Below are 132,184 nucleotides of genomic sequence, written 5' to 3' on the forward strand. Positions count from 1 at the left end.
CAGGCTGAGCTGAACCTCTCCCATCAGGACCCAGCGGTGAACTCTTTAGGCTAGTTGGCACCACAGCTGGGATCTCAACCCAGGCTCTCTGGTGGCAGAGTCTTGCTCTGATTAAAGCTCTGAGGTCAGCTGGCAGAGAAAGGGTGGGGTATTGGGGGATGTGTGGGCTCAGGTCAGCTCTAAGCCCTCACCCCACCTCCTAGGTGCCCCAGCCTCCCACTGAGTCCTGCCACCCATCTTTAGCATGCTACTGCTGCTGCTGCTAAGTCACTTCAGTCGTGTCCGACACTGTGTGACCCCATAGATGGCAGCCCAGCAGGCTCCCCCGTCCCTGGGATTCTCCAGGCAAGAAAACTGGAGTGGGTTGCCATTTCCTTCTCCAATGCAGGAAAGTGAAAAGTAAAAGTGAAGTCGTTCAGTTGTGTCCGACTCTTAGTGACCCCATGGACTGCAGCCTACCAGGCTCCTCTGTCCATGGGATTTTCCAGGCAAGAGTACTGGAGTGGGGTGCCATTGCCTTCTCCGCTCTTTAGCATGACCTCTCCTTTAAGTCCTTCAACTGCACCCTCACCTGCAAAAGTGGCCCCTGATAGCCCTACTTAGTCCACTGGGACCCCACCCCTCATGGCAACAGCTCCCTGAAGAGGGCTGGGCCCCTGATCCCAGCTGTGGCTATCAAGTTCCTTTCTGAGGACTTTGGAGTCGATGGGGGCATGTTTGATCACGCCATTAAAGCCCCTTTGTCCTGGGGCTAGACCCGTATTCTGTGGAGTCTGACCTTGAAAGCAGTTCTGTGCCGCCTGCACCTGGGAGCACAAGCAGCTTGACTGCAGACAGAGAGGATGGAAGGGACTTCCCTGGTGGTCCAGTGGTTAAGAATCCACCTGCCAATGAAAAAAGTGGGTTGGATCCCTGGTCTGGGAAGATCACATGCTGTGAAGCAACCAGGCCTGTGGGCCCCCACGACTGACCCCGAGTTCTAGAGCCCACGAGCCTCAACTACTGAAGCCCACATGCCTAGAGCCTGGACTTCACAACAAGAGAAGCCACTGCAATGATGAGCCCGAGTATCACAACTAGAGAGTACCCTCTGCTCGCCGCAATTAGAGAAAGCCCAGGCGTGGCAATACAGGCCCAGTGCAGCCAAGATTAATAAACAAATGAAAGAGGAGGAACGAAGAGTGAGGAAGCAGCCATGTCTCTAGGGCTCTTTAGTTCACAATCCCTGGCTTTCCAAGGCCAGAAGGTCCCTTCTACTTGCCTGCTCTGGATTCTGTGAGATATCCCTCTATTTGTAGAACAATTCTTACTTTTAGCTCAAACTAGCTCAAGTGGGTCTCTTCATTGCAACCAAAGAACGTCAGGTAGAGGGTAAGAGCTCCAAACTGGGGAAACATTTAATTCTTCAAGTTTTGAGAATAAAAAGAGGCATTATTACTGATGACACTTGGACTATAGGTATAAACTGGGATAACACATGCAAACCGGGACATGTGGTTCCCCTATCTGTAAGTTAAAAGAAAAACACACACATCATTCTCATCTCATTTCCTGCTTCAAAGGCCATCTGGGAGCGCATATTAGGCGTGGGTTGTCATTCTTTTCTCTGAGACAAAGCCCGTGGCAGGAAGCTGGTCCAAGGTGGTGGTGGGGGTGGGGTGGGGTGGGGTGGGGGTGGGAGAGGGCTCATGGACGTGTTTTCCTGAACGGTTGACAGAAAGCTGATTCTGGCTGTTGAAGAAGGTCAGGGTTGTGTTTCCTTTCCTTTCTTCTTGATAGATGAATGGGAAAAGGCCTGCTCTTTGATATTGGATTTTCCAAGGCCAAAAGATTCGATGCCATTCCAGGAATGTACTGTTTTGTGGGCGGGACAGTGGGCAAGGACCTGAGGGAAGGAGTCGAGGGAGGCTTCAGAACAGCCCAAGGAGCCAGATGGCTGGAGGTGTGGAGAGCTATAAGTGGCGGGGCCGGGGCCTCTGCCTGGGTCTCCAGCCATGGTCCTCGCAGGGCTGCTGCTGCTGCTCACCCTGCTAGCCGGCGCTCACCTGCTGTGGGGCTGGTGGAAGCTCAGAAACCTCCACCTCCCACCTCTGGTCCCTGGCTTCCTGCACCTGCTGCAGCCCAACCTCCCCATCCATCTGCTGAGCCTGACTCAGAAACTCGGGCCTGTCTACAGGCTTCGCCTTGGGCTGCAAGGTGAGGGTCTGCCTCCTTCCTGGCCCACAACAGTGAGGAGGGTTGGGGGTGTGCTTTCCTGCTGACTTCCTGCTTTTCCTACCACTCCCCCCGCCAGAGGTGGTGGTGCTGAACTCCAAGAGGACCATTGAGGAGGCTATGATCAGGAAGTGGGTGGACTTTGCCGGCAGACCCCAGATACCATCCTGTAAGGGGTTGCTTGAGGGGAGAAGCAGGGCTTTGGGAGGCAGGGGAGGTCAGGCCTGTGGCTGCCTTGGTCAAGTCGACCCTCCCACCCCCAACCCCTACTCGCAGACAAGCTGGTGTCTCAGCGCTGCCAGGACATCTCTCTGGGGGACTACTCTCTGCTCTGGAAGGCCCACAAGAAACTCACCCGCTCAGCCTTGCTGCTGGGCACCCGCAGCTCCATGGAGCCCTGGGTGGACCAGCTGACCCAGGAGTTCTGCGAGGTGAGCCTGGACTCCCACAGTTAGCCCAGGTCAGCTTCACCCCTCCTGGAAGGCCCTCTATTTTTTTTTCACTTATATTACCCGAAGCATGTGGCATCTAGTTCCCTCACCAAGGATTGAACCTGGGCCCCCTGCATTAGGAGCAGAGAATTTAGCCTCTGGACCACCAGGGACGTCCCAGGTCCCTATTTAGTTCATGCTCTTTCTCTTCAGCGCATGCGAGTCCAGGCCGGTGCCCCCGTGACCATCCAGAAGGAATTCTCTCTGCTTACCTGCAGCATCATCTGTTACCTCACTTTTGGAGACAAGGTCAAAGCTCTCTTTTCCTCCCATATGCCTGCCCCCCTCCCCCCACCCCCTGCAACCCCTCCCTGATCCTCTCCTGGTTCTGCACTGAAAGGATGTCCTCCTTTTCTGGCAGGAGGACACCTTAGTACATGCCATTCACGACTGTGTTCAGGACTTGATGAAGACCTGGGACCACTGGTCCATCCAGATTTTGGACATGGTTCCTTTTCTCAGGGTGAGGAGGCACAGCCCTGACACGCCTGGTCCTGGGAAAAAGGGTGGGGATGGGGAACAGGCTTCCTTGCCAGCAGCTACACCTTCTTACTCTCTGCCCCAGTTCTTCCCCAACCCTGGGCTCTGGAGGCTGAAGCAGGCCATAGAGAACAGGGACCACATGGTGGAGAAGCAGCTGAGGAGCCACAAGGTGGGAACCGTGCGTGGAACGGGCTCCTCCTCGGCCGGCAGCGGTGATGCTACTGCCCAGAGCCAGGCAGCTTGTGGGCCATCCCTGCGGTCCTGGACCCATGGCACCCTCTAAACACTCTCCCCAAGCCAGGCACTCAGGCCAGCTCGTCCTCCCTTCCCCAGGAGAGCATGGTGGCTGGCCAGTGGAGGGATATGACGGACTATATGCTCCAGGGGGTAGAGAGGCAAAGAGTAGAAGAGGGCCCAGGACAGCTCCTGGAAGGACACGTGCACATGTCTGTGGTGGACCTTTTCATCGGGGGCACTGAAACCACGGCGAGCACCCTCTCCTGGGCTGTGGCGTTCCTACTTCACCACCCCGAGGTATGCCCTGGAGGAGGCAAAGGGATCCTTCCTGGCAGCCTGGCCAGGGGGGCGGGAACCTAGGTCACTGATGCCATGCAGGCTGTGTTGTGGGGGGTAGGACTGGGTGGGTCAGTGGGGTTTGCCTGGGTTCTCCCACTTGGCGCATAGTTTCATGTGAGTTCGTCCAGGGAATGGTGGAAGGTGGGCTTCCCTAGTGGCTCAGATGGTAAAGAATCTGCCTGTAATGCAGGAGACCTAAGTTTGACCCCTGGCTCGGGAAAATGCCCTGAAGAAGAGAATGGCAACCCATTCTAGCACTCTTGCCTGGAGAATTCCAAGGACAGAGGAGTCTGGAGGGTTACAGTCATGAGTTTGCAAAGAGTGGGACATGACTGAGTCACACACACACACACACACACACATACATAGAGACACACATCGTGGAGGTTGGCAGCTGGGGGCTGGCCAGTGTCAGGATTGGGGCTCCATTTCCCAGATTCAGCGCCGCCTTCAGGAGGAGTTGGATCGCGAGCTGGGCCCTGGAGCCTCGTGCTCCCGAGTCACTTACAAGGACCGCGCTCGGCTGCCTCTGCTCAATGCCACCATCGCGGAGGTGCTGCGCCTGCGGCCGGTCGTGCCCCTGGCCTTGCCTCACCGCACCACGCGGCCTAGCAGGTGACTTCGGAGGCCTAGGGATGAACGGCCAAGGCCCCAGCAGGGCCTCGGCGGGCCTCTAACTTAACCCTAACCCTCAGCATCTTCGGCTACGACATCCCTGAGGGCATGGTCGTTATCCCCAACCTCCAAGGTGCCCACCTGGACGAGACCGTCTGGGAGCAGCCGCACGAATTCCGGCCGGGTGTGTGGCGGGGCGGGTGCCCGCGATCGGAGCCGGGGATCGGGGGGCGGGGGGCGGGCGTGGGGGGAGGGGCGTGGCGGCGCATAGGTGTCCCGAGGCCGGCAGCCCCTGAGACCCGGATCGGTCCTTCCGCCCGCCCGCAGACCGCTTCCTGGAGCCGGGCACGAACCCCAGCGCGCTGGCGTTTGGCTGCGGGGCGCGCGTGTGCCTGGGCGAGTCGCTGGCGCGCCTGGAGCTCTTCGTGGTGCTCCTGCGACTGCTGCAGGCCTTCACGCTGCTGCCGCCGCCCGTGGGCGCCCTGCCGTCGCTGCAGCCGGATCCCTACTGCGGCGTCAACCTCAAGGTCCAGCCTTTCCAGGTGCGGCTGCAGCCCCGGGGGGTGGAGGCCAGGGGCTGGGAGAGCGCCAGTGCCCAGTGAGGGGGGAGGAGTGGGTGGGAGGACTCGGCCAGTCACGTGCCTCGGTGTCTTCTTTTATTGCTCCCGTACAAACCCTTGCCCTCCCCCCTGTAAACATGGTGCTGTGAGATCGCGGGTGGAGAAGGCTTCCGCTGGTGGCTTGATGGTCAAGGTGGCCCCTGGCTCTTCTCTCGGCGCAACCCCTCAGTGCTCGGCAGTCATTGTGGGGCGCTGGAAGGGTGAGCGGGCGGCTCAGCCTCCCCTGCCAGGGGGCCGGTAGCTTCTTGGTCTCAGCTTCATTTCCGTGAAGGGCACTGAGAAATCGAAGCCCTTCCAGTAGTACCAGCTCACTCCCTGGGAAGGGGGTTGTTGGGAGAGAGTCAGTATCAGACGTTAACCTCCCACCTGCCCTCCCCTCTGGGGAGATGGTTCCAGAAATCAATCAGCCATTCTCCCTGTCTCCCCTTTTCCTTTTAAACCCTCAACTGCAAAGGACTGAAGCAGAATCCTGAGCCGTCCCTTTATATCCAATAAATCATCTCCTCCTCAAGATAACTTGGTGAGATTGGCATTATTGTTCCATTTCACAGGCGAGAGCCCTGAAGCGCTGAGCCATTCAGTAACTTATCACAGTGTGTGTCACAGACACCCAGGCAGGGGAGCCCCAAGCACCTCCAGCTTGGTGAGGCCCCCAGACCTCTCACCTGGTGGTCCACTGTGCTCCCATAAAGCCCGTTGAGGTTGGCATAGTGGCAGTTCCTGTACCACCAGGCCCCTCGGTAAGAGACGGCACAGGAGATGAGCAAGTTGTTGGGGTCTCGGTCCCGGGCAGAGAAGACACTGCCACTGTGGTAGCTCATGGAGTCCCCTGGCAGGGCATGGAAGGAGCAGTGAGGTCCTTTCCTCTCCTCTCCCGGCTCTCCCTGCCCGCCCCCCAGACTGAGCCCTCACCTGCGGTGCCATGGTAGCCTTCCAGGTGGAGGCGGTAGTACTCATCGGCGGAGTCCACTTGGAAGGAGTCGTACTGGGCAAACACAGCCTCGTCCCCAGCCCGCAGGTCCACGCGCAAGGAGTAGTCACCAGCTTTGGTCAGGCTGTGCAGGGCCTCATTGCCTGTGGGTGGGGAGTTTGTGCTCGTGGGGCAGTGTGAGTCCACAGGGCCCCAATCCCTTCCCTGGTCCCCCAATCCCTGTGAGACACTCACCCAGCCAGAACTCCCCAGAGATGTTCCCAAAACCATGGGCGTAGTCCTCCCAGTCCCTCCAGAAGTCCGTTTTTCCATCCATGCGGCGCTGGAATACCTGGAAAGTAGGTGGAGGTATTGTTAGCCTGTGGCTCCCGGCCTGGCAACCCCTCCTGGTACAGACCCCATGGGCTTCTGACTGCTACGCACCAGCCAGCCACCCCCATCGGTCTCCATGTCACAAAACACGTTCAGGGGTCGCTCGCGGTTGCCATTGAGGAAGATGGTGGTGGTCCTTGATGTGCTGACCCCGTTCTGCATCTCCTCCCCACAGTCCCGGGGGAAGGGGATCCGCAGCCCACCTGGGGAGAGGAGTGAGGGGCCAGTCCTTTATCCAGATCCTAGACTGATCCTAGACCCCCGCTACCCAATCATCCCCCAGACTCAGGTCCCAGGGCCCGAGTACCAGTGGTGAAGGAAGTGGACACAGGGGGAGTGAAGCTGTCGCCCCACATGGCCCGGAGCCATGTGCTGTAGGGGGTGGAGGGAAAGAGGCCGCGGAGCTGGTGAGAGGTGACCCCTCCTGGGAGCAGGATCTCCTACGGAACAGACAAGGGGTGGTCAAAGGAGAGGGAGGTGGTGCCCACCCCCAGAAGCAGAGGCAGCCTCTCTGGACCGGAATCCAGGGAGGGAGCTGGCCTGAGGAGCAGGGCTTGGGGCACCTGGGTCTGTCCCCCTGGGGTGTTGAAGCTGAGCAGGTAACCAGTTGGGGAGACTTCGGGTGCCGTCCAAGTGAGCAGGGCTGTGCGGGGGGTCACTTCCTTGGCCTCCAAGTCCTGGGGTGCCTCCAACCCTGAGAGCAGGAGGAAGAGAAGATGGAGATGAGGCTCTTCCTGGCTCTCTTGCTCCCCCCGCCACCCTGTCCCATGCACCTCACAGACCACACCTGTGGTGAAGGTGATGCTGGCTGGGGAGGTGAAGTTGGGGCCCCGAAGGCCACGCAAGGTTGCTGTGTAGTTGGTGTGGGTCACCAGGCCCTGCAGGGGGTAGTCCATGGCGCTGCCAGGGGCTGAAGCCTGGAGGGAAGGGGCTGGGAGGACGCGGGTATCAGCGCTGCCCTGCGGGAGCCCAGCCTGCCCTCTGCTCCCCATCCCTGAGCCAGTACCCCCCCTAGAGGCCTCATCCAGCCTCACTCACCCCCTGGGGCTGTGACCTTGACATCATAGGTATCCACCGGGGTCTGGGGGGGCTTCCAGTGCAGCAGGGCGGATTCATCAGTCAGGTTCAGTGCCCGCAGCTGGGTGGGGCCATCAGGAACTGGGAGAAGGGTGGCGGGAGGGTGGCGCTCAGAGCTGGTCCTGGCTGCTCTCCCCACCTGTCACCTTCCCAAACTCCGCTGCACCTCTCGTCTGCCATTGGAGCCTCCAACACCCCTGTTCCCCTCCCCTTCCCCATTCACTCTCAACTCCCACCAGTGCACTCATTTTCTTCCCCTACTTCCTGCCCGGGGTCCCAGTCCCGCTCACCTGTGGTCAGGAAGCCTGTGAGAGGCTCACTCTCCTCAAAGCCACGGACGGAGACCACAGTCACCTCGTATTGAGCTCCTGGGATCAGCCCCTCGAGTTTCTGGGTCCGGCCATCCACCAGCACACTCTGTGGCTCCCCTGGAAACACACAGTGGCTGGGAGGTGGGGGCGGCCAGGGAGGCAAGGAGGAACGACAGGGTGGGCAGGGTGCAGGGGGAAACGAGCAAGGACACAGGCCGAAGGGTATTACCTCCATCTGCCAGTTGGTAGGAAACTTTGAAGCCATCCACCCTGGATGTCGGGGGCGTCCAGCTGACCCTGGCTGAGGTCTCCCTGATGTCGCTGAATTGGAGGTCACGGGGGCTCTCTAGAACTGACGGGAAGGATGTGCGAAGGAATGATGACGAGGGCACGGGGTGGGGAGGCTCCTTCTCCCAGGGCCCCACAGCCTCCAGACATGCTCACCACCACCCACCTTTCCTCTGGACTTAGTAATGGAAGCTACTGTGCAGATTCCAAGCTCTCCACCACTCACCAACTCCCACTCTGGCTGTGGCACTAGGTCCCACCCTACAAAGTACAAGACCCCCACTTTGGGGCAGGGTGCCTATGTGCCCAGGATGGAGCCTCACCTGGGCTGAGGGTCCGGGCTGTGCCCTGGATGCTGTCGGCCTTGTGGGGCCCACGCAGCCCGTACAATGTAAGGGTGTACAGGGTCCCTGGATGCAGGTCCCGCAGCACGGCCGAGCGCCGTGTCCCTGGCACCGTCAGCTCCCGCTGCAGCAGGGGACGTAGCTGTGGTTCCAGGGTGCTTGGAGATGGTACTCCAAAGCGGAGCAGGAAGGAGTCAAAGGCCTCGGGTGGGGCCTCCCAGTTGAGCCGCAGTGAACTCGTGGTCACATCAGTCACCGACAGGTGAGACAGCCTGGGCCCTGGCTCTCCGGGTGTCTGACCCGCAGGAACTGGCCCTGCAGAGTGGGTGGGAGAGAAGGGTTTGGAGACAGAAGCACACCAGCTAGGTGCCCTGCGGCAGGTCCCTTCCTGGCCCTCATTTCCTTTCTGTAAAATGGGGCTAATGAAGGGCTGCCATCCATGATGACAGGTCAGACCCATAATGACAACACGTGTGTAGGGCCAAGGCCTGCCGGAGCGCCCCTTCCTCCCTCCATGGCGCCCTCATGTTCTTTCCCCATGGGCACCACTTCTGGGCACCCCCTTTCGCCTTCCCAGTCCCAGACTAGAGGCAGCCAAGGCCAGGACACCAGTCCCTCTCTGGGTGGTACCTGTGGTGCCCTCAGCTGAGACGGGCCCCAGGCGCTTCCCTTCGTGGAGGCCGTAGAGGAAGAACTCGTAGGAGGTGCTGGGCTCCAGGCCTGACACGAGGACCTTGTTCTGGTTGCCCCCCACGAGCAAGGCCTGGGGCTGCCCATCTGTGTCCTGATACTGGACCACGAAGGAGTCAAAGGGGCCCTGGACCACGCTCCAGGAGAGGCGCAGGGAGTCCGGGGACACGTCCCTCACTGCCAGCACCCCTAGGCGGGGCCCTTCAGGGGGCTTGGGGGCTTCCGTGGCTGCGTGCCAGGGTGCTGGTGTGTCCTCTTCTGGGGCTGTGTGGGAGAAGCCCAGGGAGAAGCTGAGTGCAGGGTAGGGGGCGCAGAGGGGCCCTCCCATTCCATCTCACCTTCCAGAGATGGAGGGGGTCAGGGCTGAGGCTGAGGGGGGCACTTTTCCATCCTGGCCACAGCAGCCAAGTGGAGAGAAGATAGGGACTCAGGCTCTCCTAGCATCTTCCTGCTCTTGAATCTGCTGCATCCCTGCTGAGACCCTGACTCCCCCACCCCCTACCCAGACCTCTCTGAGCGCCAGCCCAGTTGCCCCATGGCCTCTCTGTGGGGCTCCTATGCTGCCTGAATCCTTCGCTTGTTTTCTCCTTCTCTGCCCCGAAGTCTCAGCATGCCCCACTCTAGATGTCTGCACGGCCCTGCTCCCTCCTCAACCCCCAGGGCGGCCTGAGCCATGGCCTGAGGCAGGACTCCCTCAGTCCCTCCCTGAGCTCAGGGCACATGGGTCTCCCTGCTGAGAAGGCCTGAAGATGGAACTGGCAGGAGAGCTTGAAAAGCGACTCCCACCAGCCAGGCTGATGCAGGGCTGGAGGGGAGGGCGCGATATTAGGAAGTCTGGAAGGGGAACTCCATCAGTGCAGTCACTCCTGTTGCTCTCTATGCTCCTTGCCTGCCTTGTTTTCCAGTAATTTTCCATTTGAGAAAATGCTCCTGACTCATCCACGGGAGGGGGTTTGCCTTATCCGGGCAAGGCCGCTGCCGGGAGGTAAGAGATGATCCAGTATGGTGATAGGGAGCAGCTGGCAGCTGTGAGGCTGGGGGTGGGGGGTGGGGAGGGGAGGCGGGAGGTTAGGGACCCTTGCCAGGGCTTTGTCTTTCTGTTTGTCTTGGCTCTGCTTTTGACGGATCCCTCGAACACTGTTCCAAGACTCTTTCTCCTGAGCCCTGGGCAGGGCCCCCTTGCGCTTCCACCTTGACCACTCCTGCCTGACCTGCAGCACAGAGGCCTGGGGACACGCCCTCAGGCCGGTTTGCAGGGACCAAGCAGCACGGCCTCCTGCTCACCTGTCATTCCCAGGACAGAGGCGGGGCCCAGGCGCTGTCCTCCGAGGAGCCCGTAGAGCAGAAACTTGTATTTCCTGCCAGGTTCCAGGCCCTCTACGGTGAACCCCCTCTGGTCTGCGGCCACAGGCACCATCCGGGGCTGCCCGTCTGTGCCCCTGTACTGGACCATGAAGGAGTCAAAGGGGCCCCGGGCCACCGTCCATGAGAGGCGCAGGGAGTTTGGGGTCTCATCCGTCACTGTCAGCTCCCCCAGGCGGGGTGGGGGCTGTCGTTCCTTCTCCATGGGGGCTGTGGGGAGAGTGGGTGCAGGGGAGAAAGCCTTGATTAAGAGCTGCCTTTATCTCAGCCCTGGCAACTTCTGGGAGGAGGGAGGGTTCCCCCGCCACCTGGGGAGACAGGCTGTCCCAGCCCTGTCCTTCCAAAGGAGCCCAGTTTCCTCCTCTGGGGGCTACTGCCCAAACTTCTAGACCCCACTGCCTCCCCTCTGTGATGAGGGTGCAGTAAATGCAGAAAAGATCACCTCAAGAGAGAGGGCAGGCTGGGGTTGCAGGAAGAGCCTCAGTTTCCCCTGACCCCTGGTTCCCAGAGCCAGGAATGTGGCCAGAGCTGAGAAAGGCGCCCAGAGGATGTCTAGGTTGTCAGGGAGATGCCCCCAAACAGTCAGAGCTGGCCCGGGCAGCCAGCCAAGCTCCTGGGCTCCCATCGCTGGCCATGACCTCCCCGTGCCTTGCCATCAGCCTGGGCTCTCCTTGCCACCTGCTTCCAGTCGGCACTAACTCCACTAGAGCAGGGTGGCTGGGTGGGGCAGGGGGAGAAGCCAGGGGCAGAGCTGAGAGGACAAAGGGCAGAGCAGAACACAAAAGGGACTTGTCTAGGTGGGTGTGGGTGCTGACTGATGAGGGTTGGAGAAGCCTATATCCAGTCTCCACAGTGAGGGTTTGGGGAAGATAATTATGGAGCCTGAGACCCCCAGGCCCCAGCTGGCCATGTGCCCCATCCTTGTCTGGCCAGGGTGACTCATGGTCCTAGAGGTGGGGTAAGGGTCAGTGACCCACCTCCACCCGTTCCTCAAGAGGCTGAGTCATGGTCACAAGACACTAGATTTTTCCATGGTCTTTCTGCAGCCAAACCCTCCCATATTTTCCACCTCTTGCCATAGAACTGGAATGGAGGGAAGAGGATGTGAACATTTATTGAGCCCCATTAGATATTATTCATAATCATTATGCAGGTCTGGAAACTGAGGCACAAGGAAAAGAAGTGGCCTGTCCAAGCCCACATAGCTGGCAATCAGAAACTGAACACAGGTCTGCTTGGCTCCAAAGTCTGAGTTCTTTTTATTATATTGCCAATAAGAGATTGAAGGAAATAAATGCTTAGAACAGTGCCTGGCATTCAGTAGGGACTCAATAAATATTTGCTTTTGGTGTTATGATTGCCATGTCAAAATCCCCGGGGCCAGCTCTGGGGGCTCAGATGAAAGACAACTCTGGAAAAGGCCGCGGGTTGGGGGACCCAGGGCTCACCTGTGCTGCCTTCAGCGGAGATGGGGCCCAGTCGTTTCCTGCCTACCAGCCCATAGAGCAGGAACTTGTATTTCCTATTGGGCTCCAGGCCGGGGATGGTGACCTCGCGCTGGTCGGCGGCCACAGGCACCACGCGGGGCTGCCCGTCCCTGTCCTTGTACTGGACCATGAAGGAGTCGAATTCACCCTCGGGGACTGTCCAGGAGACACCCACGGAGTCTGGGGTCACATCCGTCACCGTCAGCTCCCCCAGGCGGGGAGCAGGTTTTGTGTCTTGGACTGGACAAGAGAGAGGTGCATGGAATGTGACAGAAATGAAGCAGGCAGCCTCCTCAGGGTGCTAGGGTCTAGGTGCTGGCTCTGGGTGCTGGGAGCGGGTGACAAGGTCACAGGTCAGGAAGAGGGGAGGCAGAGGAGTAAGGATTAAAGAGGGGCCAGGGAAGAAAACAAGTGTCACTGGGGATATAGGAGGAGTAGGATGGGAACGAGAGGGTAACAGGGTACTCAGGACTTGGATTTCACTGAACCCGGTAAATAAACGGGTCTGGGGTGTGGAGCATGGAAATGGGAAATTCCACAAGGGAGTGGAGGATGGTCAGTTTAGGATGGTCAGATGGCAAAGGTGGCCTCCAGCCCTCACTCACGAGTCTTTGCGTCTGCAGAGACTGGGCCGTGTCGTTTCTCATCCCGGAGTCCAAACAGGAGGAACTTGTACTTGCGGCCGGGGGCCAGACTCGAAACTGTGACCTCTCGGAGGTCTCCAGCCACAGGCACTGCCTGGGGCTGCCCCTGTACATCCTTGTACTGGACCAGGAAGGAGTCAAAGGGCCCCTGCTCCACCGTCCACGAGAGACGCACTGTGTCCGAGGTCACGACCGCCACCGCCAGCTCCCCTAGGCGGGGTGCCAGGGGGCGCTCCGTAGTCAGGGAGGCTGGAACAGAGCAGAGGAGACTGTGGTCAACGACAGGACCCTGGGCCAGAAGGGGGCGCTGTTCCCTGGCTGTGAAATGACCATTTGCAGCAAACTCTTCTTAACTGCTTCATGTGTCCCAGGCACTGCTGTAGGCAGTTCGCAAATAGTGCATTTAATCCTCACACAGCTGCTGAAGTAGGTGCTTTTATCCTTAGCACCCTTGTTGTGTGGGCATCCGTGGTGCAGAGAGGTTAAGAAACATTTGCAAAATGAGTACCTTCAGAGCAGGATTCAACCTAGGGAACCTGGTTCTCCATCTGTGTGCCAAGCTGCTAAAATGCTTGGTCGGGGAGGCTGAGGAAGCCACACATGAACACCTGAGCAGGTCTGAGGGTCCAGATCATGAAGGAAGGAAGAAAGCGGAAACGTGTGGGGCAGAGGCTACCTGCCGAGCTGACCCTGAGCACACCGTCCATCAATCCTCACGCAATTCAAGCATGGAGTGGGATCCCCAGCACCACGTGAGGAAAGAGAACAGGCCCCATTTGTGAGAAGTGCTGATGTCCCAAAGAGGGAAACACAGGGCCACAGAGGGAAACCCAGGGTTTGGGGCTCGCTCTCCTACTCACCGGTCATGCCCACAGTGGACACAGGGCCCATGCGCTGCCCCCCGTGCAGGCCATACAGGTGCATCTTGTACTTGCGTCCAGGTTCCAGGCCCCCAACGGTCACTTCAGTCTCCTCGCCCCTGACACGCACCACCTGGGGCCCGTCCCTGCCCTTGTACTGGACAGTGAAGGAGTCGAAGTGGCCCTGGGGGATGGTCCAGGAGAGGCTCAGCGAGTCTGGGGAGGATCCTGTCACCATCAGGTCCCCCAGGAGGGGCTCCTCGGGGGGCTCCAGGGCCTCTGTGCTGGGTTCTGTGGGGCTGGGGGTCTCCTCCATCTCTGTGGGACTGGGGGTCTCCTCCATCTCTGTGGGGCTGGGGGTCTCCTCCATCTCTGTGGGGCTGGGGGTCTCTTCCTCTGCAGCTGAGAAGGAGGGATACACAGAGGGTGAGGCAGGGTCCCCGGGAGATGTCCTTGGGTCTCCTCCCAAGCCATGGTCCCCAGCTGGGGACCCCGAGGTCAGTTCAGAGGAGCCTAAGGAGGCTGGTGGTCCTGCTCAGTTCACACCTCACAGACATGCCTGGAGTCTCTGGGGTCAGCTGTAGGGACCAGGACCGCCACCAGCATGGCTCACAGAGGCCCTTCTCTGCCCAGGAAGATGCACTAGTCCTCAGGGAGCCCAAGGGAGGCAAAAAGAGCACCATGGCTCAGCCTCGAGGAGGGGGGCCTCCCACACCCCACTCCCCCATCACCTGAGGGGGTGGTCTCCCCACTAGGTCCCATCCTGGGGCTTCCACTGTGCACTCACTGGTCACCCCGATGACAGAGACGGGGCCCACACGCTGGCGGTCATGGAAGCCATACAGGTTCATCTTGTACTTGTGGTCTGGCTCCAGGCCTGAGATGGTGACCCCGTCCTCATCCCCGGGCACCCTCACTGCCTTGGGCTGCCCGTCCCCATTCTTATACTGGACCAGGAAGTGGTCGAACTGGCCCTCAGGGACGGTCCAGGAGAGGCTCAGAGAGTCGGGGGTGGCATCTGTCACGGTCACCTCCCCCAGGCGGGGCTTGGTGGGAGGCTCGGGGACCGCGGTGGACGGGGTTTGGGTGGTCATGGCATCGTAGTCTGGAGCTGCACAGAGACATTCAGGACAGGTGAGGTCTCCTCAGTCCTCAGTTCAGCATATAAAGGGGTGTATTACAAAAATAAAATAATAAGGTACAGGATATGTCTGTCCACAGGAGCTCTAACTCCTCTTTCTCTTAACTTAATGTCGGCCCTCCTGGCACCTTAGCCTCATCCGCCCTGCTCTCACCCCTACCTACCAGCTCCCTTCCTCACACGCAGGCCCACATGGCCGCTGTGCTCTGGGCCTCCCTCCACTGTGGTCTCACGGCATCTTAACTCCGTTTGGCTCATGTCTTGGCCCCCAAGCAGCTCAGAAGCCCTAACTCCCTTCTCTAATCAGAAACCTGGAGTCTTCTTGGATCCGTTCCTGTTGCCATCTGCTGTCTTCCCAGGTGGTGCTAGTGGTAAAGAACCTGCCTGCCAATGCAGGAGACTAAGAGATGTGGGTTCAACCCCTGGGTCAGGAAGATCCCCTGGAGGAGGCATGGCAACCCACTCCAGTATTCCTGCCTGGAGAGTCCCAGGGACAGAGGAGCCTGGTGGGCTCAGACACGACTGAAGCGACTTAGCACACACGGACCAGTTTCTCTCTCTGGCGTCCCTCCTGCATCTTCTCACTCCCCACAACTGGGCCCCGCCACCCGTCTGGGACGCCCTTACCTGTCACCTGGGTTACCACCTCCCTATGCCTCTCTGCCCCCCGCCTCCACCTGTTCTTCACAGGGAGCCAGAATGAGTCTTTAAAAGTACATCCGAGGGTCTCAGTCTTGGCATAAAACTGTGCAGCAGTCCTCTCTATTCTGGGAGAGAAATTCCTGGCTTCCTGAGCAGTCCCAACCTCTCTACCCCCATCTCAAGACTCTCTCTCCCACTCCAAGAGTTTCGTATAAAACTCTCGTGTGCCATGATGCTCCTGTACTGACTGAGAGCCTTCATCCTGTCTGTAAGTGTCACCAAGATAACGCCTGCCGGTCAAGTCTCAGCTGTCCCGCGGGAACCTGTGGACACCCGTGGGCAGGCAGGCTGCTGTTGGCCTCACTGCCCAGTTTTGGCCTGGCTAGGGCTTCCCATCACCTACACATCCCCCTTTGCTGGTCCACAGCCTGTCTGTGAGCCCCGTAGGATAAGAACTGGTTTCTCTGCCACGTTCAAGGTTTATCTCAGTGAACTTCCTCGGTGCTTGGCTCAGGCCACCCACATCTTTCTTGAACCACTGGTGTCACAAGTCTGCTAACACCCAAACTGCGCGGCCAGGGGGCGTTTCAGTCAAGACGCTAAATTCTGAGCACGCTCCTGCCTTCCTCCATAGCCTCCAGTCAACTACATAGAGGCCGAGCTTGCCTGAGCTCCTGTGAGGACTCAGGCATGCAAGCACAATTCTGTCTGATAGAATCTAAGGAAGCGTCCAATTGCTTTGTGAGGAGCTTTAGCACAGTGTGGTCCCTGGACCAGCAGCATCAGCATCAGGAAGGACTTTAGAAATCCAGTATGTCCAGCCCCAGCCCAAACCTGCCAAATCTGAATCTGCCTTTTAACAAGAAGCCTTGACCATCTGATGTTCTGGAAAAGACATGCTGCTGAGAATATTTATGTTTTCATTAAGATGGGAATAAAGGGAAATTTAAGATGGGAATAAAGGGAAACTCTTCCAGGACCTGTCTTCCCCATCCTGCACCCCACCCTCCCCACCTCACTCATCGCTCACGCCCTACCCTCACTCACCTGTCACACCCACGGTGGACACGGGGCCCACGCGCTGCCCCTTGTGCAGGCCGTACAGGTTCATCTTGTACTTGTGTCTGGGCTCCAGGCCCCCAATGGTCACCTCAGTCTCCTCGCCCCCAACACGCACCACCTGGGGCCCGTCCCTGCCCTTGTACTGGACGGTGAAGGAATCGAAGTGGCCCTGGGGGACGGTCCAGGAGAGGCTCAGCGAATCCGGGGAGGATCCCGTCACCGTCAGGTCCCCCAGGAGGGGCTCCTCGGGGGGCTCTGGGGCCTCTGTGCTGGGCTCTGTGGGGCTGGGGGTCTCTTCCACAACCTCCTGAGGGTCTGAGAAAAGAGATTGGGGGCAGAGGCTTAGATGGCAACTTGCTTTGATGTCTGCTGATATCAACAGAGACAACCAGCGAAAGATCCAACAAAACACTCCTCAAGCTGCAGGCCTGGAGGCTCACGCAGCCTCTGGGTGCAGCATTTGGTGACTCCACGCAGGGGAGACTGAGACACGCCCGACCCCCTGACATACTGGCTGGCAGGCACCATGAACCTTCAGAAGGCAATTCGGACATGCATGTCGGGAGCCAAAATACTGCTCATTTCCTTTGAACCAATAATCTCATTTCTGGGCAGCTATCCTAAGAAAATTATTAAAAAGCAGGAAAAGTTGTATCACGGGAGTTCATTTTGGGATTATTCATGACAGCAAGATGTGTCAGGACTCCAAAGGAACCACAGAAGAAGATTAATTTTGTTATGGCACTTTCACCATGAAGCATCAAATGACCATTAAAATGATGATTAATGATGGTTGTGTAGCCACAGGATAAAAGCTCTCAGTGTAACTTAGGTACAAAAAAAGTTAAGAGCCAAGAATTACATGAACACTCTGCAACCTGAAAACATGCAGGCATGGAAAATACAGAAAGAGCGGGTGTTACACACATTGTTATGAATGGTGGTTCTTGGGTCAGAAAGTGGTCCGATGAGAGATTTGTTTCCCCTACTTTCCAAACTTTCCATCATGTTGCTATATGCTTTTCAGAGAAAAATACAGACTTAAAAAGAAACTGGATTATAAAAATTAGTAGTCCGGTGGTGGATGTGGAGTAGGGACATGGGTCCCTCTGTGCTTTTTGCATATGCTTGTGATTTGCATGATAGGGGGCCCTCTGTCCGAAGTGTCTTCAGGAGGGGAGAGTGAACCTCACAGAGACAGTTGACTCACCCCACAAAAGATTGACTCTCAGGAGCTGGGTTCTCCCATGTGCAGAGGAACCCTGGTGACATATTTTCACTGGGCATAAGACTCCAGCTGACAGTGATTTAGAAAAGCCACCCTGACTACAAGTGGGGAATTTAATTCCCCTGGGGGATTTTTTTTCTTCATTTCTTAGAGACTAGAAATTGTAACTTTTTCATAATCATCAATGAAATAAATTGCAAGAATGATGAGCGGAAAAGATGGAAGGAATACAAAAGAGGAGATGATGTACTGAAAAAAAATTTCCTGATTATAAAAGAAAAAATGCTTGTCACTTAAGAAAATGTAAATGACACAGAACAGAACAAAATGGGAAAAAAAGCACAATGGGAAAAATAAAAGCAAAATGGGAAAAATATTGTATTGTGTCCCACAAGTCATGCATCCCATGGGATGTTTCCTTCCAGTTGTCTTACTATGCAAGTTATTTTCAAGTGGTTTTGATTAGCCTCCTTACAAACATTGTAAACTCTTATTTCATTGTAAAGTATAAAGTAATTGTCTTATGTTTAAACATTTCAATGATTCCGTAATAGGTCATTTTACAGATTGTTGTCTAATTACTTAATCATCTCAGTGTGGTTGGATGTTGGGTTGTTTCTTTCATTCTTTTTTTTTTCTTGTAGTAACAAAGAATGCTGTGATTTGTGATTAAGATGGAAAGAAAAGAAAATTCTAGTCAAGTCAAGCTTGGTCTGAGCCTGACACATTTCACCCTTCGAGGCAGCCAGTGACTGACCATCAGAGGAGGTCACACTACTGTGGACAATGAGGCTGTGGATTGACAAAGGCCAGACCACCACACACGGGTCATGGCCCAGGGCCATGGAGGAAGGGCATAAGAGGGATTCAAGGTCTGGTGAAATAACAGAACAGTCAAACAGGTCACCCATGAGGAAAAGCTATTTCCACCCTGGAGACCCCTGAGCCCCGCCGTCACTCACCGGTCACGCCCACAGTGGACACGGGGCCCACGCGCCGCCCCCTGTGCAGGCCATACAGGTTCATCTTGTACTTGCGTCCAGGCTCCAGGCCCCCAACGGTCACCTCAGTCTCCTCACCCCTGACACGCACCACCTGGGGCCCATCCCTGCCCTTGTGCTGGATAGTAAAGGAATCGAAGTGGCCCTGGGGGACAGTCCAGGAGAGGCTCAGCGAGTCTGGGGAGGATCCTGTCACCGTCAGCTCCCCCAGGAGGGGCTCCTCAGGGGGCTCCGGGCCCTCTGTGCTGGGTTCTGTGGGGCTGGGGGTCTCCTCCATCTCTGTGGGGCCGGGGGTCTCCTCCACCTCTGTGGGGCTGGGGGTCTCCTCCATCTCTGTGGGGCTGGGGGTCTCTTCCTCTGCAGCTGAGAAGAAGGGACACACAGAGGGTGAGGCAGGGTCCCCAGGAGACGTTCCTGGGTCTCCTCCCAAGCCTTGGCTTCAACTCCAGGCCCTGAAGTCAGTTCAGAGAAGCCCATCTTTGGGGCTGGGTGGTCCTGCTTGGTCCATACCTCACAGACATGCCCAGAGTCTCTGGGGTCAGCTGTGGGGACCAGGACCGCCACCAGCATGGCTCACAGAGGCCCTTCTCAGCCCAGGAGGACACACAAAGGTCACCATGGCTCAGCCTCAAGGAGGGGGGCCTCCCACACCCCACTCCCCCTTCACCTAGGGGGTGATCTCCCCATTAGGTCCCATCCTGGGGCTTCCACCATCCACTCACTGGTCACCCCGATGACAGAGATGGGGCCCACGCGCTGGCGGTCATGGAAGCCATACAGGTTCATCTTGTACTTGTGGTCTGGCTCCAGGCCCGAGATGGTGACCTCGTCCTCATCCCCAGGGACCCTCACCACCTTGGGTTGCCCGTCCCCGTTCTTGTACTGGATCAGGAAGTGGTCGAACTGGCCTTCAGGGACGGTCCAGGAGAGGCTCAGGGAGTCGGGGGTGGCGTCTGTCACCGCCAGCTCCCCCAAGCGGGACTTGATGGGAGGCTCAGGAGCTGCAGTGGGCAGGTCTGTTGGGGCTGGAGTCATTTCTTGGTCTTTTTCTGAGGCTGGATAAGGAGACAAAGAGAATGGTGACATGCTTCCTGAGCTCCCTCCTAACAGGATGGATTCTGGGATTTCTCCAAGACACACCAGGGCCCTGAAGCTGGGACTCCAGTGCCCCAGGGTTAAGACTTCATTTCCCTAGTTTAAATGTTCAGCTTCCAGGGGCAGGGCACACACTGTGGAGATGTCAAGATGGTAGGGTGGGATGCCGCTGACCTCAGCATGTGCAGCATGGAACCTGCAGGAGCTGCTGAGCGAATTCACTTAGTGGGCCAGGACTCATGCTTTGTAACAGCACCACGTCTAACAGACACATCGCGTCAGGAGGTGCCTGTGCCCAGGTTCCTAAGTATTTTCCTTTAATATCTCCTCTGGTTTAGAAGGCTTTTCTGAGCATTTGAGAATCTAATTTAGATTCCACAGTGGACAGCAGAGATGAGACCACAGGAAATCAGATCATCTTTGCAGTTGGGTTGCTTGGGGACCTCGTATTAATTCTCTTGCCAGTTTATGGCAGGGACGACACATCACACCCACAGATTTCTTTTGTCTTTCCTTTTCTGCATAGAGTTTTATTCTGGCTTAATAGCTGAATTATAAAATCATTGTGTTTCAGATCTCCATTGTGTTTGGGAACCAGGTTTTAAGCATGTCGCAGGTAATAGCTATAAAGGAACTTAACACAAGCAACCAACAGACAAGGAGTAATTAATGAAGAGAAAATATCTTGTTTAGCTGCACATATGACTAATATTAGGGCTTTCTTCATAGTTCAGTCAGTAAAGAATCTGCCTGCAGTGCAGGAGAACTGGGTTCGATTCCTAGATCGGGAATCGTCCTCTGGAGAAGGAAATGGCAACCCACTCCAGTATTCTCACCTGGAGAATCCCACGGACAGAGGAGCCTGATGGGCTCCAGTCCAAGGGATCGCAAGAGTCGGACACAATTTATCGACTAAGCCACCATGACTAATGTTAACTACTGAAGTAACAGTATCCATGATAGCAGGGTTCCGTGTTGACATAGAATCCATGGGTATTAGTATCAAATACAATTTTACTCAGTGAAATCAATAATAATTATGAGAATTCACCCAAGGGTTTTTAGTAACTAATTTTCTTCCTCAAAAGGAGGAGCCGTAGTTACCAAACACTGTGGGTGAGGCAAGCCACGCCCACCCTGCCAGACAGGTAGGGTATTCTTTCTGCAAGGATGCCGAAAGGGAGGCACAGAGAGGCTGAGTGACTCTCTCGAGGTCACACAGCTCTAAGGAGCTGAGAATAGGGCCAGCCCCAGGTCTGCCTGAGTCTATTATTTCCTTGGCATCTTCCCTCTTCAAGGACTCAAAAAGTGTAAAGGGTGAGACAGCTAAAGTGACAGTAAGGCTTGCAGTGAAGACAGGCACAGAACCACTGCCAGGAGCTTGGGAGGCTCAGGCTCAAGAACAGTGGGAGAAAAACACAAGTACTGGCAATTAAAGGGGAACTGAGCCCAGCTCGGGGCCAGTGTCCTACTGCACACTCACCAGTTAAACCGACAGTGGAGATAGGGCCCACGCGCTGGCGGTCGTGGAAGCCATACAGGTTCATCTTGTACTTGTGGTCTGGCTCCAGGCCCGAGATGGTGACCCCGTCCTCGTCCCCAGGCACCCTTACTGCCTTGGGCTGCCCATCCCCATTCTTGTATTGGACTAGGAAGTGGTCGAACTGGCCCTCGGGGACGGTCCAGGAGAGGCTCAGGGAGTCGGGGGTGGCGTCTGTCACAGTCAGCTCCCCCAGCTGTGGCTTCAAAGGAGGGCTAGCAGGGGGCTCCTCTTCCCGGGCTGGGGAGAGAGGCAAACAGAACCATTCCTGCTGCTGGAAGGAACTGCTGAGGCCCTGCTCTCCTGGGTTCAGGCCAGAAGGTGGGCCAGATCTGTGGGCCTAACTTCAGATCCAGCTGTACCTATGGCCATCACAATCTCTTTGTGGCCTCTTTATGGTCCATCCAATGTGCCAAATGGCCTCTTGCCTCGATGCCTGAATGTTCTTTCCCCAGATGTCTGCGTGGCTCATGTTCACACCTCCTTTAAGTCTTCATTCAAATGTAAACTTCTCTCTAGGGCCTTTCCTGCCCACCCTATTTAAAATCCCAGTTCTCCCAATTGCAGCCTATCTTTCTTAATTGGATCTGATTCCAGCAAAAAATTGCAAAAGAACAATTAGGACACCATCAGGAAGGTGAGTGCTTAGTCGCTCAGTCATGTTCAACTCTTCGTGACCCCACGGACTGTTATGTAGCCTGCCGGGCTCCTCTGTCCATGTGGATTCTCCAGGCAACAATACTGGAGTAGGTTGCCATGCCCTCCTCCAGGGGAACTTCCTAACCCAGGGATCGAACCTAGATCTTCGGCATTGCAGGTGGATTCTTTACTGTCTGAGCCACCAGGGAATCAGGAAACTAGTAATACCCGAATATCTAGTTTTTTGGTTTTTTTTTTCCCGAATATCTAGTTTTTAAAGGCACAATCACTGTGTCATGGTTACTTTTAAGTGGTCTTTTTGAAAAGAGCAGTACACTTAAATATGTAATGATGAAGTAAAGAGTGTATAGAATACATTTTAAAATATTACAGCAGTGTATCCATACAATGGAATATTATTTGACTATAAAGGAATGAAGTACTGCTACATGCTACAACACAGATCAACCACAAAAATGTGCTAAAATGTGGTAAAAGAAGTCAGACATGAAAGAGCAGGTATTGTATGATTCCAGTTATATGATGTGTCTGGAAAAGGCAAATCTACAGAGACAGAAAGTAGATTTGTGGGGATCGGAAAGGGGCCCTGACAAAATGGGTCTGGACACCAGATTTCATCTCAATGTGCTGGAAAAGTTCTAAAATTATTAATAGATAGTGATGATAGTTGTACAACTCTGTAAATACACTAAAATTGATAAGCTGTATGCTTAAAACAGGTGAATTCTATGGTATGTAAAGTATACCTCAATAAAGCTGTTAATAAAACATTCTAGGACTTCCTAGTGGTTAAGAATTTGCCTGCCACATTGAAACAGGTATAATATCATATATGAAGTGAATTGCCAGTCCAGGTTCGATGCATGATACAGGATGCTCAAGGCTGGTGCACTGGGATGACCCAGAGGGATGGTATGGGGAGGGAGGTGGGAGGGAGGTTCAGGATGGGGAACATGTGTACACCTGTGGCGGATTCATGTTGATGTATGGCAAAACCAATACAATATTGTAAAGTAATTAGCCTCCCATTAAAATAAATAAATTTATATTAAAAAAAAAAGAATCTGCCTGCCAACACAGGGGACATGAGTTTAATCCCTACACTGGGAAGATCCCACATGCCACAGAGCAACTATCTTCTTGAGCCACAATTATTGCGCCTGCGCTCTAGAGCCCTCCAGTCGTAACTACTGAACCCCACAGCGCCTAGAGCCTAAGCTCTGCAACAAGAGAAGCCACTGCAATGAGAAGCCCCTGTATTGCAACAAAGAGTAGCTCCTGCTCGCCACAACTAGACAAAACCTGCGTGTAGCAATGAAGACCCACCACTGCCAAAAATAAAGTACATTAAGAAAAAGGAAGAAAGATGATTTTCTAGTTGAGGAAGGTGGGAAGTGATGGGGTCTGGATGAGCTAGACTGCTCAAGAGGTGCTTTTTGGTTGAAGCAGGGTGATTGACACATACGAATTCATTATGCTATTCTTTCCCTTTGGGTATATGTCTGAAATTTTATATAATAAATATTGTTGAGATTTACTATTTCATGGCATTTGTCCCAACACCCCAGAAGAGTTCTTTTCAGAGTTTCCACGCAAAGCAGAGAGCCACAGACAGGTCATGTGTGACTGGCTTGGAGGCCTCAGTCCCCAACAGCCTTTCAAGGGCAAGCACTTCCCTGGGACTCCCTCTTCCTGCTCCTAGATCACTCCTGAAGTGCTGAATGGATAATGAATGAACTAGAGATTTGGGGGTTTTAGGGTCTTCAGTGGAAGACACTAGAGAGGCTCTACTATGAGACCTTTCCTGAGACCTCATCCCAAGCCCCGCCCTCACTCACCGGTCATGGCTACAGTGGACACAGGGCCCACGCGCCGGCCCCCGTGCAGGCCGTACAGGTTCATCTTATACTTGTGTCCAGGCTCCAGGTCCCCAACGGTCACCTCGGTCTCCTCACCCCCGACACGCACCACCTGGGGCCCGTCCCTGCCCTTGTACTGGACAGTGAAGGAGTCGAAGTGGCCCTGGGGGACGGTCCAGGAGAGGCTCAGCGAGTCCGGGGAGGATCCTGTCACCATCAGCTCCCCCAGGACGGGCTCCTCAGGGGGCTCCGGGGCCTCTGTTCTGGGTTCTGTGGGGCTGGGGGTCTCCTCCACCTCTGTGGGGCTGGGGGTCTCTTCTGCAGCTGAGAAGGAGGGATACACAGAGGGTGAGGCAGGGTCCCCGGGAGATGTCCTTGGGTTTCCTCCCGAGCCATGGTCCCCAACTGGGGACCCTGACGTCAGTTCAGAGGAGCCTAAGGAGGCTGGTGGTCCTGCTCGGTCCAGACCTCACAGACATGCCTGGAGTCTCTGGGGTCAGCTGTAGGGGCCAGGACTGCCACCAGCATGGCTCACAGAGGCCCTTCTCTGCCCAGGAGGATGCACTGGTCCTCAGGGAGCCCAGGAGAGGCACAAAGAGCACCATGGCTCAGCCTCGAGGAGAGGGGCCTCCCACACCCCACTCGCCCATCACCTGAGAAGGTGATCCTCCCACTAGGTCCCACCCTGAGGCTTCCGCTGTCCACTCACTGGTCACCCCGATGACAGAGACGGGGCCCACACGCTGGCGGTCGTGGAAGCCGTACAGGTTCATCTTGTACTTGTGGTCTGGCTCCAGGCCCGAGATGGTGACCCCTTTGTCATGCCCCGGCACCCTCACCACCTTAGGCTGCCCATCCCCGTTCTTGTACTGGACGGTGAAGGAGTCAAAGTGGCCCTGGGGGACGGTCCAGGAGAGGCTCAGCGAGTCTGGGGAGGATCCCGTCACTGTCAGCTCCTCCAGGAAGGGCTCCTCAGGGGGCTCCGGGACCTCTGTGTTGGGTTCTGTGGGACTGGGGGTCTCCTCCATCTCTGTGGGGCTGGGGGTCTCTTCCTCTGCAGCTGAGAAGAAGGGACACACAGAGGGTGAGGCAGGGTCCCCAGGAGACGTCCTTGGGTCTTCTCCCAAGCCTTGGCTTCAACTCCAGGCCCTGAAGTCAGTTCAGAGAAGCCCATCTTTGGGGCTGGGTGGTCCTACTTGGTCCACACCTCACAGACATGCCCAGAGTCTCTGGGGTCAGCTGTGGGGACCAGGACCGCCACCAGCATGGCTCACAGAGGCCCTTCTCAGCCCAGGAGGACACACAAAGGTCACCATGGCTCAGCCTCGAGGAGGGGGGCCTCCCACACCCCACTCCCCCTTCACCTAGGAGGTGATCTCCCCACTAGGTCCCATCCTGGGGCTTCCACCGTCCACTCACTGGTCACCCCGATGACAGAGACGGGGCCCATGCGCTGGCGGTCGTGGAAGCCGTACAGGTTCATCTTGTACTTGTGGTCTGGCTCCAGGCCCGAGATGGTGACCTCGTCCTCATCCCCAGGGACCCTCACCACCTTGGGTTGCCCATCCCCGTTCTTGTACTGGATCAGGAAGTGGTCGAACTGGCCCTCGGGGACGGTCCAGGAGAGGCTCAGGGAGTCGGGGGTGGCGTCTGTCACAGTCAGCTCCCCCAGGCGTGGCTTGATGGGAGGCTCAGGGACCGAGGTGGACTGGGTTTGGGTGGTAGAGGGAGATTCTGAAGGTTCATCATCCTCCTCTCTTGGGGCTGAACACAGACACGGAGAGAACAGAGCCTGAGAGAAGGGCACAGAGGCCATGGGGCCTCAGCCTCCTCTGGGCCCTCATGGCCCCTTGGAAGGAAGCTGAGTGGGCAGAGCTCTTTTGCTCACCTGTCATGGCCTCGATGTGGGCAGGACCAACACGTTGCCCGTCGTGGAAACCGTACAGGCTCACCAGGTATCTGTGGTCAGATTCCAGGTCAGAGATGGTGATGTCATGCTGGTCGCCCCCTACATTAACTTCTTGGAGTTGCCCATTCTCGTCTGTGTATTGGACCTCGAAGGAGTCAAATTCTCCCTCAGTTGCCGTCCAGGAGAGATGCAGGCTGTGTGGGGCGGCCTCCTCCAGAGTCACCTCCCCCAGACGGGGCTCAGATGCTGGAGGACTAAAGGTTGCGGGCTCTGCTTTGATTTCTTCCCTGGGGGCTGGTTCTGAGAGACAGGTAGAGAGGGGTGAGTGGTCTGTCGCTGCACCAAGACTCCAAGAGGATGGATGGAGGGAAGGAGGTAAGGACAAGAGATCAGTAATAAAAAGGACGAACTACTGATACCCAGGGATGAACTTCAAAAGCATCATGCTAAGTGCAGGAAAAACACAAAAAAAACTATGTACTGGATGAGTCTGTTAAACAAAACACTTAAAAAGGCAAAACTATAATGATAGAAAGCAATTAGGGGTTGCCAGAAGCTGGGATCAGGGAAACTGACAGCCAAGGAGCATGGGGAAACCTCTAGAGTCAATGTTTTCTATCTTTGTTGTGGTAATGGTCATGACATAGACCAATGGCCATGACCATTCACCCAAACTCACTCAATTATGCTCTTAAAATGGGTGAATTTTATTGTGCGTAAATTATGCTTCTATGAAGCTGACCTCTTCCCCCAAAAGAAGGGGTACAGGAAGCTCAGAAATCCTGACTCCATCAGACCAGGAGAGCCAGGTGGGAAGGAGGGACAGCGAATTCCCCCGGCTGCACTCACCGGTCACGGCGATGGCGGAGATGGGACCCACTCGCTTGTCCCTGGACAGCCCGTAGAGCAGCAGCTTGTACCTGCGGGCAGGGTCCAGGCCCGAGACACTGACCTCCCTGCGGCTGCCCTCCACGGGCACCACCTGTGGTTGCCCGTCTCTGTCCCTGTACTGGATCACAAAGGAGTCAAAGTGGCCCTCAGGGACCGTCCACGAGAGGCCCACGGAGTCTGATGTCACACCGGTCACGTGCAGCTCCTCCCCCAGACGTGGTTTTGAGGGACGCTTTGTTCCAGCCTCATCCACAGCTCTGCGGGTCTCTGAGATGGAAACACAGAGAGGAAATGGTTGTTTCTGGAAGGCTGGGTGACCCTGAAAGGAAGGACTGAGAGGTCTAAAGACGGGACTGAGCTGTGGCTGCGTCCTGCAGGGCTGGGTCTTCAGGCTTGTGCAAGGAGATGGGTCGGATTCTAGCCAGACAACCAGAGCCAAACAGCAACCATGTTGACAGCCACCACAAGTGACCACAGTGACTCTCCCCAGGGGGCCCTCCAGATCAGACGCCCCCCGCAGGGGCTGCCCTCACCTGTGGTGCCCTCGGTGGTGAGGGGGCCATGGCGCCTCTTGCCCAGGAGGCCGTAGACTAGGAATCTGTACTTGCGGCCGGAGTCCAGAGGGCTAATGGTGACCGAGCGCTCATGGCCCTCCACGGACACCACGCGGGGCCCATCCCTGTCCTTGAACTGGACCACAAAGGAGTCGAAGTGGCCTTCAGGGACCGTCCAGGAGAGGCGCAGTGAGTCTGGGGTGGGGTCTGTCACCCACAGCTCCCCAAGGCGGGGTGGGGCTCCTGGGCTGGCGTCACCTCGGCCAACTGACAGAAAGGAAAGTTTCTTGTGTTTATTTTATTTTCCAAAATGACTCCTTGACTGCCTCCCTCTGGAGCTGGAAAAATCTAGAACTGCCCAAATCATCAGTGCTTCCCCCAGATATTTCCATCACCATCACATGCCCGACCAGCATCCTCATCAGGCCATGCCTCTGTCCATTAACCAGTGCAGGGAGCAGCCTTCCGTCCTGGGAGAGGTGATCCCCTGGTTTCCTATTTATCTTATTTCACTTGTTATCCAGACTCTAGCCACCGGATAGAGACCATTTCCCTGGCAGGGTGCAGATTATCACAGGCTTCATCTGCTTATTTCCTTTGACCAAGGAATCCACTGTTTGTGATTTGACTGTTCTTTGGGAAAATCCAAGGGTCCTGGGGACATCAGAGGGGGTACAGGTCCCTGGGGGCAGACAGCTGGTGGGGAGGTAGGATATTATGATGATGGTGACCCTCCTAGGACCTGGTGGAGGAGTGGGGACTGCTTTTGTGTGAGGAGGGGTACAAGGAGAAGAAGGATGCTCAGACAGGAGAAGGATCTGGTGTCTGCCCAAGAAGCCATCCCGGGGCCTGAGAAGGAGCTGGCCTTCTGCCTTCCTGGACAGCGAGGACGCTGACGGCATTGTTATTGTGAGAGTTCTCTGGCAACTGGGAACCCCCAGGGGCAGGGGAGGGCCTGGATCAAAATCCAGGAAAGGGGCATAGCTGGGCTGGGCCCGACTGGGCTGGACTGGGCAGCCAGTCTTGGGCTCTTCTGGTGTTTCTGAGCTCCAGGAAGAGGGCAGGGGAGGAAAGCGGTTCCTCTGGAGAGGCAGATAAGGGACCCAGAGTGCCTGGGCCAGTAGGGCGGGAAACCAGGGTGAGGGTCAGTGGAAAGCTCTCTCTCGGGAGGTGGTGGCTACACGAGGCTGAGACTTGGATGTGGAACAGCTCTGGCCTCCCGCCCTTGCTTCCCAGTCCTGCTGTGTCTCGCGCTTCCACCTTCCAGGAAGGGTCCTGGAGGAGCCTTCCCCATTGAACAGAAGTAGGAATTATGAGAAGAGGTGAAAGTCGGCAGGGGGAACTGATCCAGGAACCCACTCCATATTCTTGGTTCCCATCTGACTGGGAAGGGAAAAGGCAGCAGGGCTTTTCAAATAAAAAGGAAGAGGTGAATGAAAGGGAGACAGGTGGAAAGGAGAGGCGTTCAGGCAGTGGGAAGAAGGACGGTGGGGCTGGGACCTCAGCTTTGTGGGGGTCCCGCTCACCTGTCTTTGCCTCCACAGAGACTGCGCTGCGGCGTTTCCCATCTTGGATCCCAAAGAGCAGGAACTTGTATTTCCTACTGGGCTCCAGGCCGGGGATGGTGACCTCGCGCTGGTCAGTGGCCACAGGCACCACCTGGGGCTGCCCGTCCCTGTCCTTGTACTGGACCAAGAAGGAGTCGAATTCGCCCTTGGGGACGGTCCAGGAGAGGCCCACGGAGTCCGGGGTCACATCCGTCACCATCAGCTCCCCCAGGCGTGGCTCCACGGGGGGCTCTGTGACTGGGGCTGGGGGGACGGGAGCTAGGATCCAGGGAGACAGAGAACATGGCTGAGAACTCCGGCAGCAGAACTCCCCCCTCGCAGGGCTCCTGGGCTTCGAGGGCCTGCAGGGGGTGTTGAACTGAGACAGGGAGCAGTCACATCTCTATTTTCACTGGCCTCTAGCATTTCCTTCAATGATGCATATAGGAAACCAACACGGTGGTACCAGCAGTGCTCGTAACTGTCGCCAGCAGGAATCACGGATGCTGTCACATCAGCTTAGAATTACTGCAGAAACTTCAAAGCACTCTTTACACTCATCACTGCTTCTAAATAGGTTATTAAACAGGCCACACGTTTCTTGCTATTTAATGAACTAATAGTGAAGTTCCTGTATTACTAAATCATAAATTTGAATTTTAAAATACCTTTGATAACTGGATATCAGTAGAATAGGTATGGTATGGTAAAATCCTATGCATTTTACTTTATAGATTTTAAGACATTGCTCTGAAAGGGGTTCACTGGTTTCATAGACACCACAGCACAGAAATGGTGGTGGCCTGTCCCCAGAAGGCATGAGGAGAGGGACACGCCAGGAACGGGAGACGCCAGGAGCGGAGAGCAAGGGTCATCTCCCTGAGGAAGGAAGACTCTGGGTTGGCCAGAAGGGAACACAGCTCAGGCCAGGGGGGCCGAGGGCCTCTAAGAAAAGATTCGAGGGATGTGTGTTGTTTAACCCCAGTGAAAAAGGGCAGCAGGGGGAGGTGGTAGCCAGTCCAAGTCACAGCGGGGTTGTGAAGAGAGGGGAGGAAACAGCTGTGGATGATCAGAGAGATAGCATCTGGCTGGACCTGGTTGGAGGGGAGGAAGACAACCCTGCCTGGGGGAGGAGGCGGAGCAGAGATAGAGACTGGAAGACAGGGAAGGTTCCAGCTTACAAGAGGATCCCTGGGGTCAGGGAACAGACCACATGCCTGTGACTGGGGAGGATCTGAGCGAGAGGCTGGGGAGGTGGGGTGGCCCCGGGTGACCGGGGATGGGGACTGCCTTGACCCGCCCTCACTCACCGGTCAGGGCCACCACGGAAAGGGGGCCCACACGCTGCCCACCATGTAGCCCGTACACGTTCATCCTGTATTTGCGCTCAGGCTCCAGCCCGGAGACAGTGGCCTCTCGCTGGTCTGCGGCCACAGGGACCACGTGGGGCTTCCCGTCCCTGTCCTTGTACTGGACCATGAAAGAGTCAAACTGGCCCTCAGGGACTGTCCACACGAGGCCCACGGAGTTGGGGGTCACATCTGTTACTGTCAGCTCCCCGAGGCGTGGTTCTTTGGGGGGCTCGGTGGCTGGAGGAGTCTCTTCTGCTTGTGGAGCTGAGACAGAAATGGGGGAAGCTGTCAGGAAAAGCTCTTCTTCCCCTTGGTAGTAATTATCTGCGTTGTTGTGGTGTGCCCATGGGGTGGTTCTGATGTAAGACTACACTGATTGGCAACATCTGTCTGGCTGACAAGCCTTCACTAAGTGCCTGCCAGAATCTGGGGCTGTGCTTGGTGGGGAGGGGTGTCAGTCACCACCGAGACCCTGGGAAAGTGGCTGAAGGTCCATCTGCCCATCTCTGGCTCCAAGTCCTCCAGCCAGACCTCCCAGCTGAACCCCAGACTTGGGTGTGCTCAGCATCTTCCTTGGGTGCCTAACTGATCCCAAATTCCAGTCCAAAGCTGAATTCAGGGGCTTTGCCCCACAACTCCTGTTCCTTCCACAGCCTTCCCACCTCATCAAAACCACCGCTTCACTGTCAGAGTCATCCCTGAGTCCTCTCCTCCACCCCACGGCTGGCCTGCAAGTAAGTCCTGTCGGCACCACCTTCAGAAGCTGACTCCCCTAACTCCTTAAGTCCACCACCACCCCCTCTAAGTTGGAAAAGGAAATGGCAACCTCCTCCAGTATTCTTGCCTGGAGAATTTCATGGACAGAGGAACCTGGCAGGATACAGTCCATGGAGTTGCAGAGTCGGACAGAACTGAGCGACTACCACTCACCTCCTCTAAGCACATGGCTCTTACTGGATTGTAGCACAGTCTCCTAAATCCCCCCTCTCCCTCCCCCCTTCACTGTGCTCCCCACTGTTAGCACATTAGTCAGAGCCTGTTCCCGCCATGGCTTCCATCTCACTCAGAGCAAAAAGCCAAGTCCTTACAATGACCTCCCTCCGAGGCCCCACATGTCTACCTCTCACACCACCCTCCTCATTCCAAAACAGTCCTCACTGGTCCTCAGACATTCCATCTGCCCGGAAGCTCTTCCCTAGAGGCCTATGTGGCTTGTCCTCTCCCTCCGGCAGGTCCTTCGTCAGCGAGTCCCTTTCCAGCCCGCTTCCCACCCACTCACCATCTCGCCTACTGGGCTTTGCTTTTCTCCCCAGCTCTTGTCACTGTCTCACACACAGTCCTACAGACATCCTCTGATAGAATGTGAGCTCCTGGGAGGAGCCTTGCCTTGTTCACTATTGTGTCCCCAGCACCAGCACCCACTGAGTGCTCCACAAATGTCTGTTAAATTAATGAGTGGTATGCACATCTGGGAGAGGCTGAGCTCAGGACCTGCTGGTCCCCATTGCCCGAGAGTGAGCTGAGTCTGGGAGGCACTGCTTATTAGGACCAGCCTGGAAAGTGGTCCCAAGAGGCAAGTAGCAGAGGGGTGGCTAGGTGGGTGGGTTCCCAAGATCCTGTTTCTCAGGTTCCTGTCAGAGGATAAGATTAGGCTGTGTATCATAAAACCTGCTTTCAAAATGGGCTGGTGGGCTTCCTTGGTGTCTCAGTGGTAAAGAATCCACTTGCCAGTGCTGGAGACGCAGGTCCGACCCCTGATTCAGGAGGATCCTGCATGCCACAGAGCAGCTAGGCCTATGCACCACAAGTATGGAGCCTGTGTCTACAGCCCGGGAGACACAACCACTGAGCCCTCGAGCCACAGCTCCTGAAGCCGGCATGCCTAGAGCCCATGCTCCTCAACAAGAGAAGCCACTGCAATAGGCAGCCCGCGCACAGCAGCTAGAGAGCAGCCCTCACTCACCACAACCAGAGAAAAGCCTGTGAAGCAGTGAAGACCCAGAACAGTTAAAAATAAGTGAAAGTGAAGTTGCCCAGTCGTGTCCGACTCTTTGCGAACCCCTTGGACTGCAGCCCACCAGGCTCCTCCGTCCATGGGATTCTCCAGGCAAGAATACTGGAGTGGGTTGCCATTTCCTTCTCCAGGGGATCTTCCCGACCCAGGGATCGAACCCAGGTCTCCCACATTGCAGGCAGATGCTTTAACCTCAGACACTGACTTAAAAGGGGGAGGGGGGGCTGGCATGGGAATCCCCTGGTGATTCTTGGTTAGGGCTTGATGCTTCCACTGTAGGGGGCACGGGTTCAATCCCTGGTCCTAAAATCCTACAAGCCATGCAGCTTGACCAAAAAAAATTTTTTTTTTAATTAAAGTAAAAAGTAAAAATGGGCTCGTGATGAGGCCTCAGGAGGACAGAAGTAAGTCTAAGTGGGAAGGGCAAGGATGGAAGCAGCTGAAGGCGGGAGGGAGTAACCACCATGTACTGAGCTTCTTCCAGGTCCAGGAGCCAGGCCAGGTGTTGTGTGTGTTCCATTTAATTTGCCTTTCAATTCTGTTGTTCCTGTAGCTTCCATTTCCTGCTTGCTTTCACCCTCTCTGCACTTCTTTCCACGAGAGAGAAACTGTCCTCACCATCAAGCCTTATCGTTGGTGCTTTGGCTCAACTGGGGAAGGTGGAATGATAACTACCCATGAGTACTGCAGTCCTCAGGCTGCATTTGGTAAAATCCTTTCCCAATTTAGCAATGTTTCTAAACCTGCATGTTAATTCTTCTCCTAGCAACGGCTCAGCACGTGCTGTGTGCCAGGCATAGTCCCTCGGTCAGCTCAGCGGGCTCCAGCTGCCCATTGCCTTCCTGCTTGGATAATGAGCTCCATAGCACAGCTTAGAATTGAGAAGCCAAGAATGGAATGCAGTTTCTTCAATTCCAAGACTCAATTGTCCTCTACTGCCTCAGTCAGCGCCTGACATAGTCCATCCTTACCTGGGAACCGGGCTTCCCAAGTGGAGCTAGTGGTAAAGAACCCACCTGCCAATGCAAGTGACATAAGAGACCCAGGTTTGATCCCTGGGTGTAGAAGATCCCCTGGAAGAGGGCATGGCAACCCACTCTAATATTCTTGTCTGGAGAATCCCATGGACAGAGGAGCCTGGTGGGCTATAGTCCATAGGGTTGCAAAGAGTCAGACACAACCGAAGCAACTTAGCATGCACGTACGTGCCCAGGGACCAGAGTGGCTGCCCCAGACAGACAAATGGACCTAGGGTGACCCCAGGAGAAACCTTGGCCACATGTGCTAGGCCTGACACAAGCCTCCACCTTTCTACTTCAGGCCCGCAGGACAGTAACCCACTGAGGCTTTCCCCTCTCCCTACTCTCTGTGCTGACTGAAGAAAGAAAAGAAATCAGGGGTGAAAGACTCTGGACTCTAAGCCAACCAAGTCCCTTTGAGAAATACAGAAGCCATGTTCCGGAAACATGTTTCTCCGCTTTTAAAAATCTTTCCCTTTAGAATAAAAGTTGCTTTTGAAAAATCTATGTCTTTGTTTCAGTGAACAAAGGAGAAAAGAGACGCCCTGTCCCTGGGGCCAAGCTGGGCAGACTAGAAGGAGGGTCACAGAGGCCTGTCTGGGGCCTGGGCCTGGCCCTGGGGCTCTGCAGAGTGGGTGCCCAGGCGGGTCCTCTATGGTGGCTGAGGGGCCCTGTACCTGGGTGGAGGGACAGTCTTCCTTGCTGTCATCACTCACCGGATGAGTCATAAAGGAAGTTTCCAGCTGCCCTGGTGAAGAGGCCAATGTCTCATGCACATTCTAAGAAGCCGAACCAGCCAAAAGGGACAGAGCAGACCCCAGGGTAAGGCCAAACATAATCATGGTAGTGGCCAACACTGCTGCATGTTTACTCTGAGCCAGGCCTGCGCTAACGCACTTAACCTCACAACTGTTCTGTGAAGTGGGCATTATTATCCCCATTTTACGGCCGAGGAAACAAACACAGTAAGCTGAAAACTCGCTCAAGGTGGTGAAGCTGGTTGTAGCCCAGTCCCCACTGAACTGTTCTTTCTAGGTCGTCCCCAAGCAGGGGGTTCTATCGCAGCAAGGGAGGGTGACGCCACAGGGAGGCTGGGGGCCCCTGAGGTGAGGAAAGCAGACAAGGGTCCCGCCCTCACTCACCGGTCATGCCCACGGTGGACGCGGGGCCCGCACGCTGCCCCCCGTGCAGGCCGTACAGGTTCATCTTGTACTTGCGTCCGGGTTCCAGGCCCCCAATGGTCACCTCAGTCTCCTCGCCCCCAACACGCACCACCTGGGGCCCGTCCCTGCCCTTGTACTGGACGGTGAAGGAGTCGAAGTGGCCCTGGGGGACAGTCCAGGAGAGGCTCAGCGAGTCCAGGGAGGATCCTGTCACCGTCAGCTCCCCCAGGAGGGGCTCCTCGGGGGGCTCTGGGGCCTCTGTGCTGGGTTCCATGGGGCTGGGGGTCTCCTCCATCTCTGTGGGGCTGGGGGTCTCCTCCATCTCTGTGGGGCTGGGGGTCTCCTCCTCTGCAGCTAAGAAGGAGGAACACACAAAGTGAGTGAGGCAGGGTCCCCGGGAGATGTCCTTGGGTCTCCTCCCAAGCCATGGTCCCCATTGGGTGCCCTGAGGTCAGTTCAGAGAAGCCTAAGGAGGCTGGTGGTCCTGCTCGGTCCACACCTCACAGACACACCTGGAGCTCCCAGTGTCAGCTGTGGGGACTGAGGCTGCCACCAGCACAGCTCATGGAAGCCCTTCTCTGCCTAGGAAGACCCACAAAGGTCACCATGGCTCAGCCTCGAGGAGAGGGGCCTCCCACACTCCACTCCCCCATCACCTGAGGGGGTGATCTCCCCACTAGGTCCCATCCTGGGGCTTCCACCATCCACTTACTGGTCACCCCGATGACAGACATGGGGCCTACACGCTGGCGGTCGTGGAAGCCATACAGGTTCATCTTGTACTTGTGGTCTGGCTCCAGGCCCGAGATGGTGATCCCGTCCTCATCCCCTGGCACCCTCATCACCCTGGGTTGCCCGTCCCCGTCTCTGTACTGGACAGTGAAGGAGTCGAAGTGGCCCTGGGGGACGGTCCAGGAGAGGCTCAGCGAGTCCGGGGAGGATCCTGTCACCATCAGCTCCCCCAGAAGGGGCTTCTCAGGGGACTCTGGGGCCTTTGTGCTGGGTTCTGTGGGGCTGGGGGTCTCCTCCATCTCTGTGGCACTGGGGGTCTCATCCAGGACTTCCTGGGGGGCTGAGAGAAGAGATTAGGCTCTCAGGTGACATGCTTTGCTGGTGACATTAATCATGACATAAAATACATTTGGCAAGTATACTCTTCAAGCTGTTGGCTTAAGGGTTCCTGTAGCCTTTGTATTAGCCGTTCAGTGACTCATTGAAGGAGACAGCGCTGAGACAGGCCCCTAAACTCCACCGTGTACTGCTGGCCAATTGCACTGGCTGTGCTCTCGTGTCTGAGAAAGGAGGTGAGGCAGGGTGAGAGGAAACTGAGTAATTCTTCCATTCTGTGTTCCTGGACTGTGCTGACCACAGGAAAGCGAGGGGGCAGCAGGGACTTGTCCCACTTGCATTTCTCCCTGTCAGTTCCTGCCCCTCCCCAGGGTTGCCCAGCTCCCCCCACCCCACTGACCAGGACAGAAAATGGGATGTGCTCTGGCTAAGACCTCCCCGGGCAGCCCTGTCTCTTCCTCCACTTTAGACAAGAGTAGGAGAAAAGGTATGGGAATGGGGCTGGGGACTGGGGAGAGCCGTGCTCTTCCCTGGCTGGGGCTAGAATCACAGCCACGAGGGCATCCACCCACCGTCTGCAGTAGCCAGGTCTCTGCTGAGGCTCCATGAGGTGGGGAAACTGGCACAAGGGAAGCCAGCCCTTCTGTGACCCACTCCTCGGCCCATGGGGGACCACTTTGGGCACAGAAGATCGAGGAAGCAGCAAGCAAGAATGATAAACCAGACAGGGAAGGGGAAGATGGAAAGGTGGAGGGAAGAGGATACTGGGAAGGGAGAGAGTCGGGGAGAAATGATGGCTTACTCTTCAATAGCAGTTTTGACGTGCTTGGCACTAAGTGCCATGTGTGTACCAGCTCATTTAATTCTAATAGCTCTGTGAAGCCGTTACCCTTGTTGTCCTCATTTGACAGGTGAGAAAGCCGAGGTCCAGAGAGACTCATTAAGTTGCACAAGATCCCAAAGCTAGGATTAACATCCAGGCAGCTGGCCCTAGAGCCCATGCTCCCAACCATAACGCTACACAGTCAGGGAAATGTGCTGGATGAGGGGAGGCTGGGCCCTAGGAGGACTGCAGGGCTGGGGGCGGAAAGCGAGCCCTTTGCCCTGCTCCAAGCTGGCTGGGACTCAGGGGGTCTGGGGGTCTGGGGAAATGTGGAGCTCATGGCCCTTGGATTTGCCAGTTCTGAACAAAGCATCGGTGGAGGGAGGGTGTGGGTAACAGCGGGTAACAGAAGCTCAGAAAAGACCACAGCCTCAGCCAGGAGAAGGCGGCCAGCAAAGGCCGAGAGGAAAGAACACAGTGGCTGAGGACACCCAGGGGGAGCACAGCCCAGCGGGGACGGATGATTCTCGGTGCTCAGAATGGCAGAAAAGGGGCCTGTCATTGGAGGTGGAGAGGCAGGGCCAAGAAAGATGTCAGGGGCTGGCGGCTGGATGCGAAATCCTGGGATGTGGGGAAAGAGACGGTGGAGGCTTTGGCAGAATTGGAGCCGAGGAAGAGAAGGTGGAGAGAGGCGCCAAGGGTCTGGGGCCAGGTCCCACTCAGAGGCCTGGGGGTTGGAGGGCAAGGGAGGCCTGACTCACCTGTGGTGGCCACCGCGGACACGGGCCCCACGCGATGCCTGCCATGAAGCCCGTAGAGGTTCATCTTATACTTCCGGTCGGGCTCCAGGCCAGGGATGGCGACCTCATTCTCATCACCCCTGACGGGCACTGCTTGGGGCCGCCCCTGGGCATCCTTGTACTGGACCATGAAGGAGTCGAAGGAGCCCTGGGCCACTGTCCAGGAGAGGCGCAGGGAGTCTGCAGTGGCGCCAGCCACTGTCAGCTCCCCCAGCAGGGGCCGCTCTGGGGGCTCTGGGTGGTGGGGCTCCTCTTTCTTCTCTGGGGCTGTAAATAAGAAGGCCCAGGCAGGGCTGAACTGGCAGAACTCCAGGATTGGGGCCTGGGGTTTGGAAGGCTTGTCACACCTGTGGGGGTCTCTACTCGATTAGCATGAGCACTGAACTCTGAGAAGCCTGGCACAGCCAGAGTATGACACACCTTCTGGGCCTCGGGGAGCAGCTGAACAGGATGAAAGGGGCCCAGCAGTGCGGGGGAGGCTGGCTGGCCCTGAGCCCAAAAGTGGGGCCAGGATTCCGAGTCAGCCATCTCCCTGGGAGGCCCCAGCCAGCTCCTGGCTGAGGGCAGGCATGTGGAAACCTGGGAGGGGTCAGCCCCCTGTAAGGCTGGGGGCTTAGGAGGCTGTCACTCACCGGTGGTGCCATCAGCCGTGAGGGGGCCGTGCCGCTTCTTGTTGGCAATCCCAAACAGAGTGAATCTGTACTTGTGGTCAGGGTCCAGCGGGGAGATAGTGACCGAGCGCTCGGGCCCTTCCACGGGCACCACCTGTGGCCGGCCGGCCTTGTCCCTGTACTGGACCATGAAGGAGTCAAACTGGCCCTCAGGGACAGTCCAGGAGAGGTGCAGTGAGTCTGGGGTGGGATCAGTTACCCACAGCTTCCCCAGGCGGGGTGGAGTCACTGGGCTGGGATCAGTCTGAGACACTAGGAAGAGGAGGTGGGAGAGAAGGGAGGGACACGGGTCAAAAGAGAAGAAATCCGTCTCCCCCCTAGGAATGCTGTGTGAGACTGTGCAGGCTGTTCACTGCACAAAGGTGCATGGTGAAGGCAGCACGGACGGACTGAAATCCAGCCAGCACTCTGCTTGCGAAGCTGTGCACCCTGGCAAGCGGCTATGCCCACCTAAAAGGACAGGCGGCTCATTTGACGTGGCATGAATGTGCTGTCTTAACTGCTGTTGTTTAGTTGCTAAGTTGTGTCTGACTCTTTGCCACCCCCTGGACTGTAGCCCGCCAGGCTCCCCTGTCCATGGAATTCTCCAGGCAAGAATACTGGAGTGGGTTGCCATGCCCTCCTCCAGGGGATCTTCCCAACCCAGGAATCGAACCTGAACCTCCTGCATTGGCAGGGAGATTCTTTACCGCTGAGTCACCAGGGAAGCCTGCGGTATGGACTAGTGCGGCCCTCACTTATTGCGCAGACTGGAGAAGGGCTTCAGAGAGAAGGAAGTGCAGTGAGCCCCTTCCACATCTCCACAGTCAGGGAAGTCTTCCAGGACAGCCTCCACTGCTTCCAGACCTAACAACTAGCTGATTTCCTCTCCAAGAGAGGGGTACTTGGTCCTAGGAGCATTTTCATGTGGGAGAGCCCCCCACAACTGTGCTCTGGGCCCCCCTTTATCCGTTCCCACTCTCACTCCATCAGCTGTGCCCTCAGGATTTACGCCAACTCCTCCACTCGGCTGCATCGCCCTCCAGCCTCCATCCTCCCTCTTCGCTCTCCACTCCAGCCCAGATTCTAGAGAGAGATGCTTGTACTCATGTCCTCACCTTCATCGCCCTCCCAACCCAGCCCTGCCCTCCACCAGCAGCTCCCACCAGGGGCAGTGGTGACCTCGCCGTTGCTAAGTCCTGTGGACACTCTGCAGCCCTGAGTCACTCTTATGGAATCTGACATGTCTGACCGCGCCCTTCATTTTGGCATTCCTCTCCCCAGTTCCCCCCTCAGGCTGCCCTGCAGATCCTGATCCTCTGTTCATGCCATGAGTGATGGCCACCTCCAGGGTCCCAGGGGCCATGTCTCTTCTCCCTGCCTCCCCATCCTGGCTTCTGCCCACTGGGACATGCTCCATGCTCAGGCCTTTTCTCTGCTCTCCAGTCCCAGGAGGGCAGCGGGAGAGCGCTATGGCCCCCTCACTTTCTGCCCAAGTGGCCTTGCCCTCTCTGTGCCGCCCCTCTCCTCATCTGTGAAATGAGCATGCCTCACAGGGCTGCTTGTGAGGATTAAGTGTGATCATTCTCTAAGAACATCTTGAACACATCTGACACTTAAACGCTCGAAAGATGTCTGAGTAAGTGTTGCTGCCCTGTTGCACTGTTCCTCACATCCGCTGTTCCTTGCCTCAGGGAACAGCACTGCCGGATCCAGAAGCGTGGGGTGCCTGGGCCTCCTCGCTCTCCTTTACCCCACCCAACCCCAGCCTCACTGCCACCATCCCCGCCAGGCCAGCATCCTCACTTGCCGGTTCCTAACTCACTTCTCCAGCTGTCCTCTGAAGCAGCCTCAGAGCTATTTGTAAGATAAATATTGAATCGGGTCATTCTCTCACTTAAAGCACTTCAGAGGCCCCCTAGGGTCCTCAAATGAGGCCTAAGTGACTCACTCACTGGAGATCAGTGAGACCAGTGTCCTCAGCCCCCAGGTGCCCTGCCCTGCTATCCTATCCGGAGGAGAGACTTTGATTCTCTTACAGGGCCATTCTCACTCCTGCCTCACTCTCCACAGCTCTCTCTGTTGGTACTGCCCTCCTCAACCTCCCTGCCTGACCCACCACAATTTTCCCTTTAGGATTCAGCTCAGGCACCACCACCTCCAGGAAGACTTCTGGGAGTTCCCAAAGCACTGGGGAGACCTCCATCAGGACCGCGCAGAGGGCAGGGGCAGGGGCCTGGGTGACCCCTGTTACTCACAGATCTTGGCTTCAGCCACCAGGGGGCCGTGCCTCTTCTTGCCCACGAGCCCATATAGGACAAATTTGTACTTGCGGCCGACGTCCAGGTTGGAGATGAGGGCTGAGCGCTGGGGCCCCTCTACAGGCACCACCTGGGGCCTGTCCCTGTCTTTGTACTGGATCACGAAGGAATCGAACTCGCCCTCAGGGACTGTCCAGTGCAGAAGCAGGGAGTCCGAGGTCACGTCTGTCACTGTCAGCTTGCCCAGGCGAGGTGGGGCCAAGGGTTTCCCAGGTTTCTCCCCATCCTTATCTGGAGTTGGAGGAAGGGGGGCAAAAACAAAGCACGTGGGCTCAAGCACTGTCTTGTCCCTGCTCTCCATCCCTCTCCTCTGCCCACTGGCTCCCTCCATGCTGGACGGCTCCTTCCCTTGATGCCTCCATTCCCCGCCCTCAGTTCTCTGGGACCAGCCTTTCTAAGAAGGGGGGCATTTCTCCCCAACGTCTACTCTTGAGCCAGAGCTTCCTCTCTTCCCTGTGATAACTTCCTCCCCACTCACAAAGGTCCCAGGCCCGCTACACACCAACACTCTGAGGGAGTTTCGGGTCCCCTGAGGTTCTTCCTGAGAGTTTGGAACCATTGCTGCTTCAGAGCAGCCTGGAGATGCCTTAGTCCACCTGAATGTCTCTCTCCCTTGCCACTCGCTTCCTGGTGAGAGATCTGGAGTTGCAGGGAGAGCTGGCTACCTGAGTCCCATAAAGGAGGACCAGGAGAAACTGTGAATGCTAGGAGCCCCAGGCTCCTGCCTGGGTTCCACAAACCTCACCCATCTCCAAAGTCCCGATGGCCATGGAGTGCCCTCCCCAGGGAACCTCCACCCCTAGGGGAACTGGCTGATGGGACCATGGGGTGCTGCAGACCAGGCTTGCAGGGTAGGGGGACAACGTGTCCTAGTCTATCCAGTGAGGGGATGGCAGGGGCTTGAGAGAAGGGAAAGGGAGGGGGCTGAAAGAGGAGGGGGCTGAGGATCAGTATCCTCGGAGCCAGAGGCATTCCCACACCAACCCTGAGAGACGCAGGGGGCGGAGAGGGGCAGAGGAGTGACCAGGAAGTGGGGACGGGACACTTCTACACAAAGAAAGCTGCAAGTGGAGAGCCAGGGGCCAACAGTCTCTTTTCCTTAATCTTTGTCCCATGCTTTGACTTTTTTCCTCTCATCTATTTATCTGGAAGGACTCCCCTCTCCGATCCACCCTTTCGTTGTACTAAGACTTTCCCCATCCCTCTTGCCTCTGAGCCCTCAACTCCCTTTCTCTCCTTGTTTCTCCTACCGCCTCGACCCAAACACCAGCCCTGCCCTTCTGTCTTCATCCCACCCTTGAAATCCTAATGGCCCAGCCCCTCCCCCAGCCTCAGGACACTGGACTTGAGCAGAGTCCAGGATGTACCGATAATGCCTTGGTAGATGAGAGGGGCAGAGGGCTCGCCACCGGGTGGGATCCCACGAAGTGACAGCTCGTAGGGGGATTCGGGAGGGGGTGAGGGCACCAGAGCCTGACGGACATCCCCTGGCAGTAGCTCCTCATGGGCCCCTGGCCCTTCGGGCACCCGTAGGCGCAGCTGGAAGTGGGTAAAGGTGTCAGGCTGGGCGGTCCAGGCCACTCGGAGGCGCCCTGTCTTGTCTTTGCCCAGCACCCTCAACTCGGCCAGCTCCTGGGGGCGCTGCTGCAGGACAGGGGCCTGAGCCCCTTGAGTCGTTGAAGGGCCTGAGGGAGGAGGCTCATCAGTGGCCCCCAAGAGGCCTGAGAGGGAGGACCCTGGGAAGAGGCAGGGCGAGAAAAACAGGAGAGTCGAGTATGAGAGCCAGAAAGGAGACTGCAGTCCCCAGGTTCTGTTCTCTGGCTTCTAAGAGTCTTCAGACTTTCCCTTTGCCGCTCCTGGATCACCTCATTGTCCCAAACATCCACTATAGCCCTGCACAGACGGGCCTGCAGGTCATAAATACAAGAACTAAGTCTGCCATCCCTCCTCCCACAAGGCTCCTAGCTCCCTTCCCATGGGAAACCCTTCCCACTGGGTGGTGGTCCTGGCTTCCATTAGTGCTGCAGTGAGAAGCCTGGAAGAAAGAAGGCGGTGGTGTTAAGGAAGACTCAAGAGACAGTGGGCAGTCAGAAGAGAGAGAGGAGTGGACATCCAGCTCCGGTGACATCTGGGCCCTAGTGGGGAAGAAGAGGTCCATAACCCCTCCCCCCAACAGCCACAGGGCGCCCCCTCCCTGAGCCAGGATGCCGTTCCTGTGGGAGAGACAAGTGTGAACTGAGCCAGGAGGTCTGGAAAGCCAGCCCAAGAAGCAGTGGCTTCACCTCTCACCTACCCATGCTGCCTAACGGTTTCAAGGCCACCCCCAAGCAGTTCCGATGAGTCTCTTTGAGGTTAGGGCCAAAGTGTGGAAAATAGTAACCACTGACCACAGTTGTCAGCTACCCTCACCACAATGAGTCAGAGTGGGAAACCACTGGTTTCACGCCCTACCCCACCCAAACTGCTCCAGAGAATCTTTGCAGACACTGTCCCTCCCATCAAAATGACCCTTCTATTGCCTAGAACAGGATTCCTGGCAGAAGTGCCCTAGGAACCCAAGTGAAAATCAGACAATTCCAAAGACCAGGTCTCAGCCTCTGGTATCCACCAGGACCCTGAGGGTGGAGGGGGTTTCCAGGGACACAGGAAGGTGTGGGGAACCCCCCCGGAGCCCGAACCAGGGAGGGCTGGAAGGCAGAAGGGCACAGGTGGGGGAGTGGCAGCCTGAGCAGTGAGGCAGTGGGAGGCACTCATAGATTCCAACGTCAGGTGAGACCGGGCAGGGGGTGGGGGGTCGCGCGGCCCCACCCACGCTACCTGTGGTGGTGATGAAGGCGTAGGACTTGGAGGTCTGCCCTGCCCGCACCCCGTGGACCTCCACGTGGTAGGTGGTGCCGGGCTTGAGATCGGGCAGACTGACGGTGCGCGCGGTGCCCGGCACGGTCAGCTCCCCGGCGGGCCCCTCCGCGGGCGGCTGCGGCCGCCAGCGCAGCACCACGCGCTCGAAGTGGCCGCGGAGCCCGTCGAGCGACACGAGGAGCGCGCCGTCGGCGGAAGTGCCCAGCACCTCGGGCTTGGGGTGGCGGGGCGTCGCCACCCGGTCGACGCCTTCGGGCGAGAGGCCGTAGATGCCCTGGTTGGAGTTCCGCTTCCAGGTGCCCGAGTCGGGGCTGGCAGTGGGGTCGGGGCGACTGGGCGGGGGTGCAGGGGAGCGACGCCGCTGCAAGTATTCGTGGATGTGGTGCGCCACCGACGTGTAGGTCTGGTTGGCTCGCAGTGGGTAGCCGTGAACCCGCAGGTGACGCTCCAGGTCCTGCACCGTGCCGCGGAAGCGGCCCAGCTCGGCGGTCAGGTTGCCCCACGCCCGCCGAGGGGGCTGGGGCGGGCTCGGCCGCGGCGGAGACTCCGCCTCACCCTGCTCCGCGGGCCGCGAGGGCCGAGGGGGCGGCGCCGGGCGCGCGGGCCGCGGGGGCCTCGGGGCTGGGGCTGGCCGGGACCGGGGCTTGGGGGGCGGGGCTGGGGGGTGCGCCTCCGGGTAACTGTAGTGGCCTGGTGCTGCCGGGCGGAAAAAGGGGGAGGAGAGAGCCGGTCAGTGGCAGCACCCCCCACCACCAACCCCTGCACTCCCCCCACGGCAGCCCCGCCCGCGTCCCTCCCACCCGAGCCTGAGGCCTCTTCCCTGGGCCCCAGCCCCACCTGCAAAGAGAACCGAGAGAAGTTAGTGCCCCAGGACGCCCTCCCGCTTCGCCCTCCAAGCCCGCCACTGTTGGTGCCCTAGAAAGAAGAAATGAGCGGGTGGGGCACTGCGTCTGAAGGAAAGAAAGGGGCGTGGGAGGAGAGAACGCGAGCGACAGCGAGGTGGGCGTCCCTCTGTCACAGGAAAGGGAAAGAAAGATCCAGGCATCTGTTAAGAGACTTGGAGGGTTAGTGGAAAATTACTGCTGAGACCTAACTCCCCCAAACCCCGATTCTAAAGTCAACAGGCGCCTTGATCTCTAATCTCCCCCAGCTCCAGTCCCAGGAGACCTGACCACTGAGATGGAGCACAGGGCAGTCCCTGTGCCCAAGGTCAGATCAGAACCACCCCTATCTGGTTGGGCTGGACAGCATCTTTTATTTACTGCATCTCTCCATGAGGCCGCTGTTCCCAAACGCCAACCCACCGCCTGCCTACAGGACTCCAGGCACCTGAGAACTCCGTCTCCTCAGAGCCCCTGGTACAGAGGAAGGCCCCCAGAAGGTGCTTTGGGACTGCCACACACCCTGTGCAGTGCATTCAGAGGAGCCTGTGTGCACGGCTTCCCAAAGAAGTGGCTCCTAGGCTCAGAAACTTCCCCAGCCCTTGGCCAGCCATACCTGTGTTGGCCCTGATGGAAGCTGGGTAGCTTACTGCCCGGCCCCGCTCGGCAGTGACGGTCACCACGTATTCTACACCTGGCATCAGGCCGGTCAGCAGCGTCCCGTCTGCCTCAGAGGGCACTTCCAGCCGCACCCTTTGGTTGCCAGCACTGACGTAGGACACCACAAACCGGTCCACTTCAGCCTGGGGGCGCAGCCAGTTGAGCTCCAGTGTGGTTGGTGCCACAGCCACCACGCGGAGGTCCTGGGGGCCGTCAATCACTAGCCAGGTCAAAGAGAGGAGGCATCAGGTGGGAGTCTGGTTCTCGGTCACCAGCTGTCCTGCTAAGAGCCTTGCCCCCAGCCAGTCCCTCCCCTCTGCCCTCTGGGAGGGCATATCCCAGCACCCACTTTTCAAATCCATTCTCCACCCATGACCCCCCACTCTGCAACAGCCCCAGCTCTCACTGGTGGTGATGGTCTTGGAGGCAGGAAGGCCCCAGTTAGTCCCTCGAAGGGCACGGACAGTGACCTGGTACTCCTGACCAGGGGCTAATCCTCTCTGGTCATAGGCTGAGGCAGAGCTGGGCACCCGTGCTGTGAATGGGGGGCTCGCCCCCTCTGTCTGCAAGAGAGAAAGTTCTGGGTGGATCAGGGCTGCCACTCACCCCTGCTGCTCAATGCCCCTGATCCCTTCTTTCTCCAAGGTCTAGGCAGAGTCAGCATGAGATTGTGTAGAACTTGGCCCTATACAGCTGGGGAGCATGGGTGGTATCAGCAAACACATCTAGAACACCTACTCCATGCCAGGTCCCGTTCAAGGCAATTTACATGTGAACTCACTCAATTCTCCTAAGAATCTAATGAGGTAGGTCAGATTATTCCCATTGGACAGATGAGGAAACTGATGTACAAAAGGATTTAGTGGCTTGCCCAAGGAGGCAGGGATTTAAACCCAGGCAGTGCGACCTCAGAGTCCCCTCTTATGGGGACTACCTTTAAAAAAAAAAAAAATATTTATTTACTTATTGGACTGCTTTGGCTCTTAGTTGTGGAATGAGGACCTGGCCTTGAGGCATGTGGGATCTTAGTTCCCTGACCAGGGATCGAACCCAAGTCCCCTGCATTGGAAGGCAGATTCCTAATCACTGGACGACCAGGGAAGTCCCTGGGCACTACCTTTTGAGCCTGTTCATCAGCTGTCTGCCAGAATTCTACCTGACACACGCCAGGACTCTCTTTCTGGCTTTCCTCCGGCAATCCTGACCCTCTGGGCATGAGGAGGCTTCTCATAAACCCGTTCCTGTCATAACAGGTGAAGCAGATGAGGGATACCACTTCAAGTCTCACTTCCTCCTTGAGGCAGCTGCCCCAGCCTGAGCCTTCCCCTAGAGACACCTGTTCCTGGCTGTGTAACTTGGGTGTGACCCACATCGTGATATTTCCTTTGAGGTATTTTCCTTGTCTTTTCAGCAGGGTTGTAGGCCCCTCAAAAACAAGGCCCACCTGCTCAGAGTTCCACAAATATGTTTCCTGAATTTGTACCTGGCATCATTCTGGGCCCTCGAGACACAAAAATAAGAGATATGATCCCTGTCTCCTCAGAGAGCTCATGCTCTAGTTGCTAAATGTGTGGCCACGTTTTACGTTTTATTAGATCCTTAACCCAAATCTCTGTGTGTAGTCCATGCCTGTGAGAGAACAAACCCCATTCAAGTATACCTGTAAAGTGTTATGATTATTTGCAGGAACCCCACAGAAAATCTGCCAGCCCCTGCTCCAGGCAGGGTCTCCTGGAGTGCCAGCCTCTGGGGAAACGGGAGGAATGGACGTCTGGGAACAGTGTGGCATTTCGCTGGGCCATCTAGCTAGAACAGCTAATAAGGACACTCTGTTCTGCTTTGCTATGTTGGCTGTGATGGGGACACCTCCATTCAGCCAAGTAGGATTGGAAATTTCAAAAGGTACTCTCCTAAACTAAGAGAACTGCGAGGAAATCAACACAGTAAATACCAAAGTATAAAACCAGATGAAAGGCCACGTAGAGACTTCTGGGTTAAGGATGAAGTGAAGCTTTGTTAGAGTTTTCTTGGCTGAAAAGGTTTTCTGGGCATGCAGGATCTTCATCCCTCTCTTACTCATTGCCCTAGAATATCCCAGCCTGGGAGGCCTTGGATGGGTGTCTACTCAAGGCCTATGAGGCCTTTATCCTTCCCCAAATCTTCTCTCTCTCTCCCTTTACTCCCCCAACCCACCACCAACAACAACACACACACATACCCCTTGAGTGCTTCCTGATGATGTCTGGTCCTTCCAGGGAGACAAGCCCATCCCCAGGGTACCTTCTCCCTTCAGGTCACCTACATGAACCTTTTAGACACTTTGAGATCCATCTGGGAACAATCTCCTGAGAAGTTGTACTGCCAGTCTAACCCACATCTCTCAGCACCACCTGTCTGGTCTGAGGCTGGCTCTCTAACCAGAGGCTGGCAGCTGATTCGGCCCCTTCATGATGGTTTGGCTGTTTCACTGATGTCCTTGGCAAGTTTCTAACTCTATTCTCGATATTAACCTCATGGCCCCAAGTGGAGGGCTCCATCTTGGCTGGCCCCTGGAGCTCACCTCACCCTCATCCTCTTTTTCAGACCAGACCCGAACACAAACTTTTCTGAGGCTGCAAGTTCCTGTGTCCCAATGAAAATGTGACATAGCCCCAGTTTCCAGTCTGTGGAATACATTCAAACTGGAAACACCTGGATGTCTTTCTGTTTGGGGGTTCACCTCCCTCAGTTTCTTCAAGCTTTGTCTCACATTCATATAAGACCTTGCCTTTTGCAAAACAGCAGCATTCCTTGCACAAAAGAGCAGTGGTCCTTGGACTTGGGGTACATGAGAATCACCTGGGGGTATGTTATGATGCAGGTTACCAGGCTCTTCCCCCTACAGCTTCTCATTCAGCAGATTGGGGGGCAGAGTCTGACAGTTTGCATGGCTAATGCTCCAGCTGATGCTAATGCTGCAGGTCCAGGGAGTAAACTTTCAGAACCGCTGAGCATAGCCGTGCCACGTATGCAGGGAAAACAGGAATGTTCCTCTTCTGTGTTCTGAAAATCATTCCAATAACTAGGTGTGTCCCTTGGCCAGGAATAGTAGAGCTTGAGTTTTGAGAGAAAAGTGTTTCTGGAAAAGGGAAAAGGATAAGGTAGAGAGAGAGGCTTCTAGGAAGATGGCAGTGGCCAGAGGGATAGCCAGCTACTGAACGCACTCTGTGCCAACAGAAATGGATAGAGAGTGCTGGCCAAAGGCAAGAGACACAATCCCAGAGGCCAGCCACAAAAAAGCGTAGAAAACATAGTCAGAGGGCCAGCGGCACAGGCTGATGTGGAGTCCAAGGGAGGTGTCTGGGGACCAATTTTACGGGAGCATTTTCCACACCCAGGCTCAGGGAGAACCTAAAATGTGATGGAGGCCCATACCCAGCGCAAAGCAGATGAGCTGAGAGCATGGCCAAGCTGGACACAGGCTAGCTGGATCCCCCCTGGCCCCACAAAGAGGGAGAAAGCCCAGGGCTCCTCCTGGGAGATTGTGCCTCTGGAGAACACCAAGGATGAGGTCATATTTACTAAGAGCAGGAGATGCTGTTGCCCTTTAAGCTCCTTCTAGCTCAAATGTTTATTTCAATTCTTTCCCTAAAGTTTCTTAGGGAAATTTCTCTTAAAAGTCCAACCCTCTCAAGATTGGAACTATGTAAATAATATACACGCAGAAGAGAGTGGGAGAAACACTTTAAAATGTTAACAGTACTTGTTTCAGTGTGAAACAGCCAAGAATTATTTGTTTTTTTCCCTAGTCGCCAAATTCTTGTCTTGTGATTAAATTATTTTTATAACTGAAAAAAAAAATTTTAATGGAAGAAAAAAATCCAGGCTCCCTTGGTTGTGCAGCAAAGTAGGGATTTCTGCCTCTGCTTCCACCAGAGGGTAAGGAGAGATAAAACATGATGGGGCCTGGGTTTGAGGTGATAATATTGATAAGGAGACTTAGAATGACTAGGCCAGTTGGGGTGGGGATGACAGCCAGCACCTCAGAGCTATCCCTTCTGTCCTGGAGGCTTCCTAAGTTTAAGCCCTGGAACTTACTTATTTTTCCAGAGTCCTGACTGGGGAGAGATTAGAGTAACATGGCCTACCCACCTATGGCATTTGTGGAATGATGCAGGAAAACATATTTGAATGGGATAAATGTCAGATGATTTGCAACTAGGAGACCAAACACATCATAAAAATCCAATCTGCATGAAGGGAGATCTCTAATGAGAGGCCACAAACTTTGTCCTTAGGGTGCCCCCAAATATTTTAAGAGTGAGTTGGAAGGAGATAGAGAAATGAGGCTTTGCAATGTACTGATGACATGGAGGCTAGGAACTAGTTCACAGAATCAAATTATTACAACAGCCTAGACAGCTTGGCCCAAACCAAAAAATGATAACACTGAACAGAGCCAAATACAAAGGCTTATATTTAGATTTAAAAGGGGGTATGTAGTTGAATGTCTTCTTTTTTCCTTGTTTATATCTTCTAAAGTCTCTACACTGAGCTTATATGACTTTTATAATAAAAAGTTACTTTAAAAATCAAATGTGATCAAAATAACTGACAGTTTGTGTGACCACAAGTTCATATATGTCAACTCTGAGAAAAGTAGCTGGATATCCAGAGTCAGCCAGGTGAGTGACTGGATTCCTTTCTGCCCCTGTAACTGGGGGGAAGAGGCACATTCAAAAAGGAGGAGGCATTAGAGGAAGAAAACAAGAAATGAAGGATTCAGAAAACAAAGCCTCAAGGAAATGGGGAGAAGAAACCAGTGGGTTTGGCCTGGAGGGAATGAATGGTGATGTGACGGTGTGTTCATTTGCTTCAGTGGTGTCCGACTCTTTGCGACCTCATGGACCATAGACCGCCAGGCTCTTCTGTCCATGGGATTTTCCAGGCAAGAATTCTGGAATGGGTTGCCACGCCCTTCTCCAAGGGAACTTCCTGACCCAGAGATGAAACCCGCATCTCCTGCATTGGCAGGCATTTTCTTTACCACTGAGCCACCAGGCAAGCCCAAAGTAATGGCTGATGTCTCCAAATATCTGAAAGTCCATGGTGTAAGACGAAGGGAAAGAAAAAACACATTCCAATGCTGGTGAAGGCCCAGCTGGGGCCACTGAATGGATGTATGAATGGGGCAACTTTGGATTCAGCAACAACAGAAAGAAGTGACTTCAGTGATGAGCAAAAATGGAGTCAGCAGGCAGCCTTAGGAAGTACTGAGCTCAAGGTCACCAGAAGAGTTCCAGCAGCAGTGGGCCTATGATGCAAAGGCCTTCTGCACCCAGTGTGGGCAGAATGAGAAGGTCTTTAGCACAGCTTCAGGAATCAGCTACCCGGACTCAACCACTGATTACCTGGAACTCCTTTTGAGGTGAGCGCCCCCACCACCAGCCCCACTCACTCAGCCCCCTCTTGGAGCTTGGCTCTCACCGTTGGGATGAACTGGATTTCATAGGCATCCACGTTGCCGGGAGCCCGGGTCCACTCTGTCCGAACCGTCGTCTCCTCCAGCAGGTGCATCCTCATGCCCTCGATGGCCGGCACCTCTGCCCAGGAGAGTGGGATGTGAGAAGCTGCTTAGCCCAAGGGAGCTCCCCACCCCTACCCCAACTCTCACAGGCTGTTCCTACTCAGGGTCATATTAAGAGATCCAGCCAAGTTCCCAGTCCTCTCTGGGGGGAGAGTGGGGTGGTGAGGAAAAGCCAGCAGTGGCCTGAACAAGCCTTGGGTTTGCTTCACTGCCTTCCATCTCCAGGAACCAAAATCTCCCAAAAAATACCTGAAGAGGGCCCCTGGATCTGCTCATCAGAGATCTTATAGCAGGTCCCGCCTGCAGGCATCCCACCGCCCCCCCCACCCCCTCCACCCGCTGTGGTTCTGCAGCCCTGGTGGACCCTGGCCCTCTGGCTCCTCTGACTGCCCCACCGCCCACCCCAATATATGACCACCCCCATCACCCTGCCTCCAAGTCCGGGGGCTCCTCCGCCTCAGACTCAGGCTTTCTTATGGGGCTCCAGTTTTCCAGCCCCAGACCCAGCACACTGAGGCAGGCTGTCCGCTCACCTTCCCCGCAGTCCTCCCCTGCATAGCCGTCTTGGCAGACGCAGCTGCCCTCACGACACTCTCCCCGGCCGCGGCAGTCCCCAGGGCACGTCTGGATGGCACAGTCAGGCCCCCGGAAGCCCTCGACGCAGACACACTGGCCTGCGCTGCACAGTTCCCGTGGCCCGCAGCCCCCGGGGCAGGCGCTGGCAGGAGGCTCTTCCTGCCCACAGTCCTCGCCGCTGTAGCCCACGTGGCACACGCACACGCCCTGCACACAGCGACCACGGCCCCGGCAGTCGGCCGGGCAGGTGCGGGTGGCGCAGGAGGGGCCTGTGTAGCCCGAGTCGCACACGCAGCGCCCGTTCTCACAGCGGCCGCGCCGGTGACAGTTGGAGGGGCAGACACGGAGGCCGCAGTCCTCGCCCGCGAAGCCCTCCCAACAGGTGCACACACCGTCCTGGCACACGCCGCGCTGGTTGCAGTCGCGCGGGCACCGTCTCACGCCGCAGTCCTCACCCTCGTAGCCGTCGTCGCACACGCAGCGCCCCTCCAGGCACTGGCCGCGGCCTTGGCAACCCCTGGGGCAGCTGCGCTTGCCGCAGTCTTCGCCCTCGTAGCCCACGTCGCACGAGCACACGCCATCTTCGCAGCGGCCGCGACCGCGACAGTCCCCGGGACACCGACGGCTCCCGCAGTCCTCTCCTGCGAAGCCCGGGTTGCACACGCAGCGGCCGTCTACGCAGCGCCCGCGCCCGCGACAGTCGCCAGGGCAGGCACGCGTACCGCAGTCCCGGCCTGTGTACCCGGGCCAACACACGCAGCGGCCACTCTCGCAACGGCCCCGGCCGCGACAGTCCCCGGGACAGCTGCGCACGCCGCAGTCCTCGCCACTGTAGCCCGCGTGGCACACGCATACGCCGTTCTCGCAGCGCCCGCGGCCCCGACAGTCGCGAGGGCAGGCGCGCGCGCCGCAGTCGGGCCCCGAGTACCCGGGCCAGCACACGCAGCGGCCGTCCTCGCAGCGGCCCCTTTGGTTGCAGTCGCTCGGGCAGCTGCGCACGCCGCAGTCGTCCCCGCTGTACCCCGGGTCGCAGATGCATTCGCCATCCTCGCAACGCCCTCGGCCCCGACAGTCTCGGGGACAGGTCCGCGAGCTGCAGTCCTCGCCCGCGTACCCGGGCCAGCACACGCAGCGGCCGTCCACACAGCGCCCGCCCTCGCCACAGTCCCACGGGCAGGTCCGCGAGCCGCAGTCGTCGCCAGTGTAGCCCGGGTCACAGACGCAGCGCCCGTCCTCGCAGCGCCCCTTCTGGCTGCAGCCTCGGGGACAGCTCCTCACCCCACAGTCGTCGCCAGTGTAACCGGGGTTGCACACGCAGCGCCCATTCTCGCAGCGTCCTCTCTGGCTACAGTCTCGGGGGCAGCTCCTCACCCCACAGTCGTCGCCAGTGTAACCGGGGTTGCACACGCAGCGCCCGTCCTCGCAGCGTCCCCTCTGGCTGCAGCCGCGAGGGCAGGAGCGCACACTGCAGTCGTCCCCGGAGAAGCCGGAGCGGCACACGCACACACCCTGCACGCAGCGCCCGCGGCCGTGGCAGTCCCCGGGGCAGGAGGGCCAGCTACAACTGGGCCCTGTGTAGCCAGGGAAGCACACGCAGCGACCACGGACGCAGCGACCCTGATCATTGCAGTCATCTGGGCAGGAACCGGGGACAGAGGGTGGTGAGGAGGGGGGTCCCTCTGCACCTTCGGGATCTGAGCAGGTGGGGCCACCCCAGCCTGGCTCGCAAGAGCAGGCACAGCGGCTCAGGTCAAACACGCCATGGAGACTGCAGAGGCTTCGAATGTCGGTCTGGCCTGGAGTAGGAGTGAGAGTTGGGTCTCAGTCTCTCTAGGGAGGAGAGGGTTAACCTGTGTAGTGCTGCCCTGAGTCAGCTTCTCCATCAGGGAAGCCTCATTTCCTAAGGCCATCTCAGTTTCCAGCTGCAGCTTATCACCCAGGGCCCTAACATTCACTGGGGAGGGCTGACATCTAGTCACATGGCTCCTCTCTCAGAGCCATGCCCTGGGCTGCACTCGCCACCTGCAAAGAGGAGGCGGGGTGCCTTTTTCTAATTCACACCAGGGTCCTCTAGTGATGCCCACCCAATCCTAACCACTTCCCTTCTTTTCCGTGCTCCTCCCTGTGATCTTCGGCTCACCTGTGCCAGCCTGGGCAGCCGGAGGACAACACCCGCCAGTGCACTGTTCCTTGAGCCCCTTCACCAGCTCCTCCAGGATCTCCAATCGGACCCTCAGGGCCTGCACCTCTGAAGCAGGGACAGGGGGCTCAGTGCCTGGGGGACAGCCACAGCCAGCTGAAGGGGGCAGGTTAATGCGGTGGGTGAACACCACCTGCTTCTCCCCTCCTTCCACGGTGTGCTCGTAGAGCCGAGAAGAAGGGCCTCCCCCTTCTGGCTGCACTGTACGGCCCCCGGGCTGGGGAGGGGGCCGTGGGGCTGGGAGTGTCATGTTGGAACGTGGAGAGAAAGGGCCTGCTGTGACAGTGCCCAGCAGCATCAGAAGGGCCAGGTTGGAGGTTAGGGAACACTGGGTGGGCATCTTTCTGGAGGCTGTGGGGAGAGAGGGCACATATGAGAGCAGATTCACAGAACAGACAAGATGAATGTCCCCTTCCCCAACACACACACCCACAGTCCCACCACCCACAACTCATCTACCCGACTCACATATTTGCAAAAATCCACATTCAGCTCAATCCAATCATACACCCTCCCTGGGCAGATCTGTCTCTACCTTGTTTTCTTATGTCATTTGGTCACCCTGCTCCCCCACTCCTTATTTTATTTATTTTTTACTGTTCCATCCACACTGGTCTTTTTTGTTTGTTCCACAGACACTACAAGCTTACATTAGCCTAAGGGCCTTTGCACTACATGTTTTCTCTGTCTGGGGTGCTCTTCACTCAGCTCTTAGAGGTTGGCTCCTTCCTGTTTAAATCTTAACTCACATGTCATCAACTCCCAGAGGTCTTCCCTGGTGCCTGATTGGAGCAGTCTTTCATCACACTTCATCAGTGTCCTGCTTATGTTCTTCATGCCATTTACTGCTGCCTGAATTATCTGTTTGTGAGCTACTTGTTTGTTATCTTTCCCTCACCACCAGAATGTGAATTCCATAAGAACAGGGACTTCATCTGTCCTGATATTGCTGTATGCTTGTGCCTGGCACATGGGATGGGCACTGTACAACACAGTTTTTGGTGTTTGTGTGTGTGTGTGTGGCCATTCTGCACAACTTATGGGATTTTAATTCCCTGATCAGGGATTGAACCCAGGCCCTCAGCAGTGAAAGTGCAGCGTCCTAACACTGAACCACCAGGGAATTCCCTATCCAACACATTTTCGTTGAATGGGTCAGCAGATGAATATAAAAGACTAATCCTTCCATAAGCAACTGGATCCCAGCTCCTAGTATCATTTTAGAAACCTTAAGGTATAGATTATCCTCTCCTTCTTTCATTCAGCCCCTCACTCTCAACTAGATTCTTTCCATCATCTTTTCATATAAACTCAAAAAGCTCGTTTTCTTTTTAAAAAAAAAAAAATCCTCTTCCTCAGGACTTACATTACCAAATATCAAAATTTATTATGAAGGTGCAAGCATAGAGCACAGAACTGAAACAGACCCACACATATGTGGTCACCTGATTAATGAAAAAGAGGCCCCCTACAATTAAAAGGAGAATAAATTGTGATAAATGGTCCTGGATCAGTTGAAGATCCACATGGGAAAAAATCTATCTCTACCCTACGTCCACATACAGAAATTAATTTGGAATGAGTATATAGATCTAATCGTGAAAGGTAAAGCAATATCTTTCACAAAATGTCTTAGAGGAAAAAACTATAGGAGAAAACCTTTATGACCATGAAATAAACAAAGATTTCTTAAAACCTAACCACAAAATTTACCATAAAAAATTTCACACAAAACTAAACCACAAAAAAGATATCGATACGTTCAGTTCAGTTCAGTCGCTTAGTTGTGTCCGACTCTTTGTGACCCCATGAACTGCAGCACGCCAGGCCTCCCTGTCCATCACCAACTCCTGGAGTCTACCCAAACCCATGTCCATCGAGTTGGTGATGCCATCCAACCATCTCATCCTCTGTCGTCCCCTTCTCCTCCTGCCCTCAATCTTTCCCAGCATCAGGGTCTTTTCCAATGAGTCAGCTCTTCTCATCAGGTGGCCAAAGTATTGGAGTTTCAGCTTCAACATCTTGGACCACATTAAATTGATAACTTTTGGTCATCAAAGGACACCACTAAGGGTTTCCCTGGTGGCTCAGTAGTAAAGAATCTACCTGCCAATGCAGGAGACATGACTTCGCGCCCTGGTCCAGGAAGATCCCACAAGCCTCAGAGCAACTAAGCTCCTGCACCACAACTATTGAGCTTGTGCCCTAGAGCCCGTGTTCTACAACAAGAGAAGCTACCGAAATGAGAAACCCACACACCACAACCGGAGAGTAGCCCCCACTCGCTGCAAACAGAGAAAAGCCCACACAGCAACGAAGACCCAGCGCTCTCCCAAATAAATAAATATAATTATAAAAAAAGATACAATGAAGAGAAAAAGAAGGCAAGCTACAGAATGGGAGAAAATATGTGAGAAATGTCAGGAGAGATATATATATATATATGTATGTATTATATATGGTGGGGAGATTGGGAGACAGTGCTTGAGAGTTGAGAGAGGATTAAAAATCTAAAGAATTCCTTCAGAACAAAAACAAACAAAAGGCAGGCAGCCAGTTTTTTAATTTGCAAAAAAAAAAAAAAAGTCTCTCTAGCAAAGAATATATCCAAAGTTCCAATAAATATATGAAAAATAAACATATGCATGTGTAGAACAAAACCAGTAATCAGGGAAATGAAAATTAAAACCACAAGTGGATGCCATCAAATATCCACCAGAATGGCTAAAACTAAAAGGGCTGTTGATGCTCAATATTGGCAAGAAAGTGAGGCTACTGAGACTCTCTTTTATTGAAGCAGGGGCAGAAATTAGTGCAGCCACTTTGGAAAACTGATAGGCAGTTGCTACTAAGGCATCCAGCCTATAACTTGGCAGTTACACTTCTTGGTAAATACCCAACAGAAACGACTGCACGTATCCTCCAAAAGACATGACTGCATGTATCCTCTAAAAGACGAGTATAGGAATGTTCATGGGATTTTTTTCATATGAGCCTGAACTGGAAGCACCTCAAGTGTCTATTAATAGTAGAATGGATAAATAAATTGGGGCATAGTCATACAATGGGATACTCCCCAGCAATGAAAAAACACCCTTCTGGGACTTGCTGGGTGATCCAGTGCTCAGGACTGGATTCAATGCCAGGCCCTGGGTTCAATCCCTGGTAGGGGAAGATCTGCAAGCTGTGCAGTGTAGCCAAAAAGCAAACCCCACCCCACCAAAAAAAAAAAAAAACACCATTCTTGTTACACACAGCAACATGGACAAAATTTGACACACATAATGCTAAGCAAAAAAAGCAAGACACAAAAAAAGAACATTGTAAATGATGCTATTCATATGAAGTTCAAAAATAAACAGAACTAATAGAAGACAGGATAGAATTACTAGAAATATTTTGCACCTTTAACTGGGTGGTTAAACAAAGGTATGTATAATCAAAAATTAATTGAGCTATACACTTATGTGCATTTCACTATATGCACAAAATATACTTAATATACAAAAATATACCTTAACCTCACACTCCCTCCAGCCACCACATATTTCTCTTCTCTACTTCATGGCCATAGTTGTCAAAAGATTTATCTGGACTTGTTCCTATCTCACATATCCCATGCATGTCTCAACCAGCTCCCATCTGACTTCTTTCAGTCTACCAAATAGCCTTCCCTGAGGTCTCCCCATGATCTGTGTCACAAAATCTAAAAGACGTTTGTCTTCACCTTGATCTCTCTCAAAATCACTGGACACTGATGACCACGTCTTCCATTTTAGAGCATTCTGTATCTGTGCTGGCAATAAGGTAAATAGGAGAGATCACTGGCTCTTAACACTTAAAATGTGGCTAGAGGGACTGAAGCACCAAACTTTCTTCAGTATTTTTAACAGCTCCCCAGGGGATTGCAATGTGTAGCCAGAACTGTGACCTACTTGGGGTAGTCATCCACTTAGGTACCTTCATTCAGATCCAAGACTTTAATTTCCAAACTATATCCCAAAGTATAAACTATCTCCTCTTAACTCCAAGCAATATAGCTATCCTTCTATTTGGCGTCTCCTCTTGAGCACCTCAGATTCAACACATCTAAAACAGAACTCAACGTTCATCCCTCCTGTACCCCATCCCTTTTCAGTGTTCTCTACTGCAGCTCATGGTCCCATAGTTACTCAGCTTCACAAGCCAAAAACCCAACAGCTCACTCAACACCACCATATTTCATCATATCAACCCATATTTAATTGTAAATTTCTCTTTAATTTGCATATGTTTCTCCCTCTAAGCATCATTATAGTCCAAGCTACTATCTACCTTTTGCTTAACAACTGTGATTGCCTCCTAGCCAGTCCCTCTGCTTCTATTCTTGCTTCTTAAAAATCTTGCAAAGGCAAATAGAATGTCCCTCGACCCCAAAAAACTTTTCAGTGGCTCCCTTCTGAATAGTCTTCAAATACTGAGACACAGTCCTGCACCATCCGGCCCCTGCTGACCTCTCCCACCTCATCCCCCGTAAGACTTTCCTCCCTCTCTCCATTCCAGTCCCACCAGCCTTATGTCCCCCACATTCTTCCCAGCCCCAGACTTTTGTATCTGTGGTTCCCTCTATGGAATGTTCTTCCCTTTTCTCTTGGCTTCCTCATCATTCAGGTCTCAACCCCCCATCTCCTCCTCAGGAAATCTTTCCTGTCCAGGTCAGCTCCCTTATCATATGATATTACAGGATCATGTAACTCCCATTTGCAGCATTTATAATAATTTATACTCACATATTTATTTGTGGGATTATTACTTTCTTGCCCACACTCAACCTTGCCTGCTAGATTGTAAGGTCCATGGAGGCAGACATAGCACCTGGTTTTTTGTTTTGCTTTGGCTGCTATATCCTTACATCTGGCACATAGTAAGTGCTCAAAAAGTATTTATTGACTATATAAATATTTAGTCAATTTACATAGTTCAAGTTAAGCCCAGGGCTAGCACAGGGCTGGAACCAAGGACAGGACCAAGGTCAGGGCTAGGACCACGGACAGTGTCTGGGGCTGAAAGTTGGTTAGAAACAGCAGTTGGGGCAGCTGTTGACCAGGGAGCAGGCCATGTGTAGATCCTGGCAGGACTGCATAGAACAAGCCCATTGGAAAACCATTTGGCACAACTGACCAAATCCACTAGAGCTGTGTGCAAACCCTATGACCTGGCAGCTCCACTCCGAGGGGTCTACCCACTACAGCAGTACTTCTCATAATAGCCACAGACTGGGAACTATCCAAATGTCTCACATGAGTAGAATGGATTAAATAACACGAGATTTGTTCACACAGTGGAATAAAATAAAGCAAAGAGAACAAAATATAACTATATGCAATAACACAAATGGGTCTCGCTAATATAGGGTGGAGCAAAAGAAGTCACAAAGAAGAACTTGCTGAAACATTGTTTCATAAACATTCTGTTTATGTGACATTTGAGTCTAGACCATGTGAACTGTCAATCAGTAGAGTTGCAAATCAGAAATGTAGCACTCTCGGGGGAATGGGGACCAAGAAAGGGCATGGTGGGGAAATTCTGGGGTGCTAAGAACACCCTGTTTCTTGATCTGAGTGCTGGTCACCCAGTTGTATTCGTGGAATCCACTGAGGCAAGAACTGGGGGGGCACAGGGAGATGAGGATTAGAGAAGAAAGGTAGTGGGGTGATGGGAGGAACCAGGAGAGGGGGCCTCGGTAACAGAGATGCGTGGAGGGTTCAGGCGAAGGGTTAAGGAGCGGTGTTAGCAGGTGCCCAGTTCTTCCAGACCAGAGAGGCTGGAGAGGGAAGGAGAGCAGGGTGAGTGATGGGAATGCTGACTGAGGAGGAGGGTTAGGGGCTGTGACCAGTGCCTCCCACCACACACACACATTTCCTGGCTTCCTACGCTTAAAATTCTCCTCTGAGTCTGAGAAAAAGGAGTTTCCAGGGCTACCAGCCATCACACTCCACCACCATCCCACCAGAGATGGAAGAGGAGCGGGCAACAGGAGCAGAGCGTTTCCACACTGAGAGGCACCCTGCCCCACAAAGCCCAGCAGAAAGCCTGGCAAGCAGAGAGCTGCCCTTCCCTCAGCCCCTCTCTCAGCTTGGAGTGTAGCCCTGGGTGTGAGCTGGGCTCTGACTTACCTTCAAATTCTGTTGCCCTGTGTCTAAGGTTGCGCACATCTCCAGGTGCACACACACACACACAAATACACATACACATACAAATGTACTCACATGTGCTTATCCACAAACACAAATATGAACACACTTCTTGTATCTGTCCATCCTAAGTCGCTTCAGTCCTGTCCAACTCTTTGCAATCCTATGTATTGTAGCCCGTCAAGCTCCTCTGTCTTTGGGATTCTCCAGGCAAGAATACTGGAGTGGGTTGCCATACTCTCCTCCAGGGGATCTTCCCAATCCAGGGATTGAACCCGTGTCTCTTACATCTCTTACATTGGCAGATGGGTTTTTTTTTTTTTTTTACCACTAGCACCACCTGGGAACTACACATATACTTATATTCATCCAAAGAAGCTTGCATCTTTGCAGGCACACATATTTGAGTATGTGCAGGGGTTTCCCAGCAGTAAAGAACCCATCTGCCAATGCAGGAAACTTGGGTTTGATCCCTGCCTGGGTTGAGAAGAGCCCCTGGAGTAGGAAATGGTAACCCACTCCAGTATTCTTGCCTGGGAAATGGGGTGGAGAGAAGCCTGGCGGGCTACAGTCCGTGGGGTCACAAAAGAGACACGACTTAACTACTAAACAACAACAACAACAAGGCCATACACACACAAACTCCTCTTCACATTTCCTCCACATCCAGTCATTGAGCGAGATCTAAAAAAGCTGATTTCTCATTGGCTCAGAGGGCAGTTGTGTGAGTCAAAGAACTTAGTTGGAGTGAGGGGAACCACACAGGAGACCCTTCTCCAGAGGAGGCAGAGGTTACAGGGTGCTCCACACCCCTGGGGGTTGGGGGGAGCTGCCAGTCCCCCTCCCCCAACAATCGAATCCTGCACCTCTTCCCCACTTGGTGGGAGCAGGGGGAGGGTCTCTGCAGCAGGAAGAAGCAGGAAAGTAGTGAAGCTGGTCTGAGAGGAGAGGCACCAGAGGAGAGGCCCCCACGGGCCACACCCCCAGAACCTCCCTCCCAAGCCCCTCTCCCCTCGAGTCTCCACCACCAGCCTAGCTCCCTATTCCCGTTTCTTGAAAGAATCGCGGTCTTCTCTCAGCAGCAGGAAAGCAGGATACTTGGTTGTCCTTTATGTTTCCTCTCATCGCCCGCCCTCCCGCGGCATCGGGGGTGCCTGTGCGCAGCGAGAAAGGAGGGGAGCACGGGCCTCCCCCTCTTGGCACCCTCCCCATAGTCGGAGGGCTGGCAGGGATGGGGCATCGTCCCAAGCGATGACTCAGCGCGCAGGGTATTCATGTGGTAGCCAAGTTTGACACTTCGCTCATCAGGGACTGTAGGTCCCAGGAGCTGGGGAGAGGGGCTGGCCTCCTGCAGGGATGTTCCAGAGGTGGGGGATTTTGGCCCCACCCCCATGCCTTTCTCTGTCCCTCGTACCACAAGAAGAGCGAAGGTAGAAGGATTCTAGCGCTGCGAGGACACGGAGGGAGGTGAGGGCGGGCTGCAGACACTGGGTTGAAGCAGGTGGCAAGGAGGTAACCGGGAGATGGGGCAGTTGGAGGATCAAAGACACCCCTTATTCTGGGAAGTTCATGGGCCAGAGACGTGGGAAAATTAAAGGATTTCCGGACCCTCAGTGGCAAAGAGTCCTGGGGAGGAGCACTGAGTGACCAGGACTCTAGGGAAAGAAAGTTGAGAAATTGAGGTGCTGGGTCCCCGGGAGTCTGGAGGCAGGGCCAGGGAAAGAGGGGAGGGGGGGTTGAGGATCTGGGAAGTGGGCGGGGATTGGAAGCGGACTGACGGCAGCTGCGGTGTTTCCGTGTTTCCGAGTTGCTTCCCAGTAGTTCCTCTCAGTTCCATTTCCAGTTGTTTCCAAGCCATTAAATTCTTTCCAGGCGAGATAAGGGTCCCGCCCGTCCCACCCAGGGTGTGTCACGTGTAGGGGGGAGGTTCAGACGGACAGAGCAGGAGAGCCAGGAAGGGGGATTGGAGCGAAGACGGAGCCCCTGTGCCCCCCTGGAGGCATCGCGCAGTCATCCCAGCCCCACTGAACCGTGAGTCACGGGTGCAAAGCTCTCTGCCAAGAATAAATTGTAGGATTCTCTCCACAGACTCCGTGCCCTTCCCAGACCTGGGAGTCCTAACTCTGCTCCATTGCTGCATTTCCTAAAGGCTGGAGACCCCCAGAACTCCCTCCTGGGGCCTTGCAATCCACCTGCTGCCACCCGGGGAGTCCCCATCTGGATGCTCAAATAAGTTCCCTCGGGCACGTTCCTAGAGTTCTGGCTCAGCCGCTCCAGCCAGATCACTTGGGGTTCCACCAGCACTTCCCTCCTGAGGTTCAGCCGGCCACCAGCTCATCCTGGCCTCTGGTTTCTCCCAGCCCCAACACCGCACCGATAACCGCCTCCACCTTGGTGCCGCCCCTGGTCCTATCCAAACCCCAGCATCCATCCTCCATGCCCAACTCACACACACCTGCACTGACTCTCCCAGACACACCCTCCACGGGGAATCCGGTCCTGGGTGCATGGTCTTATTTCCTCTGCCCCCGCAGAAAGTCCCCGCTCTCCTGCCAACCTTCACCTGGGGTTTGGGGGTAGAGGTCCCCACCTCTCCCGTCTCTTTTCCTCTGTCTCCCAGAGACGGAGGTTACTTCCTTACCTGAGTAACCAGCAGCTTCAGTGTGTCTGTACCTGCTCTGTCCCGAACTTGGGAAGGGGGTTCTCAGGGAAGGGTGGGTGGATGCCCCTTGGCAGCCCTGAGCTCCTGGTATATCCCCTTGCTCGTTCCCTGCAGCAGGGGCTCACTGAGCCGCGACCCGACCGTCGATCTGGGCAGCGACAGTGAGGAGGAGGGAGACTGAAGCTAGCCGGGGGAGGAGAAGGGGAGGACCAGCATGAGGTCAGGGAGGGGAGCGGAGATAGGGCAGGTCCTCCCACCCACCCGCCCCTGCCAGGCCCTCCCAACGTCATCATATGTCACCCCTCCTCTCCTCCTGCCGTCATCCCACCCGCCTCCCTGTCTGGGATCACTGAGTCCCACAATACCCTCATCTCACCCCCTCCAGCCTTCATCCAACCTCCCCCATCCTTTCCTTATCCCATTTTTATTCTTCCTCCTCACCCTAATTTGTGTCCCAACTTAACACCCCCATCCCTCATGTCATTTCTCCTTTTCCCCACCATTTCTCCACCTCTTGCTCCTGCTCTCTGACCTGTTTCCCCCTCTTCCAGCACCCCTTCCCACGGCCAGCCCCTCTCCCTCCTCGGAACCTCCTCCACCTCTTCCCAGCTGCCACATCCCTCCAGCTGGGGTCTTGCCCAGCACCCGGTCCTTCATCCCCTTACCATTTATCTCCTGGCAGGGGCAGGCAGCAGAGAGGGTGGGTGGCAGGAGGAAGCCTCCCTCCCCAGTCTAGACTGCTCTCCACAAGGAGCCTCCTTGTCCCACCTCGGCCCCTGCCTGGCCCCACTGCTCCCACCTGCACTGTGTCCTCTTCTCGCCCCGTCTCTGTGCTGCCTCTCCCTGTCTGTACTGTTCAATCTCTGGTTCTCAGCTCGGGGATCAGTGCCCCCTTTTCATTCTTTCACCTCAGCAGCTTCCTAGAGAAATGGCAGATGAGGCTTGGGCACTGGCTGGACAAGGGCATGGCCTGAACACCGAGACATAGACGACTTGGGAAAGAAGGTGGGGTTCACAGGAGACAGGGAAGGGAAGCCTGAAAGTTAGGAGAAAGGTTTGGGGATGGAGAAAGAGTGAGAGCCAGGGGCAGACATGAGGGTGGGGGGCACATGGCATGCTGATGTTCTGGAAAGAGGAAGGGGACTAATTCTGTGCTGCAGCGGAGAAGCAGGGGTAGGGAGGGAGTTGTGGGCTTGAGGAAGAGGTCATTTTGATCTTGGGTAGAGATAGGAAGACTGGCCAGAGGGCAGAGTGGCAGATGCGCACATCAGGCTGCAGGGCTATCTCTCTCGTCTCATTTCCCCATGTGCTTTGCTCCCCTGATGAGGGGCTGAAGAAGAGACTTTTGCTGGATAAGAAACATTCAGGCTGAGGGAGGTTTCACACGGATAAAGTTCTTTCCACCCAACCAGAGGGAGGTTTCATGCAGATAAAGTTCTCTCCACCCAACCACAAAATGGCAGCCCACTCCAGTACTCTTGCCTGGAAAATCCCATGGATCTCGGAGCCTGGTAGGCTGTCCATGGGGTCGCAAAGAGTCGGACATGACTGAGACTCCACTTCACAATCCTCACCATGGAGGCTTGGCCAAGTGACAGCTCGTTGGTGACAGGGAGCGCGGGAGCCCGTGTCTTGACCCTGCACATCGTTGGGGCAGAGGGGTCCACAGGTCCCCAGGGTCTCGGGTGTGCTGTTTCTGGGGGGCAGGGCACACTGGCCCAGCATGTGGCTCTGCGGAATGCCCCGTGAGCTCCTGGTGGCCAAGGGCGAAGGCTCGCATGGGTGCTCGCATGGGTGTCACCGTGTGTGCCCGTGTCTGGGTGTGCGTGTATTTTTTTTTTTTTTCCCTGGCTTTGATAGGAAAGATGAAGTCAGCATCTTGGATAGAGTTGGGTTCAGCTTCCTTCCTCTGCCTTGGCCCGAAGCCCCCAGAGCCTGAAATAAGGTAACAGTTTCCTTCAGCTCTCCATGCAGGGCTTGGGGGAAAGCACTTGAAAGGGTGGAGGGTCTAAAATGGCATTACCTGGAAAGAGCAAACTTCAGAGAACATATTTTCTCTGATACTGCCAGATTCTAGTAATTCTAATGGTCATATCCTGCCCCCCTCCCTTTTTTTTGATCCTGTACCCTATATGTTGGTTTTATTTTTATCAGATTCATGTATTTTTCCACTGCACCACTAGGCATGTGGGATCCTAGTTCCCCGACCAGGGATCAGACTTGCACCTATGAAGTGGAAGCGTGGAGCCTTAACCACTGGACCAAAGTGTCGAAGTATAGTGGAAGTATGGTCACCGTAGGTATTCTTGGTCCAAGAGTGGCCAGAAGAGCCTGGAGAGAAAGAAGGACTGAAATGATGGCCTTGGGGTGTTCTGGAAGTCCACTTCTCAGGGGAGACAGGATGCTGGAGTCAGAAAAGGGTGCGAGATTCCAGACATTCACAAGCTCAGAAGGCATTCAAAGAAGCCGAAGCCACTGGAGGCCTGACAGACACAATTCCAGCTTCTGAGATAATCATTATCTAAAATATGATCCATACCCTGGATTTCAGGCTCCTGGAGGAGCTTATGTCTTATATATATATGTTTGCCTTTTATCAGAAAAGCACTGGGCCTTGCATAAAGCAGGTGCTTCATAAATGCCTGTCAACACTGAGTTGCCAAAGGACTGTGAGAGAAGGAGGTGGCAAGAGTGTCTGGCAGGGAGCCTCAGAGTGAAGGCAGGGAGTCCAGTGGTCAGTGGGGTCACCTTCACCGAGGTGTCCCAGGCGGTGGACAGAAAGGCTGGGGTCTTACTGAGAACAGTTTGTGTGCTCTGGCTGTTCTCCAAATCCTCGGTCTAGGTGTCTTCAGCTGTGGGCCTCCATCCTTGAATGAACCTCCAAGTTCTTGTCCTACCCTCAGGAGGATGAGAGATAAAAGGTATATAGCAAGGAAGGAAAGGAGAAGCTGAGGAAGACAAGAGTAAGGGCAATTGAGGGCAAGGGCCTGAAGGATAGAGAGGGAGCGAAGAGGCCAGGGGCTGTGATCCAAAGAAGCAGTCCCAGAGAGGGGAAGATAGAAAGCAGTTGTGCTGGGCTTCTGTTTACAAAGCCCTTTCCCACACCACAGCACTTTATTAATCCCACTTTATGCTGAGGAAGCGGGGGCTTGTAGACATTAATGGACTTGGCCGGGTGACTTTGCTAGTGGTGGTGAAAGTGGGCCTCAGGCCAGGTTTTCAGATTCCAAAGCCTGTATGCCTCCCCCTCCCCCAAGAAGAGCCCTAGAAAGATCGAAGACTTAGGGCAGAAACAAATGAAGGGCTTCGGGCAGGATTTGTTGGGGAAAGGTGGGTGCTCTCGATTTCTGAAACCTCTTTCTGCATCCAGTTATGATGTAGATTCAGTGGGAAGAAACTGCCAAGTTTAAGTCAGGGGGTCAACACTTCATTACTGAGACTGGGGGGTGGGGCGAGGTGAGGTGATGAGGAACTTGGAGAGAAAAAACTGATCCTGAGATGAAAGAGGGGAGAGAATTAAGAGCCTGGGCTGAAAAACAGGGCAAGAGAGCCACAGGAGGAAGAGTTTGGACCCTTAAAACTTCCTTTGCCTGGAGACATGGGTGTGGGGAAAAGGGAGGAGGGAGGACATTTCTATCTCGTGACAAAAGAAAGTCACACAATTATTTTGTTCTCTACTGTGGGGCGGGTGGGCGCCCGTATTTACCAGAGGGACCGGGGTCGCTGTAGCAACCACACATCTGGGCCCCGGAATCCAGATGTGCTGTATCCAGAAGCCATAGCAGAACGATGAGGCAACCGTGTGAGGCTCTCCAGTCCTGGCCCCACAGCTGGGAGAGGACCGAGCACTGGGGGAGGTGAAGGGAGAGGGGGGCACGGGGGCGGAAGGAGGAAAGGGCTGGAGCGGGGGAGAAGAGAGGAAGTTATGGAAGGGGGCAAGGAATGTGGACGAAGGAGTGGAAGCAGCCGGGGGAGAGGAGAGGACCCAGAAGAAAGGGAGCAGACTGTGAAGCGGAGGGGGAGGAAGGGAAAAACACAAAAACCTTGAGAAACCAGCAGATGAACAAAGGATAAAGGCTGTGAATGAGAAGGTGATAACTCAGGGCTGGGTAGAGGGCACAGAAAGGCAGCAAACCAGTCTAGAGAAAAGAGAAGAGGGAGAGACAGTGGACGAAAGGCGATTCTGAGGAAGGAAAGTAACAGAACAGAAAGATACAGAGGGTCTGACCAGGAAGGGGTCAACAGGACGTGCAGGAGTGACAGCATGTGGAGGTGGCCTTCAATGGGGCCACGGCTAGAGATCAGCAAGGGCTTGTGGGGAGGCAGCCAGACTGACCTGCTTTCACACCCCATGGCACACCCACTCTCCACACCTCTCCTGAGCCTTCCTTCCCACCACCCAGGCCCTTGCCAAGACAGAGTCCTGGCTCACACCACAGTGCCAGCTGTCCCCTGCCAACCAGCCAGAGGAGCTGCATGCCACACCCCAGAGCCCCCTTCTGAGAAGCCAGTACTTTAAGCACTCTCCTGAGCTGGCGTCAGGAAAGAGAGAGTGACGGGACAATGAAACAGTGATGGACCCAGATGGGATAAAAGTGGAATTGAAGAGAAAAGGACCAGGTGAATGGAGACAGAAAGGAGCAGGTGAGGAGAGAAAGCTGTGTCCACTGTAGACCATCATCTTTCCTCCGCACATCAACCCAAGGAGTAGGCAGGAACACCCTGTTTTGCAGGTAGGCAACTAAGGCTCAGTGTGTGCAAGCAACCTACCAGTGTTAGTCACTTCATCGCGTCTGACTTTGCGACCACATGGACTGTAGCCCACCAGTTCCTCTGTCCATGGGATATACCCAGCAAGAGTACTGGAGTGGGTTGCCATCCCTTCTCCAGATCTTCCAGACCCAGGGATTGAACCCAGGTCTCCTGCACTGCAGGTGTATTTTTTTTACTATGTGAGCCACCAGGGAAGCCCAAGATACCCACTAATAAAAGGCAAAACAGGAACTCCAACTCAGGTGCTCTGCCCGCAGAATCCTTGTTCTTGCACGCACTGTCTGGATGAGGCTGGGAAGGGCTCCGGGGACCTTGGGACAGGAAGTGATGGTAGAGGAGCCAGGGCTGCCCTCTGGAGGGAGGAAAGGCCTAGTTCCTGGGGGCCCTAGGTTCCAGGTTGCCATAGTTACTTGGTCTGTTTTCACCCCAAACACAGTAATGGGAAGCAGGGGAGCCTGGCTGAACACGTGAGGTTCTTCTCCCGCTTTCAGGCCTGGGCTTGTGGCCCGGGCGGCCCCTGTCCAGTCATCTGGGCGTGGAGCCCAGGCCCAGCCCACGCCCTCCCGCTGACCCAGGACCGAGGGCCAGGTCCAAGGTGCTGCTGGACAGGCGCCCCTGACAGGGAACCCCCAGGTTGAGGGAGTCTTGGCCCCTCGCCTGTTGTCCTATTCTCCTTCCTCCTAATTAGAAAGCACAGCCTTTCCTGCTGGCCCCGCAATTGTCCTTTTCTTTCAATTGGACTCTCAAGTCTCAGTTTCCTCCAGTTTGGGGCTAAGGAGATGCTTCTCAGCGTCCCTCTTCCCTCCAAACACTGCCTCCTTCTCCACTGTGGCTCTTCCTTTCTGGGCTCACAGCCCCTGGCCCCAGCTCTACTGTTTGTTCAAGCTGCTCCTCCTGGAAAGCTAGGGGGAAGAACCTGCTAGAATGCAGGGGACCCAGGGAGGCAGCCCGTTCACCCTGAAGGGCGTGGGGCCTCCTATCCTTCCTGTTTACTCAGACACATTCCAGAATCTGCAGTCTCTAGCCTGTCACACCATGGGACATCCCTCCCCTGCTCCCCCCCCAGACACCAGACATAACCCTCACGCGTTACAGGGCTGGGGAGAAGGGGATGACGTGAGGTCTGTGATCACACACCCACTCCACCCCAGACCTAGCCGTGTCCTCAGTGCTCGGCTCTCTGACACACCGGCCCTACAGCAGCCATGTTCCCCCAAATGACCCATCACAAGCCAGGAAGGCAGGCACCATACCTTCAACTCCCTCCAAGTTGTTTATTTAATAATAAAAAAGAAGATATGCCCATATCCACCTGACCTCCCTCTGCCATGCCTCGTCGACTCCCAGGAACTAGCTCCAAAATGTAAAAACTTCCCTTGTCCCGCCTGGGGACTAAATTCCCACCTCCACCCCCCAAAACAGAAACACAAGAATAAAGAGTGTACTGGGGCCCACTCACCCCAAAACTTAACTTCACTCAGCACCCCTCAAGGAAAGAAGCAGGGATTGGGGGTTCATAGAAATGAGAGGAGCTCTATATTCCAAAAAAGGGGTGAGAAGAGAGGAAAACTCCCACCCACCTCCAAGTAAGTGCTTAACCCCCACACCGTCTTCCCTTTACAAATTGCCGCAAGCCCAGGGATCAGGAAAATTCAAAACAGTCCCACTTGGTTGCTTCCACCCCTACCCCCCAGTTCTAAGTCAGTGTGAGTCATAGAGGTCAGAGATGATTGAGGTAGAGGGCTGATGGGCAGCCTGGTGAGCCTGGCTGGCTGCTGCAGAAGCTGGCAAGGGGCCACCTGTGGCATTGCCCGGGGTTGAGGACGGCTGTTTTCGTAGCGAGGGGGGCACTGTGGAGGTCTTGATGTGAATCACCCTCGTATCCATGACCTCACACTCGATCTGCATCATCTCCTCATAGTCCCCAGGGGGCCCCCGGCCTGACAGGGTCTCTGTGAGAAGGGCAGAGTTAAGGGAGAGGAGAAGGGGAAGGCAGAGAGGTCAGAAAAGCAGAGGTGGACAGGGGGGAACAGGCAGTGATGGGCAGGCAGATCCAGGGGGTGTTCAATGAGAAGGTAGGGATGGAGTTGGTGCGGGGAGAAGACAGAAGTGGCAGGGGCAGGGTGGGGGTGGATGACAGTGATGAATGTAAGGTCGCAGAGGAAAGGATATCAAGAGAAAAAAAAGAAGTGAGACTCTGGCAGGTTCCCAGCCCACCCCGGCCCACAGCCCTAAGCACCTTCACCTAGGGAGGACCCACGTCTCATCTTCCTCCCATCAGTCTCCTGCATTTTGTTTTTCTCCAACGATTTCTGGCTTGCTCTCACCCATGTATCTAGCATCACTCTGGAATCCCTGCTCCTGTCATTTCCCCCCTCAACTCTTCATGCTGGATCTCCCCATTGGAACTTCCTTATTTCTCAATCTCAGGACCCGTCTCCACACTGGGCAGGGAAAGAATTACCATTGGGGGCCATAGCAGGCATCACCAGGGACATCTTGGGCCGGGAGGTCTTGTTGTGGCTGATGGCTGGGAGCAGCAAGTGGTCCTGGGGACAGAGGGGCCAGGCCAGGAGGGTGGAGGAAAAGGTGCTGACAGGCTCCCTGGCCCTGCTCTCCAGCCTCGACCTGCAGAGAGACTGCCGGGAAACCCAGGGTGAGGGGATGGGGCCCGCAGGAGAAACTCACCCTTCGGAAGGAGACAACGTAAAATGTGTCTTCCCGTCGGTCAATTGCATCCAGGAACTCGGGCTGCGAACGGTCTGGTTGGCGGTACAGCTGCAGCTGGCCCACAGAATCCCTGGACAGGTAGGAAAATGGGATTGGTGAGGAAGCAAGCCCAGGGACCAGTTTCCACTAGGGAAGAGGGGAGAGGGGGAGAGGGAGACAGGAGACCCCCAGGGGAGGAGGGAAGCATGAGGTCCTGGGGGCAGTGACGACGCACGCAGGATGGCTCCTTTAGAGGAGCCTCGCTTAATAAGTAAGTGCCCCTTCAAGACTCACCCTTCCGGGGGCCCAGGGGGGCGGGTGGGGACTGCCTGAACTGGAGGAGACTTCTTCCGCAGCTGAGACTTCTGGAAGGAGAAGTATCTAAGGATTTGAAGAGGATGAAGGGAAAAGGGAAAAGAGAGACGGCCCCTACAAACTGACGCCACCTCACACCCACTCTCCCTCCCACCACCCCAAACCACTTACAACCCCTAGGATGTTTAGCCCTCGTTTTCAAGTGGCCTTTCCTGAACCAGCCCACCTCCTCCTACCTGTTTCTCCTGGGCTCTCTGGGGTGTCTTCCGCCGGCCTCTCTGGTGGCGCTGGACCCAGCCACTCAGCTCGTCGGCAAGCCTGGGGAAGCAGAGGAGGGGGACACGTCCATGCCGGGCCAAGACGCCCACTCTTCTGCCCCGCACATCAGAGGGAAGGGGAGAGGGCATGGGGAGCTGGCGCTTCAGCACACAAGGTTAGCCAGGCCTTCGGGGAGGGACCTCGGGACACGGGGAGGACGCCCCAGTCATGAACCCCCCCACCTCAGGGACTCGGTTCGGTTGAAGTGCCGGCAATCCGAGGAGAGGAAGAGCTGGTCCAGGTCTCTCAGCAGCAGCTCCCTGGTGTCCCCAGGGAAGGCTGTCAGGTTCCTGGAGTGAGGCAGAGAGGGGGCATGACCCAGGGTGCCCAACACTGCCCCGTCAACAGGAAAGGCCACGTTGGCATGAGAACAGCTCTGTTGCTGTGTGCGTGCTCAGTCATGTCTGACCCTGTGTGAACCTATGGGCCATAGCCCTCCAGGCTCCTCTATCCATGGAGTTTTCCAGGCCAAGAATATTGGAGTGGGTTGCCATTTCCTTCTCCAGGGGATCTTCCCCAACCCAGGGATCAAACGCGTGTCTCTTGGGTCTCCTGCACTGGCATGCGGATTCAACTGGAAAACCTGGCTCCCCCTCAAAAAGGAAAGGTAACTTTAGGGGAGAAGACACACTCAGCACCTCTAAAACAGAGAGGGCCCTCTCCTAACCTGAAACTTGGGTGGCCCGCGGGGCTGGGATGGGGCTCCTCAGGGTCCTGGAAGGGATGTTGGGGGGGCTCGGCTCCATGAACTGGCTCTTGTGCCGAGAATTCCAGCAAGTGTCTCCGGGGTCGAGACTCCCCTCTGCTCATCCGAGGAGAGATGGAAGCCGGAGGAGGCTCACTGATGCTGTGGATAGAAAAGGATGGAGCACGAGGAAGAATTCCAACTTAACTGAGGGCCTGGGTAAGAGGGAGGGCTCTGCAGATAGCATGCCTGGTTCCAATTTGTGCTGCAAGACTGACTCTCTTCATCTGCAAGATGGATTGAGAACAGTCCCTACCCACAGAGCCAGAAAACACTAGAAAAGGAGTGTGCTTAACCGAGGGCCCAGAACTCAGTAAGCACTTAATATAGTCACTATGTTTATCAATGTTCTCATGACCATCTCCTCCGGGATGTACCATTTACAACAGAGATGATGGAACATGAAGGGACTAGGGACTAGCTGGCTACACTATCAGTGCCAAGGACACCAGAGCTGTCTGTGTGCAAGTAACGAAAGGGATTGTGCCCAAGAGGCAATCAAGCGGCCGACAGGCAGGCTCCACCCAGAAGGTTCTGGGGAGACGAGGAAGGTCTCACCTCACAGGCCCAAAGTTGAAAGCGATGAAGAGAAGGAAGACCATGACGCAGACCACCTTCCTGTTTCCAGACCCTAACTTGAGCTCGCTGTTCTAAGATGCAGAGAAAGAGAGAGACCGGAAAGGGTGAGTCATCCCAGGGAGCCCGCACTCCCACTGGTCTCCCCAGGCCTCCCGGGTCTCACCTCAGTCAGCAGGGCCTCCAGCCGCCGGCGGAGGGCAGCATTCTCCCTCCGGAGCTGCTGGTTGTCGGCCAGCACGGCCTGCAGCCGGGCTTCCAACCCCTGCAAGTACTCTTTCTTCTTCCTGCGGGACTGGCAGGCCGACTCCCGGTTCTTGATCATCCGCTGCTGCCGCTTCAGCAGCTTGGCCTGGGGACCAGAGGGTCAGAGGGAGAGTGAAAGCAGGGCGGGGAAGGGGAAGTGCGTCCCGCCACCCCAGGGACTGACTACCCAAAATTCACGTGGGCCTCTCTCCTGCCGTCTTAACCTCTACATGCAGAGTCAGAGAGGGGTTCTTCCTCTCCGCTGAAACATTTTAGGGAAGGGGCCCTTCTCTCCACCACTTCCTACTCCTGTGCCTCAGAGCTGCGAGAAGTTGGACTGTAGGAGAACTTCCCCACCCAGGTTCTTGGTAGAACCTCAGTTCTTTTCCTTGATGAGTGGTCTTCCTTCTTTGCAATTCTCCTTTTTTAGGACCCAAAGTTTAAGCTTGCTATAGTAAGAGAACAGTTTACCTGGCTTTCCCCAAGGAAGCAGCCTCCCTCTTCTATAACACAGGATGACTCCTCTGGCTTTGATTTACTAAGACCACTCCCACTTCTCCATCTGCAGGGACAGCAAACCTGAGGATCCTAAAACTACATGGGGTTGATAAAAGGGGTCCACTCTGACCTTGAGGATCATCTTATGGGCTTGCTTGCTCACTTTTTTGCTTCCTTCTCACTCCACAGTTCTCTCCCCTCCCCATTACTAAGCCTTCCTCCTCCTCTCCCCAGTAAATAACTTACATCCACCTCAGGCGGGCAGGAGTTCCCAGGCATAGGGGCTGGAACAATGCTCTTCCTCTCAGGCCGTGGAGGAGGAGGGGTCGGTCCCTCAGGCTGGACTCGAACAGCACCTTGGATGAGGACAACTGGGGACACTGGGGCAAGTGGGCAGAAGAGGGAGGTCTGAGAGCTGGGAGTCAGGTGGTGTCCTCGTGCCCACACCCACAGCTGAGCACCCAAGGGTCAGGGCGCCGGAAGGCTGTGAGCTGCCTCCTTCTCTCCTTCAGTACCTGGGGGTGGCTGGACAAGGGGCTGCAAGAGGACGGTGGTGCTGGCAGGCAAGGCTCTTGGGGGCATTGGGACAGTGGTTATCAGCATGGGCTTGGGCTGCAGTGGTGGCTTCCGGGCGGGCAGGGCTTTGCCTGAAGGAAGGTGAAAGGAAAGAAGGAAGGGATGTCAGGACAACAGGCCTCCAGCCAGGGGCCCCAGCTGTCAGGAGATGCATTACCTGAGGAGCCGTCAGAGGACAGGCCCATGCTGATCTGGACAGCTCCAGGAGGGGGGCCAGGGACATCCCGCAGGAGACACCCCTGAGGGGATGGGGACTCTGTCTTCACTTCCAGGACCTCCTCTCCTATGAAAGCCTACATGGGGCATTCCAGAAGACATGCGAGTCAGGAAGAGCGCAGAGAAGGAGGAGCTGAAGAAGAGAAAGCCCTCACACCTCTGAGAGTCAGGAGGAACTCACACGCATGCTGGAGAGAGGAGCGGAGTGCATGCTCACCTGGCTGGGGGACTCCGCAGAGAGCAGGGGAGCCTCCGAGTTGATGGAGGAAGATGGAGAGGCAGGCTCTATCTTAATCTGAACATCTGTGGGATGGCAGGATGAGACAAAGAGCTGGGTGTCAGATAAACACGGAAGGAGAAGAGGGCTAAGATGTGGAAATGGGAGACACAGTCACTTCCCCCTGTACCTGGAAGTAAAACTATTTCTGGCTCAGGAGGGCAATCCAGAGGAGGGGGACTGGAGCTGCTAACCTGCTGCCTCTCCTCTGACCTCTTTTCTCAGAAAGGACACCCTTCTCCTTCCTTGGCCCCTCTCAGCTGGTTCCACCACTGCCAAACCCTCAAGCCTGCCCTTGCGTGTCAGCTGTCCCTTTCTTCTTCACACACCTTGTTCATTCGCATGGTGAAGGCCCACACAGGGAGATTCGGCTGTGTTTTCATGGGCCCAAATTCCTGTCTGGCTGGATTTCCACCTCATCCTGGCCCAACGCAATCACGCATCACAATGCTGACAACTGCCCGGCCTGCATCTCTACCCTTGACTGCTCCCCTGCGCCCGGATTCTGACTCTCAAGCTGCCCGCTGGTCACTTCCATTCTCACGCCCCCTCCATTCACCCAAATTCAACCGGCCTTAACACAGGGCTCACTGCTTGTCCCTTTATTCAGATCCCCTTCCTACCGTCAGCCTTCAAAGCTCAAGTCACCTCTGAGCCTTCACAGCCTCTGTTAAATCTATCTGTAAGACTTGTTGATTGCCCCATGGAGGTTAACCTAGCTGAAGGCCAGATTCAGCTCCAAGGTCAATGATCCACTACTACCTCTGGTTCATAGCTTGGATTTTGATACTTAATTATAAGATTACCAATACTGCTATTTTAAAATCTCAAGTCTATTTATGTATTTCAATAGGTAATACAGTCATATAATACAAGATCCCAAAGGAAAAAAGGGAAATTCAGTTGAGAAGTGAATCTCCTTTCCTTCCTTGTCCACCAGCCATCCAGAACCTCTCCACAGAGGTGACCACTGTCTGAGCTATTTAACCATATGTTAACCTTCATGAGACTCTCCAAAAGCGATGACTAGGTCTTGTGCTTCATGTCTATCAAAGGGATGGGTAAAGTGCATGGGTGCCTGCGTGAGAAGTCATTTCAGTCATGTCAGACTCTTTGTGATCCCATAGACTGTAGCCCACCAGGCTCCTCTGTCCATGGGATTCTCCTGGCAAGAATACTGGAGTGAGTTGCTATGCCCTCCCCCAGGGGATCTTCCTGACCCAAGGATTGAACCCACATCTCTTATGTCTCCTGCATTTGGCAGTCAGGTTCGTTACCACTAGCGCTACCTAGGGAGCCCAGGTAAAGTACAGGCCCTCAAAAAAATACCTATATATTAGAGAAGACTCTGACTCCAAGAACTCTATCCTTTGCAAAATCGTCAATAATCTTTTCACTGGTATAGACTTTTCAATCCTTATTTTGTTTCTCCTCTTTGTAATACTTAATCATATGCTGGATATGAGCTGTTTGTCCCTCCAAATCCCTCCCCACCCTCCCCTGCCCTGCTCTGAGGCCCAGGAGGAAAACATGTGTGGCTCTCTTGTTTTCAAGCTTCTGGCTGAACTTCAACCAAGGGGAGGTAGTGCTAAGAAACCCTGAAGTCACCTTGAAATCAACAATCAACAAGTCCCACATTGAATTCATCATGCTCCCTGCCAGGAGGCTCCTGCTCCTGCAGTTGCTATCCAGCGATTGGTACCCTCACCCACGGGGTGGCTGCCCTTGTTAGAAACCCAGGCACGTTCTTTCACCTCTGCTCATCTTTAATGCCCAGGAGATCACTGCACTCATCCATTCTAATTCACTCTTTCTCAAATCTGCCTTCTTCTCAGCATCTGAGTATCTTACCTGACTAACTGCATGGACCTCTTTCTTGGTCCTCCTTCTGCCTCCAGTCCTGAGTTTCTGCAATCCAGTATCTACTTTGCCACCAGAGTCATCTTCCTAATCACACTGTTCTCCTGCCTGACTCTTCAAAGGCACAGAACTGCCCACAGGACAAAAGCTAAGAGTCCCTAAACAGGGTTCCTACCTGGCCTTGAAGCCTCTGAATCTCCTGGCCCTTCCCTACTCCCCCTCATTACATCCACTCTAAAGAGATGCAGGTTCCTTAGGTTCCACACTAGTCCCTACAGTCTTCTTCTGGCTAATTCCAATCTAGCTTTCAAAACTCAGCTCAGGAAACCCCTCCTGCATGAGTACATCCTTGATCTAGCCCCAGCTGGGTGAGATGCCCCCTCTTATGAGCCTTCATGGCACCCTGTGATAATCTCTACCCTAGAATTACCATACTTTAGTTGTCTTTCTCCCACACCATAGCATGGGATCCTTAAGTCAGTGAGGTGGTAAGGTGTTCTTCATCTTTGCAACTCAGAACCCTGTCCAGTATCTGGCATGGAGTAGATGCTCAAGAAATGTAGATGCTGAATAAACATGCAAGAGTAAATAGACTCAGTAACACTTCTAAAAACAGCACAAATAATGTTACTTGTAGAATGCAGGAACAGGTATATGGTATTCCAACTTTTCTGTCTGCTTGAAAATTTTTATAATAAAACCTTTGGAGGGAAAGTCACATATATAAATATGCCCTAAACTGTGTGCAAGTTTTTAAAAATGAAAAGCAACAGAAACAAGAAAAGAAAGAAAAATTATTCCCATCTCTTCAGTGCTGCCCTTACTGTGATTTCCTGAAATCCTCCCTCCTGCTCCTGGCCTCCCTCCTGGTTATCTGCCATCTTCCCTCCCCATCTCTCCTCCTTGTCCTGCTGACCGGACTCCCTCTTTACACACACACATACACACACACACACACACACACACACACACTCTATCTTGGTAAAGCCTGGGATGATGCAGGCTATTATTACCTGAAGGATCATCAGAGGTGGCGCTGACATTGATCTGGATGGTTTCAAATGGGGATGTTGGATCATCTCCCAGGAGGCAGAGTGGGGGTGCCAAGGACTCTGACTTCACAACCAGCATCTCCCCTACACCAGGGGCCTGGGTAACAGTGAGGGTGAAGCAGGGGAGACAGAACAAGAAAGAAAACAAAAAGGACATGTTGAGAGTAAAAGCCAGGACAGAAGCCTTATGGCTTACAAACCACCAGTTACTTGACATTCTGGTTTGAATGGTAGTCAGCATCTTGCTAAACTGTATCTGGCCCCTTGTTCTCTTTCTATTTTATTCCTAGGAAGGTGGATAAAGTCTCATGATCTCAAATATTGCAGTGGACAACCTGGACAAGAATAGTTCCAGAATTCTCAGTGGTTAACAACTCTCTTCTTCCCTGTCCCCCCACCCCACAATGGCTGCCACATTTCTCTATATATTACAAAACTCCATTTTCGATTCTAGAGAATCAAGTGGAAATGTGAAAAATGAAGATATAAAAGAAATGGCAAAGGTAGAAAAGAACTTCCCCCCTGCACTCCATGACCTGCAGCCCACAAATCATTTCCTTAGCATCAATAGGTGAAGGCAAGGGAACTGAGTCCCTGCCACAGAGAGTAGGAGGGAGATGACTCTCTCACCTGGTTGGAGGGCTCTGTGGAAAGATGCGACGATTCAGAGCTGAGGGAGGAGGAAGAGCAGGGGGAGGATGGCTCAGACTTCACCTGGAGATCTGGAGGAAAACGGGCTAGAAAATAACCACGAAGCGGAGCCTGACAAGAGCCCAAAAAGCGCCCAAGGACATGGGGTAAAAACCCCTCCCTGGGCAAGGGAGAAGGAGTACATATCAGGGGTCAAAGGGGGAGAGGAGTACACAGGCACTCAGGTGGAGGAGGCTTGAGGATAAGAGGAACTGCACAGTTTCTGGGAAACAATGGGACGGTGAGGGTTTCTGAAAGGATGAGGGAATCACAAAGGGTATCTTACCTGGGAAGATAGGCAGAGAGTCCCAGGGGGGTTCAGGAGGGCTGACGTCCATCCCCAAGTCCAGGGAGCTGCTGCCAAACTGAACAAGGGGGCCGGGTATTAGAAGGCAGAAGTGTGAGGATGAAGGGGTGCTCCAGCTGAGCGCTGGCTTGGGGATGAGTCCCAGGTTCTGCGACCACTCCCACCCACCAACGGTGAGAGACAAGGCTTGGGGAGCGATACCGGGACATCCTGCTCCGGACAACGGAAGAGCTCCGTCTGCTCCTCGGCCACTTCATCCAAGCCGGAGTACAAAGTGCTGTCTGCAAGAGGTGCGGAGGGTCGGGGGTCGGCCGATAGCGCAACCTTCAGATCCTCACAGAGCCTCGCCCCATCCCTCATTGGCTCGGCTCGGCCAGACCCACCGCCCGCCCACTTGAAAAGTGATATAGCCAAAGAACCTCAGTCCCTCCTTCCCCAATCCCGGAACGATTCCACATTTCCGCGGGAGCGGAGGTCTTCCCCGACTCCCGCATCCCCCAAAGCACAACTAGCTCCTCTGTTCCATCCTTCTTCAGACGATCGATTCCGTATTTGCCCAGCCTTCCTCTTTGAGCCTCCGCTTCTTCCTACGTGCCTCAGGGGCACAGCAGGCCACAGCCCTATCCCTTCCCCAAGGCGCCTCACTCCGCGCACCCCAGTCCTCCGGGCTCAGCAAGTTGTCGGTGAAAAAGCGTGTCGGGTCCGCAATCTCGCTGAGAAGCATCAGCTCCGCCATCTTTCCCCCCGCCCCCCAACCATGAGACGGTTCCCAAGGCCCGCCTCTTCCGCATCATCAACGAATCAATCGACTCTTAAAAAGGGAGGGGGCGTCCCGGAAGTCCTTTCTACCAGTAAGAGGCCTGGGTACTGAGCACATGCGTCAATAGAAGAGCCGGTCGTACAGGCTGGGCCAATGGGAGCGCGGCAGGACGCAAACGCTTCAACAGTACTGGACAGTGAGGTTTGCGCATGCGCCAAACAGATCTCCGCCTGAAAGCGCCTAGGAAGTGTGGCTTTCAGTCTTTGGAGTTCCGCCCTCTGCCCCAGAGTGTCCTAAATTTAGAAGTTTAGCTCATCGATTCATCTTCGGAGATGGACAAGCCCCCCCAAAACATAGCACACGTGACTATATAGCTTTTTAATGGTAAAAAGGGACGCTGAGACCACAGCTACCTCCCTTAGGAAGGCAGAAGCTTGGAGTGGGATATGGTACAACTCTCCCTTGGTCCCCACCAAATCTCACAGCATAGACCACACTTCACAGGTTCCTGTCTCTTTTAAGGTTTAACTTTTAATCAGCCAAACATCTTGCGCAGTCCTTGAGCCAGCCCTGCATCCTGTTTCTTCCCCTGAATGATCACCTTTCCCAGCTCCTCCTGGGCTGCCCGGTTTTTGGGGTCTACGGCCAACACCTTCTTGAGGTCAGTCATTGCTTTTTCCAGGTTTCCAAGAGCAGCCTGGGCAACACCCCTTCGGTACAATGCCTTTATATGGCCAGGCTCCCGCTCCAGCACCCGGTCACAACTTTGGGCCGCCAAATGGGGCTGCCCTAGCAGCAACTGACAGGCAGCAAGGTTGGCGTGAAGGACAGTTCGTTCCGGAGGGCCAGGTGGGGGTAAGGTCAGCAGCAGCCGAAGAGCCCGTGCATAGCATCGGGCAGCTCCTTCCGGATTCCCCGCTCGAAATAATTCTGTGCCCCTTGCACGTTCTTCTCTGGCCAAGGCCTCCTTCTCGGTGTCCTCCAGCTCCCAGGAGTCTCGACCCTGAGTGAAGGAGGCCAGTGTGAGCCTGACAGGAAGTCCAGAGCGCCCAGGGAGCTGAAGCTCTGCCTCCTCGCCTTGACACATGGACTCCAAGCATTTCTCTATGAGCTCCCCCCAAGTTTCCTCCCTCCATGGGCCTAACCCCACAGTTAGTTCTGTCCAGCCCTCTGGCAGCCCTGACCCCAAAGGAAATCCAGAAGCCTGTACCCAGCAGCGGGAGCCCAGCTTGGGTTTGTCCAAGCCGTGGCCACGGACTACAATCTTCTTGACAAAGCTGCCATCAGGACAGTACCAGAAATCAGAAGCTTGAAGGGGCTCTGACATCGCACTGGCTGATCCATGAGACTTAGCAGAGTCTCTTTCAAGTTCAGCAGGCAGTTTTTCAGTTTCCTGAGGATTCTCTAGAATTTGGCTAGCTGGATCTGGGCTCACTCTCAGCTCAAGGATTTCCGTAGGAGATTCTCCCCGATGCTGCCTAATCTGAGTAGGTAATTCAAGGTTCTTTTCCCCTTGTTGTTGCGGTTGACAGCTGTCCTTCTCTCCCATTGAATTGACTGGTGGTGTATCCATTTGGGTGCCTGGCCCCTTCCACCGTGGGTAAACAGTTTTGGATAGAAAGGGATGGACCGAGTCCAGGTCAGCACCTGATTTGAAAAAAAAAAAAAAAAAATCAAAGCAATGCTATTGGCAGAAATTTTATTTAGACTCCTTTTCCGTCCTTTTGGGACTCCGGACCGCGGTCCTCAAAGTCCTCTTTTTTTTTTTTTCTTTCCCGAATCTCTGTCGGGTCCAGTCTCCCCTCCAACTCCGAACTACAAGTTCCACAATTCCCTGCGGCTTGGGTAGCCATTCCCAACTACGGACACCCGATCGAGTCAAAAAATACCTGGGGGGGGCCGAAGCGCCTCGCCTGATGGCAATAGCCAGACCATTCAAATCACCTCTTCTTCCGAAGCCAAGTGCTACTGAGTACTGTCGTTGGAGTCTTTCCCCAGGTGGAGAAGATGGAAAGGGGAGCCAGGGGACAGCTGGACAGAGACACTGACAGCTAACCCTGGAGCCCGAGAGACAAGAGAATCTAGTCAAATTTCTGGCAGCCAATCGGGAGGAGGGAGAAGTCTGATTAAGCCCGCCTTTTGGAGGTTACATCATTTCCCCCACTGACTCACCGCCACACCCCAGCAAACGTGAAGCTCCAGGCCTTTGCGACCAGACTAGGCCAAATCATACCGAGCTAGGCGAGGTACGGCTGCGTCAAAGTCTGGAGAAGGTCCGGAATGGGAGATTGGGCCCATAGAGGATATAATGGGGAATGCTGGAGCTGGGGTGACTGATCGCGGCTGTGACCAGTCCTTTTATCTGGCCACCTAAAACCCACGTGTGCTATTCTATTAATACTTACCCCTACATTTAGCTTAGACAGTAAAGAATCTGCCTGCAATGCAGGAGACAAGGGTTCAATCCCTGGGTCATGAAGATCCCCTAGAGAAGAAAATGGAAACCCACTCCAGTATGCTTGCCTGGAAAATTCCATGGACAGAGGAGCCTGGCATGTTACAGTCCGTGGGGTCACAAAGGGTCAGACAGGACTGAGTGACTTTCACTACATTTGGGACAGCCGGTCAGAATGGCCCGTCCTGTCCAAGGTCCTTCAAAATAAACCCTGGAGGAATTCCCTAACAGTCCAATGGTTAGAATGCTGAGCTTCCTCTGCAGGGGGCTGGGGTTCCATCCAGATGAGGCTTGCCTTACCTTTGCCTCATGTTCTTCAATGCCTTTTGAGCTCTTCTTCCTCAAAGAATCTTATAGACAGTGCTTTTCAAACTTTGATGACCCTACACATTATCTGGGGAACTTGTTAAAATGCATGTTCTGACTTAGGAAATCTAAGGTGGGACCTGCTACTCTGCATTTCTAACAAGCTCTTGGATGCTGCTGCCGGTGGTCCATGGACCACACACATTGAATAGTGTGACTCTAGAATAATCTCATCCTGTTCTTTTGACCTTTTAGTCTGTGTCCTTTTAGTTTGTCAAGTATTTTGCATATGCATACGTCCTCAGTTGTGTCCCACTCTTTTGTGACCCCATGGACTGCAGCCAGCCAGGCTCCTCTGTCCATGGAAATTTACAGCCAAGAATACTAGAGTGGGTTGCCATTTCCTACTCCTACGTTTTACATGTATAACTGGTATAACCTGATCCACTGGACGTATCAGTGGAAAAACCGTACCTCCTCTTCCTAATAAAATATGTAGGTCCCTATTGTGATTCAGGCTTGCTCGTCCAGCTCCCTGCACAGGCAGGCTATGACAGCTCTTCAGGGAAGGAGAATTCCACTCTTAGTCCTCACTTTGGCTCCCTCTTCAGTTTGCAATTGTTCAGTTCACAGTTGTGTCCCAGACTAAAGGACCGTGCCAGGACAGCCAGGAGGGGAGGTAATGTCATCATTAGCCACAGACTTGTGTCAAAACAGCCCTCTCCATTTTGTGTTGAGTCTCAGATCACTAAATTAGACCTATTTTCCCTTTAAGCTTTATTTCTAGGTTCTGTGCTGCTGCTGCTAGGCGACCGACTTCAGCAGTCGTGTCCGACTCTGTGTGACCCCATAGACGGCAGCCCACCAGGCTCCCCCGTCCCTGGGATTCTCCAGGCAAGAACACTGGAGTGGGTTGCCATTTCCTTTTCCAATGCATGAAAGTGAAAAGTGAAAGTGAAGTCACTCAGTTGTGTCCGACTCTTAGCGACCCCATGGACTGCAGCCTACCAGGCTCCTCTGCCCATGGGATTTTCCAGGAAAGAGTACTAGAGTCCACTTCAACTAAGGCTAAATATTCTGATTCTTGGAATCCTTATGTTCCTGTTGAAAACTGATCTACCTTTTCTCCCTCCCTGCTCCATTTCATGGATTTCTAGGAAAGACAGAAAGTCTAGAATGAGTCACAGAAGATTTGATTACATCCTGATCCCTGGACAAAGATTGCTAATTTGTATTATGTGTGCCTTAATTGAGAGGTCCACTCCAATGACCCTTCAGAGATTAGCTTCTCTCAATGAAAAAAAAAAAACTACTCTGCTACAGATGTATTGCTTTGTAATGGTCTCTTACTGTTTTGTGTGTATATGTTTCAGTTCCAACAGATTCCACAAGGCATGGGCCTTGCCTCTATTTCTTTTCTTTTCTTTTTTTTGAGGCAAGGAAAGCAACCTTAGTTGGAAAGCAGCAGACCAAGAAGATGGCAGACTAATGTCTCAAAATAACCATCTTGTCAGGGTCTAGATGCCAGTTTGTTTTATAGAACAAAGAGGGAGAGGAGATGAGGAAGTAAAGTAAAAAGGCCATTTTTCTTTAAAATAGGAGGGAATGTGTTAATTTCTTCTTTTCTGCAGCCATTGACAGGTGGACTGGGTCAGACAGTCTCTCTGTGAGCTGAATAAAGTGCCTCTATTTCTTTTGCATTTCATCTCCTTCTCCATTCATTCATTCAACAAATATTTATTGAGCACCTCCTATGTTCTAGATAGGATGCTAGGAACTGGGGATACATAAATAAATGAGACAGAGACAGTCCCTATTCTCATGGAGCTTATAGTTGGGGCATGGAGAATAAGTTGTATGAAGAAGTGAGAGATGCTATGAGAGTGGACAAGGGGTGAGGGAATATCCCTTGAGGATGAGACGTTTTTTACTTTTGGTTGAGCCTCGGAGTATTTTGGGATCCTAGTTCCCCAACCAGGAACTGAACTCACACCTCTGCATTGGAAGTGCAGAGTCTTAACTATCGAACTGCTAGGAAGTCCCAAGGATGAGACATTTTTGTTACCATCTAAAGAATGAGTTAGAACTGAACCTCTGAGAACACAATAGACCATATACTCAGAAACACTGAATTAAATGTTTAACTTTGTCTCTTTGGGTGGTCCCTTGTCATCATTGTGACTATATGTAAAAAACAAACATAAGGGACTTCCCCAGTGTTTCAGTGGTTAAGACTCCAAGCTCCCAGTGCAGGGGTCATGGGCTCGTTTCCTGGTGAGGGAACTAAGAGCTGTGCAACTTCACCAAAAAGAAAAAAAAAAAAAAGTTGAAAACAAGCAAATACGTTAACAAAGGCCCCAGACCACTAAAGATAGTAATCAAAATCATCCAGGAAGAAAATATTTTTATTTTTAAAAAGATGACCCATTAAAATGAAAATGAAAAATTTAAGTTTTAAAAGAAGACTGAAAAGTCCGCATTCATGGGTCTGTAAACGCTCCCTGTTCTCAGCTTGAGAAGCACAGGCCTAGGAAAGGGTCAAGATATGAAGACTCAGAAATGGGAAATAGTATCTGATGTCCCCCTAAAGCGTTACAACATGAATGTTGACGGACGCACTGCTTGCTTTCTCAGTTTCCCTACCCTTGCATCCTATATTCTAGGGCTCAGTTCTCTGGAGATAGTCACTAAGGAATGAAAAAAGAGAAGAGAAACAAGCCTGGAGGATTATATCCCCAGGCCTGTCTAGAGATCATTGGATCTCAGAAGATCTGGCCTTATTCTACTGCTCTCCTTGCCTGACCCCATAAAGGCATTGTTTCCCCTTTATTAGAGACTAATCCTGGGAATTCACTGGTGGTCCAGTGGTTAAGACTCCCACTGCAGGGGTCACAGGTTCAATCCCTGGGAAAATAAGATTCCACATGCTGCTCTGGTGCAGTCAATAAATAAATAAAGACCTGATCTGATGGGAGAATGCAAAGAAAGGTTCAGGAGCTGGTGCAAAGTAATTTGTGAGCTGATTGTTGTTACATGTTGTCTTAACACACACAGAGCCCTCTAATAGGTGAAGTTCCATTCTGTAAGCAGATAGAGTAGGGGTGGTTCCCAGAAGAAAAGAACCAGATAACAGCTTTTTAACATAAGAGAAGCCATTTTAGCCCCAAGCCATTTTGTGATCTAAGCCTGGCCATAATGCTTGCCCTTGAACAAGTCTCAGTAATAATGATCTTACGAGAACAATGACTGTTAGTGATCTCTGAGAGACAGCAGTGAGTGGTCCTAAAGTCAGATCTTAGTTCCCTGCCCAGGAATTGAACCTGGGTAATCTAGATGAGAAAGAATCCTAGCCACCAGACCAGCACAGGCTAGAGATTAGAAGCAAAGTGACCCTGGCTCTTTATCCCCCTTTGAAAGCAAGAATGTTTCAAGGAGGCAAAAACTGTAAAAACAGATACAAAGTTAAAGAGAAAGCACAACAAGGGGGAGAGCACACAGAGGGAAGCAGTCTGTTTAAGACTGAAGGGAGGCAGAAATACATATTCAAAGAGGAATGCAGGGGTCCTAAGTGAGAAGCAAGCAGGAAAGAGGTGAATTAATTACTTATATAGGATAGTCCTTCTGGCTCTCTGTTTACATTTGGCCAATTGTCTTGTCTCTTTCCTCACACCTGACTGGTCCTTGGACACTTATCAAGATACATGTACAGCTTTTTGCTAAGATAGCTCCCACCACAGAGGTCTGTGGGTGCATTTCCACACTAATTATGGGATGGGGCCTCCTCCCTTTTCAACCCCTGAGAAGCCTTCCTGTGCGTGTGCAGACAGGAAAAGTCTTCCTTGACCTCAAGAGTGGGCACCTTATCTCTTTAGCAGAGCTCAGGTTTTGTCACCAGTTTTGTACTGAGTGTCTGGGTGAGAACAGAGCTTGAATTTTACTCCACTTGACAGACACCAGCCCAGGAACCCATCATGAGCCTACCTCATTACCAGGCAAGAGAAGTAACAATAGCAAAGAATAAATCAATCATAAAGACTTCCAGTTCTGTTTCAATGATATGAATTAGCCAGAAGCACTTTCTTGAGCTGCTTTGTGGAATTCAACACCCCTCACAAGTGCTCAACCACCAGATCAACTAGTACCTGAAGGATGCTGATGCTTCTGACCCTCATGGCTTCAGTCAACTAAAGCTTGAACTCTGTTGACCTTTGCCCCAATTCTATACTGAATTCTCCTCTGTTCAAATCCCTTCAAGAATATGAATAATAGGGCTTCCCTGGTGGCTCAGTGGTAAAGAATCTGCCTGCCAATGCAGGAAACACAAGTTTGATCCCTGATCTGGGGAGATCCCACATGCTTCAGAGCAAGTAAGCCATGTGCCACAATTACCGAGCCTGTGCTCTGGAGCAGAGAAGGCAATGGCACCCCACTCCAGTACTCTTGCTTGGAAAATCCCATGGATGGAGGAGCCTGGTAGGCTGCAGTCCATGGGGTTGCGAAGAGTCTGACATGACTGAGTGACTTCACTTTCACTTTTCACTTTCATGCATTGGAGAAGGAAATGGCAACCCATTCCAGTGTACTTGCCTGGAGAATCCCAGGGATGGAGGAGCCTGGTAGGCTGCCGTCTATGGGGTTGCACAGAGTCGGACATGACTGAAGCGACTTAGCAGCAGCGGCAGCAGTGCTCTGGAGCCAAGGAGCCGCGACTACTGAAGTCCATGTGCCCTAGAGCCTGTGCTCTGCGACAAGGGAAAACACTGCAATGAGAAGCCTATGCATTGTAACTAGAGAGTAGCTGCCACTTGCCACAACTAAAGAAAAGCCCACACAGCAATGAAGATCCTGCACAGCCAAAAATAAATTGAAAAAAAAATTTTTTTTAAAGAAAAGAATATGCATACTATGCCCAAGTCCCTTCATGAGTATGCAGGTACCCTTATCTGAAAACTTCCTTCGTTTTGCTGTTCAAGAAGACACAACTTTGGGAAAGATCCCCAGTGTTCTCCTTACCTGCTATAAGTAGTAAATTCTTCCTCCTACCAGTCCTTGGCTTGGTTGTGGCTTTTGGATCAACACCCACCAAGAAATGAACCCAGTTTTGGGGTAACAATTCTTTTATCTATTCAGTAATCTTTATCTTTACTGAGTACTTAGGATTAGTCAGTGAGCCATGGAGATAAATACAAAACTCCCCATCTGAAAGAGGTAGAGAGTTATAGTTGACAAAAGCTCCAGATGAAAGGCAAAAAGTGACAAGTGGCAGGGAACTTATTTCCAACTGGAGGTGATCTGAAAAGGACTTCAAAGGGTTGAGCCTTGGAAAGTGTTAGTTGTATCCAACTCTTTGCGACTGCATGGACTAGGCTCCTCTGCCCATGGAATTCACCAGGCAAGAATACTGGAGTGGATTGCCATTCCCTTCTCTATAGAATCTTTTTGACCCAGGGATCGAACTCAGGTCTCCTGCACTACAGGCAGATTCTTTTACCATCCGAGCAACCAGGGAAGATGGCCATAATTTTGACATGCAGAGATTGATTTACTGCAGGTGGAGGAAGCTGCACAAGATAGGAGATAAAAGAAAAGAAAAGCTGCTTTACATCCGTGTTATTCATTTCCAGCTTGTCAATTTCAGCATCTCTTTATACCCGTTTCAGCATCTCTTTATACTGTCACCAGGCATCAAGCTGACTGGAAGTTTTTACACCCCTCACATTCCCCTGCATTCCATACTCATCACATGGAACCATATGCTACACTTATTCTCTGTCATTTATCATCAGAATAAGAGACAAAAATTCTAGTTTTCCAAAGGCTAAATAAATTTTCCCTTCTGTTTAGCTTTGATGGGTTCTGTGGTTTTTTAGTTCTGCTGGGATTTATGTCAAAATAATTCCTTTCTCCTTCTGCTTCCAAACTATTTGGCTTGTGCTTCCCTTATAAGTAGGGTTTTCAGGCAAGATGAGGCAGTGAAGGGCAGCCTTTCCATAATAAAATATTAAATTATGAAAGATGCTGTGTATGTGTACCAATGTGTGACCATGCATTATGATCACAATGCTACCAGATATTGCTCTATGTGTCTTTTGTGTATTACCTCATTTCTTCTCACACAATTCCATGAGCTATTTATTCAGTCCCTGACCAGGAATCAAAACTGCATCTCTTGCAGTGGCAGTGAGGAATCTTAACCACTGGACCATCAGGGACGTCTAGATGGTGCTGTTTTTAATCAAATGACGAGGGAAAGCCTCCTTGTAAAGATGATTTGTTCAAAGATATAAATGATGTCAGGGAGCAGGCATGCAGATATCTGAAGGAATAGTATCCAGGGTGAGAAAGACACAAATACAGAGACCCTGAGGCAAGAAGGAATTATATTTTTATATTAAATCATAGCTTCTAGAAGAAGAATAATGGGTCCAGAGTGGATGAATCAGAGTAAGCAAGGAAAAGAGTAGGAAGGGATGAACTCAGAGAGGCGGGGAGAAGCCAGGTCAGGTAGGCCAAGGTACAGGTTTTGTTCTGAGTGTGATTGGGAGCCATCAGAGGGTTTGAGCAAGGTGAGTGATATTATCTGGTAATTTAAAAGATCACTCTGGTTTCAGCATGAAGGAAGGACTATGTAAGTCAAAAATAAAAGCAGAAAGTCCAGTTAAAGGGCTAGCCAAGAAAGAACAGCAGCACAGGAGCTTGGATTAAGGTAGAGGAGAGGGCCAAAGACAGAGGCCTGAGCCCTCTATTATTTAGGAGTTTGAAAGAGTCGATGAAGACTGAGAAGTAGCAAATAAGGAACTAGTGTATACTTTCTTAAATTGGATCCAGAAAGAGTATTCAAAGTGAAGAAAGTACTTCAAGGAGGAAGTGATCAACTGTGTCAAATGTTGCTAATGGTTCTAGAGCAGACTTTCTCAACCATGGCACATACATATTCTAAAGTAATTAAACATCTTTCAGCTTAAGGACTAAAATCTTCTGGCTATTGTTGAAGCTCCCTATGTATCTCTCTCCAGTTAGAATTCTCCTGGCTGGGATGGGTGGATGGGAGAGGGATGGAGTGGGAATTTGGGATTAGCAGGTGCAAACTATTATATACAGAATAGATAAACAAGGTCCTACTGTATAGCATAGGGAACTATATTCAATATTCTATGACAAACCATAATGGAAAAGAATATTAAGAATGATGTGTGTGTGTGTGTGTGTGTGTGTGTGTGTGTAGGGCTTCCCTGGTAACTCAGATGGTAAAGAATCCGCCTGCAATGGGGGAGACCTGGGTTTGATCCCTGGGTTGGGAGGAGGACATGGCAACCCATGCCAGTATTCTTGCCTGGAGAATCCCCATGGACAGAAGAGTCTGGCAGGTCCTAGTCCATGGGGTTGCAAAGAGTCAGACATGACTGAGCAACTAAGCATACGTATACGTGTAACTGAATCACATTGCAGCACAGCAGAAATTAACACAACATTGTAAATCAACTACATTTCAATTAAAAAAAAAAAAAGATTTCTCCTCTTGTCATGGGCTAACCGCTATTCTGAATTTTGTGTTTTTACTACATAGGTTAGTAGCAAAAGAATTTATTTCCCCCTTCTTCTCAAAGATGAGCTATATTATTATAGCATGTTTGTATGGTGATGGAATGTTTCAGTAATGAGGGGAAAACTGATTATGTGAGAGGGATAGGGGATCATTTCAAGAGTTCCATTTCTGTGTAGGTGAGAAGGGTGGGATCCCAGTGCCCACATAGGGCGGGGACTGGGGAACAGGTCAGCTTCTCTGCAGTAACAAGGGGAAGGCACTGAATTCAACAGAGATGCACGTGGCCTGGTAGATTTGGAGCTGGGACCAGAGGAGGTTCTCTTCTGAGAGTTTCTATTTTCTCACTGAGATAGGAAAGAAGGTCTTCATCTTGTGAAACTGTGATCTCAGATTTGCGGAATGTGGGAAAATGCAGGCTTGCAGGCCACCCTGAGCGCTCAAAGGAAGTGAGTCTAGCTGGTATGACTGTGCATTTTTCCCCAGACATATTCAGCACTTAGGTGCAGGTATGGTGCAGACAGGGTTGGATTTGGAATCTCCTGGGGATGTCTTTAAAAATATTGATGCCTGAGTCCCAAGAGATGGTGATTTAATTGGTTTAGAATGTGACCTGGGCTTTGGGCTTTTTAAATGCTCCCCAGATGACTATAATGTATTGCCAGAGGCAAGAATCCTGACTCCAAGGAATGCCTGGAGCTGTGTTTAGAAACCCACTGCTTTATTTATTTTTTTAAAGGCAACTTATACCTAGTTTTTAAAAATTTTATTTATTTTTGGTTGGGCTGGGTCTTTGTTGCTGCTTGAGGGATTTCTCTAGTTGCAGTGAGCAGGGCTACCCTTCATTGAGGTGCACAGGCTTCTCATTGAGGTGGCTTCTCTTGTTGCTGGACACAGGCTCTAGGCACAGTGGCTGCAGTAGTTGTAGCACGCAGGCTCCGCAGTCATGGTGCATGGGCTTTAGTTGCTCTGTGGCATATGGAATCTTCCCAGACCGGGGGTTGAACCGGTGTCCCCTGCATTGGCAAGTGGATTCTTAACCACTGGACCATCAGGGAAGTCCCGAGAGATTCCTTCTTGCTGCAGTGGAGGAGTGAATTGATCTGAGCTTTGAAGGATTGGTATATTTTGGCCAAGTGAAGAAGCCGATGTGAAAGGAGGGAAAATATCATGAGCATAAGCTTAGATGTGGTCTGAAACACATGGCAAGCAGCAAACAATTTGGTTTGTAACAGGCAAATATTAGAGAAAGAGCTCTTAGATTTGAGGACAGCTGGGTAAATAAAGATCTGGAGGTGGGCATGAATAATACAGTTTGGTTCCACAGAAAGCTGGATGATTTCAAATTATGGGAGAGGTCAAAGGCCAGATTAAAACTTTGTGAACAGTTGAGTAAGCAATAGGGAATCTTGAAGGGCTTTTGAGTAGCATGTTAAGAGTTTATAAAAAGCGTGTTTAGGGAGGGTAACCTGACAGCGGTGTAGAGGGAGACCAGGAGTAGGAAGGGGTGGGAAAGAGGGAGACCTATTAGGGGAACTGTTGTAATAATCCTAGATGAGGTCGTTTCCCAGCAAGAAGTGGGGAAAAGTTACAGATTCAAAAGACATCATGATGGCAGAATTGACTGGGCTTAACAGCTCACCACAAGTAAAGGCAGGAAGGAGGTGGAAGAGGCATCAAGTTTTCAAATAAGGAAGGGCACTGGGGAATTGGTGCTGTCTACAGAGGGAGGGGAGCTGGTTTTCAGTGGCATTTTATCTATTTGGTTTTGAACCAGCTGACTTCAGAGGACGGGCCACATTGCTTCCCTGGTAGCTCAGACTGTAAAGAATCCTCCTGTAATGCGGGAGACCTAGGTTCAACCCCTGGGTTGGGAAGCTCCCCTGGAGAAGAAAATGGCAACCCACTCCAGTATTGTTGCCTGGAGAATTCCAGGTCGCAAAGAGTTGGACTGAGAGACTTTCACACCTAGCATTGTCCACATGTTCCACACACACCAGAAGAATGCTTATAAATACAGAGTTTGGAGAATGTTCTATTCAATTTAGACTGTTAACAGAATACCATAAACTGGCTATCTTATAAACAGCAGAAGTCAATTTCTCAAGTCCTGAAGGCTGGAAATTCCAAGATCAAGGTGTTGGCAGATTCAGTGTCTGGTGAGAGCTTCTTTTGGTTCACAGAGTACCTTCTAGCTATGTCCTCACATGGTGGAATGGTAAGGGAACTCTCTGGGGATCTTTTATTAATTAAAACAATTAAAAAAAAATCTTTTGACCATGCCACGGGGCATGTAGGGTCTTAGTTCCCAGGCCAGGGATCAAACCCATGACCCCTGCCTTGGAAGTGTGGTGACTTAACCACCCGACCACCATGGAAGTTCCTCTGGGGTCTCTTTTATAAGGGCACTAATCCCATCCATGAGGGCCCACCCTCAAAACCTAATCATCTCCCAAATGCCACACTATCACAGTGGGGATTAGGGTTCAACAGATGAATTTTGAGGAAACACAAACATTCAGTCTGTAGCAAAGGAGCATTTGGTTACAAATGAGGTCTGAGTTTGGAGTGGATGAGATTTTTCAAGGGAAATTCTCAGAGAAGGAAAAAAAAAAGTCCATATATAGATGCTTAAGGCACAGGAGGTAAAAAAAAAAAAAAAAAAAAAAAAAAAACAACAGGCGGGGAGAGAGGAAGAAGGATAAAGTGAGGTTTGTGTGTACACAGAGTCGGACACGACTGAAGCAACTTAGCAGCAGCAGCAGCAGAGGGGGAGGAGGTAATATGTCCCTGAACCTGGGAAAGTGGGGAATCCAGGGTGAAGGGACAAACATGGAAGGGTTCAGAGAGGCAGTGTACTATGAAAATACCATGGGTTCTGGCTCCTGGTAACTTTGGGTCATTGAATACTATTTGAAAAAACAGTTTCAATAAAGTTTGGATTGGAAGCATATTCCAAAGGGTTAAGAAGCAGTGGGTATGAAGGAAAGACATTTCTGACAACAGTACGCCCTATTGAACGGAGGTGGGAGAGGGGAGGGTGGGGTTGGAGGTGGTGAGTAGGTAGTGAGGGAGTGCAAACTGCAAATGTAAGTTCTTTTTTCACGAAGTCGGGTAAGGAAAGCACAGTAAACCTGAACCATCCAAAGGAGAATCCATGATCCCATCCTCCTCCCGTGTCTCCTATCACAGTGCATGGCTTCCGTTTTAGATTATAAACTTGATGAGTTTCAGGGTTTACACCTGCTGTCGGAGATGAGGTCTCACCAGCATCCTGCATGGAATTCAGGATAGGACCCTGTCCAGCAGGTGCACAGCTGAAGATACCAAGTCCACTGCTTGTGCCACCTCCGCCTCCCCAAGAGGTCTCCTGGTTGAGGGTAACTAGCCCGGGTAGACGTGTGAGGCTACTGACTTTCTCCCTGGCATTCTGCTTTAGTCAGAATATTTGTGATCCCTGCACTAATACACATGTTGAAATTCTAATGTGCAATACAATGGTATTAGGAGGTGAGGCCTTTGGAATGCACTTAGGTCCTGAGAGTAGCACCCTCATGAATGGGATTAGTACCCTTGTAAAAGGGACCCTACAAGGACTTCCCTGGTGATCCAGTGGTTAAGGCTCCGTGCTTCCAAGGCAAGGGGTGTGGTTCGATGGCTGAACAGGGGTGAAATACGATCCCACAAGTCCTGTGGCCAAATAAATAAATAAGGAAATAAATCCCTCAGAGCTCCCTAGCCCTTTCTGCCAAGAGAGGATACAGTTAGAGAGGAGACAGGGATCTGTGTACATTTAGAGATCTACAACTCAGAAGAGGGCCTATACCTGACCGTCCTGGCACCTGATCTTAGACTTCCAGGAAAGTTCTGTTCTTTATAAGCCACCCAGTAATGGTATTTTTGTCACAGCAGCCCGACCCCCGCAGCTCCGTGCTCCCTTTGCCTTGCCTACCTACACTGGTACAGCACAAGAAGTAGGGCTGTACCCGGAGTTGTCTGCCACCCTCCAGCCTGTGAGCAGGAACAGCTGTGGGCAGCTGGGCATGTTTCCCTACCCCATGCCATCCTACCTTGGGCCAACTTTTTCAGAATACCCTGCCTACTTTCCTCCTGCCTTCCTGGAATTCTGGGTATAGATCCCTGGATCTGCTCGTAAATCTTCCTCCAAAGTCTTAGGTCGAGTCTGGTACGGAATGGAAAAGGTGTGCTGGGTAAAGAAATGTCTACGAAGAATGGATCCCCAGGTCTTCGCCAGTAGGATTCCCAGGGAAGCCTCTCTTTCCCATCTTTGTGTTTGCCTCTCTGGTGTGCGGGAATCTGTGTCCACTTACTATTGTCTCTGTAAGTTTTTGTCCGCCCCTCCCCCACGTCCCCAGAAGGGGAGATAAGTGAAAGGCGAAACCAAAGGAGCCGGGTATTTGCTAGTCTTCGGGATTGCGGGTGATAAATCCACTTAATCTATTTAATATTGTCTTTCAGAAATTCACACACACACTCACACACAGATCTGAACAAGGTGAGGACTAATGAGGAACGGGGATTGGGCTGGCTCCCTCCAGATATTGGAAGGTTTGTACCCTCGGTTCTTTCTGCTCGCTTGCCCAGTTGGGGTAGGAGGAAGGGAGTATTTACAGAGAACGGGGACGTAATCTTCTTCCAGGGAGAAGGTTCCGAAACCGGTAACCTCCTAAATCTCATTCCAAACCACCCCCCCTCCCCCAAAACCCAAAAGTTATAGAGGTCCTGGGATTAACATGAAAATAGACGGGGATGGAGTGGAGGAGAGACAGAAATGGAAGTGAGGGTGAGGGTTCTGGCTAACCTGGGGCTCGGCTCTCACGCCGGGAGAAGGTGTGGAGTGACAAGTATACTGACAACTATCGGGGAGAGGCCTGGCGCCACAAACCCAATCACCGGACTGAATCACCCCGCAGGGAAGAAAAGAAGGCGGAGCCTGCCGACCTGGAGGCGGGGTTTTATCAGAGCCGGGGCGGAACCTATGGAGGAGGCGGGGCTTTAGGGACCAGTTTTCAGGCTGGGGAGCCGTGACCGAGAGAGTTCGGCTGGGGGTGCTGTATTTAGAGGGGGTAGGGGCCTGGAGCGACTGAGGGCCTGGCCGGGAAGTGGCATCCCTATCAGTGTGGGTTTTGGCGAGGTTCCTGAGGAACTGGATTCCGAGCGTGCTCGCAAGGCGAGAGTTTCCGTGGAGGCCTAGTTTAGGATGTAACCAAGTCCAGTAGCCCCAGAAGCGGGTGTGCGGGGCGCCCACTGTGGATCCCCGGCTTGACGGCAAAACGTGCTTGGGACGTCGAGGGGCGCAGGGTGGGGCCGGGCCGTGGTTGTCCTTACGGATCCCAATAGTTCTCGTGGTGCTGCGCTGCAATGATGATGACTACGGTTAGGATGGTACAGAGCACCATGGCTGCAATGCCCACCGCCAGGGAAATAAAGGAGAAGTTCCGGGCCTCGCGTGAAGCGATTTCAGCTGACACCATGTCTCCGCGGGCCAAGGCCGTGCGCACCTGCGGGGGAGGAGGAGGGAGAGAAGATCAGAGAGCCGCTACCTCGGCCGCAAGCCTCAGCCTCCCTCTAAGATGCTCCCTCAAACGTCCAGCACTCCCTGGGAATAAGAACCTCTTGAGTCCTCCTCTCCATACTCCGCCTCCGTCCCCTCCCCTCCCCTCACCCCCCACACACCTGCACTGCCTTGAAGATGGCAATGATGCCTGTAGGCCAGAAGCAGCAGATGGTGGTCAGCACCGCGATGGGCATGTAGTCGTGGGGCGGGCGCCTTGGCTCCAGCAGGGCCAGCCCTGGGCCCTGGGGTGGCGGGGGGAGCGTGGAGGTTACTCCTGTTCCCCCCGGGGTCGCTCCTGCATAGGGCTGTGAAAGGAAAGAAGGTTGTGGGGAGGGGACGTCTATCACTCTTAAACCCTCTCTGAGCCCACCAGCTTTCCACGTCTAGCAGAGAAAGAAGGTTGCTTTCCTCTTTTAAACCTCCTCTGGACTTCAAGGCTGTTTCCCCTGCCAGATCTTGATCTTTGACTCCAACAGACCACCCACCCCATTCCCAGATCTTTCTCTAGTCTCTCCTCTCCCTTGGCCCCAGATCGCCTCCTGGTCCCGTCGTTCTGTTCCTCTTTCCCACGAGTCCCCAGTGTGCCTCAAATTTCATGTCCTGTTCCATCCTTCCCCCAGCCCCCTCCTTCCAGTCCCCTGTTCGCCCTGTACTCACCGTGCCCACCGGATAGACCGGCACGTAGGCAGTGCAAGGCTGCAGCTGTAAAGGGTAACCCGGGGCTACGTAGCCACCCAGCGGCAGCGTGCCTACCGCTCCCGTGTGCGTGGGCACCACGAAGCCCGGGGCCTGGGCAGTATGAGAGGGCGCCGGCGGGGGCGGGGCGGCGGCGGCGGGCGGCGGTGGGGGCAGTGGGCCCTCGAAGCGAGTCTCCTGCAGGTAAGGGTCGGGTGGCATGCGGGGCAAGGTAGCGCAGCCGGGTGGGGGCGCCCCTGCGGCCGGGCCGGGAGGGGCATGGTGTGGGGGCCTTGGCAAGGTGGCGGAGGACGAGGGACCGCGCTGAGCGGCGGCCCCAGAAGCCAGGCCCCCTGCCCCTAAGCGCGGGAGGGTGGCAGTGCCCGACTGGTGGTAGTGGTGGTGGTGGTGATGGTGCGAGGAAGGGGCTGTCTGTGGGGGCGGGGCAGGAGGTTCGGCGGGGGGCTGGGGGGCATTGTAGGGTGGTGGAGAGGTGTGAGGGACTGAGTCAGGGAGGCCTGGGGGCGGTAAGCAGAGGAGCCAGTATGGGGAGAGATAAGATAGATGAGATGAGGGAGAGGGGGAGACACAGAGGGTCAGGGACGGAGAAAGATAATGGGAGAGACAGAGAGGAGATGAGTGAGAAGCCATCTCTCATTCTTGGGGGAGGAGAGGGGTGGTATCTAGGCCAACAGCCCTTTCCCCCCGCCCCCACTTTAATCTAGTTTTGAGGTCATAACTCTCTTCTGCTCCTCTCCCTGCTTCAGCAGTGGGCACACAGCTTTAACCTGCAGACCCAAACTCCTATCCCTCTTGGCTTATGGCTGCTTTGGGGTTTGCCTATCTGAGCTAGTCCTGCGTGTGCACATGTATAGACACGCAACACTTGTGTGAACATGTGCTCAGTCCAACAGTTGTATAAACACATGTAGGATAACATGTTCCACTCTGCCATTCCTTTAGTGGGGAGGGGGTCCTCTAGTCTCTCTTGGAATCTCCGAACCTCTTTTAGGGCAGATTAAGAAGGGTCCTCTGGATTTTACTCCCCTGGCAATCCCCATCTGATCATCTCTCCATATTACCCCGCTGGATGTCTCCATGCGGGCCAGCGTTATCTGTCCATCTGTCACTCCCAATGATGCTATCCATGCAGTACCTGGCTGATGCTAAGCCAGTCTTGTACTTCCTTCACCCTCTTAACCTGCCCCCCGCCCCCATGTTGTTGGCAAGGGACCGATCTTAGACTGGCCAGAGGAAAGGAAGAAAAAGGAAGGATATTGAAAGAGGAGGGGGCTTGAGGGGAGGGATATGGAGAGCTGGATAGAAGGGGAATGAAACAGAACCACCCGCTAGGGAGGGGTAAGGGAGGGGGGGGGGGTAGTCAGGAGGCAGTGGAGAGGGCGAGGGGTTTTGTTGTTGTTTTCTACCTGACTTTTCGGATGACATGCTTGCGCTCTCCCTGGGACAAGATCCGTGCAGCCGGAGTCCGGAGTCGGGGTCCCTGGCTAGCACCGGAGTCTGGGTGCGCAGATTGCGCAGCCGGCAGCAGCGCAGAGATGGAGAGATGAAGACTGTGGCGGCGGGGGGCGGAGGGAAAGCTGAGAGGGGGGAGCTTAAAGGGACCGAGGCGAGGGAGGGGGAACCCTTCAGAGATACCCCCACTTGGTCTCTCTCCGCTTTTGGACTATGTCTCGCCTCCTCTAACCCCGGCATTCAAGCCCCCAGTTTGGGTTCCTTTGGAGTTGTCATGGAAACTGGGAGGCAAGCAAGACCAGGCAAGGCGGGTGGTACTAAGGGAAGGAAGGAGGGAGAAAGAACCCTCTGGAGTCTTCCCCTTCAAGACTGGCTGTAGTGATTATACTGTAGGAGGAAGCGAGCAGGTGCTCAGTGGATTCAGTACCCCAGATCCCTCTGGATCTTTTTCACCCCAGTCAGGCCTTCCCCCCCTCCCCCACAACTCAGCCTCCCTCAGAGTCCCTGTAAGATCTAGGGATCTTCTCCCAAATCCTTGGCTCTAGTTTCCCTATCTGTACCAGAGATGCCTGTGTGAGAGAGAACCATAAAAACAACAACAAAAGTTCCCAGGGTTATGATCTTGACCTGCCGCTCTGGCTTGGGAGGAATCCGGAGGTAAAGTGAGAGGCCCCAGTCTATAGTCGTTGGGAGGTAGTAGGGCTTGTGGTGTGTTGGGGGGCAGGGGTAGGATGAAGAGGAAGCTTGGAGGATACTTAGTTACCTCTTACCTTCAGTATGTAGGAGCTGTAGCGCGTTGGGAGGAGAGGACGAATCAACTGCTCATTGCCGGCAGCTCAGTTTGGCAGTACATGCTTGGTCCCCCTTCCCCCGCTTTGCTTACTAGGCTTCTTAAAGAGTTTCCAGGGCCCGCAGTGTTCAGATCCATTCCTGAAATCCCACCCACCCACCACCCCCGCCAAGACGCAGCGCCATCGCCTGAGTCGACCCGGGGGCCCAGCGGTAATTGCAGTCTTTTTATTTTGCTTATTGCATCTTGGGAGTTTGTACATGGGGAGGGGAGGTGAAAATCAGTAGTCAGCCGAGATTTAACCAGAATCGGGCCATTTGCAAAAGCAGAGCCGAGATACCACCCTCCCCCTTTAGACCAGTGCTTCCCAGCCTCTTCTTGAGGCAGTCGCTCTCCAACGCTGTATCCTTCCCCATCCGACTGCAGGCGGCGACTACCGAGCTGTAACAGCGGCGCGCGTCAGGGCCAGTCCCAGGCCCCAGAGATCGAGATCACGGCCCCACACCTCTCATTCTGGCTTCTGAGGTGTTCGCGTGAGCCCCTAACCCCCTTCCGCCACACCATCCTGTACACAATTCGGGGCGCAAGTTGGTTTTATTGGGAGAGACTTAAGACTGTCAAAGGCCTGGTGAACATAGAGGAATTCTGATGAGCTGCGAATTTTTTTTTTTTTTTTAATCAAGGCAAACGTCTTTAAATGCTCAGTAAAAGCCCTAACACGGGCACCTGGGTACCGGTAGGGATCATAGGGAGAGAGGTGCGAGACTCCTGGAGTTAGAAGTCCAGCCCCGGTGGGAAGGTCTGAGTAAGGAGCCGCCCACAAGGAGCTCCAGGTTCAGGGCGGGGGTGTGGGGTCGCTCAGGTAAAAAGACTCGTCAGAAACTAGGCGGAGCGTGAGTCAGCGCTGCCCAAGGGGCTCTCCGCCCCTTGTGGGGTGGGTCGTAGATAGGCTCCGTTCTAGAGAAGGGCAGAAGAAACTGGGCCAAGCCGCACTTTTACCTCGAGGGGCCTCGAGGACTCTTCGCGTCTCTGGAGACAAGGGCACTACAAGCACTTCAAGATGAAGAGTTGTAAGGCTCAGACCTGGCACGGGCGGGAGGGAAGGGGTTAGGAGAAGGGTCCGCCTGGGCTACCTTCAGCCCTCAGCCGGCGGAGGACGAAATATCACGGACTGCCTTTCCCGGGTCTGTTCCTCCAGCGCGACTCCCTGGGGAAAGAGAACTCCGTGTTCCCTTGCGGAGCCGGACGCCTGCATTGGGAAGTAGGGCAAATCAAGGCAGGGAAATGGGACCCTTAGGTCGCGGCTGCCGCAGGGCCTGAATAGGCCTTCTCTCAATTCCCAGGACACATTTGCGGCTTCTTCCTCTCCCCGCCGATCTAAATGGATCACTCCGCCTATTCCCTCTCCCCCGCCCCTCGCCCCCCGCCCCCCCACCCCGCTCTTAGGGCGCAATGGATTGTTCCATTGCCCCTCCAGTCTCAGGCCGGCGTTGCGGGGGACGCTGGCACGGTTGCTAGGGAAAGCCCCGGACATGACGGCTAAATGCGACCCTGAGCAGCCTCCCCTCTCCCGTCCGTCATTCCCCTGCGCGCGTTCTCCTTACACCCTTGCCCTCCCCCACGTGGGTTCCAAGCTGGGGAGAAGTAAACAGCAGGCGGAGCGGGGCTCGTGGATCCAGGCCAGGTGGGAGTTTGCACTCTCCCAGGGTCCTACGCTGCTGCTCTGAGGTCCTTCTTGCAAATCTTCAGTCTTGCATGACTGGGATGATCCATTAGGAAGGTCCTGGCCTCGGGACCGAGTCCCCGCTGCGTTGGGGGCGGGGCTTGGTTGCGCGTCAGTGCGTCTGCTGCGTGGTGGGGGTGTGTGTTTGTGGAGAGGACTGGAGTAAAAGTAGGATGTTTTATGACAAGGACCTGGTGTGGGAACGGGTCGGGGAGGCTTGATTGCCGGCGTCTGTTCCGAAGGGAGGGTGTTCTTATCTCTCTCACAGGTCCTCATCGTCCCCTTCTCAGGCGGAAGCATGCTGGGGCTCCCGGGGAGGCGGCTCCCTTCGGCGGAGTTCCTGCTCCTGTTGCCATTCCTGCTGCTGCTGCTGCTGCTGCTTCTGCTGCCCGCCGCCCCCGCGCCCCATCGGGCTGCCTACAAGCCGGTCATAGTGGTGCACGGGCTCTTTGACAGTTCGTACAGCTTCCGCCACCTGCTGGAATACATCAATGAGGTCTGGCAGGGGACGCCCCGGTTGTGGGGCCTTGGTGGCGGCTACAGAGGCTGGGGAGGGAGAAGGGGAACTGAATGCTGGGCCTGCCCAGTTCCTCGCAGAGCTGGTGCTCTGCTGGGGAAAGCTGGGGGACGAGAGATCCCTGCTTCTAGGAAGGCACAATAGGCATGTGGGCGCCGGCTCGGGGGCGGCCTGGAGGGGGGTCTTTATAGTCCATTCCGGCTGCGGCATCGCCCCCTTCCCACAGACACACCCTGGGACTGCGGTGACAGTGCTCGATCTCTTCGATGGGAGAGAGAGTTTGCGACCCCTGTGGGAACAGGTGCAAGGGTTCCGAGAGGCTGTGGCCCCCATCATGGCAAAGGCTCTTCAAGGGGTGCACCTCATCTGCTACTCCCAGGGTAGGCACCCTCCCCCCTTCCCCGCTTCTAAGCCCTATCTGAAGCTTGATCCTTACCTGAGGGACACTGCCTAGTGTTCCCTTTTTTGAACCGCATTGCTTCCTTTTCTGACTTCCCTCAGCATCTGGGTCTTATCTGTGTGCGTGTCCTGAGTGGGAGGGCCGCTCCCTGCACTGCTGCCCCTTTCTTTCCCCGTCACCCATGGCTCTTGGACATAAGGGATGGGAGGCGGGGGACAGGAAAAAGCACCCTAGGGTTCTTCGGAAGACCCAGATCGAATTCTGGCTCTGTCACTTACTTGACATGGGGCGTTTTGACACAGGGCGTGTGCCTTCTCAGGGTCTCAGCTTCCGTGAGGTACATGGTGTGTGTGCGGGGGTGCGGAGTTGGGGTGACTGTTGGCCTGGCTCTCCCTAAGTCCTGCCCAACGTGGTGTTTTGCCTGCAGGGGGCCTGGTGTGCCGGGCACTCCTGTCTGTGATGGATGAACACAATGTGGATTCTTTCATCTCTCTGTCCTCTCCACAGATGGGACAGTATGGAGGTGAGTGGGCACTGTGGGCTCCATAGGGGGGCCCTGAGTCTTGAGGGCACAAAGCTCGGGGCCACTTGGCACTGCTGTTCTTTTGCCAGACACAAACTATTTGAAGTGGCTGTTTCCCACCTCCATGAGGTCTAACCTCTACCGGATCTGCTACAGCCCGTGGGGCCAGGAATTCTCCATCTGCAACTACTGGCATGGTGAGTAGGACATGCCAAACTGGGGCCTCCATGCTAAGGGCATCCTGGAGGGTGGGGCCTGCTGCTCCCACCTCTACCATAACTAACAGCAGTGATGATGATAACTTACATTTATCGAGCACTTACTATGTGAACAGGCACTGTTCAAAATGCTTTATGTGTTTCACTTTGTTGCCTTAGAGAATACAGTTTGCTGCAGGGGTTGGCAAACTTTATCCTTAAAGGGCCAGACAGTAAATTTTTTTTGGTTTTGCAGGCATATAGTCTCTGTCATAACCACTCAATTCTGCCATAGTCATGTAAAAGCAGCCATATACCATATGTAAATGAATGTGTCTGTGTTGCAATAAAATTTTATTTACAGAAACAGTGAACTGGATTTGACTAATGAGTCATAGTTTGCAAAAGCCTGGTTATAGTTTTTAAGATCATGGATGCTGGGTCCAGACTTCTTGGGTTTAAAGCCTGCCTAGTCCTGCTGCATGACTTTGGGCAAGTTGCTCAACCTTTCTGTGACTCAGTTTTCCTCATCTGTAAAGTACAGTATGTACCTTTTATTGTGTTTATGAGGATGAAATAATGAATGTCATGTGCTTTGAACAGTATCTGGCTCACAGCAGGTGCTGGGAAAAGGTGTTTGCTATCATGTTTACAGTTATTACTGCTACTATCATATTACTGTGAGCCTTGTCTGTTACTGTAGCCTTCTGATTGGTCTTCCAGCATCTGGTCTTGCCTCTTCTCCCTGCTTCTCTGACGATCTAACTGCTGTTTGTACCCAGACCCTCACCATGATGACTTGTACCTCAATGCCAGCAGCTTCCTGGCCCTGATCAATGGGGAAAGAGACCATCCCAATGCCACTGGTAATGACCCCAGGCTCCTACCTTGGTCCCATTTTCTGCTTCTCTGACCTCCTATATTCCCCTTTCCAACCTGGCCTGACCCCTGTGACTAACTCAGGCTCTCTTATTCCCACCCTGTAGCTTGGCGGAAGAACTTTCTGCGTTTGGGCCGCCTGGTGCTGATTGGGGGCCCTGATGATGGTGTCATTACTCCCTGGCAGTCCAGGTAATAAGAGACTGTGTGGCCTGAAGGTTGGCTAAGGACACCCCAATCCCAGCCAATCTTTATCTCATTTCTAAAACTGGCCTGCTTCTTCCACTGTTCAGTTAATCCCCCCACCCTCCATTCATCTTGTCACCCAAGACCAAAACCTGGGAGTCATGTCCCAACCTCTTATATCTAGCCAGTCACTAAGCCTTGCTGACTCTGCTTCCTTTCCATCCCTACCAGCCCCGCTTTGTGAAAACTTTGAACTCTGAACTATTTACAGATTCTTAGGATGTTGCAAAGATAGTTTAGAGAAGTCCTGTGTATCTTTTGCCCAGTTTCCTCCAATGCCTGCATCCTATGTAATGACAACACAATAGTGAAACCAGGAAATTGACAAATCGCTACAACGCATGTCTATAGTTCCATGCCATGTAATCACATTTCCTACCAGCTGTTTTACTTACCTGGAAGTAAAAGGTAATTGCTCCAACCTTGTCCCCTCTATCCTATTCCTCAGGAAAATTCATGGCTTCATGGCACTATGATCAGATGCCTCTGATGATCATGAGTGATCTGAAATGTCACCTGATCTACTTTATAGTCATTCAACAAATACTCATCAAGCACTGTGTGCCCAGGCACTGTTCTGGACCCTAGGGATGCAGTAGTAAATGGAGGAGAAGTCTATGCTATTATGTAGCTCACATTCTAGTGGGAGAGACAGATAATAAATGTAAATATATATATCAAACAGTGATAAAATAAGGCAGGGAAAGGATTAGAGGATGGCTGGGGCCTATTTTAGATAGTGGCCAGAGAAGTTCTTCTGGAAGAGCTGCCATTTGAGCGACTGAGTTGTATCCGACTTTTTGAGACCCGATGGAGTGCAGCATGCCAGGCTCCTCTATCCTCCACTGTCTCCTGGAGTTTGCTCAAATTCATGTCCATTGAGTCAGTGATGCTATCTGTTTCATCCTTTGCTGCCCCCTTTTCCTTTTGCCCTCAATCTTTCCCAGCATCAGGGTCTTTTCCAGTGAGTTGGCTCTTTGCATCAGGTGGCCAAAGTATTGGAGCTTCAGCTTTAGCATCAGTCCTTCCAATGAATATTCAAGGTTTATTTCCTTTAGGATTGACTGGTTTGATCTCCTTGCAGTGCAAGGGACTCTCAAGCGTCTTCTCCAACACCACAGTTCAAAAGCATCAATTATTTGGTGCTCAGCTTTCTTTATGGTCCAACTCTCATGTCCATACATGACTACTGGAAAAACCATAGCTTTGACTGTATGGACCTTTGTGGGCAAAGTGATGTCTCTGCTTTGTAATATGCTTGGAATGTCTAGGTTTGTTCTTCTAGGGAAGAGGAGTAGCACCTGCAGAGTCACTAGGGCAGGCATGGGGAATAAGGAGGTCCATGTGGCTAGAGGGCAGTAAGCTGGGGTGAAGGTGAAAGAGGTAGACGGGGGCCAGATACAGAAAGCCTTTGTGGGGCAAAGTAAGGTCACTGGTTTTTTCTAAAATACATGCAACATAAAAGTTACCGTTTTTAAGGGTAAGTTTGGTGGCTTCAAGTTCATTCAAATTCTTTTGTAAGCTCACCACCATCTATCTCCAGAACTTTTTTCTTGCCAAACTGAAACCCCATAATCCTTTAAAGAATGGTAACTTCCTTATCCCTGCTACTCCCAGGCCCCTGGCAGCCATGACCCTTGATTTTTTTTTTTTTTTTTTTTAAATTCTGAGTGAGATGGTAACACATTGGAGGGTTATAAATGAAGGAGTAACATGCCTTATAGTAGTTAAAGGTGGGATTTATTTTTATCTCATTTCACACCTACTACAACCCTATGAAGATAAGTAGTAGCTTTAAGTACTTTGCAAATAAAGCTCATTTAATCCTCACAACAACCCTATAGGGTAATTACTATTATCCTCTTTTGCCATGTAAGGAAACTTAAGTACAAAGAGATTAAATAACTTGCCTACATTCATAGAGTTAGTAAGTGGTGAAGTCAGGTTGTCTGAGTTAACCACAATGTTTTATTTCCTCTCTACAAAGGAGGTATTCTTGTATAGGACAAAGAAAATCAGCAACATGATCAACCACACACGGTGGGGAGTGTGTGGCAGAGCTGGAGTTCCAATCCAGGTCTTTGTGCCCCTACTGCTTTCCTATGGCTTAAGAAATCTCGTCCTTCAGCGTGGCCTCCAGGCCCCCAGCCCACCCAGCTGTGCCATACCTCTGTGGTGCTCTTGTTGTTGCATTTGTCTGAGACAGCTTTCCCTAGTCCAGGCTAATCGCTGGGAAGCCTTTGTTGACGCTCTAAAACTAGGGTAGTAACCTCTCCTCTTTGCTCCCATAGCCCATTGGACTTAGTACTGTTAGACTTTGTTCAGTTATTCTTGGCCTGTGTCCACTCAGTGCCCATGACAGTTAAATATTCCTAATTAAAAAAAATTTTTTTTAAACTTTTTCTTTGGAAGTAATTTCATACTCAAGAAATTACCAAAGTCGTACAAAGCAATCTTGTATATTCTTCACCTAGAATTCCCAAATGTTAACATTTTACCAAGTTTATATTAGTGTCCTCTGTCTCTCCCTCTGTATATCCATATATATATGTGGAGTATGTGTATGTATGAACCCTTAAGACTTCAGTATGTCAGTGTCTATTTTCTAAATATAGGACATTCTTTTATGTATCTACGATTATCAAAATCAGGAAATTAACATTGATACAATTCTCTGTAGACCTTATTCAAATTTTCCTAAAATCTTCCATATAGGAAAAAAAATCCAGTGAAAGATTCAATTCAGGATCCCATGTTGCATTTGGTTCTCATGTCTCTTTAGTTTTAATCTGGAATAATTCCTTGGAGTAATCCTGCGACACTGATTTTTTTTTTTTGGCCCCAGCATGCGGAACTTCTCCACCAGGGACTGAACCCCCCCTGCACTGGGAGTGCGGAGTCTTAACAACTGGACTACCAGGAAGTCTGACATTGATATTTTTTGAAAAATAACAAGCCAGCTATCTTATAGAATGGCCCTCAGTTTGGGTTTGTTGGCTATTTCCTCATGATTAGATTCAGGTTATGCATTTTTGATGGGAACTGTGCAGAAGTGATGGAGAAGGCAATGGCACCCCACTCCAGTACTCTTGCCTGGAAAATCCCATGGACGGAGGAGCCTGGTAGGCTGCAGTCCATGGGGTCGCTAAGAGTCGGACATGACTGAGCGACTTCACTTTCACTTTTCACTTCATGCATTGCAGAAGGAAATGGCAACCCACTGCAGTGTTCTTGCCTGGAGAGTCCCAGGGACGGGGGAACCTGGTGGGCTGCCGTCTATGGGGTCGCACAGAGTTGGACACGACTGAAGCGACTTAGCAGCAGCAGCAGCAGTGCAGAAGTGATACTGTATCCTTAATCCATTACCTCCTGAGGTACATGATATGTGTGTGCTAAGTCGCTTAGTCGTGTCTGACTCTTTTTGACCCCATGGACTATAACCCTCCAGGCTCCTCTGTCCATGGGATTCTCCAGGGAAGAATACTGGAGTGGGTTGCCATACCTCCTCCAAGGGATCTTCCCGACCTAGGGATTGAACCCACATCTCTTATGTCTCCTGCATTGGCAGGCGGGTTCTTTATCCCTAGTGCCACCTTGTGAGGTACACGATACCCAGTTAAATATTTTGAGTGTTCCCCTTGCTGCTTGTGTCCCCAACAGGCCATGAGTTCCTGAAGGTCCCTCCCCACCCTTGATTTTCTCCCACTCTGATAACCTCCCTCTTATGCCCCAATCTCTTTGCAGCTTCTTTGGTTTCTATGATGCAAATGAGACAGTCCTGGAGATGGAGAAGCAACTGGTGAGTCCCCTGGAATTACTTTCCCTTTCTGCACACACTGTGGTTCTCTCTGCCCCTGACACGGAAGCTGAAGGGTCTACCCTGTGGGGAGGGGGTCTGGGACGCCAGCGGGAACTTACTTTGTCTCTCCCTGTGTCTTTCTTCCATGTCCCTTGACCCACCTTGAAGGTTTATCTGCGGGACTCTTTTGGGTTGAAGACTCTGCTTGCCCGGGGGGCCATAGTGAGGTGTCCAATGGCTGGGATCTCCCACACAGCCTGGCACTCCAACCGTACCCTTTATGAGACCTGCATTGAACCTTGGCTCTCCTGAGGGACCCCTCAGGAACTCCCCGCCCAGAGACTGAGTGGAGCCTTGGATGTCAGGCCTTGGTGTGCCTGTGACCACCTCACTGGTCCCACACTGCCCCCACCAACCAGGGCTCCAGGACCCCTGCTCTGTGAATGACACATCCTGGTCTCCTCCATCTCGTGTCCTCCCTTTTGGGGGTTGCTCCATGCTCTCCCATGCCCCCCAAGGCCAAGGCTGGGAAGTGGGAAACAAGATTAACTTGTGGCTGTTCCTGTTGCTGCTGCTCCTCCGTCTCTGGCTCTACAGAAGGAGAACCCAGCCCCTGCCCACCACAGGGTCTCCTTCCAAGCCACTCAGGACATTTTTAGCTTCTGTTTTTCCCACGTTCCCTTTTCCTCTGAACTCCCCTGTTGTGAGCCCTCCCAACCCCTCAGGAAGGACCACCTTTGAGAGTGGGGTTCTGAGGCTCCACTATGGGGACAGTTCCGTTCTTGAAGTGTCAGTGTTGGGGAATATCTGTGGCCTGTGAGGCCCATCTCAGGTTTGGGGATCCCCCAGTCCCTATGTTCAGTATTGGGGTGTCCTCTGGGAGCCTAGTTTCTTTGAGGCTCCAGCCCCTCTTTTAGCTACCCTGGAATGGGTGTTACTACCCCTGTATTTATGAAAATAAAGTTGCATTTACTCAGTGTGGCTTGCCTCATTTCTAGGTGAGGGGGACCTGGCTCCCCCAGGAGGGTGGGGATGGAGAGCCTGGGGCCTGGGTGCCCGGATGCCTGGTCTGGGGTGGGACCCCCTTGGTGTTTCCGCTCTCTCAATGCCCATTCTGTGCGGGTTCCTGATTCTCTGTGGGTTCTTTCCTGCTGAGGACAATTCTTTTCCTGTCCCAGCCTGCAATTGGGGGGCTGAGCCCAGGGCTCTAATGGTTTGGGCCCCAGCCTCATGGGTGGAATGCACCATCCACCCCCAGGCTAGACGAGGGGATGCAGGGTCAGGGTGGGCATTTGTTGTGCCCCTTTTCGACCTTTGTAGGCCAGAGCTGGGTGAGGGGCTGGACAATGAGCCTCCTCTTCCTTGAAAGAAGGAATCTTGGTAGAGACAATAAGGCCCTGTCTGCTCTGGCATGGGGGGCGGTGGCTGACTCAATTCTGCCCCCTCTCCGCCCCCCAGGCCCTAATAAATGTCATCAAGAAATGGGGACAATTTTTTCCTCAGTGCCCTGGGCAGCCTCCCCAACCTCCCCCACCTTTGTGGTATCTCGCCCTTCTCTCTTTCCTCAGCTGATCTTCTCTGCCAGCTCTGCCTCTCCCTGCCCCTCAGTTCTTCCCGTCTGTGTTGGGTTGAAGGGTGGAGGGCAAAGGCCAGGTGTTTCAAAGTCAGTAGCCTCTGTTGACTTGGGGGAGTTCCAAATAAGGGGCCTCAGGGTTGAGAAGAAACTTCTAGGGGCTCTTTACTTAGCTGCAGGGGTTGGGGGTGAAGGTCAGTGGGGATTTGGACCCCACTGAATTGACCAACCTCCAGCTATGGGAGGAGGCTTATGGGAGGGGGCAGGGATGGGAGGGCTCTGTCTGGCCCAGCCCCTCCTCCCCTTTGCAGCCCGCCCACCAGTTTGAGCGGCTGCTGCTGAGGCTGGTTGGCCTGAAGTCTCCCGGAGAAAGGCAAAGACAGGTGGGGAGAGAATGTCAATGGGGAAAGAGTGGGGGTCACTAAGAGTCTTAGAGTGAGTGTCGGTTGGAGGTATTGTTTGAGTAAAGGGCGTGGGTCCAGGGTGTATGTGGTGGTGGGGTTGTGAGGGTAGCAGGAGTGTGCTTAAGGTGGGGCCTCCAGGTGCGTGGGTTGTGTACAAGGTGTCAAGGGGTGTAATGGTGAATATCTGAGATTTTGAAGGTAGGAAGATTAGGATGGAAGAGGGCACATCAGAGATAGGAGGGGCCTGAGGGGAGGTGGAGGGAGTGGGTCAGGCTGTGAGCTTGTATGGTGCTGCATGGACCATGATGTGCTAAAGGATGGTGGGTGTTAAATATGTGCAGGTGCTGACAATCCTGGTGGCTAGTGCAAGTGTGCAAATGAATGTCCTGCCTGGCTTACAGGGCACCAGCAGACTGTTCTTGGGAGCGCTGGAGCTGGAGAAGTTGCTAGCAGAGGGGCAGGACCTCCATTAATCTCTTCTTGCCTGCAGCTGGCAGTCTGAAGTCAAGGAGAATCATGGGGTCCAGGGCTGAGCCGTGCACTGTCTTAGGCGGACTCTGGTTCCTCCTGATACTGATGACAGGCGAGGGGGCCAAGGGTGGAGCCCTCAAAGAGAGGTGACAACAGAGGCGGCAGGGCCAGGGGTGGGGCTTCACAGGGGGCAAAACAAAGTTGAGGAGGGGATGAGGCTGTCATGTTTAGGGAGGGTGAAGGGAAGTGGGGCTCTGGCTCCCAGGGCCTGGCCCACTCAGTGTCTCACTTTCTCCCACATGGGTGCAGTCAGGGGGTCTGCTCCAAGCAGACCCTGGTGGTCCCACTCCGTTACAATGAGTCCTACAGCCAACCTGTATATAAGCCCTATCTGACCCTGTGCTCTGGAAGGCGTGTCTGCAGCACCTACAGGTGAGGACGGGGAGCCGGGACCCCGGGGTCTCTCAAGGGGAACCTCCCAAAGCCAGGACAAGGACCCATACATAGGCCAACACCCAGAGCCCGGCGCTGTGTTCCAGGACCACGTACCGCGTGGCCTGGAGGGAGGTGCGGAGGGAGGTGCGGCAGACCCACGCCGTGTGCTGCCAGGGCTGGAAGAAGCGGCATCCTGGGGCACTCACCTGTGATGAAGGTGAGGCTAGGGCTTCCCGGGCCTTAGGGGGAGGTGCGCCCCGATGGGCGGAGAGCCAGGCCTTCCTCTAGGTTCTGAACCCCACTTCCTGCACCCTCAGCCATCTGCGCCAAGCCCTGCCAGAATGGAGGCGTCTGCGTTCGGCCGGACCAGTGCGAGTGCGCCCGGGGCTGGGGTGGGAAGCACTGTCACGTGGGTGAGTCGGCTCGCCCTCCCTCGGGGGTGGTGCCAGGACCTCCCGGCCCGCCAGTGGCGCCCATCCCCGCCCCGCCCCCGTCAGCCCCCTCCTCTTTCCGGTAATTAGATGTGGATGAATGCAGAACCGGCGTCACTCTCTGCTCGCATCGCTGCCTCAATACGGCGGGCAGTTTCACCTGTGGCTGCCCGCACGGCCTGGTGCTGGGCCTGGATGGGCGTACTTGCGCGGAGAGGGCCCCAGAGCCCCCGACCAGTGCCAGCATCCTCAATGTGGCCGGTGAGTCGGTGGGAGCAGGGGGCGAATAGAGGCAGGGCCGGGGCAGCAGTGACGCTCGCTCTCCTTGGTCCCCAGTTCGTGAGGCTGGACTTGATAAGCGTGCCCTGAGGCGGGAGATTGGTGAGCTGCGAGGGCGCCTGGAGAGGCTGGAGCAGGTGAGTGGAGATGCCAGGAGGCCACACTTACAGAGCTGACAGGCCCCCTCCCTGCCCCTCTGAGGTATCTCTTCCTTTCTAGTGGGCCGGTCAGGCTGGGGCCTGGGTCCGAGCGGTGCTGCCCGTGCCCCCGGAAGAGCTGCAGCCCGAACAGGTGGCGGAGCTGTGGGGCCGGGGCGATAGGATCGAGTCTCTCAGTGACCAGGTGCTGCTGCTGGAGGAGAGACTGGGCACCTGTGAGTCCCCATGGCCCTCTCGGTGGGGACCCCCATCTCCCCACAACTGCCCCCCAGCTCCTCAAAACACCTTTTCCCAACTTTTAAGTTTTCTCTTATCCAAAATCCTTCCTCTGCACCCACTCACCTCATACCTTCCCAGATTTCTGCACTTCACCACCCCCTTTTGGTACCCCGTTCTCCAGCTCAGTGGCGGTTCCACTTATTGTTGAGAGAGGTTGTCAATCTGTTTAGCGTCCAGGGCCCGCTCTAGGCATCCCAGAAATACACAGTCGATTTGTCTGCCTGTCTCCTTGTCATTAACCAGGCTCCTGTGAGGACAACAGCCTGGGCCCAGGCCTCAAAGGGCGAAGATAAGGAGCCTCTGCAGAGCCCTTGCCCTCTAATTTATACAGAAACTGGACTCACTAATCCTCTGGGATTGGCTGGCTAGGGAGCTGCAGATAAGGCTATTTGCTGCTGAGAAGCCATGGACAATGGAAACCATGCGAAGCTAAAGAATGGAGGAAGGCGGTTGCCGCTCCTGAATCCTTGGGCTTGGGCCGATGCCTGGGTGAGAACTGCTTTCTTAACTCCTTAACAAAAACAGCCAGAACGTGCTCAGATCTTGCTCAGTCTTTATTCTCGGTTTCTTGCTGTTATCCAGATAAGTAATAAAAATCAACCACGCAAAACTGGGTCCCACCCTCTCCTTTTGCTCCCAGCCCACCTCCCCGGTTTTTGGGGCACAGGTCTGGGGTGGGAGGCAGGGAGTGGCTACTGCCATAGGGAGAAAATGAAAACTGGCTCAGAGAGGGGAAGCCTCAAAAGAGAAATAAATTAAAAGCCCTCCCCATCCGCTCCAGCCAGGGTTCAGGTCCTTTCCCCAGCTCCCCAGGGGGAAGTGAGTGCAGCACCCGTTAAGTGCTTCTTCCCCCTGTGCCCGGCTAGGATGGTATAGGAGGGCTGCAGGGCGCTGGGGGGCCAGGACCACTGAACAACTGTACCCAGGGGATGGGTGGAAGCGGAAATGTGGCATCCAAGAGTGTGCTCAAGCCCGGGCACCTGGGCAAGGGCAGGGATGAGACCTCTGGGTGAGAAGAGTCCAGCCTCCACTGACAGGAGGCTCCACGGAAAGAAGGGAGAAGGTGCTGAGGAATGTTCCCAGGGTGACCCTGGGAGAAGTATTCCACGCATCAGCTTCCAGCCACAGCGTGAGGAGTGTCCTCACTAACGGATGAGTCCACTGTGTCTGTGGACGTGGGAGTGAGGAATTGTTCCACAGAATGGATGAGTCCACTGGCCAACGTGAGGTGGAGTGGGAGAGAAGACCACAAAGGAAGAGGGTCCACTGGGGACAGAATGGAGTGTTCCCACCCTTGTGTAGGCTGAACCACTGAGGATGAGGGAGAGGCAACTGTCCCACAGACAAGATGGCACAGGAGGCAGGGGTCAGAGTGGAGACTGCACCGAGGCAACGGAGTCTGTGGGGAGGGGGGCGGGGACGGGGGCAGGGAGCGGTGCTGTGACCACATTCACTTCAAAAGTTGAAGATTCCAAAGAGGAGAACAAGTGGGGAGAGGGCAGATGAGGAGCTTGACCTGGCTTTAGGCCGGTGGGCTGGTAGGTGTGGGGAAGGGGGCGGGGGCAGAGGCGGGGGGGGCAGAGGAGGGGGAGATGAGAAGGGAACTCAGAGCCCAGCCTCGCCCACCCCTCCGGGCTTCTTCAGATAGTCACCACCACCCCTGCCATCAGTGGAGATTTCCCGGAAAACAGTGAGCATGGAGTGCCGGACTCTGTCAGCCAGAGCTGGAACGTCATCCGGCTTCAGCCCTTCTGTGGGCACTGGGGGCAGCACCCGGACCTGACATCGCCCTGGGAAGGGGGTGAGCACTGTCAGGGCCGTCTGCTGGGACTCTGCCCACCGCTGGGGACTGCTTGCTGAGCTCTCCTGCTGCTTGCTCTCGTCCTCCACCTTTCAGCTCCCCTCCCTCTGCCATGGGCAACTGCCACCTGCTCGCTGAGGCCTTCCCCAACCCCAGCCCAGACACCTCAGTGCCCTGCCAGCCCTCACGGTCTAGCGTTTACTGCCGGATGCTCTGACTTTGCACACATAGGCTTATCTTCCCTGCTAGACAGTAATGGCCCTTACTGGAAGGACAGAGTGTTACCGCTAGCAGGGTACAGCTCTGCTTCATAAATACATATCAGCTGATGTGGGGCCACATTACACGATCAGGTGGACATCTCACCATTCTGACACTGACTGAAGCTCCTGCCTTGTGGGGATATCCCTCTAGCCTCTCATGGCCCTTCCAGCCACCCCCAATCCCAGATCTGAGCAGAGCCCTCACCTGAAGTGAAGCGGCGCTCCTTCTTGCAGTAGAAGTCTTGATAGGAGGACATGACGATGGGCACAATGGGAACCTGAAGGTGGGGGGTGGGGGGGAAAGCGGTCAGTCCAGAGCTCCTTCTGAGGCCCCCATGATGAACCTCTGCCAAGAGAGGAAGGGATGCTGGGGACTGCGGGTCAGGAGAAGGGGAAGTCGGGATCACCTGGGCCTGCACTGCGAGGTGGAAGGCGCCACGTTTGAAGGGCAGCATGGAGCCGTTGTGGTTTCTCGTGCCCTCAGGAAAAACCCAGACCCGTACCTGGGGGAGAGAGGGGGTCAAGGAAGACACACATGGAGCAGTCAGAAAATGGTTATGATGCTGCCATGGGACTTCTGAGGCCTGTGGACCTTGCACATCAGTTTACAGCTGTTCTACCCTCTAAGCCCCATTTCCCCAGGGTGACTCACGTCCTGTGTAAGCAGGGTCTGGGCGACCTCAGACATGACACTGATGGCATCCCCAGTGCGCTTCCGGTCAATGAAGATGACTCCCGCCAGCCAGCAGGCCAGCCCAGCAGAGCCGGCCCACAGCAGCTCCCGCTTGGCAATGGGCACACAGCGGCCTGGCAGCACCTCCATCATCCCTGGGGCAGGGGTGGGGGCGGGGTGAGGATCAGCATCACATGAAGCGGCCCACCTCAGCCACACCGCCAGGGACCAGAGATAAAGGAAGAGGTAGACTGGGATGGCAGGGGCAGCCCGAGAAAGTAAGGGTGACTGAAGGTGTATCACTCTGCTCCTGAGGGCAGCGGAGGGAGCAAGGGGGCGACGTCCCAGAGGAGGGAGGGTGGAGGATCCTTAGGCGAGGTGATCCCAGGGAAGGTTCCCAGCGCGGCTGGGAGGGGCTGCTCACCAAGCAGGTCGAGGGAGCTCTGGTGGTTGGAGACAACGACGTAGGGCTGTGAAGGAGGGAAGTGGTGGGCCCCTCGTACCTCCACTCGGATCCCGTACAGGTATTTGATGTGGAGTAGCATCAGACGCAAGATCCTGTGGGGGTCCCATATGGCAAGGGGTTCCAGCGGGACCCGCTGGCATACATCTGCCAGCAGGGCTCAGCTCCCCGCCACCCTGCCATCTTCCTGGGCATCTTGGCAGTCTTCTCCCCTTCCTCATCCCTGGGCTCGCTCAGTGTCTCCTGCACACTCACTGCCCTCCCCTTCCACTGCTCGCTTCCGACCCTGAGGTTCCCTCCATCACCCCAAGCCCCTGGGACCTCACTTCATGTTCTCGACGTTGCGTCCTCGCACGGCACACACAGGGATGGCGAGCACAGCCAGGAAGAGGATCCAGCCGTTGTAGAAGGCCATCTTGAAGAAATACTTGGCACTGGGGCTGCAGAACCACAGAGTGGGCAGCAGGAGGAGCAGCAGCAGGAAGAGCAGCAGCAGCAGAGTCCCCGCCCCTGGCCACAGCTCCATTCTGGTCACCTGCAGGGGGCGGGGCAAAGGGCAGTGGGCCTGGTTCCTAGGTGGGGCGGCAAGGTGCTCACGGGGAAGGTTTGGGGGGCTGTGGGGAGCATTAACACCTGTCCAGGAAGCCTCTTTAGGAGGGGGGCGATGGGGATGGGAGCTCAGGGCTGCTCTCCCACCCGTCCCTGAAGGTGCCAGATATATTCACACAAGAGACACACGACATGGACATCCACAGATCACAGATACATGGCAATAAAGGGACATTAATAATAGCTAACACGTGCAGCCAGTAAGGCTCTTATAATGGTCTATCTCTCTGCTCAATATGGTAGCCACCAGCCACATATGGCTACTGAGCACTTGAAATGTGCCCTATTCTACACTGAGAGACATCAAATACATGTCAGATTTCAAAGATGTTGAATAAAAACACAATGCAAAATATCCCATTAATAATCTTTTATATTGATTACATTCTAAAATTATAACTTTTTGGACATTCTGGGTTCAATATACTAAGGTTAATTTCATCCTGCTTTTTATGTAGCTAAGAGAGAATTAAAAATTATATACGTGGCTTACATTATAGTTCTGTTGTACAAGGCTGGTCTATATACTACGTTGCCATTGCTGCTAAGTTGCTTCAGTTGTCTCTGACTCTTTGTGACCCTATGGACTGTAGCCTGCCAGGCTCCTCTGTCCATGGGATTCTCCAAGCAAGAATACTGGAGTGGGTTGCCATGCCCTGATCCAGGGGATCTTCCTAACACAGGGATCAAACCTAAGTCTCTTATGTCTCCTGAACTGGCAGGCGGATTCAAGCCCATATACTATGTTAAGTCCTTAAATATGAAAGCACACAATTTACATATGAAAGGAAATAGACCTAGAAAGGTTAAAAAACTTATTTGAGGTGATATGACCCCCAAGGGGTACTTCCTAGCTTAAACCTAAGCAGCTTGTGCTCCTAACCACTTGGTTACGCTGTTGTCTGTATAAATATCTGTACACATGTGTACACACAGCACATAGTAGATACCATGTACGTGACAAAACACAGACATTCTCAAGGGCTGACTGCCAAGAATAAAGGCTCTGTCACTAATGCAAACCCAGACACACAGTTATACAAAAACCAACCTGTTCGTGCACACATGCAAATCTATAATCATGACAAATAAAAGGATGGCAAAATGCATACGCAGTAAAACCCCTCTCCACCCAGGCAGGCTCCCCGCTCCCAGATCAATCCATGGACATACCTATGTCCATTAATCCTGCCTCCACAGACAGGCAAACAGATCCCACCAGCCCTCCCCTCGCTTCCAGTGACACTGGAGGCAGAGTGGTCCGGCAGGCAGTATGCAAGTCCTCACCAAGCGGGAGGAGGAGGGCAAAAGAGTAAAAGGGTCATCGTACCACCTGCCTGGGAGAGGAAGGAGCTCTGGAGGAGGAAGCGTGGCATGCAGAATCGGTTCTCCAGGCTCTTCCTCCTTCCTCCACTCCGACTCACTGTTGGGGGCAGGGTCACAATTCACAAAAACGGCATTCAGGTAAACATCTATCACTCATATCAAGGCCAAAGGCACTCCCTTCCACGACAGAAGGACTGTGCTCCAAGGTAAGTCCACTGCCAAGGGTGAAGGTGACAGGTGATAGGGGAAACAGGACTGTGCCAGCACTAGGAGAGCAGGCTCTGTGTGGCTTCATTTTACTTTCCCCGCAAGCTGGAACCAGCGTGTCTCCCCTGCACTACGTGCAACAGGCTCCTAACTCATCCCCTTCGATCCATCTTCCACACAGCAACCACAGGATGTTTCCGCGACACCAATCTGAGCATATCTCTTGCCCAGAGGCCCTTCTGGACAGGCTGACTTCTGCTTACATCTTTGGCCACATCCCTACAAGAGTCTTTTTCACTCCAGCACACCGATTAACTGCAGCTCCTCAGACACACCATGATCTTTCATGCTTCTAGGTCACAATAGGATGTTCCCTTCGGTGGGGATGTTCCTCCACCTCTTCACTTGCCTCATCCAGTTTGGTGTCACTTTTTGGAGTTCTTCCTGAACTCCTCCAGGCTTGTGTTTTCATTACACTTTATCTTGATCACTGGTCCTCAAAGTGTAGAAACACAAATCCTTGGCCCTCACCCCAGATCTTCTGAAACAAGACTTTTGGGCACTGGGCCCATCAACCAGTGTTTTAACAAGCCATCTAGGTGAATCCAATGTGCATGTAAGTCTGAGGACCACTGACCTCAACACTAAACAGCATGTAGTTGCTTGAGGTCACCTGTGTTTCCCTTCCTAGCCTGCAGGCAAGCCTGATGGCAGGAACTGTCTTATTCCCAATGCCCAGGACAGAATGAAGCAGAGAAGATGCTCAATAAACATTTACTGGACAGATTATAAGGATGTGTACATACCCACCTAGTTGTAATTAACGGGACAACACTTCTGAACATGAATCAGATAGCTACCCTCTTGAGGACTATTAACTAGGAAAAGAAAAGGCACCAAGAAGGCAATGAACACACAGGCCTAACAGTAACCTACTCTGGATGCACACACACAAGGGGGTCAAGGTGATGGCAGAACAACAGTTGAGACAAGATGGAACACACCATCTCGCACAAGAGAAACATACAGAATAGGGATTAACACGCCACAGGGGAAAGATGCCGGTGTCATCAAATGCGTGCCAACAGTGCAAAGAGCGGGGGACAGACAGCTCATGTGCTTGGCAGGGCTGACCCTGTGCTGGGCACTGAGCTCCATGGACACAGACTGTGCACAGGCACCAGAGATAATGTGCATGAAGAGATGCAGGCCAAGGGGTCAGCAAGGGAAGGTATATGGGAGTGGCTCTTCAGCAACAGGGAGGCCTAGTTATCTTCTTCTCTAATATGTGATGTTCCTTTCCTCTGCAGAACAGGAAATGTCCAAGGATTCATAAGCACAATCGAGTGCCAAGGGAGTTAATGAGCATAAGGCTCACAAAATATACTGCCCCTCAAATTAAGAAATACATGTCTAACCAGAAGCACACGAGTTGTGGACATGTCACATCAGCACATCATGCGAAGGGGCACGCATGTGGGTGGTGTGAACCAGGATTAAGAAAACACAGACAGTCAACAGGCCAATCCAATCACAACCGAGTGTGCGCTAGTCAGTTAAGCCATGAGATTCCACACACGAAGGCGCTTGCATATGGTGGGACTAAACACAGCACCTGTGGGCCTGAACAAAGTAAGGTATGATCTCTACATGCTAAAGTAAACGTGCAAATACATAACATGGACAAGAAACACGAAACCACAGAACAGAGGCAACAGATGAGAACACGCAGACGTGAACACGTCAAGACTGCATATGAGACATGGACATAGATATGAGAACAGGCAATTCTGATGGAAAAGAACACATCGTTTCTCCAGCCTGTGGACAGCACTGGGCACACTACTGGCATAGAAGCCATTAAACATGTCAAAGGCACACCCACTCGGTGTAAAAAACATGGCCCCCCACGAGGCATCTGTATGTCAGTAAGTCGAACACAGTACCGAAGGCCACTGAGAAACAAGAGGTCCTGTGCTTACACAGAAACAGAGGTGTCTGAGGGCATTCCTAGGAAGCCAATTCTGCTGGGGAATCGAGGGCAGTAAACTGCCTTCTGACTGCCACAACCCCGCAAGAGTTATGTGGGGCCAAAGGGCACAAAAAGGAACTGGGAAGGTGATGGGAATTTCCTCTTCAAGATCCCCTGTCCACACCCCCATCTCAAATTCACAGGGTGTCCATCTCTCCTCCCTCTTGTGTCTCTTCCATCCTTCCCCTATCTCAGGCCCCCTCTCCTTTCCCCAGCAACCCTCTCCCCAGTCGGCCCTTATCCTTTTCCCATCAACCCTCTCCCCAAGCCCGCCCTCCCAGACCCAATCTCTCCCCCATCCCCTCCTCCACGTCCCTTTTAGCACCCTCCTCCCTCCTCCTCCCATCCCTTTCCTGCCCCCACCTCAGTGGGGTGGGGGGCCTGGGGGGCTGGCCCCCTCCCCAGCCAGGCTGCCGCAGCGGTGGTGGCGGGTGGCTGTGTCTCTGCCTCAGTCGGGGTGTCGGTGCCAAGGGGGCGACAGGATTTGGGGGTGTCCTAGCCCCGGCCGAAGGAGGGGAGGTGAGAGTGGGAGGCTGGGCCCATAGCGGTAGGAATGGTGGGGGGTTGTCCCCTTAGCTCCCTCCCTCCCTTCCTGCTGTCTCTCTGAGGGCTGGGGCTGCTGCTGCTGCCGCTATCCCCCGCCACCCCTCCCCACGCCCGCTGATTTCCGGGGCTGGCCAGGAAGTAGGGGGCGGTGATGGGCGCCCTGTTTTGCCAATCGCCTCCCGAGGACCCTGTTATCGCCTCCCCACATCTTTCAGTTTCTGCCTAGCTCCGCCCCACGAGGGCTCAGCTGGGCTCTGCTTAGGTCTCTGGCCTTCTCTGGTTCCAGCTGCATCTTTTTTCCTCCAACTTCCTTTCGGCACACATGGCTTGTGTGTCCCTTGCTGCTGTATTCCTTCTCATTCTCCATCAGTTCTCCTCATATTGTCAATTGGCTTCTTTTTGTTCTCAACTCCCACATCTGCTGCTTATTCCCTCCAACTCCAACCCTTTTCCAGCTCCCTCCTCCTGTTCCCCATTCAAGTTCAAATATTTATCAAGCACCTACTATATGCCAAGCACTGGGTTCTTCACGTCTCTTCTTTTTCTCTCCAGGGCTCGATGGAGACGAGATGTCACCCCAGCTCACCTTCCAACCCTCATCTGATCTCTGCCCTTTGTCCCTGCCACTATCTCCTAGCAGTCCAGCTCCCTCCTCCACTGCCCGCCCCCCATCCTGGTCTTTGGAGAGAAGGCAAACTCTCAGGCCATTGTCCTTTCTAGGCTGTACCTTAACCTCAGTACTTTGTCTACTTTCTTCCTTCGTATAGTCTCCTTACTCACCCACGCTGAGACTACCCGTCTCTGCAATATAGAAAAGATGTATGCTTTTCTTCCAATGGAAATTGGACATTAGGCTTAATTTCTTGAAAAAGTGAGGAAGAATGCTGTTTCCTCTGGGATGAGCATGCCTCCTTTATTTTGTAGTCATGTACCTAGCTCTCTCTCCACCATACTCCCATCATCCCCTTGTCAGGATCATCCCATCACTCTCCACTCCTATTGGTCTCCTCTTCTCCCTCTCAATGACCTTTTCCCTAAACCTCTACACGTCGTCGCCTGAACCTTAACCTCCTCTGCCATAGGCGACTCCTAATTTCTCATCTTTTCTCACTTGAGTCACATGGGGCCTTTTTATCAGGATGTTGTTGAAGAACCCTCAGCTTGTGTCTGGCCTCCAGCCCCCAGTCACCTTTGCCCTGAAAGAGTTTCCATGCCCCTGAACAGGATGTAAAGAACACCGGTAATGGCAGGGCGGTTACCTACTTCTGCTCCTTGGGCTACAGTGAGGGCCACTGACTGTAGAAGAGGCTCAAACTTGTGCGAAAGGCCCAAGCTCTGAAGCAGCCTGCCTAAGTCCCAGGTATAATACCCCAGGATGCCAGGAGGAATACCCCAGTTCTGCTGGGCACAGGAGAAGGAAGGGGCGGGTTGCCTTAAAGGGGGCGGGCCTTGCCTCTTTTGCACCCACTCACAAAAGGAGGGGGCTAGGCCTTTTCTGCTTTTAAGATTTAAAACGGAGTCGAGGTCAACTCGTTCTACTATGTGCCACGTTAAAAAGGGGATGAGTCTTCAGTTCTGCTCTGTAAATCACCTAAAGAGGGGCGGGCTGAGTCGTCCAGCCGAGGGTGATGGGTTAACACCAGCGCTGCAGGTCGATGTTCGCACCATCCAAACGTCGGGCTAATCCTAGTCCTGCTCCCTTCTTCACTAAGAGGGAGGGGCGGACCCAACTTCTGCTCTCTACGTCACCGAAGGAGGCCGAAGCCATTTTGAACCCTGCGACCCTAGTATTTGTCCCCTTTTCCGAGCTCTTCGCCGTCTTTCCCGATCTCGGCCAATCAGGAGCGAAAAAAGAGGCCCAATCAGTCGAGAGAGATCGCAGTTGGAGGACCCGGATGAGGCCGAGCCGAGGCCTTTGAACCCCAAACCCCGCCAATTGTAGAGCAGTCACCATGGCGACAGTATAGAGGTGAAGGGGTGGGACCAGAGAAGGCTCAATCCTCATAGGATTGGCCCACCCCGTCCCTCCGTCTGATGCGCACGCGCACTTTACCTAGCTACCCTTTTCCGTCGAGTTCTAGCCAATCAGTTGCTTCGGAGCCAAACGCTCCAAAGTCCAATAGGAATCCGGACGTTCTCTGAAAGAGGAAGTAAAAGAAAGACTGGGGCTTGTAGTGGGCGACGTCTAAGCAGTCTTGAGCCAATTGCTTCTGGCCTTTGGTTATGACTGGCAGTTACTCAGACGAATAAAGCCCGCCCTAGCTGGGTGACAGGACGTATGGAGTTGTTACCAATCCCGTGGCATTGCAGACTAACTGTGACTGTGTCAGCCAATAGTCATTGTGCAAGGGCGGAGCCGCGTAATCATCTTTCCGCCCCCCGCCTTTTGGACCAATCCTTCCTTCCGATTCTGTATGATTGGCAGGCACTCAGGCCAATAGTGATTAGAAAATTTTGAAGCCTGCCCAAAGACCGTGGGCCGGAGGAGGTTTCTCGTTTCTTGGGGCGTTTGTATGTGTGTTTCAGGGGACTAAGGGGTACGCGGGGGACGAAAGAGTACCGGCCATGGCAGCAGCGGAGGAGGAGGACGGGGGCCCCGAAGGGCCAAACCGCGAGCGGGGCGGGGCGGGCGCGACCTTCGAATGTAATATATGTCTGGAGACTGCTCGGGAAGCTGTGGTCAGTGTGTGTGGCCACCTGTACTGGTGAGAATCTGAGAGCGGCAAAAATACGTGGGGCTTACATCTATCCTGGGGAGGTTGGGCTGGGGGTGCCACAGTCATACAGGCAATCGGAGGGCACATTTTCATAGGTGAGGCCTGAGGGGGGCTTCTTGCGTCTTTTTGGGTATGTGTGGGTGAGCGGGTCACGTCTGTATAGAGGAGACCCGTGGAAAGTCGTAGGAACTAGGCGCCAACTAGTGTGTTAAGAAGAAATGGGGCGCAGGAGGTGGGCACCGCACATCTGTGCAGGTGAGACCCGAACCACCTTACCTCTGGAAATTGAGGGGTCTTAGCTGTACAGTTGGGAACGGATTAGACTGCAAGGTTAGGGGAGATCTAGAGAACGTGGGATCACATTCAGATGAGCTGTGTCAAGGGGTGGTATGAGAAACCTGCGGACAAGAGCACTGTGGAGGAGCGGCCCCCAAAGATTAAGGAATTGTGGAAGTAAGGTCTTTATTGAGCAGAGGAGATAGGAAAAGGAGTAGTGGGAGAAGGTAGGTGCTGGTAAAGGGGGTTTGGTTGGGGAGTGATGGCGGCAAGAATGAGACGAGGGCTGAAAGGAGCTTGGAAAGGGGTCGTTGAAGAAAACTGGAAATTAAATTGAAAAGCAGAGAAGGAAGGGGTGAGGATTTGTATATGTATGGGATGTGGAGGGTGTGGCGGGGGAGAGGAGAGAGGTGAGAGTTGAGCCTGTTGAGAATGGATGTAGCTTTGGAAGGTTAGAGAAGCAGGATGGCCATATTGGCTGGCATGGTAGGAGTTGTGGAAAATATGAAAAGAAACAGCAGGTAATACCTGGTAACAGCGAGGTGGGACTCTGAGGTTGGGTAGGTATCTCTTTTATGTTTGGTTTCAACTGGTTTGACCTTTCTTTTCCCCCTTGCAGTTGGCCCTGTCTTCATCAGGTGCGTACTCAGAGGAGATGAAGAGGGAAATGGGGAGGTCTGAGGAGCTGGAAGAACCCTTCTGTGTACTGGAAACCACATTTTTTTCCCCCAGTGGCTGGAGACACGGCCAGAGCGGCAAGAATGCCCAGTGTGCAAAGCTGGGATCAGCAGAGAAAATGTTGTCCCTCTCTATGGGCGAGGGAGCCAGAAGCCCCAGGATCCCAGGTAAGAGAGGGGAGGTGGTACTGAAGGATATTGGACACTTCTGTCCGGGGAGTGGGGTGTAGAAGAGGAGGGAATATTAATAGTCCCTCTCCTCTTCCTCAGATTGAAAACCCCACCCCGCCCCCAGGGCCAGCGACCGGCTCCGGAGAGCAGAGGGGTAAGTCTTGTCTGATTTGTGTTCCTTCCTTGCCAAAGACTTGCCTAGTTCCCCACTGACCTTCTCCGCCTCCCTAGGGATTCCAGCCATTTGGCGATACTGGGGGATTTCACTTCTCATTTGGTGTCGGTGCTTTTCCCTTTGGCTTTTTCACCACCGTCTTCAATACCCATGAACCGTTCCGTCGGGGTACAGGTAAGAGTCTGCCCTCAACTGCTACCAGCAAGTCCTCTGAATCCCCTGGCCTATGAGTGGATACTTCTTTCACAGCTCTCTTCTCTTCCACAGGTGTGGATCTGGGACAGGGTCACCCGGCCTCCAGCTGGCAGGACTCCCTCTTCCTGTTTCTCGCCATCTTCTTCTTTTTCTGGCTGCTCAGTATTTGAGCCGTGTCTCCTTCCTGCCCACCACCAGCCAGAGGAGAATCAGTATTGGGGGTCCCTGCTGACCCTTCCTTACTCCTGGACCCTCCTCCCCCCAAGCCCTTCATTTCTGTTGGCTAAAGCCAACCCTGGCCACTTTCCACAAGGATGTGTGGAGGAAGAGTGACATCTGTGCATAGGATGGGAGAACCTGTGCTCTGAACTGCTCCCTCAGTAGCGTCATAACTCTCAGCTCTGAGAGAGGAGGGTGGACTAAAGACAGTGTCCGTCTCTCCTCTCTCCTGATCCTTTGCTTTCCACCATATTTCTTGATTTGATATTGAAAGGTGGGCAAGGCTTCCTCTGACTCTTCTCCCATGTTCCCCTTGATTTAATTTAATTTTTCTCTCCCTAGTGTCTAATGTGGGTCCTGACTCTCAAGTGCTTCCCTCCCCTCACTACCTCCTTTATGATAAATTCAATAAACATGGTAAGATGTATTCACTCTGCCTACCTTTGTCTGTCCCTCCTTCAGGACAGGAGCATCTGCTCCCCAACTTGAGCAGATATTGGTGTGGTGTGGGGAAGCATGGGGGAGAGGGCATCACACAGCACACAACAGCAAATGTGGCAGGTGTTTACTCATCACTTTTTGTGGGAGGCTCTGGTTGTGGAAGAAAGTTTGGGGGAGGTGGGCTGGAGATTATAGAGAGGAGAACTGGTCTGGGGCCAGAACAGAGTGTGGGAAAAGAAAAGGGGCTGATGGATGGGGTCTGGCTGTGGGCTCCTCAAGGCCCTCCTGTGCTGCTCTCTGCAGCCTCGGGCTCCTCTGGCTGGTTCAGTTCCGCTCTCTCCTCCTCTTCCTCCTCCTGGTTTTCCGGGACCTTCCTGGGGAGGAGGATTGGGGAGAATTCTGCACATGGTTTCTAGCACGCCATCATTTCTTAACCCACACCTCTGCTTCCTGCCTGGAAGTTCTCAGTCTGAGGTGTCTGGCTTCCTCCACTCACCTCTCCTGTCCTTTGCGTTGCCGCCTTCGATGCCACATGATGACCCCAATGAGCAGGGCGACTGTCCCCAGGCCTCCCAGGATCCCCAGGGTCAGGGCTAGGGTTTCCAGCCCCGGCCCTTCCACAGAGCCTGTATGGAGATGGGGATAACTGAGGGCATGGCCCCACCACTCATAGTTGCTTTCTGGTTGACCCCCTCAGTCCTGTTGAGGTCTGTCTGCTTCTCTTTGACTTTATCCAACTCCCTCACCTGCAGTCGTCCCCTCCTCGCCTGTTTCTGGAAAACAAAGAAGGGAAGGCTTCAGTTTGGAAGAGAGGTATTTAGTGGGAACCCCAGTGAGTCCCTTAAAGAGATAGGCTGTTCTCTTGGGTTGTGTTGGGCAGAGGAGGCCTGGGTGTGGCTGTGCTGAGGGAGGGGTAGGGTGGCTCTTGGGGACAGTGCTAGTGTAGGGTGGGGAACTGGGGCCTGCACTGTCCCTCAGCCAGCCTCAGGATTGGCCTGGGATTCAGAGGGAGGTCTCACCAATGATGCTGACGCTGACAGCACGGCTCTCCTGGGGCCCATGGCTGGGATGGGTGGCCACACAACTGTAGGTTCCCTGGTCCTCAGGCCCTACCTCTGGGAGGAGCAGCACGGGGCCAGGGGGAAGGGGCAGGGGCCTGCCCTGGTGGGGGAAGGAGGGACAGGAGACTATTAAACCCCCTGTCCACACATCCCATATTTCTGTCCTCGCCTCCACATCCTCAGATACCCTTGTACCTCCTTGCCTGCCTCTCCATGAACCCCCTGCCCTCCGAATTGCCAATTATGTATCTTGCTACCTGCCAGCCCCCTTCGGGTCACTCACATCCTTGATCCAGTGGATTTGAGGTGGGGGCTGGGCGGGGGCTTCACAGGTCAAGGTCACGGTACCACCAGGAGCTACTGCTCCCCCTTCTGGCTCTACCACCAACCGGACTTCCTTCAGTGGCACAGCATCTGGGGGTGGGAAGGCGATGGGGTTGAGAGTCCTACCTGTGTGTGGTCCCAGTGGCCACAGGCTGAACCCTTCCCTTCCTGAGGGTCATACATTCTGACATGTGCTCACCCACGTTGGGGCCCTCCCCACCTCGGTGCTCACTCCAGACCCTGAGCTGGATGGGGGCCGTGTGCAGGGCTCGGCGCCGGGGAAGGCCAGGGGTGAAGCTACAGGAGAAGGTGGGGTGGAGAGCTCCTCCCCGAGCTGGGGTCACCATCAGCTCCGAATGGAGTGTGAAAAGCCCTGTCTCTGGGTGTCTCTTGGTCTCTTCCTTCACTGACACTCCTGTGGTGGGGGGAAGACAAGGTGAGACATTCCAGAGTGGGTGTGGGAGAGGGCTCAGAAAGAAGGCAGCTGGGAGGGGAGACGCTGGGACTCACCTTTGCCATCAGGAATCAGAGTTTTCCCATCCAAGAGCCAGCTAAGAGTCCCTGCAGGGTAGCCCCCCTCGGACACACATGTCCCCACCTGGGGAAAAATCAACTTCATCATCTCTGGAAATAAGAGAATCCAGTGGCTCAGATGGTAAAGAATCTGCCTGCAATGTGGAAGATCTGGGTTTGATTCCTAGGTCAGGAAGATCCCCTGGAGAAGGAACTGGCAAGCCACTCCAGTATTCTTGCCCTGAGTATCCCATGGATAGAGGAGCCTGGCGGGCTACAGTCCATGGGGTCGCAAAGAGTCAGACACAACTGAGTGATACACACACACGCACACACATACACACACACAGCTACACTCCCCTCCCATCCTCAGGACCCCTTTCCACATCTCCTCTTTTCATCCTCTACCTTATTGGGGACACCAGCCATGAGTTCAGAGGCAGGATCAACAATTTCTGGCTTCCCAGGAATCTCTGAAGGAGGGAAAATTCCTATCAGAGGCCACAGCTTTGAAGATTCTCACACCCTGGGTGTGGGAATGGGGGCAGCTGAAGTCAAGTTCTCCCAGGCCAGGGCCAAGGAGTCAAGGGCTGGGGTCGAAGGCTTTTCCTTAGATGAGAGGTGGGTGGTGAAGAGGTCCTGGGAACCCTTACGATAGACTCGGACTCGGTAGTTAGACTTGGTCTCCTTTCCGCTCCGGCTCGTTGCCCGGCACCGGAAAGTCCCCTCATCCTGGATCCCAACAGCCGGCAGAAGGAGGGAGCCGTTGGGGAGGACCCGAGCCACGCTATCCCAGGGGTCTCCCTGGGGAGACAGGACTTTCCAAGCTTCTGTCCGGCCTGTGTTCTGGGGGCAGAGGAGAGGGGCCTCAACAGTGCAGGCCCTTTGGGAAAGGACTGATGAAGAAGGGAGGTGGGCGGGAGGGGACGTGAATCTCACTGGTGTCCCCAGAAGTGGAGAGACAGGAGCCCCACTTACCAGTTTCCATTCCAGCTGCTGGGGTGGTTTCTTGGGGGCTCCCTTACAGTTCAGCACCAGTGGCTTCCCGATCCGGGCTGTGATGTTTTGGTCCCCTGTGACTGCCCCTGGGAGACAGCACCATGATGGAGGGCAGGGAGATGGCAGCTAGCAAGACTAGAACAGGGAGGATGAGGGAGACTGGAAAGCGGCACCCAGGTTCCTGGAAAGCTAGGGGGGAGATTTGGGGACGGGGCGGGGTGCCTTCTGTGGGGAGGGTTGTGGCAGGGGAGTGGCTCACCCCACAGACTGAGGACTAGCATCCAGGCTCCGATCACTGCCCCTGCTGCCATCCTGCTTCCTTCCCAGGCTCCTGGCTCTGTCTGCCCCTTGCTGCTGTGGCCACCACCCTAGGTGGGGCTTGTACCCTCTCCCCTGCCCCCATCTCCCCCGTCCTGTCTCGTCACAGGGAATGCTAGGAATTCAAATTCAAGAGTCCTTCAGGTACTAGGAGAAAACAATTGTCACCCCACCCCAGGGCACTGCCAGCCTCTGGGCACAGCCACATCCATGGGGGTGGGGAGTGCATCTCCTAGGGTCTCTCACCCCTCAGGACCCCCAACCTATTCCACCAGTCCACCGAAGGCTACTGGATGACTAAGCAAGGTTGCCAGGCAACAGGGTTCAGGCCTGGCTGTTTCCCAGGAGGCAGGGGTGAAACCTGGAGCCTGGGTGGTGAGGGAAAGACTGGAAGACCTGGGTGGGGCGGGGATCGGGGAACACCTCTTTAGGGTTTTCTGAGAAATAAAAAAATTTTTTTTCTGGGGTTTTTCATATTTTTTAAAAGAATTCTCAACTAAACCCAGGAAAAAAAGAAATTTCTTTATTTAAAACTGTGGTGTTTTTTTTTTTTCTGTGAAACTACAAGTTTACAAGTGAGGAGAGAACTGCCCCCAGCCCATGCCTCCCACCCCCACCCATCACACTCCAAACCTGCCCCCCAATCCTGCCTGGATCTTTGACGGGAGGGGTTCCCCACTGTGACAGTCTTATAAATGCCTGAGGATGTTTGAGGGGTTCAGATGGTAGGGTTCAGGGCCGAGGGTTGGGGATGGAGATTTTACCTTCCCTCATAACCTGGCTCTTTGCAGCCTCCTTCCTCTCTCCCCCAACCCTCTTGATTTTGGACTGAGAGAAAAAGATACCTCATATCTGGGGAAACTGAGGGCAATACACACACAAACACCCCAACCCATATTTAACATATTTGGCAATAACCCCCTCCCCATTCTTCCTCCTCCAATCTTTAAATAATAGTTTTTAAAAAAAGGATTTTAGATGTGTCATTTGCTCACAATTACTGAGTCCAGCCCTGCTCAAGGGATGTAGGAAGAGGGGGGATAGGCCGACAGAGCAAGACCGACTGCCTCCATGCTCAGTGCAGCAGAAAGCTGCCCACATGAGCAAAGGACACCGAAGTGACTTTATAAGCAAAGGAGAACACCTAAGTGATTGTGTGTGTGTGTGTGGGGGAGCAGGCTTGATACCCTGCTAAATGTTACTTCTTTATGGACAGGACTGGAGCCAGGCAGGCCTATTTGTTCCCCTTTCTCTTATCATGACCCCTTTGGCTATTACCCCTAATATGGGAAAGCAAGAAACTTAAAAAAAATCAACATTATTTATAAAAACATCTACTTCCCCAAACTAAATTAAAAATTAAGAACCACCACCACCACCAACAAAAACTCCCAAAAATAAGAATTAAAAAAACTACAGATGGAACCCCGGGATAATTTTTCTTTCCTTAAAGAAAAAAAATTCAACCCCAAAGCCCAGTCAACAATTCCCTAAAGTAGCAGAAACTCCCTCCGAGGTAGATATCTGAGTCAGACACTCTCGTCCACCGAGCGATTCTATTGGTTTAAGATGAGCTGCGTATGAGGTAATAAAAGCCGTCTGGAGGGGCAGGAGGTGGGGGGGCACAGGGGGCGTGGCCCATGTCCTCTGTCCAGAAGTCATGTCCCCATTTTTGGCATCTCTGGTTGGGCAGGGCTGGCGTCTCCACAGATCCCAGAGCAGATAAGTGGGGTGGGGGAGGGAGAGTGGGGGAGCCCACAGAGAGACAGAGAGAAACAGAACAGTTGTCGGTGTGTTTATGAGAAAGGAGAGGAAAGATCTGAAAAATAGGGTGTGTGTGTTTCTGTGAGAGAAAAAGGGGGAGAAAAAAAGAAAGAAAAAAGGGGTAGACAGACCCCACTCTCCCCTGAGGGGACCCCATCTTCCCTGCCATGTCGTCGGCACCCCCAGCACTGACAGAATCTGGCCGGGGAGGGGACAGCCCTGTCTGGCCTTCTCTTGTCTTGTGCTTCTCCCGTGTTTGGGTCTTCTCCTCTGGATGCCTGCGTCCTCTTCAAGAGTTGCATTGTGAGCCCCCACCCCTGTGGCCCTGAGGGGCCAGATCAGTTGGAAGTGTCTGAATGAACGCTCCCTGGTCCCTCTGTTGGGGATGTCACTGAGGACGGGGTCACAGCCTCCTGCCAGCCGCCATTTGCCTGGGAAAAAAAGAGACAGACAGCTGGGGTGGGGCTTTGACCCAGCACAGGGGCCAGCGCTGCGAGGGAAAAGGCCCCCCCACCCCCATCCCCTGAGGAGAGGGGCTTCAGGGACATACTCACCCTCATTTCCCGAGGGCTGTACATCTGGCCTCCCCCGAGGTTATCCCCGTAGCCCCCTGGCCCCATTGAGTGTCGGAGTGATTCCACCTGCAGGCAACAGGGGAGGACACGACACAGTGAGAGGCCTTGGAAGAGAAGACTTTCATATCTGAAAATAGGGGAACCGAGTTTGAAAAAGCCCTACTCAAGGTGCGATGGACCACCTGACCTGGGAGGCAGAGTAGGAATCTCCGTTGAGCCCGGGCATCCCCAGAAACATGTCACCGGATCCTGAGAGATTGAAAGAGCCGCCAGAGCCTTGGGGGAGCAGAGGGGGAAGTAGGGAAGAGTGTAACAGAGCCTGTGATGGCAGATGGGAGACTCCCCACAGCTCTCAATTTTCAGGAAGTGCCCTGGACTAGCTCGGTGGAGGCGTACCACCATACCCAAATTATCCACAAGACAACATGGCAACACTCAGAAGGAGCGGGCTGATTCTGAGCCTCCCCTGGCCACTTACTGGAAGAAAGGCAGAAGTAACTTCACTGGAGTGGCCTCAGCCCCCCGATATCCCCACCCATCTGACCAGCTTGGTCCCTCTCACCCCAGAAGGCCCCCTCTTTCTACTCTGATCCTGCCTAGACAAGAAGTGGGACAAAAGCAGGAAGCGTGCAGAACAGTCAGCCAGGGTGGCAGTGGGATCCACCTGCGGAGGAAGGGGGTGTCGGGGAGCTGGTGCGGCTGTGGCCTCCCTGGGTGACCGACACGGCGGTCTTGACGGCATAGATGTTTGCCTCCTCTTGGAACTTTCCTATGTTTTTCTTATAGCGAATCCGCTTGTTGCCAAACCAGTTGGAGACCTGCGGGGTGGTGGGCAGAAAGCAGGGTCAGGTGGGAACCTGTTCCTCTGTGAAAACCTTAGTTAGAGCTGTGTGCCCACCAAACGCCTCCCCAAGCCTCCCTGGTACCTGAGAGACAGTGATTCCGCACTTCTTGGCAAGCTCCTCCTTAGCCTCCTCACTAGGGTATGGGTTACTCAGGTGGGAGTAGAAATACTCATTCAGAACCTCCGTGGCCTGTTTGCTGAAGTTACGGCGTTTCCGTCTATAGAGGAGAGAGGGGGTGATGAGGAGGGTGTTGGTGTCCTGGCCGGGCCATCCTGTTGATTCACTTCACAGGGCGCCAATGTCATGGAGCAGACTGTTGTGCTGTGCAACATGGAGGCCTGAGGCTTGGGGAAAAATGGGAAGGAGCTGAGTGCTGGGGGCCGGTTGGGGGCCCTGGGCCCCACCTGGCGTCCAGGAAGCGGGAACGTAGGATCATGACGGCCTCGCAGGTGCTCTGCTTGAGTTGCATCTGGATGGCGCTGAACTTCCGGTGGATGATGCTCACCATGCGCTCCATCTCCTTGGGTGCCACGGGCCGCGTGCGGCTCTGCTCCCTCAGCAGGTTCATGACGTGGGTTGTGAACTCGTTACACGCCTGCAGTGGGGGCCCGAGGCTTGGTGAGCAGGAGCCCTTTGGCCCTGGGCATCCCCCTTAACGGACCCTCCCTCCACCCACTCTGGCTTCTTCTCCTCACCTGTTCATATTTCTCCAGCTCCGAGTGGTAAATGTGGCGGATCTGGGCAAGTTTGCTGCGATAGTCCGAGTGTTCGATGGAGTTGTCAGGGGACACTCCGCCCCCGGAGGCTGCAGCTGCTGCCGCTGCAGCCGCTGAGCCACCCCCTTTCTCAGGCCCAGCCACACCCTCTGCCAGAAGCATGTTGTCCAAGCGCATCAGCTGTGGATCCACAGGCTCCTCCTCTTGGGAGCTTCGAATGCTGAGGCCTAGCGTGCAGGCGAGTGGACTTAGGGACCCCACACCGCAGCTCTCAGCCCTCCTGGAGACCCAAGTCTCCAGGCGTGGGTTCCCACCCAAGCCCCCCTTAGCAATCTTCCTGACCCACACTTTCCTCAGGGCCCCAAGTTGTCAAACTCTTAGCCTAAGTTCCACAGGGAACCAGGGTTCTGTCCCCAGAATTGAGGAATCGGAGGAGGGAACTCACGTACCAGTTTTCTCCTTGATTTCACACAGAACGCTAAAGAGAGCAGGCTTCATGCGGTGGCAGTTTAGGGCGTGTTTCCTTGGGGAACGGGAGAGAAAAGTTGAGAGGCTATGGAATTGCCAAGGGGGAAAAACAACCACAGGATGACACTCCCACGGGGTAAGAGAGGGGAGCTTGGGAATAGGGAGGTGGTGGGTCAATCTGTGGCAAGAAAAAGCAAGGCTGGGGGCCGAATGAAGTCTGGGGGATTCTTAGGAAGAGTTCAGCTTCCATGTAGAGACAAGGTGAAGCTGCCCGGAGGCACCATGGCCAGGTGGGGACTGTGGGCGACGGTCTAGAAAGGTACAGAAGAGGATGTGGGAATGACTGCAGAAATAAGAGTGACTAGGTAGATTTCAGAGGACGACAGGAGGAGGCCGAGGAGAAGGAGGAGATCAGAGTTTGAGGTGCCCGAGGGGGTGAGGGGTGCTGAGCTGAAGTGGGGAGTTCAGTATAGAGATGTGTAAAGGGTCCTGGGACTGAGCAGGGCTCCTAGTGTCCACTGAGCAGGGGCGAAGGGTGCCCAAGGACCTTGGAGGCTAGGCTCTGGGTGGAGAGAAATGGTTGGAGCCCTGGGGAGGGGTCTGGAGAGCACTAGGAAGAAGGTGGGCTGGAGAGTTAGGGGAGCAGACAGCACAGCAGGTTTTTAGTCTGGGAGTCAGAAGGGGTCTCTGAAGATGGAAGGATGTGGGGTGGTTAGGGAGAGGTGGGGGGGTAAGACCACCTAGGGTTCCCCTTTTCGAAGGTTTCAGGGACTGGGGGGTGAAGGGAGGTTTGAGAGGGATCACTTATCTTGGGGCTCCAGGGAGTAAGGAGAGGAGAGCTGTAGTATCCTGGGGAGGGTCCTGAGTTGGGGGCTCCCAGAAGGTTCAGAGCTTGTGAACGGGGCTTCTGCTGGGTCTGTGTGGGGTCCCGGGTTGGGGGCACTCACTTGGCCTGGGCCTCGTCCAGGCTCTGGTCGGTGATGGTCATTATCTGCTGCAGAATGTCCCCGATGTCTTGCTTCCCTCGGCCTCCCGGGACCCCCCCGCTACCCCCACCGGGGTCTCCGCCACCGGGAGGTTCGCCAGGGCCCCCAGGCTCCCCACCCACCAATCCAAGGGCCCCCCGGCCCCCGCCTGGAGGGGGCGGCCCCAGCAGCCGCTCGTCCATAGTTGGGGGGGGCCCTGAGGCCCCCTCCCTGCTCCGCCCCTCCCCCGCGCCTGGTTACTTCCCCCCCAAACTCGCTGGGGCCGCTGCTCCCTCCGCCCCAACCCCCGCCCGTCTCCCCGGCTCCCGGCTCTCCCGGGGGTTCACCCCGGCCCTGAAGGGAGACCTGGGGTACCGTCTGGGCCCCCCACAGGAGACCCCGGCCCCCGGCGGCGGAGAAAATGGAGCCGGAGAGAGAGAGGAGGCCCAAGCGGGGGTGTGTGTGAGAGAGAGAGGGAGGAGGGAGGAGGGAGGAGGGGGGAGGGGGGAGCGAGGGAGGGAGGCTGGGGGAGGGGAGCCGGGGAGGAAGAGGAGGGGAGAAGGGAGGAGGAACAGGGAGGAGCTGGGGGCGGAGAGAGACGCACAGAAACAGAGGAACTGAGACCGAGTGGAGGAGGGGACGAGGGCGGAGACTAGCCCGTGGGGAAAATGAGGGAAGGGCCCAGGGGCTGGACTTCTGTGGCCTTGAAGCGGGGGCGTGTTGGAGGCTGGGGGTCCTTCCACCCGGGTTCTAAATCCGGGATCAAGCTGATGAGGACCCTGGCCGCTGGAATGCCTGGGTTCACAGACAGCTTAGTTCATATTTCTTATCCTAATGACTCCCCTCCCTGTTCTACTTAATTAAAACCAGGAGAGGGGGGCTGGGGGGGATAATTAGGGAGGTCTCCAGCCGCTGCTTAATGAGCCAGTAATTAACCAGCCAGGGAGGGGAGCTGGCCTCTGGCCAGACTCGGGAGAGCGGGCAGACTCCGGCCTCACCTTCCTACCATCCACCCGGCCACCCCAGACACCAGTCTTCAGTCCAGAGGGGGATCACATTTATTCATATAACCAAACATCAGACAGTTCAGAACAGCAGTGGGGGGGGGGAGGGTGGACAGGGCTAAATGTCCTTTCACAGCCTGTAGGCCCCTCAGTCCTGGGGCTAGTGGGTGCGGGTGATGGAGATGTGAGAATGGTCTTTATGTCTATGCTGGGCCCTCTCTTCCTTTCTTCTTATTGGGAAGGAGGGTGGAATTCCCAGGTCAAAACCTTGGGAGATTTGCCGTTCTTTGGGAGATGGAGGACAGAGCCCTGAGATCCCACCTGGTAGCTTGACTACTGGGGTTGTCCCCACAGCTCAGGACGGAGACTCTCAGGCAGTCCCTGAGATCAGAAGAGAGGGTGAGGTGTCCCACTGAGGCTGGGATCCTCTCATAGCCTCATAACACACTTGGTTATGGCGGGAGTTATTATCCATCCTACCTTGGCTATTCCTAGGCTTTGAGACTTTCACCTGCTCCACTTCCCAGGAAAGGTGGATGAGGGTGATGAATATTGAGATTTATGCTGGGTCTTCCAGTCTCTGGTGCTCCTCCCTGGCAGGGGTGAGGGCATGCAGTGGGGCTGCCCAGCTTTTGAGCCCCAGGAATGCAGAGGGGCTGGTGGGGGGCTCAAGTCTCAGCAGGTGTGTGTGGGGGGCCGGGACCTTTGCTCCTCCATTCGACCCCCACCCTGAACTCTCAGCAGCAACTCCAGGAGCTCCTGCCCCCCTGGGGGTAGGGGAGGCTCTGACCGCTGGGCTTCCATCCGCTGGCACTGGAGGAGTGGAGGAAGGGGAGGTTGATGGTGAGGTTTTAAGAGGAGCAGGCCTTGAAAGGAGCCAGGGCTGGTGTGAGGGGCATAGAGGACACCAGTGATGTGGGGATAGGGAGAATAGGACCTGGCGAGGGGGAATATGCCTGGGGAGAAGGAGCGGTAGGACCCAAGAGAGAAAAGGGGCCAGAACCAAGAAGCCTGGGTCTTGCCTTCTGCGGGGAGGGGTGGGGGTTGTCTCACCTGGTGACTGAGGATGGTGCTGTAGAGCTGTTCTCTGTCCTCAAGAGGCCGGGGCAGGGCTCGACCTAGGCTTAGGGGGTTCTTGGGGGGATGGAAGGTGGCTCTCTGCTCCTCTAGGCGGCGGGACTGGGCCTCTGCCACCAGGTCCAGAAGGAGCTCGGTCTGCAGGGAGAGCAGGGAGGCCGAGCGGGGCCCCAGGGCTGGGGAGAGGAGGCAGGGGCTCAGATCCAGAGAGGGTGGCAAAAGGAGTGGTGGGTGTGTGTGTGTTGGGGGTGTCAGGGCTACCGGGGTGTGATGAGGAGTTGGAGGGGGTGGGGAGAGAGCCCCTGATGGAGTGGGCCTTGGTAATAGAATCAGGAAAGAAGTGGGTACCAGGTTAGGGAGCTCCCCAGAGGGGGGCTGGGGGTACCTGTAGGGCGAGTCCCTGGAGGAGGAGGGGACGGAGGGGCAGACCT

At 54.0% G+C, this 132,184-nt stretch overlaps 12 protein-coding genes and 1 long non-coding RNA gene across 32 annotated transcripts in view; 5 read left to right on the forward strand and 8 right to left on the reverse strand.

The window, feature by feature from the left end:
- Window positions 1–1,994: 1,994 nt before the first annotated feature.
- LOC129645771 (steroid 21-hydroxylase) lies at window positions 1,995–4,981 on the forward strand. Its single transcript, XM_055571169.1, has 10 exons — window positions 1,995–2,196; window positions 2,294–2,383; window positions 2,491–2,645; window positions 2,859–2,954; window positions 3,067–3,168; window positions 3,271–3,357; window positions 3,522–3,722; window positions 4,201–4,379; window positions 4,460–4,563; window positions 4,707–4,981. The coding sequence occupies exons 1-10, from the start codon at window positions 1,995–1,997 to the stop codon at window positions 4,979–4,981; spliced, it is 1,491 nt and encodes a 496-aa protein (XP_055427144.1).
- TNXB (tenascin XB) lies at window positions 4,708–61,469 on the reverse strand. Of its 6 annotated transcripts, XM_055571162.1 has the most exons (43): window positions 61,261–61,402; window positions 52,387–52,797; window positions 50,204–52,042; window positions 49,571–49,686; window positions 44,511–44,667; window positions 44,061–44,324; window positions 42,522–43,259; window positions 41,072–41,440; window positions 39,642–39,935; window positions 37,366–37,656; window positions 36,695–37,000; window positions 34,755–35,114; window positions 34,022–34,396; window positions 29,805–30,110; window positions 28,474–28,773; window positions 26,927–27,214; window positions 26,352–26,660; window positions 25,482–25,802; window positions 25,013–25,357; window positions 24,303–24,653; window positions 23,573–23,917; window positions 21,018–21,314; window positions 19,162–19,494; window positions 18,401–18,802; window positions 16,196–16,525; window positions 14,153–14,476; window positions 13,366–13,767; window positions 12,467–12,754; window positions 11,823–12,101; window positions 10,297–10,584; window positions 8,953–9,276; window positions 8,302–8,637; window positions 7,920–8,042; window positions 7,670–7,807; window positions 7,341–7,460; window positions 7,090–7,233; window positions 6,866–6,996; window positions 6,610–6,742; window positions 6,354–6,505; window positions 6,165–6,261; window positions 5,912–6,073; window positions 5,665–5,828; window positions 4,708–5,314 (listed from the first exon to the last, which is right to left on the reverse strand). In XM_055571162.1, the coding sequence occupies exons 2-43, from the start codon at window positions 52,784–52,786 to the stop codon at window positions 5,213–5,215; spliced, it is 13,143 nt and encodes a 4,380-aa protein (XP_055427137.1). In that variant the 5' UTR covers window positions 52,787–52,797; window positions 61,261–61,402; the 3' UTR covers window positions 4,708–5,212. The 6 variants fall into 6 exon arrangements, with proteins under 6 accessions (XP_055427137.1, XP_055427134.1, XP_055427136.1 ...); XM_055571159.1 differs by lacking the exon at window positions 21,018–21,314 and having other exon boundaries at window positions 61,261–61,469; XM_055571161.1 differs by lacking the exon at window positions 8,953–9,276 and having other exon boundaries at window positions 61,261–61,468.
- Window positions 60,503–75,029, forward strand: LOC129645773 (uncharacterized). 2 transcript variants are annotated; one of them, XR_008711488.1, is made up of 5 exons: window positions 60,503–60,650; window positions 68,676–68,862; window positions 69,903–70,003; window positions 70,707–70,824; window positions 72,310–75,029. It is a non-coding gene; the product is annotated as an uncharacterized LOC129645773 (long non-coding RNA). The 2 variants fall into 2 exon arrangements; XR_008711489.1 differs by having other exon boundaries at window positions 68,797–68,862.
- ATF6B (activating transcription factor 6 beta) lies at window positions 67,307–77,227 on the reverse strand. Of its 4 annotated transcripts, none has more exons than XM_055571167.1 (18): window positions 77,094–77,227; window positions 76,641–76,720; window positions 76,419–76,497; window positions 76,073–76,164; window positions 75,404–75,539; window positions 72,471–72,556; window positions 72,195–72,330; window positions 71,977–72,108; window positions 71,708–71,841; window positions 70,884–71,069; window positions 70,700–70,791; window positions 70,064–70,243; window positions 69,579–69,686; window positions 69,315–69,396; window positions 69,058–69,128; window positions 68,743–68,854; window positions 68,519–68,603; window positions 67,307–68,006 (listed from the first exon to the last, which is right to left on the reverse strand). In XM_055571167.1, the coding sequence occupies exons 1-18, from the start codon at window positions 77,173–77,175 to the stop codon at window positions 67,756–67,758; spliced, it is 2,124 nt and encodes a 707-aa protein (XP_055427142.1). In that variant the 5' UTR covers window positions 77,176–77,227; the 3' UTR covers window positions 67,307–67,755. The 4 variants fall into 4 exon arrangements, 3 of the variants coding, with proteins under 3 accessions (XP_055427142.1, XP_055427141.1, XP_055427143.1); XM_055571166.1 differs by having other exon boundaries at window positions 76,073–76,179; XR_008711487.1 differs by having other exon boundaries at window positions 67,952–68,006; window positions 69,058–69,144; window positions 76,073–76,179.
- A 157-nt stretch (window positions 77,228–77,384) lies between these two features.
- On the reverse strand, window positions 77,385–79,224 carry FKBPL (FKBP prolyl isomerase like). 2 transcript variants are annotated; one of them, XM_055571172.1, is made up of 3 exons: window positions 79,089–79,224; window positions 78,410–78,846; window positions 77,385–78,202 (listed from the first exon to the last, which is right to left on the reverse strand). In XM_055571172.1, the coding sequence occupies exons 1-3, from the start codon at window positions 79,132–79,134 to the stop codon at window positions 77,735–77,737; spliced, it is 951 nt and encodes a 316-aa protein (XP_055427147.1). In that variant the 5' UTR covers window positions 79,135–79,224; the 3' UTR covers window positions 77,385–77,734. The 2 variants fall into 2 exon arrangements, with proteins under 2 accessions (XP_055427147.1, XP_055427146.1); XM_055571171.1 differs by having other exon boundaries at window positions 77,386–78,846.
- A 12,729-nt stretch (window positions 79,225–91,953) lies between these two features.
- On the reverse strand, window positions 91,954–96,839 carry PRRT1 (proline rich transmembrane protein 1). 2 transcript variants are annotated; one of them, XM_055571174.1, is made up of 5 exons: window positions 96,000–96,839; window positions 95,184–95,327; window positions 93,739–94,274; window positions 93,201–93,386; window positions 91,954–93,025 (listed from the first exon to the last, which is right to left on the reverse strand). In XM_055571174.1, the coding sequence occupies exons 2-5, from the start codon at window positions 95,200–95,202 to the stop codon at window positions 92,849–92,851; spliced, it is 918 nt and encodes a 305-aa protein (XP_055427149.1). In that variant the 5' UTR covers window positions 95,203–95,327; window positions 96,000–96,839; the 3' UTR covers window positions 91,954–92,848. The 2 variants fall into 2 exon arrangements, with proteins under 2 accessions (XP_055427149.1, XP_055427148.1); XM_055571173.1 differs by having other exon boundaries at window positions 95,184–96,839.
- Window positions 96,840–96,940: 101 nt separating this feature from the next.
- Window positions 96,941–105,281, forward strand: PPT2 (palmitoyl-protein thioesterase 2). 4 transcript variants are annotated; one of them, XM_055571175.1, is made up of 9 exons: window positions 96,941–97,089; window positions 98,033–98,238; window positions 98,486–98,639; window positions 99,087–99,182; window positions 99,272–99,379; window positions 100,162–100,245; window positions 100,366–100,450; window positions 104,249–104,303; window positions 104,472–105,281. In XM_055571175.1, exons 1-9 carry the CDS (start codon window positions 97,080–97,082, stop codon window positions 104,613–104,615), a joined length of 942 nt encoding a protein of 313 aa, XP_055427150.1. In that variant the 5' UTR covers window positions 96,941–97,079; the 3' UTR covers window positions 104,616–105,281. The 4 variants fall into 4 exon arrangements, with proteins under 4 accessions (XP_055427150.1, XP_055427151.1, XP_055427153.1 ...); XM_055571176.1 differs by having other exon boundaries at window positions 96,943–97,089; window positions 98,011–98,238; XM_055571178.1 differs by lacking the exon at window positions 96,941–97,089 and adding an exon at window positions 97,615–97,703.
- An 858-nt stretch (window positions 105,282–106,139) lies between these two features.
- EGFL8 (EGF like domain multiple 8) lies at window positions 106,140–108,943 on the forward strand. Of its 2 annotated transcripts, XM_055571182.1 has the most exons (9): window positions 106,140–106,259; window positions 106,682–106,897; window positions 107,061–107,183; window positions 107,291–107,403; window positions 107,504–107,599; window positions 107,708–107,878; window positions 107,954–108,033; window positions 108,116–108,269; window positions 108,577–108,943. In XM_055571182.1, the coding sequence occupies exons 2-9, from the start codon at window positions 106,797–106,799 to the stop codon at window positions 108,624–108,626; spliced, it is 888 nt and encodes a 295-aa protein (XP_055427157.1). In that variant the 5' UTR covers window positions 106,140–106,259; window positions 106,682–106,796; the 3' UTR covers window positions 108,627–108,943. The 2 variants fall into 2 exon arrangements, with proteins under 2 accessions (XP_055427157.1, XP_055427158.1); XM_055571183.1 differs by lacking the exon at window positions 108,116–108,269.
- Window positions 108,870–118,529, reverse strand: AGPAT1 (1-acylglycerol-3-phosphate O-acyltransferase 1). 3 transcript variants are annotated; one of them, XM_055571185.1, is made up of 8 exons: window positions 116,071–118,529; window positions 113,473–113,565; window positions 111,860–112,068; window positions 111,495–111,628; window positions 111,050–111,225; window positions 110,805–110,900; window positions 110,603–110,675; window positions 108,870–110,123 (listed from the first exon to the last, which is right to left on the reverse strand). In XM_055571185.1, exons 3-8 carry the CDS (start codon window positions 112,057–112,059, stop codon window positions 109,939–109,941), a joined length of 864 nt encoding a protein of 287 aa, XP_055427160.1. In that variant the 5' UTR covers window positions 112,060–112,068; window positions 113,473–113,565; window positions 116,071–118,529; the 3' UTR covers window positions 108,870–109,938. The 3 variants fall into 3 exon arrangements, with proteins under 3 accessions (XP_055427160.1, XP_055427161.1, XP_055427159.1); XM_055571186.1 differs by lacking the exon at window positions 113,473–113,565 and having other exon boundaries at window positions 117,517–118,529; XM_055571184.1 differs by lacking the exon at window positions 113,473–113,565.
- Window positions 118,530–118,679: 150 nt separating this feature from the next.
- On the forward strand, window positions 118,680–121,110 carry RNF5 (ring finger protein 5). 2 transcript variants are annotated; one of them, XM_055571187.1, is made up of 6 exons: window positions 118,680–118,958; window positions 119,866–119,884; window positions 119,979–120,091; window positions 120,194–120,248; window positions 120,326–120,443; window positions 120,537–121,110. In XM_055571187.1, exons 1-6 carry the CDS (start codon window positions 118,819–118,821, stop codon window positions 120,632–120,634), a joined length of 543 nt encoding a protein of 180 aa, XP_055427162.1. In that variant the 5' UTR covers window positions 118,680–118,818; the 3' UTR covers window positions 120,635–121,110. The 2 variants fall into 2 exon arrangements, with proteins under 2 accessions (XP_055427162.1, XP_055427163.1); XM_055571188.1 differs by lacking the exon at window positions 119,866–119,884 and having other exon boundaries at window positions 118,831–118,958.
- Window positions 121,111–121,262: 152 nt separating this feature from the next.
- Window positions 121,263–125,196, reverse strand: AGER (advanced glycosylation end-product specific receptor). Its single transcript, XM_055571180.1, is given in 11 exon segments — window positions 121,263–121,498; window positions 121,621–121,750; window positions 121,871–121,897; window positions 122,144–122,285; window positions 122,469–122,599; window positions 122,742–122,924; window positions 123,020–123,133; window positions 123,409–123,495; window positions 123,676–123,868; window positions 124,001–124,107; window positions 124,281–125,196. Coding segments are annotated over 11 exon segments (1,266 nt in total). The 5' UTR covers window positions 124,333–125,196; the 3' UTR covers window positions 121,263–121,398.
- A 396-nt stretch (window positions 125,197–125,592) lies between these two features.
- On the reverse strand, window positions 125,593–129,875 carry PBX2 (PBX homeobox 2). Its single transcript, XM_055571179.1, has 9 exons — window positions 129,655–129,875; window positions 128,689–128,762; window positions 128,219–128,466; window positions 127,928–128,118; window positions 127,605–127,740; window positions 127,343–127,496; window positions 126,866–126,954; window positions 126,658–126,744; window positions 125,593–126,534 (listed from the first exon to the last, which is right to left on the reverse strand). The coding sequence occupies exons 1-9, from the start codon at window positions 129,873–129,875 to the stop codon at window positions 126,442–126,444; spliced, it is 1,293 nt and encodes a 430-aa protein (XP_055427154.1). The 3' UTR covers window positions 125,593–126,441.
- An 849-nt stretch (window positions 129,876–130,724) lies between these two features.
- The window catches only part of GPSM3 (G protein signaling modulator 3), a 1,863-nt gene continuing 403 nt past the window's right edge, over window positions 130,725–132,184 (reverse strand). The window contains exons 2-5 of one of the 2 annotated variants that reach the window (XR_008712346.1): window positions 132,139–132,184; window positions 131,730–131,929; window positions 131,157–131,489; window positions 130,725–131,057 (exon numbers count right to left, since the gene is read on the reverse strand). The exon at window positions 132,139–132,184 is cut by the window's right edge and continues 63 nt beyond it. Coding sequence is in view for 1 of the 2 variants with exons in the window: in XM_055574630.1 (XP_055430605.1) it covers window positions 131,352–131,489; window positions 131,730–131,929; window positions 132,139–132,184 (384 nt within the window). In the remaining variant the exon portion in view is untranslated. Of the gene's footprint in view, window positions 131,490–131,729; window positions 131,930–132,138 lie in introns of both variants that reach the window. The other variant, XM_055574630.1, reaches the window with a different exon arrangement.

Source organism: Bubalus kerabau, chromosome 3, assembly GCF_029407905.1.
Source record: "Bubalus kerabau isolate K-KA32 ecotype Philippines breed swamp buffalo chromosome 3, PCC_UOA_SB_1v2, whole genome shotgun sequence".
Taxonomy (NCBI): domain Eukaryota; kingdom Metazoa; phylum Chordata; class Mammalia; order Artiodactyla; family Bovidae; genus Bubalus; species Bubalus kerabau.

Excerpts from the sequence above, each read along its gene's own strand:
- LOC129645771 (XM_055571169.1), top strand. The coding sequence starts at position 1,995 with ATGGTCCTCGCAGGGCTGCTGCTGCTGCTCACCCTGCTAGCCGGCGCT. Across the intron at positions 2,384-2,490 it reads CAGACCCCAGATACCATCCT|ACAAGCTGGTGTCTCAGCGC; the intron begins GTAAGGGGTTGC and ends CCCTACTCGCAG. Across the intron at positions 4,380-4,459 it reads CGCACCACGCGGCCTAGCAG|CATCTTCGGCTACGACATCC; the intron begins GTGACTTCGGAG and ends CCTAACCCTCAG.
- TNXB (XM_055571162.1), bottom strand. The coding sequence starts at position 52,786 with ATGCCCACCCAGTGTTCCCTAACCTCCAACCTGGCCCTTCTGATGCTG. Across the intron at positions 9,277-10,296 it reads CTCTGTCCTGGGAATGACAG|CCCCAGAAGAGGACACACCA; the intron begins GTGAGCAGGAGG and ends TCTCCCACACAG. Across the intron at positions 6,074-6,164 it reads CTCTGGGGAGTTCTGGCTGG|GCAATGAGGCCCTGCACAGC; the intron begins GTGAGTGTCTCA and ends CCCCACCCACAG.
- ATF6B (XM_055571166.1), bottom strand. The coding sequence starts at position 77,175 with ATGGCGGAGCTGATGCTTCTCAGCGAGATTGCGGACCCGACACGCTTT. Across the intron at positions 69,687-70,063 it reads GCGGGCCACCCAAGTTTCAG|GAACCTGACAGCCTTCCCTG; the intron begins GTTAGGAGAGGG and ends GCCTCACTCCAG. Across the intron at positions 69,129-69,314 it reads AGAGAGCCCAGGAGAAACAG|AAGTCTCAGCTGCGGAAGAA; the intron begins GTAGGAGGAGGT and ends TTCTCCTTCCAG.
- FKBPL (XM_055571171.1), bottom strand. The coding sequence starts at position 79,134 with ATGGTCTGGCTATTGCCATCAGGCGAGGCGCTTCGGCCCCCCCCAG. Across the intron at positions 78,847-79,088 it reads GGCGCTTCGGCCCCCCCCAG|GTGCTGACCTGGACTCGGTC; the intron begins GTATTTTTTGAC and ends TTTTCAAATCAG.
- PRRT1 (XM_055571173.1), bottom strand. The coding sequence starts at position 95,469 with ATGCCGGGGTTAGAGGAGGCGAGACATAGTCCAAAAGCGGAGAGAGAC. Across the intron at positions 93,387-93,738 it reads CGGTCTATCCGGTGGGCACG|CCCTATGCAGGAGCGACCCC; the intron begins GTGAGTACAGGG and ends TTCCTTTCACAG. Across the intron at positions 93,026-93,200 it reads CCATCTTCAAGGCAGTGCAG|GTGCGCACGGCCTTGGCCCG; the intron begins GTGTGTGGGGGG and ends CCTCCCCCGCAG.
- PPT2 (XM_055571175.1), top strand. Across the intron at positions 99,183-99,271 it reads ACAGATGGGACAGTATGGAG|ACACAAACTATTTGAAGTGG; the intron begins GTGAGTGGGCAC and ends TTCTTTTGCCAG. Across the intron at positions 100,451-104,248 it reads ATTACTCCCTGGCAGTCCAG|CTTCTTTGGTTTCTATGATG; the intron begins GTAATAAGAGAC and ends ATCTCTTTGCAG.
- EGFL8 (XM_055571182.1), top strand. The coding sequence starts at position 106,797 with ATGGGGTCCAGGGCTGAGCCGTGCACTGTCTTAGGCGGACTCTGGTTC. Across the intron at positions 107,404-107,503 it reads GGCACTCACCTGTGATGAAG|CCATCTGCGCCAAGCCCTGC; the intron begins GTGAGGCTAGGG and ends CTGCACCCTCAG. Across the intron at positions 108,270-108,576 it reads GGAGGAGAGACTGGGCACCT|GCTCCTGTGAGGACAACAGC; the intron begins GTGAGTCCCCAT and ends GTCATTAACCAG.
- AGPAT1 (XM_055571186.1), bottom strand. The coding sequence starts at position 112,059 with ATGGAGCTGTGGCCAGGGGCGGGGACTCTGCTGCTGCTGCTCTTCCTG. Across the intron at positions 111,226-111,494 it reads GAGCTCCCTCGACCTGCTTG|GGATGATGGAGGTGCTGCCA; the intron begins GTGAGCAGCCCC and ends CCCCTGCCCCAG. Across the intron at positions 110,676-110,804 it reads ACCTCGCAGTGCAGGCCCAG|GTTCCCATTGTGCCCATCGT; the intron begins GTGATCCCGACT and ends CCCCACCTTCAG.
- RNF5 (XM_055571187.1), top strand. The coding sequence starts at position 118,819 with ATGGCAGCAGCGGAGGAGGAGGACGGGGGCCCCGAAGGGCCAAACCGC. Across the intron at positions 120,092-120,193 it reads CAGAAGCCCCAGGATCCCAG|ATTGAAAACCCCACCCCGCC; the intron begins GTAAGAGAGGGG and ends CCTCTTCCTCAG. Across the intron at positions 120,444-120,536 it reads ACCGTTCCGTCGGGGTACAG|GTGTGGATCTGGGACAGGGT; the intron begins GTAAGAGTCTGC and ends TCTCTTCCACAG.
- PBX2 (XM_055571179.1), bottom strand. The coding sequence starts at position 129,875 with ATGGACGAGCGGCTGCTGGGGCCGCCCCCTCCAGGCGGGGGCCGGGGG. Across the intron at positions 128,119-128,218 it reads AGCTGGAGAAATATGAACAG|GCGTGTAACGAGTTCACAAC; the intron begins GTGAGGAGAAGA and ends CCCCCACTGCAG. Across the intron at positions 127,741-127,927 it reads TCCCGCTTCCTGGACGCCAG|ACGGAAACGCCGTAACTTCA; the intron begins GTGGGGCCCAGG and ends TCTCCTCTATAG.